The sequence below is a fragment of the Pseudorca crassidens genome, chromosome 3, assembly GCF_039906515.1.
Source record: "Pseudorca crassidens isolate mPseCra1 chromosome 3, mPseCra1.hap1, whole genome shotgun sequence".
NCBI lineage: Eukaryota > Metazoa > Chordata > Mammalia > Artiodactyla > Delphinidae > Pseudorca > Pseudorca crassidens.
Genome location: NC_090298.1, coordinates 164772258 through 164882279, shown reverse-complemented (window position 1 = coordinate 164882279; position 110022 = coordinate 164772258). Strand labels below are relative to the sequence as shown.

The 110022-nt window shown below is 53.1% G+C and overlaps 4 protein-coding genes and 2 long non-coding RNA genes across 24 annotated transcripts; 3 read left to right on the top strand and 3 right to left on the bottom strand.

Annotated features, from left to right (window-relative positions):
• Positions 1 to 4606: 4606 nt before the first annotated feature.
• SPC24 (SPC24 component of NDC80 kinetochore complex) lies at positions 4607 to 9950 on the bottom strand. Of its 2 annotated transcripts, none has more exons than XM_067733710.1 (4): positions 9759 to 9946; positions 6094 to 6511; positions 5831 to 5907; positions 4607 to 4826 (listed from the first exon to the last, which is right to left on the bottom strand). In XM_067733710.1, the coding sequence occupies exons 1-4, from the start codon at positions 9916 to 9918 to the stop codon at positions 4720 to 4722; spliced, it is 762 nt and encodes a 253-aa protein (XP_067589811.1). In that variant the 5' UTR covers positions 9919 to 9946; the 3' UTR covers positions 4607 to 4719. The 2 variants fall into 2 exon arrangements, 1 of the variants encoding a protein (XP_067589811.1); XR_010942457.1 differs by having other exon boundaries at positions 4792 to 4826; positions 6075 to 6511; positions 9759 to 9950.
• Positions 9951 to 10111: 161 nt separating this feature from the next.
• LOC137222446 (uncharacterized) lies at positions 10112 to 31412 on the top strand. Its single transcript, XR_010942452.1, has 3 exons — positions 10112 to 10505; positions 11238 to 11445; positions 29345 to 31412. It is a non-coding gene; the product is annotated as an uncharacterized lncRNA (long non-coding RNA).
• KANK2 (KN motif and ankyrin repeat domains 2) lies at positions 17001 to 41619 on the bottom strand. Of its 2 annotated transcripts, none has more exons than XM_067733704.1 (13): positions 41523 to 41619; positions 39838 to 40060; positions 38718 to 38833; positions 37048 to 38259; positions 27648 to 27821; positions 27450 to 27552; positions 26204 to 26455; positions 25482 to 25569; positions 24709 to 24928; positions 23725 to 23867; positions 20677 to 20877; positions 20508 to 20597; positions 17001 to 19091 (listed from the first exon to the last, which is right to left on the bottom strand). In XM_067733704.1, the coding sequence occupies exons 3-13, from the start codon at positions 38752 to 38754 to the stop codon at positions 19038 to 19040; spliced, it is 2574 nt and encodes an 857-aa protein (XP_067589805.1). In that variant the 5' UTR covers positions 38755 to 38833; positions 39838 to 40060; positions 41523 to 41619; the 3' UTR covers positions 17001 to 19037. The 2 variants fall into 2 exon arrangements, with proteins under 2 accessions (XP_067589805.1, XP_067589806.1); XM_067733705.1 differs by having other exon boundaries at positions 26204 to 26443.
• Positions 41620 to 42502: 883 nt separating this feature from the next.
• Positions 42503 to 88871, bottom strand: DOCK6 (dedicator of cytokinesis 6). Of its 15 annotated transcripts, none has more exons than XM_067733691.1 (50): positions 88702 to 88854; positions 77694 to 77781; positions 76903 to 77078; positions 76596 to 76664; positions 76217 to 76346; positions 75050 to 75262; positions 73675 to 73760; positions 71889 to 72081; positions 71640 to 71789; positions 70643 to 70723; positions 70374 to 70527; positions 70080 to 70207; positions 69879 to 69972; positions 69203 to 69365; positions 66038 to 66155; positions 65896 to 65966; positions 65540 to 65678; positions 65344 to 65445; positions 64585 to 64671; positions 63938 to 64169; positions 63526 to 63687; positions 62632 to 62795; positions 61858 to 61962; positions 59607 to 59699; positions 59267 to 59362; positions 58387 to 58527; positions 55304 to 55417; positions 54940 to 55110; positions 54451 to 54590; positions 54194 to 54363; positions 51871 to 52031; positions 51417 to 51599; positions 51181 to 51307; positions 50793 to 50877; positions 50540 to 50636; positions 50271 to 50405; positions 49582 to 49734; positions 49242 to 49400; positions 49026 to 49126; positions 48155 to 48347; positions 47910 to 48053; positions 46685 to 46816; positions 46574 to 46588; positions 45080 to 45205; positions 44877 to 44966; positions 44313 to 44549; positions 43804 to 43947; positions 43616 to 43722; positions 43187 to 43348; positions 42503 to 42746 (listed from the first exon to the last, which is right to left on the bottom strand). In XM_067733691.1, exons 1-50 carry the CDS (start codon positions 88758 to 88760, stop codon positions 42704 to 42706), a joined length of 6483 nt encoding a protein of 2160 aa, XP_067589792.1. In that variant the 5' UTR covers positions 88761 to 88854; the 3' UTR covers positions 42503 to 42703. The 15 variants fall into 15 exon arrangements, 13 of the variants coding, with proteins under 13 accessions (XP_067589792.1, XP_067589797.1, XP_067589793.1 ...); XM_067733696.1 differs by having other exon boundaries at positions 71889 to 71955; positions 88702 to 88853; XM_067733692.1 differs by lacking the exon at positions 88702 to 88854 and adding an exon at positions 85206 to 85361.
• Positions 67425 to 69126, top strand: ANGPTL8 (angiopoietin like 8). Its single transcript, XM_067733706.1, has 4 exons — positions 67425 to 67756; positions 67938 to 68099; positions 68631 to 68740; positions 68822 to 69126. Exons 1-4 carry the CDS (start codon positions 67460 to 67462, stop codon positions 68847 to 68849), a joined length of 597 nt encoding a protein of 198 aa, XP_067589807.1. The 5' UTR covers positions 67425 to 67459; the 3' UTR covers positions 68850 to 69126.
• On the top strand, positions 88444 to 90750 carry LOC137222447 (uncharacterized). Of its 3 annotated transcripts, none has more exons than XR_010942455.1 (3): positions 88444 to 88563; positions 89568 to 89758; positions 89882 to 90750. It is a non-coding gene; the product is annotated as an uncharacterized lncRNA (long non-coding RNA). The 3 variants fall into 3 exon arrangements; XR_010942456.1 differs by having other exon boundaries at positions 89565 to 89754; XR_010942454.1 differs by having other exon boundaries at positions 89565 to 89758.
• Positions 90751 to 110022: the final 19272 nt, after the last annotated feature.

Below are 110022 nucleotides of genomic sequence, written 5' to 3'. Positions count from 1 at the left end.
AATAAGAGCAAACACTTCTTGGGGATTAACTGTCTGCTCCCCTCGGTGGCTGCCCAAGGGGCGGGGAGGGAGGGCAGGCCCAGAGCCCATTTTACAGATGGGAAAGGGGAGGCTGGGGTCACCGGTCTCAGCTCCCGCAGCTCCTGGTGAGACCCAGATGTCCCTCCCCACCAGCAGCCCGAGGGGTGGAGGGGGTGCGGCCTGGTGATCCTCTCTGGGCTCACAAGGGGTCCCCTAGGGAAGGGCGTGGATGTCACCCAGGTGAGATGCAGCGCAGCTAGCAGGCCACTTGGAGGTGGTCTGTAGGCGCAGCCTGCCCAAAGGGGTCGGGGGCAGACTGGAGCTTCGGAGCTGCCATCCCCAAGGACAGGGTGTGGGCAGGCGTGACCCTGGCTCCCCCTCTCCAAGGGCTCAGTGGCTCTGGCCAGGACTGGCTGGGTGGTGGGAAGAAGCTGCTCCCCCAAGCCTGACACCCCAACTCATGTCCTCTGCTGCCTCCCCCTCCTGCCCCCACCGGCATCTGAAACCACAGCTGCCTGTGGTGAGTCAGGCTGGAGCCTGCGGGGCTGAGCCCAGGTCTGGGGGAGGGAAGGGGGGAGGCAGGGAGGGGGAGCCCTGTCCCTGACGCCGGCCCCTCCCCCACAGTGGGGGTCAGCACCCCTTCCTCTCCCCCAGGAAGTGAATCCCCTCCACGATGAAGGGGTAAGAGAGCGGCTGAGAGGTGGAGTTTGAGCGAACACTGGTCACATCACCCACCCCACTGAGTGGAGTGGGATGGGGGGGGGATAGCCCCCAGGACTCCTGGGTCCCATCCAGCCTCCCCTCCAGGCAGCTCAGGTTTCAGCACTGATTCCTGCCCTTGGTGGAGGGGCTCCACCCTCCCGGCACAGCTGCTCTGCTCACCCCGGAGGCCTCCTCTCCCACGCTGTGCCTGGGATGGAGGTGGGGAGCTTGGGGGTTCATAGCGAGACCAGCCCCCTAGTCGGCTGGGCCTCTGCACCATGACCTGTGTCAAGAGGCCAATGTCAGGCTCCCCTTTCCAAGCCCCAACTCTGGGGCCCCCTGGAATCTGCAAATCCTCCCCATGCCTCACTGTGGACTGCAGGCCTGGCATGATCCAGCCCCACGGCCTCATGTTCCCTCCATGCTGGTCTCTTTGCTGTCCCTGAACACCCATCTTTGCACTTGCTGTTCCCTCTGCCTGGCTCACTGTCTCCACACCTTTATCCCCAGAGGGCTCAGGTCTATCTGGGCTCAAACGGCTCTTCCTCCCTGGGGCCTCCTGCAGGCTCTGTCTCCATAATCTGTGACACCTTCCACGAATAGCCTGCCGTCTCTGTGCCTCAGTTTCACCACCCGTAGGGCACTGGGAGCCAGCACACGGCACCTGCTCGTGGCCTCCACTGGAGTGTGGCTCCCTGAAGGGGGGGCCTGGCAGGTCACAGATGCCCAGTGCACACTTCTGAGACAGTCGGGGAGCCGCCAGGAGGTCCTGGAGCCTCCCCGAGGATGGTCCATGCACTGCCGTGTCTGTGCTGATGCCCTGTGACCAGTCCTCCCGGCCTCTCACCAGCCTCGGCCCACCAAGCTTGCCGGAGGTCCAGTGTGAGGGGTTTGGCTATTTTCCCCAGAAACACCAATTATAAGACAGGTTGGCCAGGTGTGTGGATGTCTGACCGGCAACCACTGATCACTAAGCATCTAGAACTTTACCCTGCTCCGTCGCCCAGCAGGGCTCCACCCAGTACAGGCCTGAGTTCCAGTCCTTGGTCTCTTTCTACCTGGGTGACGTCGGACAAGGGGCAGATGCCTTGGAGGCCATTTCTCATCTGAAAAGCCAAGATGCTCCTCCATGGACCCCAGGGCCCCACTGCCGAGTTCAGCCTCCCAGGGTGTCACTGTCCTGTGACTTCGGGCAACCGACTGGACCAAGCTGTGCCTCGGATCCCCCACCTGTAAAACGGATACTCCTCACCGGTGTGGGACGGTGTTGGCCTGAGGGGTGCAGGAGGAACAGGCTGGGGGTGAGGAGTCAAGTCTCACCTCTGCAGGCGCAAGGCCTCGGTTCCCCACTCACTGCCTGGTCAGGGGAACTCCGATCCTGCATGCACTCCAACAGGCCCGGCCGAGAGAGCTGGTTGCTGGCTGCCCATGGGCCGGCTGTCAGAGGGAGAGCAGGCAGGGGCGGGAGTGGGTGTGCAGGCTGGAGGCCGCGGGCCGAGGCTGTCCGGGCGTCCAGCCAGCGCCGGGCAGTGAGTCAGGGCCCAGGCATGTGGAGGGCCAGGGCCTCTCGCGGCCCCTGTGAGCTCAGGCACCTCCCTGAATGCGCCCGCCGGGCCCCACTGGGCTGCGTTCCTCACGCACTTGCTCACTCCTTGGGCTGGTTGCGGGGGAGGCCTGAGGTGACGGGGCCCCTCTAAGCCTAGGTCCATGCTGCCTCCCTGGAGTCACCTTCTTCTTCTTGGGGAAACTGAGTTCTGGGCAGGCAATGCCTCCAGGGCCCCTCCCAGAACAAAGCGAGGCCACTGCTCAGGGGTTGGGGAGCAGGCCCATGGGGGGTTCAGGCCCTGGGCCCGGGGTACAGAGAAGCCTGCGTCTGTAACTGCACCCGCTCCTCAACACTGGCTTTCTCTCCCAGGGCCTCTGCACCTGCAAATCTGTTTGCACTAGAGAGCAGTATGCCTCTCTGCCCGCCCTGGGACCCTCAGCTAGGCCAGGTCTACTCAGGGCGGGGAGCACTCCTGCAGGGGAGCAGGTGGAGGCTGGCTGTGTCAGCAGGAACAGCCACCAAGGTGACAGCAGCTAGTAAGCTGACCTTGGCAGAAGACTGACGGGTTCCTGGCTGAGGCTGCAAGGCGGGGGGTGGCAGCCCTGAGTGTGCCTGCCCCCCCCACCGCAGGGTTTTTGCGACAGGGGTGTGCTCCTCCCATCTAGTGGGTGGAGGCCAGGGATGCTGCCAGATATCCTGTGATGTCCAGGACAGCCCCCACCAGAGACAGTGACCTAGCCCAAACATCGCGAATGCTGAGGCAGGAAAACCCTGGTCTAGATCAAGTCTTTTGCCCTTTGGGGGCCAAGGGTACGAATAAAGGGCTCTGCTTCTTTTTCACATCATAAAAAACTCTGCCAGCCTTGAAAATGGAAACAGCCCAGGAGGGCTTATGTGAACATTTCCTTGAATATGTAAAGCCAGGCCCTCGGCCTCTGAAGTTCTTCTGGGAATCTTTCTTTGTGAGCCAGATGGACTGGGGCTGCTTACATTTCAGGGAGACTAACAACCCCTTTTTTGGGTCTATCTCCTGGAGCCCAACAGGCAGGATCCCTTGCTCTAAGGCCTCTGAGAGACACCGGAATGGACTATTTTTAGTGCCCACTTGATGTACTCAGGAGCTGCTAGAACTCACTGCTCCCTCAGCTTAGCATGTCCCTCTCTGATCAAGAAACACAAATTGTACTCACTGTAAATGGTACAGAGGTGCACAAAACCCAACACCCAGAGGCTCATGTAACTACCAAACCTACTGGCTTCAGGAAAAGCTGTATCCAAGAGGCACTTGATATTGAAGGGACCCTACTTCTCACTCTCTACCCTCACACAGGCAGGCAGGCTGGCCACAGGCTTCCCACTCTTAGTAGTACCTCAGTAACTGAGGATGGGGGTTAGGTGAAGAAATCAATTGGCTGGCCCAGGCCCTGGTTGCATGCTGAATCAGTTAGGGTTTATTTTGGCTGTTTGTGATAGAAAAACTAAAATAACAAAGGCACACATAATAGTTTAGCCCCTACCCGCAAGGAAGTCCAGCATTGATACCCAGCTACACCATCATCAGGGAACCAGGTTCCTATCATCCCTCGAGGATTGCACCCCTCCTTAAGTGTGGCAATACAGCTGCTAGGGCTCCAGCCTTCACACTCAAGTTCCAGAAAACAGAGCAGAGGGGGAAAGGGTATACTACCTTGCGTTTTAAGAAGTCACACACAACACTTCTTTTTACATTTCACTGTCCTGAACTTAACTGCAAGGGAGGCTGGGAAAAGCTGTGTTTTGACTGGGCAGCTAAAAGGATTTCCTTACCAAGGGGGGAGGGGAGAACAAATATCAGGGAGGCAAACGGTGGTCTCTGACACACAGCCCACCCTGGAGCCAGCGATGGGCCCCTATACAGCCTATAATGTAATCTCTTCATGACTGACTCATCCTTTCCAGTCCCAGCAAAAATGCCACCGCCATCCCCTGGGGCAGGCCCCCTCCCTGGCCAGGGTCCTGAAGCACTCTGGATGCTCTCTAGCTCGAGGGTGTCATCTGATCACTTTTGACTCCTCCACTGGCTCAAGGGATCCTTCATCTTGCCTTGGGTTCCCAGCACAGCTCGGACACACAGTGGCACTCAGAGAACGAACAGATAAAAAAGGGCCAAACCTGAATCACAGATGACGAAGACCTGGAATTTGTCATCGGATACTACGGTGTCATTTGTATGTGTTGTCACAGATGTGAAGTCACAGGCCTGGCACAGTTAAGTCCGTTTTCTTTGGTTACCTAGTCCAGCATTTGAGGCCAAAGTCAAGACGGGGGAATGGGGGAAGAAATCCAGTAAAGAACTCATTTACGTATAAACATTTAATTTTAAGCTGATCTCACCACTGAGGCACTGACCACCCACCACGGGCTGATTCCCACTGTGTGGGACTGTACGATGCAGTCCCAGAGGCTCCTGGCTACCACTCTGTGTCCACCAAGCTCCAGAGATAGTCGCTGATGAATTTCTTGGAGAGCTGGGTGCTGTCCAGGTGGATGGGCTGAGCAACGCTGGGGCCATGATGGACTGAGGGTGCAGATGTAAGGGAAACCCAGCACACATGGCCCTCCCTCTCCCCCCACGACGAAAGGACACTGCCTTTAAATTGTTATTATTAAGATAATTGGAGACTGAAAGACATTTTCATGAACAGAAAGTTAAGATAATGAACTGTCTTTTTTTAAATTGTGGTAAAATACATATAACATTATATTTACCACCTTAAACATTTGAAAGTGCCCAGTTCAGTGGCATTAAGCACATTCATGTTGTTGTGCAACTATCATTACCATCTCCAAAACTCTTTTCATCTTGCAAAACCAAAGCTCTGTCTCCATTAAACACTGACTCCCCCTCCCATCATAATCCCCTTCCTACGTTCTATTTCCATGAATCTGACTCCTCTAGGGACCTCATGTAGGTGGTATCATACAGTACTTTTTTTTTTTTCGGTACGCGGGCCTCTCACTGTTGTGGCCTTTCCCGTTGCGGAGCACAGGTTCCGGACACGCAGGCTCGGCGGCCATGGCTCACAGGCCTAGCGGCTCCGCGGCATGTGGGATCTTCCCGGACCGGGGCATGAACCCGTGTCCCCTGCATCGGCAGGCGGACTCTCAACCACTGTGCCACCAGGGAAGCCCACAGTACTGACTTTTTGTGTCTGGTTTATTTCAACCAGCAGATTATGTTCCAGGTTCATCCATGTTGTAGCGTGTGCCAGAATGTCTTTCCTTTTTAAGGCTGAATAATATTCCACCGTATGGATGGACCACATTTTGTTTATCTGGTCATCTGCAGACGGACACTTGGGTTGCTCCCACCTTTTGGCTTTTGTGAACAGTGCTGCTGTGAACATGGATGTACAAACATCTGCTCAAGTCCCTGCTTTCAATGCCTTCGTGTGTATCCCCAGAAGTCGACCTGCTGGGTTATGTGTTTATTCTGGATTTTTTAGGACCGGCCATAGTGTCTGCACCGTTTAAGATTCCCACCAACAGTGCACAGGGTTCCACTTTCACCACAAAGGATACTGCCTTTGATCATCCCCGGCTCACATTCATAATCCCACTCAATTTTACTAATTCGGCGATAAAGTTGAGCCACATACCTGCGTGAGAAGACAAAACGGGGGGGGGGGAGGGAGAGAGAGAGAGACAGAGAGAGAGAGAGAGAGAGAGAGAGAGAGAGAGAGAGAGAGAGAGAGAGAGAGAGTTACTCCAGCGTCGACTCCAACAAAGAGCTGTGGGCTGCGTGCACGCACACATGCGCACTCACACCGCGTCTGTGGACCTACACGGCTGAAGGGATGGTGACTGTCGTGTCTTCGTCAACCTCCCTCTCTTGTCTTTCAAGATCAGTCTCGATCTCCTTGAGCTCCTCCAGCTCTCTGCTGAGCTGAGTACACAGACAGTTAAGGACTCCTGGCTTTGGAGGGAGGGCTGCCCACGTGCTCACACCAACCCCGTCGGGCCCGGGGCTGCTGGCTCCAGGTGTGCTCTCTAGAGTGAACAAGGGCATCCTGGGTGAGGCTGGGGCCCGGCTGTCCTGCACACACAGGAAAGGATATAGGAGGCTGGCCTTCAGACGGGCGTCCTCCTCGCTGGCCCTCTGAAGCTCGGCTTCAAGCTGCTGCAACTCGGCGCCGCCCTGGTGTGCCTGCTCCTTCGCGTTGAGGAGGCTCTGGGCCACCTCCTTCTCCGCAGTGAGGACCTCTGCAGGGCAGGGAGAAGTCTGCGTTCCTCATCTCAGGCTCCCCAGGAGAGCCCCGGAGCAGAGGGCAGCCTCAATGCTCCCATCTATGGCCACGTTCCCACTTCCATCTCTAACTCCCTGACCCATCGTTCTATTTGCAAATGCCCGCCTGAGAGTCCCACCTGGACCTGGCACACGTGCTTCCATTTCACCGAAATCACACTTGAATCCATCCAAAGTAATAAAGCCTGGTCCTTGTTTGCACATCTAGTCTTAATTTATGACGTCACTCTCGACCCCATTGTCCAAGCAACAAGCCTGGGACTCACTTTCTGGATCCAGTTAGCCATCCCGTCTGGCAGGACCCCTTCTTCTGCGTGCTGGTCCTTCATGCCTCCAGGACCACCCCAAAAACCTCCCGGCCGTGTCCTGCTTTGGTCTCTCCCGTTGCCAATCCTTTCTGCTCTCTGCCTTCAGAGCAGCTGCGTCAGAGGCCAAATGTGAAGTCGCTCCCCTGATCAAAGACCTCCCGTGGCTCCCCAGAGTCTCCAGGATAACGTCCAGGTCTTTTTGGGCACCTTCGGCATCCCTGCCAACCTCCTCTCTCCTTGCTTTTTGCCCCACCATGTGCTTTTCCCTTTGCTCTGGCTGCAAAGATGCCTCATCATCGTGCAGACACGCCATGTTTTTTCAGTCCTGGGCCCCTGCCTGCCGGTCTTCCAGGGACCTGTACCCCTGTGTCCCTGCCCACTGGCGCATCATTCCCAGCATTAAGGCCTTCTGGATAACGCCTGACTCAGGCGGCTGGACACTCTCTTCTCCCTCCTAAGGCGAGACTGTGCTCCCAGGACAGCCCTTATCACACTGGACTATTTATTCCCAAGTCTCTCTTCTTCAAAGCACAGATTGCATCTTAAAATCACCGTACATCGCCAACACCTACTCAGAATAAACACATTTTGAACAAAACATCCAAAAAGATCAAAAACACCCTAAGAAGGTTACTGTGTTCCTTCCCACAGAGTCAGAGAAACCTGCCAACTCAGAGAAGGCACGGATGAAAATGCTTCTTAAAGGGCCAGTGTTTAAGTGTTTATAAACTTATATTAAGTTAATTTTTAATCAAAGCACCACATGTCTATGGTTGTGAAAATTTAAACACACACACACACACATATAACCCTCTCTAAGCCTCTCCAACCCTCTGAAGCAGCCAGTTAAACTCTTCACTGTTTTCTCTGGCATCGACCTTCATATTTCTAAATAATTTGCTTATGCTGCTATTTCTTGATCTGTCTGTGTTAGACGGTGCCTGCTGACTTCCTGTTAGGAGAGCTGAGGGTCTGGCTCTCTTTTGCAGCCTTCCCGCCCCTTCTCCACTCACCCTCCTAACAACAACCGAGTCTCCTGGGATGATCTCTTCCCCATGGACGTTCATTATAAGCTGTCGTTACCCGAATGTGTGCTAAGTGCCACAGGTGACCACGGGGCCCCAACTCACTGAACTCTCACCACTCCCTGAGGGTGGCTGAACCCCTCCCCCGATTTGAGAGGCGATGAGCAGAAGCCCAAGGTCCAGTGGCTTGTCCACACACTTAGCTCTGAAGCTGGCATCTGAACTGGATCCTTTTGATCGAAACCCCAGCTCCCTAGAACACCGACTCTTGTCTCCCTGCCCCAAATCCCTCCGTTCTTCTGAAACCCAGGCAGGTTGGGTGATGCGGAGCTTCTCCTCAACCATCAGTGAAAGGGGAGTTAATGGAGCGGGAGGGGAGGAAAGAAAGGAGAGAGAAGGAAGGAGAAAAGAGCAGAAGACCCTGATCAGGACATCTGTTGTGCTTAGCCTAACATCCAAACTCCTCCCGGGGGCTCACAGGCTGGCAAGTCTGGCCCCTGATGACCTCATCTTCTACCTCTTTCTCTTGGGTCTCCAGCTCATTCTCACCTCATGACCTTTGCATTGACAGTCCCCTCTGCCAGGAACACTCTTCCCGGAGCCATCCCATGGCTAGCTGCCAGATCATTCAAGTCTCAACCCAAACGGCACCCCCTCATAAAGTGTAATTGTCAAAAGGCATTACAAATCCCTGGCACTGAAACCACAGTGGAAAACTAGATGACAGCCCCTCAGAAAAATTAAATATCAAATTACCATCTGATCCAGCATTTCCACTTCTGGGAAAATACAAAAAAGAATTGAAAGCAGGGACTCAAAGAGATTATTTGTACACTCATGCTCATAGCAGCATTATTCACAATAGCCAAGGGGTGGAAGTGTCCCAAGTGTCCAGTGACGGATGAATGGATAAACAAAATGTGGTGTATCCATACCATGGAATGCTGGAGATGATGGTGGTGATGGTCACACAACAATGTGAATGTACTTAATGCCACTGAACCGGACACTTGAAAATAGGTAAAATGGTAAATCTTAGGTTATGTCAATTTTACCACAATAAAAAAAAAGTTTGAAGCCTTTAAAAGACAAAAACAAAAAAACCCTGATGCTGAGAAAAGCCGCAACAAGGGCAGCTCCTGTGCAAGCATCATCTCCATGAATCTCACTTTGATCCATCAAGGGGTGCTATCAGCAACCCCATTTCACAGATGAGGAAACTGAGGCTTGAGAGGGAAGCACTGGACTGGGACAAGAGGGTTCATGAGTTAACAGCTGAAATCCTTAGCCCATCACCTCCTGACAAATCCATTTTTCTTGTTTATCCTCTGCCTCACCCCACTAGAATATTAGCTCTACCCCCACCCCAGGGATTTTGTTTGCTTTGTTCCCGGCTGTCACCCCATGACTGGCACTATGCCTGGACCCAGCAGGTGCTCAGTAAGACATGGGAACAATCTCAGCAGGAAGATGCGGACTATTTATTATTACAACCATTTTATGGGAAACAGAGGCATTGCAAGGTTAAGTAAGTCACCTCAAATCTCACAGCTGGGAAGTGGCGGTGCTGGGATTCAAACCCGACGCTTTGACACCTGAGCCCCAATTCAAACCCTGAGTCCCAGCTCCTGCTCACAGCGCGTCAGACCTCCTACATTCACCACTAAACCCCTGGGAGGTGGCTGCTGTCCTGAAGCCCATTTCATGGGTGGGGAAACCGAGGCTCAGAGGGGACAATGCTCATCCGCCGGTAGCACGGGGAAATACGGTAGCGGATGGGGCGCCCAGAAGGGAGGAGGTTTGAGGCCGGCCTGGTCACCATCACCACCACTCGGGCCCGGCTGCCCGCCGCCCCCCGCCCCGGCCTTCACCTCGCAGCCGCTGTTCGGCACCGTCTTGCGTCTCCAGCAGCCGCTCCACCACCTGCTCGTGGCGCCTCAGCAGCCGCCGTTGCTGCGCCTCGGCGCGGTTGGCACCCAGCAGGCTCAGCAGCCCCTGGCTCACCTCCTCCATGTCGCGGAAGGCCGCCATGACTACACTAGGACCAATCCCGCGCAAATTTAACTGCCCGCTGGGCCCCGCCCCCTTCCCGGAGAGGCCCGTTTCCATTGGGTTTAGCCCACGTCAGTCATCAGCCAATGAGGGAGGCCGCGTCTAGTCGGACTAGTGCGCCTGCGCCGGCTCCTCTGTCAACCATTGGCGATGGCCAGTCTGCGTAGGGAGCGTGGGGGTGCCTCCGGCGTCCTGCCTGATGCGCCTGCGCAGGCTGGAAAGCGGCTGCAAGATCTTCAAGCTTTTTCTTTCCGGGTCCAGTGCCTGCTGCGAGCAACGCGCTGTCGTAGGGGCGAAGCCAAGAACTACTTCTCGTGGAGCTGAGGTTCAGCGGTGTGTGTGTGGGACACTCAAAATAAACATCATAAATAAGTAAATTCTATAAGAGGCTGCGTAGCAAAATGGAGTCTGCATCCAGATTTATTGCGTTTCAATCCCAGATTTTCCACTTACTAGCTGTGTTACCCCGAGCAAATTGCTTCATCCTTATGTGCTTCACTTTCCTCCTCAGTTAAATGAGGATCATCATAGTGTCTACTTCAGAGTTGGTGTGAGAGTTGAATGAGGTCAGTGCCTGGTATTCAGTACGTGCTTTATAGGTGTTAAATAAAAAATACGTAGAAGGCTAGTGGGTGAGGTGTTTGATTCTCACCGAACACCATGCTGTGTGCGGGGTTACGGTTGAGGAAAGACAAACTGTTCACTTTTGTGACATGTCCCTCAAAGGAGGTGAAGAGGGCTTCCCTGGTGGCGCAGTGGTTGAGAGTCCGCCTGCCGATGCGGGGGACGCGGGTTCGTGCCCCGGTCCGGGAGGATCCCACATGCCGCGGAGCGGCTGGGCCCGTGAGCCATGGCCGCTGAGCCTGCGCGTCCGGAGCCTGTGCTCCGCAACGGGAGAGGCCACAACAGTGAGAGGCCCGCGTACCGCAAAAAAAAAAAAAAAATGAGGTGAAAAAATAAGCGGGTCATGACCAGCATTTTCAACAAAATACAATGAAAAAAAAAAAAATTAGTGCATTGTGTACAGAAAGCTAAGTATTGTTTTGGGAAACTCCCCCCATTTGTCTACTGGGTGTGGAAGATTGTATTTTCCAAAAAAATGGCTACAGAAATAGTTCCAATTTTGCCAGTCCCTATCAAGAGACAGACTCCAATTCTTCTCTTGAACTTGAGCAGGATTTGTGCAACAAACAGAATGTGGCAGGAGGGACGCCGTGTGAATTCCAAGTCTAAGTCAGAAACTAGAATACATCTTTTGCCTGGTGCTAGCTCGCTCTCTCCCTCTTTCTCAATTCCAGGATACTCTCTGTGAGCCCAGCTGCTATGTTGTGAGGAAGCCCAAGCCACGTGAGGAGTCTCCCAGATAAGGTCCCAGCTGAAACCAGCATCAACCACCAGAGAAGTGAGTGAACATTGAGATGATTCCGGCCCCCAGGCTTTGAGCCCTCCCAGCTGACACCAAGAGGAGGAGAGAGAGAACTGTTCCCATCAAGCCTGGCCCAAACTGTGAGCAACATCGATGCCTTTGTTTAAAGCTTTTGTTTAAAGCCAGTAAACTTGGGGGTAATTTGTGATGCAGCCATAACACCTGGATCACTGGGTCACATGTGAAATTTGTAGCTTGCTGTGGGTTGTGTAAAAAACCATTGAAAGCCACAGCTGTAGTGGCAAGTCCTCACAGTAAGCAAAGAAACAGATGAACAGAATCATTTTAGCCAGGAACACCTGCTACAGGGAATAAACCAGGGTCATAGGACAGAGTCACCAGAGTTGGGGCAGGGGAGGGAAGTGGCTTTAGGTTACGTGGTCAGGGATGGACTCCCTGAGAAGGGAACATATGAACTGGGACCCGAGTGATGAAAAGGAAACAAAAAGGAAACAAAGCACCAGGAGAGGAAAGAGTAAGTTCAAAGGTGTTAAGCAGGGAAGAGCTATGGAGTGGATTGGCTCCAGATCTTCCAGAATCAAGAGAACTTGCCAGCAAGACTGGATTCCATCCTTCTCTGAGGAAGAGAAAGGATACTTCTGGGTGTTTGGCCCAAACACCTGTTGGGTGGTGGGTAGTGGTGGTGGCACTGGTGGCCAAGGCGGGTAAGGGAGCAGGCTTGGAGGTGGAGGGCTGCGTGAAATGGAAAGCTTGGGGAAGTTCCCAGTGCCTGGAGGCTGACCACGTGGAGCTATCAAGAGGGTAGTTTCAGGGCTTCCCTGGCGGCCCAGTGGTTAAGACTCCGTGCTTCCACTTCAGGGGACGTGGGTTCAATCCCTGGTCAGGGAACTAAGATCTCACATGATCCACGGCGTGGCCAAAAAAAAAAAAAAAAAAAAGAAAAGGTAGTTGCTTGGCCATGAGCCTGCGGAGACATTTGAGCTGCAGATAGAAATCCGGGCGTCGTCAGGGTGCAGCCAATATCAGATGACAGCTCTCCTGGGGGAGAGTACGGAGAGGACAAGGTCTGAGGACTAAGTTCTGAGACCCACCAATTGCAGACGTTGGACAAGAGAGGAGAAGCCGGCCAGATAGAGAAGGCACAGCCAGGGAGAGAGGAGAGAAACTGCAACAGAGGCGTCAAGATTTCCACTGACCATCCAGAATCTGACAGGTCCCCAAGCCCAAGCCTGGAGCCACCTTCCTCCTTAGAGCTTACTTTCATGGGATAATTTTTGCCAAGACCCCAGGGACTGCTCACGTTGTAATATTTTTACAGCGATCATGGAGCTGGGGACACCCTAAGACTAATATATTTATTTAGTCTTCCCCGGGTCACAGATTCCTTTGAAATCTAATGAGAGCAACGAGACAGGCTCTTCTTTGAAAAACGTACCCAACAGGCACACATTTTTGGATTTCAGGACCCCAGAAGGCCATCCCCAGATTTTCAGGTTAAGAAGCTCCACAGCCTTTATCTCATAGGGTGGCTAGCAGATGTATAAGTGATGACACCTTAGTTGTTTGCTGCAGAAATGTCGGTGTCCGGGCACGGAGCTGGGTCCCCAGAGTCAGCACTTATGGCATCGCTCACCCTCCTGTTAGCTGAGCATTTGATGCTGAGATTGCTCTGTCACCATCAGCTACGTGACCTTTGGTGGTGGGGGCTGGCCTTCTCTGTGCCTAAAGGCGGGCACAGTGCTGAGTGAAATGAAGAAGAGATAAGACCATGGGTTCCGTTTCTGGCTCCGCAGTTCACCTATGACCGTGGCAAGTTCTTAACCTTTCTAAGTCATGTGCTAATGATAGCTCTCTTATCAGCTGGGAAAGGTTTTTCAAGAGTTAAGCCATTCCAGGTTGCACAACCAGAGCCTGAAATATATAAATGCTCCTGTCAAAAAGGCCACTCACCTCACTTCCAAAAAATAAAGAGAGAACCACTCACAGCCATTAGGATGGCTACTATTAAAAAAAAAAATCAGAAAATAACAGTTGTTGGTGAGGACATGGAAAAACTGGTTGGTGGGAATGTAAATTGGTGCAACTGCCCCGGGAAAAACACTGGCTATTCCTCAAAATACTGAAAACAGAACTACTGTATGACCCAGCCATTGTACTTCTAGGTATATACCCCCCAGATTGAAAGCTGGGACTTGAAGATGTTTGTATAACCAGCATGATTGACAATAGCCAAAAGGTGGAAGCAACCAAGTGTCCACTGATGGATGAATGGATAAATAAAACGTGGTGCATGCAAACAGTGGAACAGTATTCAGTCTTTAAGTAAGGAAATTCTGCCACATGCTACAATGTGGATGAATCTTGAGTATATTATGCTAAGTGAAATAAGCCAGCCATAAAAAGACAAATACTGCACGATTCCACTTATATGAGGTCCCTAGAGTAGTTGAATTCAGAGACAGAAAATAGAATGGCAGTTGCCAGCGGCTGGGTGTGGGAGTGATGATGTCAGTGTTTCATGGGGACAGAGTTTCACTTTGGGAAGATGAAAAGAGTTCTGGAGATGGATGGTGGAGATCGTTGCACAACGATGTGAATGTACTTAATGGCACTGAACTGCACGGTTAAAAATAGTTTAGATGGTAAATGTTTTGTTATGTATATTTTGCCACAAAAATAGACATATATTTTTTTCAGACATATATTTTTTTCATGCACAATTTCTATTCTTTTTCTGTAATGTCTTTTTTAAAAATTTTTATTTATTTAATTTTGGCTGTGTTTGGTCTTCGTTGCTGTGTTCGGACTTTCTCTAGTTGTGGCGAGCGGGGGCTACTCTTCGTTGTGGTACGCGGGCTTCTCATTGTGGTGGCTTCTTTTGTTGTGGAGCACGGGCTCTAGGCGTGAGGGCTTCAGTAGTTGTGGCTCGCGGGCTTAGTAGTTGTGGCTCACGGGCTCTAGAGCACAGGCTCAGTAGTTGTGGTGCATGGGCTTAGTTGCTCCGTGGCATGTGGGATCTTCCCGGACCAGGGCTCGAACCCGTGTCCCCTGCATTGGCAGGCGGATTCTTAACCACCGTGCCACCAGGGAAGTCCCTGTAATATCTTTATTGAAGTATAATTACTTTACAATTTTGTATTAGTTTCTACAACAAAGTGAATCAGCTATATGTATACATATATCCCCATATCCCCTCCCTCTTGAGCCTCCCTCCCACCCTCCCTATCCCACCCCTCTAGGTGGACACAAAGCACTGAGCTGATCTCCCTGTGCTATGCAGCTGCTTCCCACTAGCCATCCATTTTACATTTGGTAGTGTATATATGTCAATGCTACTCTCTCACTTCATCCCAGCTTCCCCTTCCCCCACTGTGTCCTCAAGTCCGTTCCCTATGTCGGCATCTTTATTCCTCCCCTGCCACTAGGTTCATCAGTACCAGTTTTTTAGATTCCATATATGTGTGTTAGCATATGGTATTTGTTTTCCTCTTTCTCTCTTACTTCGCTCTGTATGACGGACTCTAGGTCCATCCACCTCATTACAAATAACTCAATTTCATTCCTTTTTGTAGACATATATTTTTAAAAAGCAAAGCAAGACACTGGGTTTGGAGGGTGGGGAATGGGGTCTTAAGCATGAGCTGAACAAGGTAACAAAGACGATGAAATAAATGGTCCTGGGTGATTGCTTGTGAGAAACAATTTTTTTTTAATTTAATTTAATTTATTTATATTTTGGCCACGCCATGTGGCTTGTGGGATCTTAGTTCCCTGAACAGGGATGGAACCCGGGCCATGGCAGTGAAAGCACCGAGTCCTAACCACTGGACCACCAGGGAGCGTCCGAACAATTTTTTTCTTTTTAATTTCCGAAAGGCCCCTTCTTGGCTCACAGACCCTTCTGGAAAACTGACAAGATCAGTGGACCTTCCACTTAGAAATATACAACTTTGAGTAAAATTTCTGGGACTTCCTATAACCTCTGAAAACCACCCGTTATCTCCTGGTTGAACAGTCCAGAGGAAAAACAGAGGAAGTGAGAATCAGGAGAGCAATCATCCATCATCAGTCATCCTTGGGGGAGAGAGAGGAGTGGCCTAGGGCGTTGCTGAGGATGCTCCGCTTCCTTTCGTGGAGCTGGTGACTCATAGATGTTCACTTTTCAAAAAGCCATGGAGCTGTACACTTTTGTACACGACTTGTACGCAAATGGTATACGCCACCTCAATAAAAAATAAAACAGCAAAACAAAGTATTTTAATATCCAACCTATAAGAAAAAGGTTTGGGCTTCCCTGGTGGCACAGTGGTTGAGAGTCTGCCTGCCAATGCAGGGGACATGGGTTCGAGCCCTGGTCTGGGAAGATCCCACATGCCGCGGAGCATCTGGGCCCGTGAGCCACAATTACTGAGCCTGCGCGTCTGGAGCCTGTGCTCCACAACAAGAGAGGCCGTGATAGTGAGAGGCCTGCGTACCGCGATGAAGAGTGGCCCCCGCTTGCCACAACTGAAGAAAGCCCTCGCACAGAAACGAAGACCCAACACAGCCATAAATAAATAAATAAATAAAGCAAACTGTCAACAAGTAAAAATAAATAAACACTAAAAAAAAAAAGAAAAGAAAAAGGTTTGACAGGAGATTCTCCAAAGTATTGACAATGGCATGCATTGCTACCAAGTAGGACCATGGCACCCTCCACTATGCCAAATGGTTTTGTATTGCTTAAACTTTGTGTTTTACAATCACTATAAATTCTTTTGTCATGAGGAAAAAACAATTAGTAAACATTTTTTTCTGCCCACAGTGGGTTTTTAAAAAATAAATTTATTTATTTTTGGCTGCTTTGGGTCTTGCCGCGGGCTTTCTCTAGTTGCAGTGAGCTGGGGCTACTCTTCATTGAGGTGCGCGGGCTTCTCATTGCGGTGGCTTCTCTTGTTGCGGAGCACGGGCTCTAGGTGCACGGGTTTCAGTAGTTGAGGCTCACGGGCTCTAGAGCGCAGGCTCAGTAGTTGTGCCGCACGGGCTTAGTAGCTCTGTGGCATGTGGGCTCTTCCCGGACAAGGGCTCGAACCCATGTGCCCTGCATTGGCAGGCGGATTCTTAACCACTGCACCACCAGGGGAGTCCCACCCACAATGGGTTTGATTAGAACTTTCTGCCACAGTGGCAGTGTTCTGTATCTCTGCAGCCCAATAGGGTAGCCACCAACCACATGCAGCTACTGACCATGAATTAATTACAGTTGATTTCCATCTAAATGGAGATTGCCACAGGTGGCTAGTGGCTATAGTATTGGATGGTGCCAGTGTAGGGCAGAGCATAAGGGCATTTATTGTAATATTCTTGTCACCTTTCTGTAGCTTGGAACATTGTTCAAATAAGTCCATTTTAAAAAAAGAGATCTATTTTAGGGCTTCCCTGGTGGCGCAGTGGCTGAGAGTCCGCCTGCCGATGCAGGCGACACGGGTTCGTGCCCCGGTCCGGGAAGATCCCACATGCCACGGAGCGGCTGGGCCCATGAGCCATGGCCGCTGAGCCTGCGCGTACGGAACCTGTGCTCCGCAACGGGAGAGGCCACCACAGTGAGAGGCCCGCGTACCGCAAAAAAAAATAAAAAAGAGATCTATTTTAAAACTTCAAGAGTAGTACAGTAACAAAGACCAGACACAGATGCTTTGGCATAATCATAAGGTAGCTTTATTAAATTCCTTTACTTTCTAAAAAACGATTACTAAAAGGAATACTTCATTTAAGTGTAATACTGTCTTTATGGACGTACCGTGGTTGGAAAGTGAAGTTAAAGGTCATGAATACACGTGAGAAGAGAGTGGGATCAGAGGCAGGACCCCCTGTAGCCTACCATGCCAAGTCCAGTGGGTAAGCTGGGGAGAAGGGAACACAGGGATAACTATGGACTTATAGGGGGTGTCAATGAACTGCTTCTAAAAGCTTAAAAGAAACACACCCACCGGCTCCAGGGCCAGACACACAGGCACACAACGCTTGTACCGCTTCTCAAAGCTGCCCAAAGCTGTGGCCTTCTGTCAGTGGTCATCCCCAGTCAGCTTGGGTTTCCTTTCCTCGCCATTTACACACACACACACACGCACGCACGCACGCACGCGCGCGCACACACACACACTGGGGTGTCTCTCTCCTTTGACCATTTAAGCTCTCTTGACTTGGGTACCATCCCTTCCATCAAAATCAAAGCAAGCCAGACTCCATCAAGCCAGGAAACCTACTTTTCTAGGAGAGAAGCCAGCACTTGGCTGTATTGAATGAACGTGTAAGTGCCGAGGGCTTGCTCTGTCCTGCTGGGGTTTTGGCTTCCACCCCAGCGGCTAGGCTGAGAACTGGACAAGAGAGGGCAGGACACCTAAGAACTAGGGATCTTACTCCCTGGTCACAAGGCACTTTTCGACGCTCGGAACCTGTCCCCCTTCCCCCCTCCCTTTTTTTTTTTTTTTTTTTGGTCACAAAAGGAAGGAACAGGAAAGAAAACTTTGTTGAGATTCTAGGGACAAAATAGGCCATGCAGGAAACTACGTGTGTCGGGAGAGCCCCGTTTCCAGCAGGCTCCGTTCCAGGCAGCTCTGGAAAGCCTGTACGTTGTTTAAAAAAAAAAAAAAAAACCACCCAGCTGGCCCTTGTTTGGTTTTCGGCAAAGCCCTGTCTCTTTAAGTTTGCACTGGGAGCCCTTGGGGGCAGCCAACTTTTAATCGAGCACACATGGAGTTTTTGGAACTGGTCCTATGCTTTGCCAACAATCTCATGCCCTGTTTTCTTTCCTTTGAGGAGAGAAATTCTGGAGTCTGGGGAGAAAAAGGATGGCCCTGCTACTGGCGTTCTAAGCCTAGGGATGCAAGGACCACTCTGGGGACCGGATTCATTTTCTGCACCTCCACATCTAAAGGATTTTCTAGGAAAATGAGTATTTGCCAGGCCCCCCATGTGGGGAGGGGACGGATTTCTGGGTAATCTCTCGATATGAACTACTTGCACGCCTTGGCTGCTGGGTCCTGAGCCCCCCACCTGAATGAGGGCGTGGGAGACGCTGGCAGTGGCCACGTGAAGGCAGAAGAAACGACTAAACTTCCTGCCCCGGGTGACAAAGACAGGGTCTGCTTTGTGAAGAGACCAGAAGAAAATTCCACCAAGAAAGCCGTCTGGGGAGGGGGACGTGGACAAAATGCTATTATATACCGAACAATTAAATGTAGGGGAGCGAGCGGGGGGCGCATAAGGCCACTCCAGACGTGATCCGTGCGTAATCACATTGAGGATTAAAATGAAAATATGCGATTCCAGTGACTTTCAAATTTCCCCCCCCTTCCCCGAACATGATTCCGAAATACAATATTTTTCCCTCTCACCCTCCTCCATCCTTAATTGCCAGTTGATTGTTCTCAGCGTTCTTCGCAAACCCACGCCCCAGCATCAGCCACTGGCGCCAATTTATATAAGAATTTAGCTTCGGTCTGCGCTGCGGCTGCTTTGAACCAGGGTGCTGGGAAAAAACCTGCTTTCGGCTGAAGTCTCAGGGCTGTTGGGGGCTCCCTGGGGAAGCAGAAGAAAACCCCACTTGCATTTGAGACTTGGGCCTTGGTGGGTAGAGTGGGGGCCGGCCAGGGAGGGGATGAGGGACCAGGGATGGTTCGCTCTGGGGCTGCCTGGCCCCCGGGAGAGGCGCCTCGGGCCCCTCTGACGGCTACTCTTCTGCGGAGGACGACGCAGGACTCTCCTCATCCGACATCGGGGCAAACTGAAACGAGAGGCAGAATTCCTTTTGTTTGGCATCCTTTCCTGTGCTATGAGGCGCCGACTTTGTTGGCTGGCCCCGCGCCTGCCGTGAGTGAACAAGAGGCCTTGGTTCCTTGGCCTCGAGGAGGTGACGTTGGGGAGATGCTTCGGAGCAGCTCACAGATGAATGCAGTGGAGGGTTTTTCCTGAGGGATAGGGGGTGGAAGGCAGTGAAAGTGGAGAGTGGGCGGTTGGGGAGGGTGACGTCTGAGCTGAAGGATGTTAGGGGTCCAGCCAAGGGGCAGGGCGTTCCAGGCAGCGGAAACAGCAAGTGCAAAAGCCCTGAGGCAGGAGCGGCAATCGGGCCAGTGTGGCTGGAGCAGGGTGAGCGAGGGGGAGAGGAAAGAGAGTGGGGGGAGGTGAGGGGTGTTGAGCAGGGCTTGGTGTGCTCTGGAGGTGACTTCTGCTTTTTTCTCTAAGTGGGGTGGGAGCCACAGAGGGCTGTGAGCAGAGGAGGGATGTACCCCGACTCAGGTGCTCACAGTGGCCTCTGGCCGCTGTGGGGAGAACAGAGTGGAGGGGACAGTGAGGGTGGGAGCCAGGGAAGCAGAGCGGAGGCAGTGGCAATGGTCCAGGGGGACAGTGATGGAGGAGTGGGATTCATCCCTCAGGAGCCCTGGGAAGCAGGACCACAGATCAGACAGCAGGACGCCACCCAGCCCCATCACCCCCCATTTTCCAGCTGAGGACATGAAGGCCCACAGCTGATCCCAAGGGGATCCCCTAAGCACCACAACGGAGGCTCAGGTGTCCTAACACCCTACGCAGTGAAGACGGAAAGACTCGGGGCCTCAGGAAGAAGCTGGAGGCCAGTCAGGACCCAAATGGCTTTGGTCTCAGCAACCTTTTCTCTCCTAGACCATTTGGGGAATTGCTGTGGTTGACGCCCACCACGCCACCCTTGAACCTGGCCCCAGACGTGCCTGGGGAGGCCGGGGCAGGTACAAGGTGGGGGTGAAGAGGAGGGGGCAGAGGGCTCCTGCCCATGGTCTGGATTCAGACCCCGAGGTCTCTCCGCCCCTTCCTGTCTGTGAGACTTTGGGCCAGGAATGTAACCATTCAAAGCGTCAGCTTCCCCGCCTGAGAAATGGTAATAGTAACAGTACTTTATGCAACTGAATTGGGTTATTGTGGAAGGTTCCAGAAGTCATGCTTGGGAGGCACGCCCAAGTCCTCTGTGTGGTAATTAAGAGCATGATTTGGAACTAGACAGATCCGGGTTCGAATACCGTGCAGTCTCAGCTCTCATGCCTTACTTCCTCGTGAGGGCACCATGAAGGTTCAACAAGCAGCTGACCATGCAGCCCTCGGGATGGTCCCCATACACCATCCCTTCCCAGAGCCCCGCACCCGCTGCCCTGCCCGGGCCGAGACTCACCGAGCACTTGATGTTCATGCGAGAGTACAGCATGGATGCAATTTCACTGTGTCCTGCATCCAAGGCCACCATCAACGCCGTGCTCCCGTCCTGCAAAGCATCAGTTGCTATGCTGACACCCTGCACCATGTTCCCGCCCTCCCCGGAGTGCGCCTGGGTGGGGACTCACGCGGTCGGTGATAGAGATGTCGCAGCTGGGCACAGCCAGCAGCAGCGCCGTGATCTCCCTGTGGCCGTGCTCGCAGGCACACATGAGGGCCGTGGAGCCGTCATCATCTTGGACGTTGACGTCCACCTCGCAGGCAAGCAGGGCTTTGACCACGTCCACCCGCCCGTGGCTGACCGCCAGCATCAGTGCTGTCTGCCCCGCCTGGGTAGGGCAAGGAACAACTTATGGATCACGCAGCCTCCAGAGCGTGACACCCCTGCTCCGGAACCATCCATGGTTCCTGGGTACTCTGACGCTAACAGCACCTCCACTCACGGGCCTCCTTCTGTATCTCAAATAATCCTTCCTACCACTGGGCCTTTGCACTTGCTGATCCGTCTTCCTCCTGCTGGCTCCTCCCTCAGGTCTCAGCTTAAATGTCTCCTCCTCGGGGAGAAGTTCTGTGCCTCCCCACCGCTATGCCCACTTAAATCAGATTCTTAACTCACAGGTGCAGACGTAAGTAAAATGTGTTGAGCTAAGAGTTGTACACTTTTCTGTCTGCCAGTTAAACTTCACTGTAAAAAAAAAAAAATCAACATCCATCAGTGGATGAATGGATAAAGAAATTTATATATCCATACTACAGAACATTATTCATCCTTAAAGAGAAATGAAGGCCTGAAGCATACCGCAACATGGATGAACCTTGAAAATATTATGCTCCGTGCTAGGAGCCAGACACGAAAGGACACAGTACTACGTGATTCCATTTATATGAAATACCTGGAACAGGCAAATCCATAGAGACAGAGAGCAGACTGGAGGGGGCCAGGGGCTGGGGAAGTGAGGATGGGAGTGACAGCTGTGGGTGCCGGGTCTCCTATCAGGGTGTAAAGATGTTCTGGAGGTAGACAGAGATGGGGCTGGCACAGCATTATGGATCGATTTGTTCACTTTAAAAGGGTTAATCTTATGTGCACTTCACCTCAATTTTTAAAAAAGCAAACCACCTGGGCATACATCTGGAAGGACAAAAACTCGAATTCAAAAAGATACATGCACCCCAATGCTCATAGCAGCACTTTTACAACAGGCAAGACTTGGAAGCAACCTAAGTGTCCATCGACAGATGAATGGATGAAGATGTGGTACATATATACACAATGGAGTATTACTCAGCCATAAAGAAGAATGAAGTAATGCCATTTGCAGTAACATGGGTGGACCTAGAGATTACCATACTAAGCGAAGTAAGTCAGAGAAAGACAAATATTATCATATGATACCACTTACATGTGGAATCTAAAAAAATGATACAAATGAACTTATTTACAAAACAGAAACAGACTCACAGGCATAGAAAACAAATTTATGGTTACCAAAGGGGAAAGGTGGCGGGGGGGATAAATTAGGAGCTTGGGATTAACAGATACAAACTACTATATGTAAAACAGATAAACAACAAGGTCCTACTGTATAGCACAGGAAACTATATTCAGTAGCTGGCAATAACCTATAATGGAAAAGAATCTGAAAAAGAACATATATGTAAAACTGAATCACTTTGCTGTACACCAGAAACTAACACAACGCTGTAAATCAGCTATACTTCAATTAAAAAAAAAGTAAACCACCCAGAAAAAAATTTTAATTAAAAAAAATCAGGGGCTTCCCTGGTGGCGCAGTGGTTGGGAGTCCGCCTGCCGACGCAGGGGACGCGGGTTCGTGCCCCGGTCCAGGAAGATCCCACATGCCGCGGAGCGGCTGGGCCCGTAAGCCATGGCCGCTGAGCCTGCTCGTCCGGAGCCTGTGCTCCGCAACGGGAGAGGCCACAACAGTGAGAGGCCCGCATACCGCAAAAAAAAAAAAAAAAAAATCAGTAAAAAAGCAAGGAGGGTCTGCCTGTTATGCACCACGGCAGCACCTCCCCCTTTTCCTTTGCTGCGGTAAGGCTGCTGCTAATCTCTCCCCTCCTTGCTGTTCCCACAGGGTCCTGGGTGCCCTGCTCTTCTGCCCAGACACCCATCCATGCCCCAGTCACCTCCACAGTCTCCCAGCTTCTGCTCCCCAACATATAGCCGAAGGGAGATTCCAAACCAGAAAGCAGCCCTCGCCCCTGCCCTGGTGGCTTCCCACAGCCCTGGGTCCAAACCCCTGCTAAGCCTCCAATGCTTGGGCTCCTGGAGCTCCTGGTTGGCTAGTGAGCTTTGGGAGGGTGGGGACTGTGCCTGCTTGTCAAACATTTAAGTCCCCAGCGTCCAGTTGCTGGTCAATGAATTACCAAGCAGGATGTGGGATGGCGTCGGCTTAAGGAAAGCTGAGGACTTCCATGTCTTCCCACACCCCCATTTCCACCATGAGGTTCTGTATCAGAGGCACCCTGGCAGGCAGGTCATTAAGAATGGGGCTCTCGGGGGCTTCCCTGGTGGCGCAGTGGTTGAGAATCCTCCTGCCAATGCAGGGGACACGGGTTCGATCCCTGGTCCGGGAGGACCCGCGTGCCGCGGAGCAACTAAGCCCATGCGCCACAATTACTGAGCCTGTGCTCTGAAGCCAGTGAGCCACAACTACTGAGCCAGCGAGCCACAACTACTGAGCCCACATGACACAACTACTGAAGCCCACATGCCTAGAGCCCGTGCTCTGCAACAAGAGAAGCCACAATGAGAAACCCACTCACCGCAACGAAGACCCAATGCAGCCAAAAATAAATAAAGAAAAGAAAAGAAAAAAGAAGAAAAAAAGAATGGGGCTCTCTGGACTTCCCTGGAGGTCCAGTGGTTAAGACTCCGTGCTTCCACTGCAGGGGGCGCAGGTTAGATCCCTGGTTGGGGAACTAAGATCCCACATGCCATGTGACACGGCCAAAAAAAAAAAAAAAGGATGGGGAGCTAGACCCCCAGGTTCAAGTCCCCCCTCCTCTAGTTTGACCTTGAGGAAATGAATACGTCCCTGAGCCTTGGTTTCTTTGCCTGTGGAGTGGGGATTCTCCCCTTGGGCTTGGATATGGTCAGGAGTTAATAAATGGGAAGAGTTATCCCGGTCTGCAGCGCCGAGGGCCCGTACCTGGCTGGCTCTGGCATTGACATCGCCGAGCCGGAAGAGCTGCAGGACAGTCTCGAGGTCGTGCTGGGTCTTCAGGGTGGCCAGGGCGGTGAGCATGATGGGGCTGTAGCCGGCGCGGTTCTGCTTGTCTACCTGGCAGACACCTGAGGGGAGGGGACCGGGAGGACGACAGGCCTCAGACACCCCTGATGCTGGCCAGGTCTGCCTTAAGGCTGGGGGGCTGGTCCCCGAGGACCAGGTCATGTCTCTGCCATCAGACTGGAAGCCTTGTTCACGACCACAGTGAGCACCGGGAATCATGCCTCCTCCAGCAGTCTAGGCCTGGCCTAATTACTCCTTTTTCTTGGACTGAGAACCCCATTCTGGCCTAGGGTCCCCATCTCTATTACGGGAGGGGCTCCTAAAGGTATAGGCTGTGCCTCCTCCATCAGACTGGGGCCCCCGGATACTGGCGCCCACATTCAGGGCTGAAAGGAGCAGCTGTGTCTCCCCCATTGATCTGGAAGAGTCCCTAGTCAGTTTCCTCCACGAGACTGTGGGCTCTGCCTCCTTCATCAGACTGACTAGGGGGCTATGTCGTCCCCGTTACACTAGGGGAAAGCAAATTTCTTCATGTCGAATTGAGGACCACATCTTCTCTCCAAGCCTCAGGCCAGAGGCCGCATCCATGTCTTTCCCTCAGACTAGGGTTCCAGAGGTGTCACTTTCATTATACAGGGGTCATTCGTTGCGGGGGGAGGGAAGGGCCACATATTTTCCATAAGACCATGTCTGCCTTTTCCAATACACCGGGGCCACAGGTGGGGCCTGTATCCCCCTCACCTCAGACTGGGAGAGCAGCGTCTCCCCCATCATCAGACGGGGAGGGCGGCGTCTCCCCCATCAGACGGGGAGGGCAGCATTTCCTCCATCAAACTATGAGGGTGGCCTCCCCCACAGACCAGGAGGGCAGTGGCTCCACTGTCCCCGCCCCGCCTGGCTCACCGCTGTCGAGCAGCTGCCGCACCACGGGGAAGTTGGCGTGGGACACGGAGTAGTGCAGCGCAGTGTTGCCGTTGCTGTCGGCGATGTTGACCACATAGTCCAGCAGCCGCGCCGACATGGCCCGGAAGGTGACCAGGTGGCGCCGCACAAGCTCTGGGTGGGCATCGCTGCGGCAGGCCAGGCGCAGCCACTCCTGCAGCACCGTGGTGTAGGCCACTTTCTGGTTGCAGATTGGGAAGGAAAGGGGTGTGAGGGCCACGGAAGCCCACCCCATCCCAGACGAAGCCCCCCAAGGGGAGTGCAGACACCCCACCCTGAACCCGAGCCTTGAGGGGAAGCATGGGTGCCCCACCCCAGTGAGCCCCCCTGGAGGAAGATGCAGTGTCCCCTGCCCTGTACAAGGACCCTAAAGGGAAGTGTAGACACTGCAGTACCAGGTACGCCCCCAGAAGAAGGTGTGAGCATCTCCACCCTGGATGTGACCTTCAAAGGCCTGTGTAGACACCCATCAAGGGAAATATGGCAGCCCCTTCCCTCCAGCCCCCGAAGGAACAGGAACCAAGGCTGGGTTTGCCGGCGGGCAATCGTCCTTGGCCCCTCCCTGCCTCCCTGGAGCCTCTCCAAAGACCAAGACTCAAGCCTCGGAGCCCCCCACAAGCTCCCAGCTAGGATCCTGGGGTCCCCGTGATCCAAAGCACAAGGAGAAGCCAGGGTGAGGGTGGAAGGGACAAAGCCCTCCCCGCCCCGCTTTCAGGCCCAGGGCCCCACCATACCAGCTCCCGCTCGGTGAGGGCATTGGGGTTCTCCAGGTACTTCTCCAGGGCCAGGCAGGCTGAGATGAGGTCGGGGCTGAGCTCCATCCTGCCGGTGGCAGACAGACGGGGAGTTGATCTTGGAAGCACCCACCTCAGCCTCCTGGGTGCCCCCTACTCCCCACATCCAGCTGGGGTGCTCGGAGACGCCCTCAACACTCTCCACCAAGGCACTCACCCAGTCCTGCCAGGGCTCACCCGAGTGGTAGAATCTCAGACCCCCTTCCCTGGGGACATAATTTTACACAGCACCCCAAGGGGCAGCACCCCAAGGGGAGCACACACACCCCAAGAGAAAGTGGACACGTGGGCCAACATTTATTCCAAGTGGCCAGTGGCAGATGGAAAATCTTTCTCTGAGGACAGATTTTTTTTTTATCAGGGGGAAAAAAAAAGAGACATACACAGGATGGACAGGTGTGGCAAATGTCCCAAAGAAGGTGGATGGCTTAAGGACAAACTTGGTCTGCCCCTTAAACCCAAACCTGAACAGCCCAAATTGCCCCCATCAGGCCCTTTATCAAAGCCTCCGGACCTTCAGATGCCCAGAAGGAGAAAGTGCTTGTTCACTAATTCAGACTAAGGTGGGCATGACTGATGGGAGGTTCCCTCAGAGGGTTTGAATGGTGGGATCTGAGGTCACCCCAGGCCCTGCCTAAATCCCTCCCACACAGAAAACTGACCGGATCTCCTCTTCCGCACTGGATCCCGACGCCCCCTCAGCTGTGGGCGCCTGCTGAGACTCTCGGGACAGCTGGCACTCCTCCCGGCTGATCTTGGCCTTTGCTGTCTCCTTGGGCCTGAGCTGGGGGGCTTCAACCACACTCGGAACCCTCTCCTCCGGCTCTGGGGCCTCGTTCTCTGTACTGTCATTGTCCGAGAAGTTCTCTGCTGTGCTGGAATCCTCGGATGAGGACTCATACCTGGGGGAGACGCTGCAGGTGGTGGGGAGGGTCATTTGACCTCTCTGGGCCTCAGTTTCCCCATCTGTTAAATGGGGGTAATGGCAGTATCTAGCTCACAGGGCTCCAGGGATGCAGCTTATAGCACCTGGCACACAGTAAGTGATCAACAAACACTGGCCGTGATTGTGATCATGCTTGGGGGGGCCAGGGAGGGACATTGGTTTTCCCTTCCACCCTTTGCTCCTTACACAGGTGTTATACTGATTCAGACCCTTGTCCCACTGCAAATAGGACCCTCATGCTTCTTGCTACCTCCAAACACATCTAAACTTCTGGGCCTGGCATTCAAGGCCCCCAACTGGTCCGGTTCCCCAGGCCTCCCCCTTTTTTTTTTTTTTTTTGCGGCATGCAGGCCTCTCACTGTTGTGGCCTCTCCCGTCGTGGAGCACAGGCTCCGGACGCTCAGGCTCAGTGGCCATGGATCACGGGCCCAGCCCCTCCGCGGCATGTGGGATCTTCCCGGACCGGGGCACGAACCCGTGTCGCCTGCATTGGCAGGCGGACTCTCAACCACTGAGCCACCAGGGAAGCCCCAGGCCTCCCATTTTTCACGTCACTGCTTCCTCCCACCCCTGAGCCTTTATCCAGGCTGTGTCCTCCATCAGGAGACCCCACCCCTCCCACTCTGCACCTCGGAAGCTTCTGCTTGTCCTGCAGCACATGTGCTCCCCTCCGTCAGTTATTTCCTTGGTCCCCCCACTGCCTGAGCATCCCCCATCATTGCTCCAGTCATGTTGTGTTGGGATCGCCTATTAGGGCCCAAGATTGCAGTGGACCAGGAGCTCCATCAGGGCAGGGAGCCGAGTCCGGCACCTCCCGAGGGGTAGTGTGGTACAGTGGTTGCAGCACAGGCTCTGGAGCCAGCCCACGGGGCCTCGCTGTGCCTCCGTTTCCTCGTCTGTCTACTGTGCTTTGGTTAAATGAATGAACCACAAAGTGAGGGGCTCAGACCAGGTTCTCTCACCTGCCGTTGACCCCCACGAACTGGAGGCTCCTCCGGCGGGTCTCGGGGTCTGCGGGCTCCTCTTTCCGCTTCATGATGGATGGCACACCTGCCGGGGGCCCTCCTGGTGGGGGAGCGTGCTGTCGTGAGGGTCTCCCGAAGCCAGACCCCGTGCCGGGCCTCTGGCACCTGACCCTCTCGGTGGCCACCCCCATTTACCTGCACCCCCGGCCTCCTCTGACTCCAACTCCTGTGGGGCTGCCTGCCTGGTAGGCTCCCTGTTGGTGGCATCGTGGGCAGGCACCAGGCCTGTGTTCTTCTCTGGCTGCGCGAGGGAGTCCCCCTCAGACTCCGGGGGTGACAAGGATGACTCTGCAGGAGCCTGTGGGAGACCTGAAGGGGCAGGAAAAGAGGTGCTTACTGTGGGTAACAATAGCAAAACAAGAACAGTAACAACGGCTATCTCCTGGCGGGGGGGCCGGGTCACATACCCCAGGCCAGGTGCTCCAAGGGCTAATTCTTGCATTAGTTCATCAAATCTTCCCAGCCCATACAGAAGTTGGATTATTTACCGATGAGGAAATTGAGGCACACAGATTGCCTGAGGTCACCCAGCAAACAAGTAGCAGAATCCATTCCAACCCTGGTTTGTTGCCTGCCTCGCAGCGGGTCAGGGTCAGGGAAGACTACGAGACCCCATAATCCTGGCTTGTGACCCCCTCTGACTTCATACTAAGTAGTGTCCGGAAACTATAGCCAAGCATAGTAGTCATGGTCGGGACTCATATCTCTGACAAAAGAGCTGTGTGACCTCAGGCAAGTCACTTAACCTCTCTGTGCCTTGGACAAACACCATTTCCTACATCATGGCATTGTGCAGACTAAAGACAGTAATGTGAGGGAGAGAGCTTAGAACAACACGTGCACATCAAGAGCACTTGAAGAGCATTTGTTAATTCAAGAGAATTGTAAACTATATTTTGATAAGATTTAATATTATACTTTTTTTTTAACAGAAGTAGGGTTGTGCTGTAGATAACATTTTGTATTTCACTTCCTTCTTCTTTACTTAACATAAAGCAGGGGATTTCCCCAGTGGCGCAGTGGTTAAGAATCCATCTGCCAATGCAGGGGACACGGGTTCGAGCCCTGGTCCGGGAAGATCCCACATGCCACGGAGCAACTAAGCCCGTGTGCCACAACTACTGAGCCTGTGCTCTAGAGCCCAGGAGCCACAACTACTGAGCGCACACGCCTAGAGCCCATGCTCCACAAGAGAAGCCACCGCAATAAGAAGCCCGCGCACCGCAACGAAGACCCAACGTAACCAAAAAATAAATAAGTAAATAAATAAAAAAAAAGAAATTAAGCAGGTGTTCCTTTCAATAATCATGAAAAAGAAACAATAAGGGCTATTAGAAACTGAAAACTAAAACCCCACCCAGGTGGTTTCAGTTTGGGCCAATGAAAAAGTTCTGGGAATGGAGGGTGGGGACAGTTGCACAACAATGTGAGCTGGACACTCAAACATGGCAAAAATGATACCTTTTATGTTATGTATATTTTATCATCATTAGAAAAAACCCCGCCCAGTTTGGCCTGAGAACAAAGGTGACATTACAGGACCTGGGCCCCAAGGGTGCCCACTGCACAAACGGGAGTGGGCTTGGCAGACAGCTCCAGCCCCGGATCACCAGCCTGGAGCTAGAAACAAAAGTCCAGTTGCCACTTGGAGTGGCTGCCCGGGTCTCAGAACCCACTCAGGTTTCCCCCCCAAGCCCCGCCCCGGCCAGGCCACGTGTGGCTTCTGTGTCACCACTTCTCCAGGATGTCCCCTTCCTGCCAACTGGCCAGGGGCTCTGCAGACCAATTCATTTTAATTCCCTTTAACGGTTAACTTTTTTTGACATCCACAGTAACTACTTCCTCAAGTCCATGGGCAACACTCAACTTGAGCTAAGAACGGGGAGTAAACACTCAGCAGAAGTAAAGCACATAGAACGGATAAGACATTGGCCATGAATGCTTCCGACAGCGCCCCAGCCCAGTCGGGCCAGGCGGATTCCTGAGCGGGGAGCTCCAACTCCCATGGGGAACCAAGAGCAAACACCGGGTTTTTACATGAATCTCCAGATTGTTTTTTAAACCGTGTCAATAAATTCACATCAAACAAACAAACAAAAGCACTATGTGAGTGGAATTTATCAGGAGGCAGATGGGCCACTTCACGGTCTCACGGTTGCCCGAACTCAGGCCTCCTGATGTAAACACCTGGGATGTTTGTTACTCAGCAAATCAGACTATGCTCAGTGAAAGAAGCCAGTCACAGAAGGACAAATACTGCATGAATCCACTTATATGAGGTTCCTAGAGGAGTTAAATCCATAGAGACAGAAAGTAGGATGGTGAGTGCCAGGGGCTGGGGAGTGAGTGTGTGATGGGGCAGAGATTCAATTTGGGAAGATGGAAAAGTTCTGGACAAAGATGGTGGGGATGGTTGGACAGCAGTGTGAATGTGCTTATTGCCACTGAACTGGACACTTTAAAATGGTTAAGAGAGTAAGTTTTATGTTATATGTATTTTACCGCAATTTTTTAAAATGTGAAAAAAAAAAAAAAAAGGTGAAGTGGTGCAGCTGTATGGCCCGTTCTGCCCGGAGGGAAAAGCATGGCTCCTTCCAGCTTGAGAAGTTCAAGGTCAGACACTGCAACACTAAAATAACAATAACGAAACTGATAACAGTTATTATTGTTATTCTACTGGGAGATGGAGCAAACTGTTACCAAAATTTATAAGGAAGAACAAAAGTCCATGGCCAGCTAATTTTACAAAAATGGGCAGGGATGGGGAAGCTGGCTTAGGAGACAGTAACACATATTCCCAAAGTCACAATAATTAAATCAGCAGGGCATGGCTGCAAGAAGAAATGGGCCAAAGGAAAGGAGTTCCAGCACAGACCCTGTCTGAAAGAACTTGGGGTAAAGCAGAGGGCTTTCCACAAATCAGTGGTCAAGGGTGAGCTCTGTGGGGTGGTGTAGGGAAAGCAGCTTACTCTGCCCAAGGAAAATCAGGCTGTATCCCTACCTCACACCTTATGCAAAAAATAAACTCTGAAGGACTAATATGAAAGCACAATGACAAAGCTACAGGAAGAAAATATGGCAGAATATCAGTGGCCTCAAGAAGGGGAAAGATCTCTTTACAAAGCCCTCTGAGCACTAACCATATATGAAAAGTATGAGGTGATCTCACTTAAATGTGGAATAAAAAAAACAAAAACAAAACAGAAAAACCTCAGAGATACAGAGAACAGATTGATGGCTGCCAGAAGCAGGGGATGGGTGGGATGGGTAAAGGTGGTCCAGAGGTACAAACCTCCAGGTATAAGATACAGGCATACCTTCTTTTAGTGGGCTTCACTTTATTGTGCTTCGAAGATACTGCATTTTTTTTACAAATTGAAGGTTTGTGGCAACCCTGCATCGAGCAAGCCTATTGGCACAATTTTTCCAACAGCATTTGCTCCCTTTGTATCTTTGTGTCACATTTTGTTAATTCTCACAATATGTCAAGCTTTTTCATCATTATTATATTTGTTATGGTGACCTGTGATCAGTGATCTTTGATGTGACTATTGCAAAAATGTTATGACTCGCTGAAGGCTCAGATGATGGTTAGTGTTTTTTAGCAATGAAGTATTTTTTAATTAAGGTATGTACATTATTTTTTAGACATAATTCTACCACACACTTAATAGACTACACTACAGTGTAAACATAACTTTCATATGCACTCGGAAACCAAAAAATTGTGTGACTTGCTTTACTGCAGGGGGTCTAGAACCGAACCCGCAATATCTCTGATGTATATTTGAAAGTTGCTAAGAGAGATCTTAAAACTTCTCATCACAAGGAAAAAAACCTGTAACTCTGTGAGGTGATGGATGTTAATTAAACCTATTGTGGTAATCATTTTGCAGTATGTACATATATCCAATCATTAATTTGTATACTTTAAACTGATATAATGTTATATGTCAATTATATCTCAATAAAGCAGAAAATATCAAAAATTTAAAAAAGAAAAATACGATGGGTTTAACTACATCAACATGAAGATTTCTATTTGGTTAAAAAAAAAAAAAAACTCTTAGACAAAGTTAATCTACAGAAGAATACAGGCTGTGGGAAGATAGTCATAATGCCAAAAACAGGCAAGGGATTACTTTCTAGAATAGGAGTCAACAAGATTTTTCTGTAAAGGGCCAGATAGTAAATATGTTGGGCTGTGCGGGCCATAAGGTCTGCTGCAAATAGTACAAAAGCAGCCCTAAACAGTACATAAATGAGTGGGCGTGGCTGTATTCTAATAAGTTAGAATTTCATATAATTTTGCTCATATCACACAATGTTATTCTTCTTTTCACATTGTTCAACCATTTAAAAACATAAAAACCATTCTTAGCTCATGGGCTATATAAAAACAGGCAGTGGGCTGGATTTGGCCCTGCAGGCTGTAGTTTGCCAACCTCTATTCTAAAATATGCCAGGAACATCTCAAACTTGCCCAAAGAGAAATGGACAAAGGCTAAAACTAAGCAGCTCACCAAGGAGTCTTGTTAAACTTATATGGTGATGCTCAACCTCACCAGAAATCAAAGGAATGCAAATTAAAACAAGGAGATATGAAACGAACACATCATCGTAAAACAACTATACCCCAATTAAAAAAAAAATACAAAAACGAAAAAAAACAAGCAGATACCACCTTGCACCGGTGTCAAATGGGCAAAAAATTAGAAAGACAGGTAAAACTGTACGTTAGTGCAGATGTAGGGAAGTGGGCACTTCAGGCCCAAGCATGGCCACTGGGAACGTGCACAGGGAGACCTTTTCCGAAGAGGATAAGACGAAATCTGGAGTGAAGTTGTACATTCCCTGTGACCCAGCAGGCCCACCAGAGGGGACATGTGAGGATGGCGCCATACTGTTCAAAGCGGCCAGGAGCTGGAAGTAACCCAGGGGGCCCACCAAGGGGGGGGGGCGGGATCAGATAAGAAAGTGTAGCACATACCTAGGGCAGAAATCTACACAGTCATTAAAAGTGACAAACCAGATTTATAAACATCAGGGTGGAGAGTTCCAAAATAGTGTGTAGAGAGGAAAAAATAAGAAACAGAATGAGATTTTTTTTTCCCTAAAGCGCAATACCATTTTAGGAAATTAAACAAGCATAGGGCATAGTTTTCAAGAACACTCAAATATCTAAATAAGCTTCTGGAAGATGGGTGGCAAGGAAGGATATTACAGTGGGGGTGGAGGTGTATGACTGAGCAGCGGTTGCTGAATCACGGCCCACGGACACGGTTTTTACATTTTTAAATGGTTGGGAAAAACATCAAAAGAAGGATTCTCTCTGGGACACGTGAAAATTATAGGAAATTGATATTTCAGTGTCCACACGTTAAGTTTTATTGGTACACAGCCATGCTCTTTCATTTATGCATTGGCTAAACCTGCTTAAGTGCTACAAAGGCAGAACTGAGAAGCCAAACTCATCAAAATGTATACATTAAAAATGTGGGGCTTCCCTGGTGGCGCAGTGGTTGAGAGTCCGCCTATCGATGCAGGGGACACGGGTTCGTGCCCTGGTTTGGGAGGATCCCACATGCCGCGGAGCGGCTGGGCCCGTGAGCCATGGCCACTGAACCTACGTGTCTGGAGCCTGTGCTCCGCAACGGGAGAGGCCACAACAGTGAGAGGCCTGCGTACCGCAAAAAAAAAAAAAAAAAAAAAAATTAAATCACTTGGCCAACCTGTACACGGAGGGGGTGTGTGTGTGTGTGTGTGTGTGTGTGTGTGTGTGTGTGTGTGTGTGTGTGTGTGTGTGTGTGTGTGTGTGTGTGTGTGTGTGTGTGTGTGTAAAGCAATTTGGTAACAGACATCACGGTCCTTAAAAATGCCCTTCCAAGGACTTCCGCAGTCCAGAGGGCCCAAGTTCGATCCCTGGTCCAGGAACTCAGATCCCTGGAAGCCACTTGGCGAGTCCAAAAAAAAAGGGGGTGGGGGATCAAGGGTTCCCATAGAAGGACATTTGCATAGCATCTTTGACAGTAAAGTCACCCGGCTGTTAAAAAATAAATAGCATGTCCCAAGAATTTTTTTTTGGCCGCGCCTTGCAGCTTTCGGGATCTTAGTTCTCTGATCAGGGATTGAACCCACACCCTTGGCAGTGAAAGCATAGAGTCCTAACCACTGGACCGCCAGGGAATTCCCCCAAGAATTTTTAACAATGTGATGAAATGGCCCTGGGATAATGTTAAATTAAAGAAATCAGAGAGTTTAAATCCTGGCTTTGAAAACTGTGGGCAAATTCCTTTACCTCCCAGTGCCTCAGTTTTCTCATCTGTAAAATGGAGATAAAAACACTACCCACCTCATAGCGCTGCTGGGGGTGTAAATGAATTAAAATACAAAAAGGGCATCAAATAATGCCCTGGCCCATTGTAAGGGCTGCCTAAATGCTTTTAAATATAAAATAAAGCAACACAACAAATTCCATCAGCTATATGTTGCCAGACTTGAAAAATACATATTATTTTCTGCATTAAAAAAAATCAGAAGGGGGCTTCCCTGGTGGCGCAGTTGTTGAGAATCTGCCTGCCAATGCGGGGGACACGGGTTCGAGCCCTGGTCTGGGAAGATCCCACATGCCGCGGAGCAACTAGGCCCGTGAGCCACAACTACTGAGCCTGCGCGTCTGGAGCCTGTGCTCCACAACAAGAGAGGCCGCGACAGCGAGAGGCCCGTGCGCCGCGATGAAGAGTGGCCTCCGCTCGCAGCAACTAGAGAAAGCCCTCGCACAGAAACGAAGACCCAACACAGCCAAAAATAAATAAATAAATAAAAATCAGAAGGAAAGAAGCAGAAGTGTTGACAGCAGCTGTGTCTGGGTGGTGGTGGGTTTATGGGGCTTATATTTTGTGTCCCAGATTCGTCTGTACTTTCCAAACCTTCCACAAACAATATGAATTGCTTTCATAGGACTATGTTTCAAACAAGAGCACAGGAAATTTCAAAGCCTTGGAGAGATCTCACGGATGCACCTGCCTGGCTACCCCTTCTCCCACTAATCTCTCTGTGGTGCCTTTGAAAGGTGAGGGGTGAATGAGACTTTATGGGGTCTCCAGGCCTCTGCCTGCCCCACCCACCTTTGCCAGCCTGAGGGGGAGGCTGCCTCTCACCTTCCCTGCCCTTGGCTGCAGCAAGCAAATTCTAGATGTCAGAGAGGCTGGGCTCCTTCCTGCCTCCTCCTCCAGGGAGTCCTCCCTGACCTACCCATTGAGCTGACCGACCTAAAAGAACACATGGTCCGAACACTCATCAAGGACTTCCCTGGCGGTCCAGTGGTTAAGACGCCATGCTTCCACTGCAGGGGGCGTGAGTTTGATACCTGCTTGGGGAACTAAGATCCCCGCATGCCTTGTGGTGTGGCCAAAAAATAGAAAAACAAATACACAAACAGAAACCACTTGTCAAGCAGCCACCCGGCTGCTTCTTTCCTTTCACATCTTGGTTCAAAGAGCAACCTACCAGCGCCTGGTACCATACTGAACACTCACACCAACTGATGCACTTAAGATCACACTGATCTGGTGACATCAGGTTGTCAGGACCCCCAATTTGCAAATTTGGCACAGAGAGGTTAAACAGCTTGCTCAAGGGCACAAAGCTAGGGAGCAAGGAAACCGGAATTTGAACACAGGCCGCCACCCCATCCAACCACCACCCACCCCGTGCCCATTTTATTTGCTCCAAACGTGTTCTCTGAAATTATTTTTCTTCACGTGTTTTTGGTGGTCTCTTATTTGTTTAACGCAGGGGCTTTTGTCTGTCTTGTTCACTGCTGTGTCCCCAGCGCCTGGAAGAGTCTGGCACATAGCAGGCACTCAATAAATGTCTGCCGGATGAGAAGGTATCGAAATGAATTAGCACACACCAGTTCCACCCAAGCAAGGCAGAGATTAGGGCTGGCTGCAGCAAGAAGGAGTTAAGTGAGACACAAAGAAGAACTTTCTCAGGGGCGGTAGCTTGCACAGGGTGGGGACATTGCTAGGTCTGTGTGTTCTGCAGGCAGAAGGCCCCATGGCTGCCCTGAGAGGCATGTCTGGAATGGAGGTTGCCTCTCAAGAGATCTCGAGGCTGGGCAGGGCGGGGCCTCTGGCTGGGGGCCAGGGTCGCAGGGCTGGGTGTTTGGGATAGACAGAGCAGAAGGGTGGAGTCCAGAGCTGTCCAGGAACAACATGGGGAAGTAAGAAAACACAGCTGGGTCCCTGACTCCCAGCTGGTGCCCTCTGGTCCCTCCATGGGCTCTGGCCACCTGACATTCAAGGCTGGGATGGGGATCTGGGCCCCACCTTTGAGCTCTGCTGTAGGTTCAGAATGGCCTGGGCTTAGATCCTGGCTGTGTGACACAGGGCAAGTGAAGCTTCTCCCCAGGCCTCAGTTTCCCCAGCTATGACAAAAATTGACCTGAGAATCATTAGTAGATGGAGTAACAAGCACTGGCTAAGCACTTACTGTATGCACTAATTCACAAGAGTCTTAGAGGTGGGGGGTTATTATTATGCCCCTTCACAGATAAGGAAGCTGAGGCCCAGGGAGGTGGAGCTTCTCATTCAGGGTCACACAGTAAGAAGTGAAATTTGAACCCAGGTTGCCTGGCTGCACTGCCCACCGTCTTAACCTCCTCTGTAGGTGAAACACTTATCAGAGCCCTCAGCACCAAACTGGTATTCGATAAAGAACAGCTGTTATTATTATGAATCATTCTGGCAGCTCCTCCCAGGGGCCTCAGGACGGGCGGTGGTGGGACAGCTGCCATTCTGCACATCCCACATCCCCTTTCCTGGAATGAGGACTCAGCAGTTCCTCCAGGGAGCAGCCCCTTCCTCCCTCAGGACTTGGGTGGGGCTCCTCTACCCCCAGGATCTGGGCCTGGGCAGTGAGATACACAGTGATTAGCTCAGTGATGGGCATATGACCCAAGCCAGCCAAGGAGGGCCACCCGTGGGATTTTTCTTGGTGCTATCTGGATTGAGGGGCTCCCTTTCCACTGAGCTGCAAGGACAGATGCCCGGAGTGGTGGAGCCACCTTTGTCTGCCTGAGAGAGAAGGCTCCACGATTCACAGAGGAAGAGAAAGAGGGAGTTAGAGATTCCTGAGGATATCTGAGTACCTGGATCCAGCTACGCCTGAAGCCGTCCGTCACTAAGTTACACGGACAACACATTTCCTTTTCATAGTCTGAGATTGGTTTCTGCCAATCAGGGACGATTTTTTGCCCAGCAACCAACAGCCTTGGGGACCCTCCCCTAAATACCTCCTGTTTTCCAGACATTTACAATGTGCTAGACATGAGCACACACGCTTAACAGACACCCAATTTCTTTTCACGGTACCTAGAGGTACTGAGTCAGCAGCATAAGTGTCCCCTTTTCACAGATGAAGAGACCGAGGCTCTGAGAGCTGGTAGGAGGACAGGGCTGGGGCTGGACCCCAGCATTCAGAGGAAGAAGGAGGGACCCTCCACCATCTGCCCCCGCCCACTAAGGCTCACCTGCTGCCCCATCGCAGCTGCGCTCTGTGATGCTGATCTTCTTTACCAGGTGGACATTGCTGGTGGATGCAGGGGGTGTTGGGAACACTGTCTCTACCACCTCCTGGCTGCGGAACACAGGGGGGCCCTCGGCCCCGCCGGATGTCGCCAGGGCCCGCAGCCCTGCCCCGTAGGGCTCCAGACTCTGGGCCCGCTGTGCAGGGGCCCCCGCAGCTGTGCTGGCCGCCACCTCTACCTCCCTCGGCCCCTCCACCACCCGGACAGTGTCCACACGGACTGGGCTGTCTGGTGGCGGCCAGGCCTGGGGCTGGAGGTCGGCCTGCCGGGCCTGAGCTGCCTGCAGCTCCTGGAGCGCTTTCTTGAGCTGGGTCTCCAGCACGGCGACCTTAGCGGCAAGGGCTGCCTCCCCGTCGGGCATGCCTAAGTCCCGCTCTCGGACCCAGGTGCCCACGCTCCGGGTCTCGAGCACCGCCGGGTCCTCGGGGGGCTCAGGGAGGTCCAGGCAGAGCTCGCTGCGCCCCCGGGCTCCCGCCGGGTGGCCTAGGAATTTCTGGCTCTTGAGCTGCACTGTGAGCTGCCGCTTCTCCTCCTGCAGCACCGACAGCTTCACCTGGAGCACGGGAATCAGTTTCACCTGCTCCTCCAGCTGCCGCAGCTTCCGCAGGGCCCCCGCCATCTGCTCCCGCACGTGGGCCAGGTGCCCAGCACTGGGCGGCACCGGCGTGGACAGTCCCGATCCCCGCGGCGTCGGGGGTGGCAGCCCCACGCCCACCAGTGAGCTTGTCGAGCCAGCCACGCTGGGGGTCAGGGAGCCCAGGCCGGTGGGGGCGGCCGCCTGGTCCTCGAGGCGGCGACGGGCGTCCAGCAGCGTGCGCTCCACGCGCGGGTTGAAGCCAGCGCGGGTCTCCAGGGCGCCGTACTGCGGGTAGAAGCCTCGGCCGCAGTAGGAGTAGGCCGAGTGCCGGCTGTCCCCACTGGCGTTGGAGCACAGAGACTCGGTGGACGTCCACCAGGAGCCAGGGCCGCGGGTCAGGGAGCCGAGGCGGGGCCGGCGCTGCACGGCCACCCGCCGCAGAGTGTGGCCCTTCTCGATGTCATCCACGTACTTGAGAAAGTCCAGGTCCAGGCGGTAGCCGTAGGGCGTCTCCACGGAGTAGGGCAGGTCGGGCTCCTTGGAGGGGAAGGTGGGCGGGGAGGCTGGGCCGGGGGTCCCTGGGGTGGGAGGAAAGGCCAGTGCCTCTGAACACTGCGGTCCCCTCCTCGAGGCAAACTGATTCCCCTGGGAGGGTCAAGGCTTATTTGCCCAAAGGATGGGAGGCCACCGGGTGCTCAACTGCTCAGCTGTGTCTGCGGTCTCCGAGCCTTCCCCGGCCAGGGCAAGGCCCTGTCACCCCCTCAGACCCTCCCAGGGCAGGGCTGTGCCTCCAACCTCCCAACCAAGACAGGACCCTGTCTCCCCACTCAGACCAACCTCCTTCCCTGGAAGACCCAGTCTCTCCCATCACACTCTCCAGGGGAGAACCAAGTTGTCCCTCTTCAGGCCCTCAGGGCAGGGCTGCGTCCTACCCTCAGCCTCCTCAAGTAGGGCCCTCTCCCCTCCCCGAGGCCGTGTCTCCCCTCCCCCACCTCCAACCCCAGGGCAGGGCCCTCCTCCCCGTGAGACCCCTGACCTGGGAAGGGGGCTGGCACGTGCAGGACTTGGGCCATCCTCCTGCCTGCAGACGCTCCTCAAGAGTCACTTGGGCGACTGTGAATCAGACCCCCTGCAGCACGGGCTGAGGCTTACCTGGGGAGAGGGTGTGATGAAGCCCCCCCCAGTTGGGAATCTGCTGGGGGAGGGGAGGGGATGTGGCCACCTCTCCCCTCTGCCCCCTCCACCTCCCCGCAAGTTCCCCCTTCCCCTGGGCGTGGGACCCTCTCATAGGTGCACACCCAGCCTGGCTGTGGAAAGGGGTGGGGAGCCCCCAGAGCCTGGAACAAAGAAACCAAAACTCACAGTCTGCCCGCACATCTGTCCGGCCCCTGGACAGGCTCCAGCTGTTCCCACAGCCCCGCCTCCACAAGGCTCCCGGGCCGAGGAGGAGCCCTAAGCCTGACAGGCCCCACCTTTCCTGAGCCCCCTCCCCTTAGCCCAGGCAAGAGCTGGCTGCTGGGACAGATGGGGGCTTAGGTGGACCGAGGGCTGGGGCACTCGTGGGGAGACAGCCTTCCTGCAAGGATCCGAGGAGACAAGAGACACAGGGCACAAAGAGGAATAGAGCTCAGGGTAGGGGACCCCAAAACAGAGCTGGGTCAGGCCAGGCGGTGCGGGTGGGGGGCGGTAGGGAAAGTTGGGGGGAGGCAGCGAGGAGCAAAGCCTTTTCCCTTTATGGAAACAATTTTCTCTAAAAATAAACAGTTTCGCTGCCGGGCTACACGAGAACTTCCTGCCCCCACCCCCCCACCACCCCGACCAAGGACGCGTCCGGCTCAGGGCTGGGGGGGGGGCGCGGGGGGCAGCGCGGCGGGGATAGAAGGCCGGGTGGAGGCCCGAGAAGTCGTGGGGGTGGGGGGAGGAAGTAAGAGGGGGTGCCTGGAGGCTTCAAAGAGGAGGGACAAGGAGGGCCTCTCACTAACCTGCCCCCCCCAGCCCTGGAGGCTGGCCAGGGCACTTTTGTCCCCAACACTCCACCTGAGTTTGGCCAGTCCTTTCTGCTGTCTGACCCCTAGCCACCCTGCTGCAGAGGTCCCGGCCCATCCCACCACCAGAGAGGACCCTTTGCAAGCTGCAGGTGCTGGGGCAGTGGGTACCTGGGAGGATGGGCCAGGTGGGCCACCTGCTGGGCATGAAGGCGGGGCCGGGGCTCCAGGGGCAGCCAAGCTTCTCCTGTCTCACACCCTCCTTGCTTAGCGTCTTGCTTCGTCTCTCCACGTCTCTCTGTGTCTCTCCAAGTCTCTGTCTCTCTGTGTCTCTCTTCACTTGTCTCTCCCTGTCTCTCCACGTCTCTGTCCTCACTTCTCTGTCTTTCAATGCCTGGAACACACAGTCACCCAATTGTAGGAAATTTGGTTTTCCAGCTGCCTGGAGGGCCATTCCATGCACAACAGGGAGGTGATCAAAAATATTTTCTGCAGGGACTTCCCTGGCGGTCCAGTGGCTAGGACTCTGCACTTCCAATGCAGGGAGCATGGGTTCGATCTCTGGGGAACTAAGATCCCGCATGATGCGTTGTACAGCTGATAAAATAAAAGTGAATTTAAAAAAAGTTTCTGGGGACCTGAGAGAGACTGGAGGCAGGGACCAGGAACGGTCCCCGGTGTGGAACCCTGGAGGTGGACGGTGTGAGGCGAATAACAGTAATAAATATAATCATCATCCCGGCAACTCATCTGATCATCATGACAACCCTACCAGGTGGGTAGTTATCACCCTGTTTTACAGATGCGGTGTTTGGGGACACAGAAATACACAGTGACTTGCCCAGGGTCACTGAAGGGGGAATTAGCTGGGTCTGGATTTGAATCCTAAGGCTGGTAGATTCCCCCACTGCCAGCCAAGCCACCCTTAAGCCCCTTGCCACATTCCTCTGCCCATTTCCCAGGCAGAGACTGAGGTCTGAGGGTCTCCAGCCACCTGACCGTCTTCCACGTGGGCCGGTGACTGACTCCAGGTGGAGAAAGCAGATGGTGGGGGAAAGTGTAATGGTGGTGGGTGTCTGTGGCTGAGGCTCCTCTCCCTCTATAGGACCCCTGGAGAAAGCGGAGGACACGGGATAGGACAGAGAGACATGGAGAGAAAGGGACAGGACACTCCCAGAGGGGACAGGTGGGAGGCTCAGGGAAGGGGCGGGGGGTCCCGGGCAGGTCTGAATGTCCGGCGGGGTCTCCCTAAAGCCCCCCTCCCAGACCAGCCTGGACGTCTCTGGGGTCTTCCCGCTCCTCTCCCCGCCTCAAAGACGGGGGCGAGGAGGACCCCGCCCCGTACAGGGTAGGGGCGGGGCCCGCGGGGTCCCCAGCTAATGGCAAACAGCTGCTGCTCCCCACGCCGGCCCAGCCGCCAGGCCGAAGCCCAGCCCGGCCGGACGCCCGGCCGCCTTCCCGCCGCCTGGGCCTGGCTCCGGCCCGGCCGCGGAGGAGGGCGAAGGAGGACCGAGTGGGGGAGTGGGGAGGCGGGACAGAGGTAGAAAGGAGGATGGAGACGTGGGAGAGGGGCAGAGGGGAGGCAGTGATGGGGCAAAGGGGTAGGGAGGAACGGACGGAGGATGGGGTTGGAGGAGAGAAGCAGGGACAGGGTCAAAGATGAGGACGGGGCAGAGGCGCGGGACCAAGACACTCAAAGTCCGGAAAGTTTGGGCATAGATGATGGAGTTGGAGGCAGCAGCTGGTAGAGACCGGCGAGATCGCGCCCCGGGGTTAGGGGTGGGGTGGGTGGGGTGGGGACCACGCTCGAACCCTGAACCAGACTCGAACCCCGACCCAGCCCGGGTCCTACTCGCCTCGCGCGCTCCGGCCGCCGCTGTCCCAGCGTCCCGCCGCCCGTGCGTCCTCAGCGCGCCGCCGCCCGAGCGCCCGGCCCTCGGCGGTAGCTCCGCCCCGCCCCGCCCCCGGGCTGGCCCCGCCCCTCTAGTCGCCAGCGGCCCAGCCACTGTTGAGGGGGATGGGGGGGGGGGGACACGATCGCACCTGGACGGGCAGGTGTGTGTGCGCGCGTGGGGTATCCGGCCTCGCCCCCTCTTCCTGTCCTCGGGGCAGGGTCCCACCACCGCTGTCCTCCCCCCCGACAGCTGCCGCTGGGCCGCTGCGGGGGGCGGGAGAGGGCGGGGCTGGCCGGGATCCAGCTCCTGGAGGGAGGGCGGTGGTGGCGGCGGCGTCTGCGGGAGGTCACCCCACCCCCCGCCGGCTCAGGGCTGGAAGCCGCCCAGCACAGGCCTGGTACACGGTGGCGTGACCACCGCGGGGCGGGAAGGGAGGGCTGGGTCAGCGCGAAGCTGCACAGACCGTAGCTAAGGCCCGGGTTCCATGGCCAGCCAGACCTGGGCTCCAATCCTAACTCCACCAAGACTTTACTTGCTGCCTCAGTTTCCCCATCTGTAAAATGGGGCTAAGAATGCTGCCTGTCTGATAGTGGTGTTAAGATGATTCTATAACCATGAGGCAGGGGCCTAATAGAGGTCCCTCAGGCAGAAAGGCCCATAAACGGGGCAGTGTCTTTGCGGGAGCCAATTATACAGGGCTGGGCACTTAACGAGAGTTTAATAAATGTTACTATTATTCCCCCTGCACACATGTGACATTGTCCTTTGTGTGTTGCCTTCCCCACTAGAATGTCAGCTCTACAAGGGCAGAAATTTGCATCCGTTGTCACTGCTGTGTCCCTGGCACCCAACTGGTTCTCAGTGTCTATGCATCAACAATCAGGGTGTGCAGGTAGAGGGTGCACATGGGACCCAGCTCCCAGGTACCACACCACACAGGCTGTTTATAAAAACCATTTTAAATTAGAAAAGGTAAGAGGCATCAGTGCACACAGACGAGAACAGAGGGACAGAGGACCCAGACCCATGTGTGATGTGGTCACCCCATGGCTGAGTGGGCAGTGGGGGAGACTGTCAGGAAGGCACAGACAGCTGAGTACAGGGTGCTGGTTCCTCTGGGTGTGGCTTCAGGCCCTGTGGGCTCAGAGGTCAGCCTTCCGGAAACTTGCTCTGTTCAAGGAGTTCCTGGGGGAGGAGTGAAGTGGATCAACATGGCCACAGGGCCCCCAACTCCATAATGCTCCCCAGCCTCCTCCCCCTCCCCCTTTTCCTCCGCCCTCCTCCTCCAAGGAGGTCTTCTATGGTCTTCCTGGCTCCTTTTACATTGGTTCTGATCTGACCATGGAATCAGAAATTCTCTCTTAGAATCCACCACTGGAGATGTGAATCACGCCCATTTTACGGATGTGGGAATTGAAGCTCAGAAAAATGAAGTCACACACCTGGGAAATGATCAGAAACGGTTGCCCTGAGCTTGAATATGTGTACGTGTCTGAGTAGTCACATGACTGTGCAAAGCCCTGAGCATCCGTGTTGATGTGCACGTGTATGACGGCCCCCAAGCTCTGCCTGGCTTTGCCTGCCCCCTCTCTCCCTCTCTAGGGTGGGAGGCCTGGGTCAGGCACCTGAAGCCGGCTGTGTTTGGCGCCAGCAGCTGAGGCAGGCGCTGGGTGAGCAGAGGCTGCAGAGCCTCCCGCAGGCGGGAGTAGTTGCGCTCCAGCTCACGGTGGTACTCCTTCTGGTCCGGCCCAATCAGGGCTTTGTTCTTCCGCAGCGCATCCTCGCACCTGAGGGAGGACCAGATGGCAGGAGATGCTCAGGGGCTGACTCTCAGAAGACAAAGCAAGACCAGAGGTGGGGAGTTCGCGAGCTGGGGTCAGGCATGCAGAGGAGCCTATAATGGGGGTCCGGCAGGTGGATATGACTTAATGGAAATCAGAGAGGCTACAATGGGGGCTCAGGTTTATAGACAGGCTGTACTGGGGAGTCAGATAGGCAGAGAGCCATAATGCGGGGGTTAGAGGGACTCTGATTGGGGGGGTGGTCAGGCCTACTTCTTGCAGAAATCCTTGAAACAGAGCCGCAGCTTGTTGTGATGCCTGAAGAGCTTAGGGTCTTGCGGGATCTCGGCCAAAAACACCTGGGCCACCTCCAGTGGACCCTGTGGGGTGACAGGGGCTTGTGACGATGTCTGCACGGCCCCCGGGGGCCTCAGGCAGCCTGCATACCCCACCGACCGTGCCTGGTTTACAGTGGGCCCCACGGAGCCCTGCAGCACCATCTGCAGCATTTTGGCATCAGGCGGGTCCTGCTCGGTGGCGAAGGCCAGCTCCCGGGTCTTCTTCTGCATGTCCTCAATGGCCACCTCTACTGGCGTCAGCACTGTCTGCGGGGTGGAGATGAGCGGGCACACGTCGGGGCCTGAGGATGTGCTGACCCAACCCAGCCCACGGCAGCTTGGACCCCAGCTGGGGGTGGACAGGGGTACAAGAGGCTGTAAGGAACCAGGTCTGGGGCTCCTGCCTGCTTGGGTCTGGCAGGGTGGGGGTCAAGGTTCAGCTGCCTTTGTCTGGTTCTGATAACTCTGGTCTGGTTCTTGTCCAGCCTTGGGTCAGCAAGGTCTGGAAGTAGGGGTTTGAGTCTGCAGATTGGGGTCTGGAGGTTGGAGTTTGGGGGTCCCTGGCCTCCCTTGGTTTTGGGGTCTCTGTACCTCCCCTCCCTGGGCCTCCCCCAGGCCTGGGCCCCGCCCACCTCCTCCCGGTGGCACACGCGGATCCGTGTCTTGATGTAGGGGAAGGCGTGGTCTGTGCTGAGCAGCGTCTTGCGCTTGTGCTGCTCGGGCAGCTCTCCGTGTGCGCGCCCGTCCGGCGTGAAGGGCGTGCAGAACAGGAAGGTTCGCAGCCCGTAGTTGCGGTCGAAGTAGGTCACCCGGTCCTTGAGCTCATAGGTGTCGAAGTGCGGCTCCACGTACGTGATCTGGATGTAGGCCTGGGGCACGGGGCTCAGGGGTGAGGCTCTCAGCCCCAATACACACACCTGGGGCTTGCTGGCCTCCCGCAGGGGCCCCATCCCTGGAGAAAGGGGATTTGGGCCTCCTTGGGTCTGGGGGCTTTGGATCTGGGGTTCCCAGGTCTCCCTATATCTCCTTTGGATGTTTGGGAATCCCATGAGGAATAGGACGTGGGGTCCCCGAGGAAGATAAGCTTTGGAGTTTCCCAGAGATATAGGATTTGAGGGGCCACAGGATTATAGTACTTGGAGTCTCCCTGAATATAGGATTTTGGGGTCCCTGGGGGGATAGTAAGGAGTCCTCACCTTCTGGGGGTCCAGCTTGGTCTTGTCCACAGGGTTAGAATCTTTGATGATCTGGACCACGTCCTCCCCAAATCTCTCCGTGTAGAACTCCTGAGAACACGGGGCTGACTCACAACTGCAGCCCCAGTGCTCTGTCCCAGGGCACCCCGCCCCAGGGCAGCCCAGTGCCCTGTCCACCCCCCCCCCTCACCGCCAGGACGTGCCTCCAGCCGGTGTGAGATCTCGGCCAGCTTCGTGATGGATGGCTCCTTGTACACGAACTCCTGTTCATCTAGGTCACCAAAGCGGGCACCGTAGAAGCCCACGCGGAAGTATGTCCCGAACACACGCTGGGGCTGTGGGAAAGCTGCTGTTGCCCAGGAGGCCCTGCTGGAGGTCCCCCTACGCCAGAGACACACGGGTCCTCAGGCCCCACGTGCAGAAGAGGTGGGCGTGGGCGGAGGACCCCGGACACCCTAAGAACATCGCATCACAGGCACAGGCAGGGGCATGGACCCACATGACTGCCAATTGCCCACACCCTCACTCTTTTTCCCCAGCCTGCCTCCTACCTCCCACAAATCTTTATTCTCATTTAACGCAAACCCCTAGTTTCTGATTCTCCCTCATGACCCATGCAGTTCTTCAGAGTCTGGATCTCAATATGAAATGAGAACTGGGGCCCTATTGCTCATAACTAGGTCCTCAATGCCTATAGGTCTGGGTATACAGTAGGTGCTCATATGCATGAGTGACTGAGGGAAGGCGTGGCCGTTTCTTGCTCTGGGACAGAGGCTCTAGTTCCCTTGTTCCAGTGCATCCCCTCCCCTCCCAGATCTAAGTTTGCCAAGAAGGACCCCCTCCCTCCAGGTAGGCTACTTTTCACCGGGAAGGATGGGGGTGGCTCCATGTTCACTCACCAAGGCAGATCCAGGCAGGGTGAGATAGGTACCAGGAGATGGAGGTGGGGAGCAGGGGGCAGAGAGACAAAGTCATGGGTGAGGTCAGAGGTCACAGCCCCCAACCCACAGAGTCCTGGTTATGCTACCCCATGAGAGCTATTCCATGGGCAGAGACAGGAGATCCGGGGAGGGAGAGGACTTAACCGCCCCGCCCAGCTCCCACCCAGTCCTCCCCCCTTGGTTCTGGGTTCCTGCCATCTTTGGCCAGAAAATTCTCCCCAAACTAGGAGATGCCTAAAAATAGACCCAAGTCGGGGAGAGGCGGGAGAGGGGGGACATTAAATGGCAATGAGCAGAGACCCTGGGGGAAGCTGGGGAGACAGGGAGAGACAGAAACCAAGGGAGACACACAGAGAGAGTGATCAAGGAGAGAGGCAGAGACAGGGAGAGACAGAAACCAAGGGAGACACACAGAGAGAGTGATCAAGGAGAGAGGCAGAGACAGGGAGAGGTGGACGGAAAGAGACCAAGAGACACAAAGAGAGAGAAAGAGAAACAGAGACAGAGGAAGTTGGAGGCCCCCCCTTCCAGGCAGTGACCAAGCTGGCCCTGCCTGAGGGAGGGGTGTCTCTGGAGAGCTCCCAGCTGGGTGAGTCACAGGCTGCCCTGGAGATCTGGGGCAGGGAGGGGGGCTCCGGGGGGGAAGTAGTGGGGTGCGTCATCGCCCACTGAGCCCCCGCGGCCAGGCAGCTGTGCTCCTCCAGCGCCCCCTGGTGGTGCCTGACCACTGTTGACCAGAGGCAGGTGGCCACTCACCTCCCAGCCGGAGCTCTGTGGGTGGGGACAGAAGGGTCAAGGTCAGCTGAGCTCAGCAGGGGCCAGGGGCTGGGGCTGAGGGCAGGGTCTGAGAGGGCATCCTGGGCCCACCTGGTGCATGATCTTGGTGAAGGCCTCCTGCAGTTTGCCGTGCACAGCAGCCAGCTTCTTGTAGTCGCGGTGGGCTTCCAGGATGGGGATGAGGGTCTTGTAGACCTCATTCACTGCCTCGTAGAGCCCACCCTGGGGGTGGAACATCAGGATTTCCAGCACCAGCCCTGATCTTCTCTCCTGCCTGGAACAACCCTCCTTCCAGGCTCCTACCCACCCTCCAGGGCGCCATCTTCCATCACTTCCTCCAGGAAGCCCACCCTGACCACACCTGCCCCAGATGGGGTACCAGCCTTTCCACTCAGCCCCTACAAATATCCTCTGTGGTCTCCACCATGCTTACTATGGACCCGGTGCTGTGTACATCTACACTCTACCCATGTTCCTTCATTGGTGGGAGGAGTCATCATCTTTTTCCATTCCTCAGAGGGGAAACTGAACTTCAGAGACGTGGAGGGGCTCCCCAGGGCCAGGACCTGAAGGCCGGCCCTTCTGGCATGGTGTCTAAAACCTCCACACCCAACTGCCTCCCAGCACATGGTAATGGCCGCTCCTGAGTGCCGCTGGCCCCCAGTCAGGGCCAGCATCAAGCCTGGCACACAGCAGGTATCCTGAGCTATTTGCTGACTGTTAGAGAGATCTGTGTCTACCGTCTGGCTTATTCCCAAGGCCTCTGTCTCTGAGACTCCAGCAAAGTGTAATAATAAAAACAACAACGATAATAAAAAAAAAACCTCTAGAAAAAAAGGAAAAAAAAGAAGAAGGCTTGATGCAAAGAACTGAAACAGGATGGTAAATATAGGTGGTCACTGAATTTGAGTGCTGGGTATGGGGGGTGGTGGGGATACAACTTTCTTTTATGTGTTCTTGAAATTTTTTATAACAAAAAAGAATTTTAGGGAATTCCCTAGTGGTCCAGTGGTTAGGACTCCACATTCTCACTGCAGGGGGGCCTGGGTTCAGTCCCCTTAGTCGGGGAACTAAGATCCTGCAAGCCACAGGGTGCGGCACAAAACAAAAAAAAAAGAATTTAAAATGGTAACTAAATATATTCAAGGGTTTTATGGGGAAAAAGGCAGGTAACGGGGCCTCTGAGGGATCCCAGTCCTTCTCCACAAATCCCCTGCCCAGAAAGGGTCCAGGCAGCAGCTTCACCTTGAGGCTCTGCGAGCGGGTATCGGGCCCATGAGCAGATGCACGATGTCGCCCCAGCCCCAGGCCTCACCATGGTGAAGTAGGCGGCCGCCTGTTCCAGCAGCCCCACCAGCCCCAGCTCCGTGAAGTGCTTCCCGGAACAGAAGCCCTCCTCATCAGGCGACAGGATGTCGTCAGAGATGGCGGACTCCTCCAGCACGTTGGACGAGATGTTCTGGGGTGGGAGGTGGCATCAGAGCCTGGTCCTCGGCCCACGTGTGCCACCCCCTGCCCGCCACTACCCCACCCCCCATCCCCCCCATCCCTGCCGCTCACCTGGAAGGAAACACAGCCCACAGGCAGGTGGCGGCTGTCCTCCAGCAGAGCGAGGTACTCGGCCACCAGGGCGGCTGCGTGAACCATGCACTGCGCAGCCTCCGCGTGGTTGCCCAGCTCTGCGTGCTTCCCCGCCATGTTCTGCAGCCATGTCAGCCGCAGGTCTGGGGAGCCCTGGTAGCCCCGGGCAATCCTAGAACCCAGGCGAGGGGGGATGTGAGGAGGATGGAGACTCACCTTGCCCCCCTGCTCACCCCTCACTTGTCCATCCCCTTCACCTGTGACCCCACCCATCTGCCCCAGCCAATCTCCTCATCTTTACCCCATTCACCTGTCTCCTAACTTATCCCACTCCTTACCTGTCCATCTCTTCATTACCCCCACAAGTGTCACTCTGGGTCTGCCCAGGCCCATCCCTTCTGTATGCCCCCTGCCTTCCCTGTCTCCATCACCCGGGCCCCCATCTCCCACTCCCCAGTTTCTTACTAAATACCCTTCACTCTCCTCCAAATCACTTGTTCCTCTAATCTGTCACCCCTTCATGGGTTAGCACCTCACCTGTCTCTCCTACCTGTCCCCCTCACTTATTCTTGTGCTCCTCTGTCACCCTCATCTGTATGTTCATCCGGCACCATTTTTACTTGCTCATTTACCTGCCCTCACCTGTCTGCTCACCTGGCCCCTCACCTATCTGCCCTCTCACTTGGTCATCTTCACGTGTCTCCTCTCCTGGTCCCTCTTCACTTGTCCATCCTTACTTGTCTCTCTTATTACCTGTACGCTCACCTGCTCCCTCCCCACCTGTCCCTCTCACCACCTCCTCTCCCCTCACCTGTCTGAATGGCTGAAGGTTCCAACCGGCCCTCCTCACCTGTACATGAGGTCAATGAGCATTTCCGGGTCCTCCTGATGCTCCTTCATCTTCACCGTGTCAGTCAGGATCATGTGCAAGTTGAACATCAGGTCCTGGACCTGGAACGGGGGAATGGCCAGGAGTGACGGAGCCGAGGTGGTGGGGTCAGGGGTCAAGCATGGCAGGGCAAAGACCCTGGCTGCGGAAGGTCGGGCGGGGGTCCGGCGGGGTCACCTGCTCAGCAAAGGTGCTGTCCCGCAGCCCCACATCCTCCTCGGCATAGGTGAGGATGGTCTTGAGTGAACGTCGCAGGTGCTCTTCGCTGAAGTTCTGCGTTGTCCCCACCAGGGACGAAAGCGACATGGTCACTTGCATCTTCACGCGGGCAAAGTTCTGGGTAGGCCGGGGAGGAAGAGCACGCCTGACTGTGGACCTCGGACCCTCACACCAGAGCCTGCTCGACCCACTGACTTCACCCCTCTCCCCTCCTGCCGTGCGTCTATCGCGTCAAGACCCCTAGTCAGCCGCCCTCCCCAGAGCCGCAGATCACCCCCACTGCCACACCCCCACTTACGTTGCCAATCTCGAAATTCTGGCGCATGAGGAGGTAGAGGGAGGCGCTGGCGTGCGTACGGATGGCGCTGATGCGGCTGCCGCAGTGTCGCAGGAGCCTCAAGCAGAGGTCGGCACACAGCTCTGTGTCCTCCTCAAACAGCAGCTCTGGGAACTGGCCCCCAGGGCGGGACAGACACCAGTCAGCCCCTCCCCGTTCTGGCTCAGAAGGTCCCCGATGGGGACATGGGCAGAAGCATCGGTCTGTGTTCTGCCTTCTCGGGCCAAGCCCAGCAGGTTTTGGCGTCAGACCTGGGTTTAAGCCCTTACTGTGTGACTCCGGGTGAGTAATTCTGCCACTCTGATCCTCAGTTCCCTCCTCTGCAAGCTGTAGCTAAGGAGTGTCTGCCTGCCTCATGGAGCTGCTGAGCACACAACAGTTGCTCAATGAATGGGCTGTGACTGTTACTCTTTTTTTTCGCGGTACGCGGGCCTCACTGTTGTGGCCTCTCCCGCTGTGGAGCACAGGCTCCGGACGCGCAGGCTCAGCGGCCATGGCTCACGGGCCCAGCCGCTCCGCGGCATGTGGGATCCTCCCGGACCGGGGCACGAACCCGTGTCCCCTGCATCGGCAGGCGGACTCTCAACCACTGCGCCACCAGGGAAGCCCAACTGTTACTCTTAAGAAGCGTGGCTGTCAGAGGTACTCACCTTGGATACCAGGGCCCGCTGTGTGGCCAGGCCGTGCTGCAAGAAGAGGGCACTCTGGGCACTGCCCAGACTGTACAACACAACCTTCAGTACCGCGCCCAAGATACTCTCCCGGGCCTCTGACAGCATCACCGTCTGGGGGGCCAGAAATCCAACTGTTAGAGACTGGGGTGGTTATCGAGTCAGGAAAGGAGAGGGATTCTGGAGTCAGAGATCACAAGGCCCTGTGGTGGGGTCAGAGGTGAGGGAGGTGCTGGATCAAGCCCTACCTGCACGATGATCTCCAGTGTATCCAGAACCACCAGGCTTGCCTCGGTTGCCAGGTTCCCATCCACCAAGGCCTCGTGTTCCATTTCATCCTTGGTCCTGGAGGGGACAGGAGGGATGGAGGGGGCCTCTCAGGGCCAGACTTCACCCCACGGCTGAGGTCTTTCCCCTCCCTCGGCTGCCCTGGGGCGGGGGGGACGCCAGTTCTCTGGACATTGGTCTAACCCCAGCAAACTGCTTCCTGCCCACACCCACTTGTCCACACGGTCCGAGGTTTGTCTCCAGTGTGTGACACTCTTCCGCCAGCGTACATTCTCCTGGTTCCCAAATGGGCTCCTCTCTGAGACACACAGGTGCATGTTCACAGATGTGCAAAAACAGAAAGACACACGTGACCATGAGAATGGATCCCACACACATGGGATCCCTGTGAGGACGCTGGGTGACGTGGATGCTTGCGGAGTGGATGCAGTTAGACGTGAACAGGGAACATAGACACCCACGTGTACGGGGATAACGCGTCGACTTCTTTCTGGGAAAAGTAAGCCAAATAGAGGCAGAGATGGTCCCCGCCTTGGGGCCCCTGGTACAAAGGCTGGGAGGCACTGGGTAGGGACGTGCATGGGGTACATCTCCCTCTCACCACGGCTCCGTCGCACCATCTCCTGTCGGGCTCCGATGGTGCCCAAGATAGCTTCCTCCAGCCGGGCCTTCATGTCCAGTGACTTCTTGAACGTGAGACTGTTGATACGTTCAAAGGCCTTTTTCCCCTGCAGGAACGGAGAATAAGTTCGAGGTTGACTCTGCTCTTTTCTGTGGGCTAACCTGGTCCTGCTTCTTCTGCCTCCTATACCCCAGTCCCCTGCCCACCCCTCCAACCTTGTATTCAAAGGCAGCCAGACAGAGGTACAGCAAGTCCAAGAGACGACCCAGTTGAGGGAGGGCCAGGTCCGCAGCCCAGCGCTGCAGCAGGGCTGGCTCAGCATTCTTCAAGACCCACAGCACACACACCAGCAAGGTCCGACTAGACTCGGCGGAGAGGGCACAGCCCGAGCGAGCAGCCTGGAGGCAGAGAGGGGACAGGGCACTCAGAAGGGAGAGAGGTGACTTTCATTTTTCTCCATGTTAAGATGAGACCTGGCCAATTGGTACTTCATTGCATAAATTCCATTACCAGGTTATCGGACACACAATGTCCAAAATACAATAATAAAATCACAAGACATGTGAAGAGGCAGGAAGATGTGATTGATAAGGGAGAAAAGACATTAGACGCAGGCACAAAAACAATCCAATGTTGGATGGGGTCTCTGGGGACAAGGCTGGTACTCACTGTCGCTGGGCCCTGGGAAATGCTGGCCCGGGAGCCAGGGGCCAGGGGGCCACCAGCGATGGCCATGGCCACTGAGGGGTTGATGGTGCCTCCCATGTCCCCTTCCCCTTCTGTGTCTGAGTCGAGCATAGAGGCCAGTCTTGACCGCTGACCTGGACCCTCTGGGTCGAGAAAAGAATGAGATCGTGGTTAAGTGCTGTCTCTGTCTCAAATTTCAGCCCACAGGTCACCTCCTCAGGGAAGCCTTCCCTGATTCCACCCCCCAGACCAGGGTGGAGTCTCTAGTTATTGACTCCCAGAGCTCACTTATTGTACTTGTGATTAGATACATGCATCATGCAACTGTTTCTATGATCCACAAAGGCCTGGACTATATCTGCTCTGGCCACTCTAAACTCAACACTTAGAATGTGGCCTGGTGCACAGGAGCAGTCATTATAGAGATGACGACGATGATGATGATGGCAATGGTGACAACCACAATAATAAATGCTGCTGCTATTATTATAGCACCAACTGGCACTTACATAGCATTTCCTGCGTCAGGTACTGTTCTAAGCACTTTAACAATATTAACTCTTACTCTTCAAAACAACCCTATGAGATAAGTCCTTTTATCACCCTTACTCTTTAGAAGAAGAAACTGAGGCACAGAGAGGTTAAGTTACTTTCCTGGGGTCACACAGTAGGTAAATGGTAGAGCTAGGATTTTAATCTAAACAGTCTGGTTCCAAAATCTCTGATCTTGGACTTCCCTGGTGGCACAGTGGTTAAGAATCCACCTGCCAATGCAGGGGACACAGGTTCAATCCCCGGTCCAGGAAGATTCCCACATGCCACGGAGCCACTAAGCCTGTACGCCACAACTACTGAGCCTGTGCTCTAGAGCCCACATGCCATAACTACTGAAGCCTACACGCCTAAAGCCTGTGCTCTGCAACAAGAGAAGCCACTGCAATAAGAAGCCCGCGCACCGCAACAAAGAGTGGCCCCCGCTCACCGCAACTACAGAAAGCCCGTGCACAGCAACGAAGACACAACACAGCCAAAAAAAAAAAAGAAAAAAAAAATCTCTGATTTTAAAAGAGTATTCTCTCCACTCCCCCCCTCCCCAAAAAACACAGTCTCATCAGAGAGAGAGAGTTGCTGCCAACAAATACAGAACAGGTTTCACTCCAGAGAGTCTTGAAATAAAAGGTCAAAGTCAACTGAGTTTTACTAAAGCTCCAGCCCAGTTTAACCTAGCTGAATTCCTGACTGGATTGAGGTGATCAGCCCCTTATCCTAGCTGCCTAAGAGAGAGAAAGGGGAATGCTCACTGGGAAAAGATGACATTGCTTCAGTCCTGATGTTCCTTTTACATGCAATGTCCAAAATACAACACAAAATCAGAAGATGTGAAGAGGCAGGAAAAGGTGACTGATAAGGGAGAAAAGACAATAGAAGCAGGCACAGAAATGATCAAATGTTGAAGTGAGCAAAACTTTAAAATAAAAAAGATGCACAAACATGGGTTAAAAAAATGGAGAATTTCAGCAGAGAACTAGAATCTACAACAACAACGAAATCAAAATTTACAACTGGAAAATATAAAATTTGAAATTCAGAACTCAGTGGAGGGGATTAATAGAAGACCAGACACAGCAGAAGACAGAAGTAGTGAGCTCAAACACATATGAATAGAAAGTTTCCCAACTCAAGCACAGGGAGCAAACAGAATGAAAACCAGAACAGAGCACAGCAGACACTTGTAACATGATCATAAAGGTCTAACATACGTGTAATTGGAGTCTCAGGAGGAGAGAAGAGAGAAAACGAGGCAGAAAAAAAAATTCAAGAGATAACAACTGAGAGTTTCCCCCGAATGACGAAGGGGATCAACCCACCAATCCCAGGTCTGTGTTTCCAACCACTGAACACACTTGTCCACCGGTGGTGCCAATGAAAGTGCATAGAAATGAACGAACACAGGGCCCCAACTGATGTTCCCCACCTTTCCCTCCTCACACCTCTTTCTAGAAGATAATTCACCTCCCATGTATTGCACGCTGACAATATCCCAGTACTACACGTGCTCAGATTTTCACGTAATCCTAGGAAGTAGTTGGTGCTACCACTGTCTCCATGTTACAGGTGATAAATCTGAGACTCAGAGAGGTTAATGGCTTTCTTGGGGCCCCATAGCAGGACTTGGACCCACTCCTCTGATCCTAACACCCATGGTTTTACTCCTAACATGCTCGCCCACCTTTCCCGATCTGAGCCTTGTGGGATCACTCAGGCCCCCAGATTGTGGGACCCCACCCCTCCTTGCCCTGCTGACCAGCAAAGTCATGCAGCCGTGGCAGTGTGTCCCGCGCCAGTGACAGCAGTGGCAGGTATAGCTCGGCCACCCGGGCCTTCACAGTGGCCTCGGCGTAGCGGGGGTCAGCATCATGGCCACAGAGCAGGCTGTGGACAGCACTGATGGCCTTCTTGTGCAGCAGGGACGCCCTGTGGGGTAGTGAGGTGCTCAGGACAGAGTGGGTGTGGCTCCTGGACCTTCCTCCCGCCCCGCGGCCAGGCAGGGCCTGTGCTCACCCCTCGGCCTCAGGTTCCAGGGCCAGGGCCAGTTCCGTCAGCAGGAGCCCAGCCAGGAAGTGCTGCTGCCGGAACGACCCACTCAGCTCGAACATGCTGATCACCTTGGGGTCTGGGGCCTGGCTGGAAAAGGTGGAGCTCTGGAGAGGGGGACAAAGCAAGGGACCAGGGGCCAAGGGTCAGAGGTGAGAGGTTAGGGTTAACTCATCTGTGAGATGACAGGGCACAGGGTCCAAAGTCAGAGATTTGAGAAATGGCAGATGGAACGCCAGTCTGGGAGTTAGGATTTAGGGGTGAGAAATCAGAAGCTGGTCCTCCCAGGAAACTGCTGAGAATGCAGGGTCAGAGGTGAAGGGTCAGAGGTAAGGGGTCAGTCCCCTGGGCAGTGGCCTATTGCGAAAGGGACAGAGATGAGGGAACCACACGAGAAGGGCTGAAAGGTAAGAGGTCATAGGTAAAGAAGAGGAAGCAGATGTGAGGCCAGCCCACCTGCGAGGTGGTGGAAGATACGGAGGGCGAGGGTGAGGCCGGGGGTGACAGGGGGCAGCAAGGGAGGTTGAGGGTCACGTAGTGCTCGTGGCCGCATAGGATGCGGGTGAAGTCCATGCGCAGGGTCAGCAGCACCGCCGGGTTGGGAGCCGACTGCAGCCGTGTGGCCACCTGTGGGGGAGGGTTCAGCAGGTGACACTACACTGCTCTGCCCACCAATCCACATCACCCCCTGCCATGTCCCCGCAGGTGTGCTGTCCCCTCCAAGTCCCCCACAGGTATGCCGTCCCCACCACATCCCCACAGGTGTGTTGTTCCTACCACGTCTCTGCAGGTGTGCCATTCCCACCACGCCCACCCCTACCTGCTTGTAGTGAGCCCGGACTAGGCTGAAGACAAAGCCGCGGTCCACCAGGGACAGCAGATCACTGAGGAAGAAGGCCAGGCTGGCGTTGAGGTGCTCGGCCAGCTCCACGTCCTGGGGGAACAGGGCCTGTCAGGCCATGCCCACCCACCCCATCAAGCCTCCATCCCTGCCCTTGGCCTGGCTCTCGCCAAGGCCACCAGTGACCCCTAAGAGCCGTGTCACTGCCCGAAAACCTTGGGTCTCCTCGACACGCCCTTGTCTCTAGGCTCTGGACTCCCAGGCTTCCTGGTTGCCCTCCTCCTTCTGACTAGCCCTTCCCTTCCCCACAGTTAGTGTCTACCCTCCACCCGGCTCTGTTGAGGACACTCTTTTTTATTCTCTCATCAGATTTGAGTAACACAACACAGATGGCAGAGACTGGCTGCTGACTCCCTACCATATCCTCTCACAGGTATTGGGACGCTTTTTCAGAGTTCAGAGCTGGGTAGGGACTACATTTCCTAGCCTCCCATGCAGCTGAGAACAATCATGTGACCACATCCTGGCCAATGGGATTTGAGAGGAATGACGTGGCCACTTAAACAGAAGGGGCAGGTCCTCCGGTTTCCATAGCCTGTAATGCCTGATGTGGCAGGTACCATAATGAACTGAGATGGCCAGGCCCACACCGTGGAGCCCCCCGTAGCCCACCTATGCTCAGAAATAAACTTTGGTCACATTTAAACCATTTGTGATGATGTTCAAGCAAATTAACCTTTGCCCTAACTGATAAACCCTAAGAAATCATTTAACAAGCATCTATTATGTACCAAGTCTTGTGAAAAAGACAGACATGGTCCCTGCTGATTGTCCAGCTCTCAGTCTCATGGGGGGGAGGGGGATGGGGGATAAGAGTATTCCAGAAAGCTCTATGTGTTTCAAAGACAACTAACAGGGTGCTATTTCAAGAGAAGCCTGAAGGGTGAGCAAGAGCCCAGGGGAGAAAGGCGTTCTGAAGAGAGGGAACAGTAAGTGCAAAGGCCCTGGAGCAGGAAGCGCCTGGCACGTGTGAGGAACGACAAGGAAGGAGGCTCCCATGGCCTCAAGGCCCAGCTGCCCTCCTGCTTTCGGGAGCTACTCTTGGCCTCACAAGTTAGCCTCGGTGGCCCGCAGTTCCCTGCAACCCAAAGAAACAAAATACAAAATCCACCTGAGCTCTGAGTCCTCAAGTGGGGCAGAGACTTGTGCGTGGAGCCTGATACAGTTGGTACTCCATAAATGTCAAGTGAAGGAATGAAACCGCTGTGGCCCGTCACTGATACCCCCCCAGCGCTGTGACGAAGGTGCTTCTCAAGGGCATTGTTCTTCCCTGCAGCCCTTTTTTTTTTTTTTTTTTTAAAGAAGATGTTGGGGTTAGGAGTTTATTAATTAATTAATTTATTTTTGCTGTGTTGGGTCTTCGTTTCTGTGCGAGGGCTTTCTCTAGTTGTGGCAAGCGGGGGCCACTCTTCATCACGGTGCGCGGGCCTCTCACTATCGCGGCCTCTCTTGTTGCGGAGCACAGGCTCCAGACGCGCAGGCTCAGTAGTTGTGGCTCACGGGCCTAGTTGCTCCGCGGCATGTGGGATCCTCCCAGACCAGGGCTCGAACCCGTGTCCCCTGCAGGCAGATTCTCAACCACTACGGCACCAGGGAAGCCCCTTCCTGCAGCCCTTTTGAGGAGGGTTTCCTCATAATCTGGATCAGCCTCCGGGAACTCAGCCCTTGGGGAGGCTCTAGCGAAACAAGGTTAAAACCTTTGAGACCAGCCCAGAGGTCGCACGGGATTGCACAAGGACCAGCTTGGGCCAACTAGCATTTCAAAAATCTGGAAAATTCCCATCAAATCCGAAGTCCCCTTTCTCTTTAAAAATCAGACATTCTGGCCACATGCCCTCTGGTCCACCATAAGCCCTACTCCCCCAACTGAAGCTGGTGGTGAGGGTTCAAATCCCCATTCTGCCCATTCCCACTTATATGGTATCAAGTTGTTACTCAGTCATTCTTTGCCTCTGTTTCTCCAACAGTATAATGGAGGAAACAATACTACTAACTTCATGGAGTTGTTGGGAGAGTTTAATGTGATCCATCTAAAGTATTTAGGTAGGGGCTTCCCTGGTGGCACAGTGTTAAGAATCCGCCTGCCAATGCAGGGGACATGGGTTTGAGGCCTGGTCCGGGAAGATCCTACATGCCGCGGAGCAACTAAGCCCGTGCACCACAACTACTGAGCCTGCATGCCCCAACTACTGAAGCCTGCGTGCCTAGAGCCCGTGCTCCGCAACAAGAGAAGACACTGCAATGAGAAGCCCGCGCACCGCAATAAAGAGTAGCCCCTGCTCGCCACAGCTAGAGAAAGCCCGCGCACAGCAATGGAGACCCAGTGCAGCCAAAAATAAACAAATAAAAATAAATAAAATTCAAAAATAAAGTATTTAAGTACACAGTAAGTGCTCAATAAACGCATAATTTTATTACTATTATCATTGTCTGCCCAGCTTCTGTGAGCACTGGAATTAGTGGTCCAGGGCCTGGATAACCATCAAGGTCTCGGAACATCAACATCCATTTACCAAGTACTTACTGTATTCTGATACTGTGCTAAGGGCTAATGCATCTACCCTGTCACCTCTCTGCCTTCACCAACTCCCACTCTCCACTTTGTTCACTTCACCCCAGCCACTCACCGCCTCACTGCTCCTCTGACAGTGGCACGGTCCTGCCTCAGGGCCTTTGCACTTGCTGTTCCCCCCCTGACTGGAATGCTCTTCCCCCAGATATCACATAGATTGCTCCCTCATGTCCTTCAAATCTTCCCCTAAAAGTCAGCTCCATGAGGGTAAGGAACTGGGTCTGTTTTGTTCACTGCTGTGTCTCTAGTTCCCAGCACAGGGCTGTGCTTAAGAAATAGATGTTGCGTGAACAGGCTGATTCAGCAAATGGGATTTGTGGTCTTGTAGCCAGGAGGCACTGGACAGGACTGATGCCTCATGTGGCTGGCTCTATGTCCTCCCTAAGCACCCCTGCCCCACCCTCCCTCCATGGAGGCCCCTCCCCCTTACCTTGTGGACGCGGGTGATGACCTCCAGGCCCACAGAGCCCACCAGGGCACCAATGTCATCCAGGAAGCGCCCAGGGAAGCGAAGCTTGCGGGGTGTGTCCAGCTTCTGGCCCAGAAGCAGGTGCAGCGCCATGCTTTTCACCTGGGGGTGGGGGAAGAGGGTGGGGGGTGGGTCTTGAGGGGCTGTGGGTGGAGGTGGCCTGCCAGAAGGGAGCAGATGGGTGGGCTGTGAGTGGTGGCTTGAAGTGGGCTAAAGGTGGGCATGAGGGGTCCTGGATGTGGCTTGAGCCCTGTAGTTATGGGGTGAGAGTGGGGCCTGATAGCTGTGGGGAGGGCCCAAGAGCTGTGGGTGGGACTTTGCAGGTTGTGGGTGGGGCTTGAGAAGGACATGGGCGGGGCCTTGAGTGGGTGCGAGGCTGAGAGAGTATGGGTGGGGCTAGAGCAGGTCTCCAGGGGTCAACGTCTGACTGTAGGTAGGAGGGTGGGGCTTGAAGGCCCACCAGATTGAGGGGGGACGGCTGTAGTCAGGAGGAATAGTTCAAGGCACCTCTTGAAGAGTTTGGGGGATGCCTCCAGTCTGATCCCAACAGTTTCCTTCTCTCTCTTGCAGGGGAGGCCTCCTTGCTAGCTGGGGGTCTCTCAATGGTCTTATAGGGAAGGTGGGTAGTGGGGATCCTTCTCGCTGTGCAAGGGGTTTCAGGGAACTTTCAGGGGGCCTCTCCAGGGAGAGATTCCCTTAGGCATCTCTTATCTCTCTCTACGTGTGGGTCTCTTGGGGCCACTTCTCAGGGGGCTTAGGTACAATCTCAGGGGGCTTCTCTCCCCAAGGAGAGTCTCCCCTGGGGGCCCCTTGTTCTTGGGCGGGGAGGAGGGCGTCTCACCATGAGCTGGAAGAAGAACCAGGCATGCTGCAGGACAGCCTCGCGCACGGCACTGCCGCTGACCACCCACTGCAGGGCCAGCTCCTCGTGAAGCAGCTGGGGGCAGGGGCAGGGATCACAGAGAGCAGAGGAGCCCACCCCGTACCCCCGTCTGGAGGGCGTGACAGGGGAGGATGCAGCTGGAGGGCTTGGGATTAGAGCAGCGAGAGGCCATGCAGGAGGAAAGGGGCCAGGAGGAGTCAATGTGCCCTTTCCCCGGGCTCTCCAGACCCTGCTGGGCTCGAGGGCAAGGGAGCTCTGGACCCCAAAATGGAGTCACCCACCCCCTGCCTCCCACTACCTTCTGCACAGTGGGTCTCGGCTGGGTGGCTGGTGGGGTCGAGGAGGAGCCCTCGAGGTAGGAAGAGGTTCGGCTAGAGCTGCGGTCGATGGCCTATGATGGGATGGCGAGGGGATGGGATGGCGAGGGGGGTCAGAGTGGGTGCAGGCGGTATGGATAGAGGAGAGAGACAGTCGGCGTGGATGGAGGAAAGACATGGCCGTGTGGACAGACAGTGGGGACGTGGATGGGGAGAGCCGTGTTAATAAAGACAGAAGTGTGTGGGAGCGGATGGAGAGAGTAAGAATGTGATGGAAGAGACGAGAAGAAGCAAGACACAGGTAAGGAGGGGACAAGCAGGGTGAACGGAACAGGCAAGAATGTGGACGGGAACCCATCAGATGGAGCAGGACCCAGCAGACAAAGATAAGAGAAAAGACATGGGAGGAGTGGAGGTGGGGAGGGTAAAATCAGTGTAGACGGAGAAGAGAACGTGGTCAGAGGAGGTGAGCCAAGTGGGGACGAGGGCGGAGAGTGCGTGTGAGTCCGTGAGTCCAGGGATGGACAGAGGAGGCGGAGGGCACCAGGGTGGAGGAGGAAGAGTGCAGACAGGGGTGTAGAGTGTAGACAAAGGGGATTAAAGGGAGGATGGAGGAGGAGAAATAAGAAAAAGAAAGATAAGGACAGAGGAGGTGAGGTGGTGATGAGAGACGGTGGGAGCAGCCAAGAGAGCCCCAGTTTCCAGGCCTGGCCCCGCTCCAGCCTTGCTTGGGGCCTTGCCAGGCCTCAGTGTCCCCATCTGTGAAATGGGCATGAGGTGCTCAAGCTCCACTCTCCCCGCCTCCTTTGCTGGTCAGGTGAGGCTGCTGACAGGGAGAGGAGACCCAGTGATGGAGCTGGCCCGGCCCTGGAAACTGCCCAGGTCCTTGCCTTGGCCGTGGGGGCCCCCCCAGCTCCCATAGTCCCAGCCACACGCCCTGGGCTCCTCAGCCCGCATCAGACGGGCCATCTACCGCAAAGGCCAGCCTCACTGCCGCCTCTTGCCTGGAATGCCTGCCCTCCTGCCACCTTGTCACCTCTTATGTGCTCTTCCAGGCCCAGCTGACACCCCAGAGAACTGAGGGCACTGGTGGGGAGACCTGTTAAAAACATGGGGGGACTGGAAAGGCCCATGAACCCAGACTCCCAGCAAATCTTAGAAGACCGTCCAAAAGTCCCCCTGCTCGTGCTGTGAACAGTTCCCTGGCTGCCATGCGGTGCAGGTTGCCTAGGTGACAGGTACAGAGCTGGAACACGGCCTGGGGCCAGGTATGCAGGGAATCCAGCCCTTGGTGCCCAGGGGCCTCTGAGCTTGGTTCCAACCTCTGCATATGCCTTTCCCTCCATCTGGAACACCCACCCTTCACTGGCTGGCTCTATCTTACCCTTCAGGTACCAGCAAAAATGTCACCTCCCGGGAGAGCCTCCCCAGACCACCCAGAGGGAGGCTGGTGGCCTGTTTCAGTTTGTTTCCTTTCAGGTATTTTCACCCGCTGCACTTATATATCCATGTGTTTGTTTGATGGGTGTCTCTCTCCCCGGCTAGCCAGTAACTCAGGGATGAAGCTGGGTTGAGGATCTATCTCCCCAACAAAATCTTGCCTGTGATGCCCTAACTCCCTCCCAGGCTCGGACCGCTGCACTGAATAGCAAGTCTTCACTTCTGAAAATTCAGAACCTGGGGCGCAGGAGGAGCCCACAGCAGAACCAGGACTTGATCCCGATCCAGGGTCTGATGGCAAAGCCCCTCCCCACACCAGGTCCCAGGAAGGGGCAAAGCAAAGGAAGCTGCCCACAGGGGTCGCTCTGCCTGAAACGGGGTTGGGGAGCCCAGAGGTTCAGTTCCATCCCCTGGGCATCATTCAGGCTGCTGTGTCAAGGGGACAGTTGAGAGTCCCCCGAACAGAGTGGATTAAAGGGAGAGAAACAGGCCATGCGGGACAGTGAGGTTAGAGCGGCTGAATGTGCATATCATTTGCATGCTATTTGCATACCACCCTGCCCCTTCTGTCTCTGCCTGAGGCTGTGGTCTGTGTGGCAGCAAAAGGCTGGTTAAGATGACCCTGTGTTGCCTACAACATCCACTCCACAGCCCCAAACAAAGGCGGGGGCGGGGGGGGTCCGCTGCCTCCTCCAGGCAGCCCCCCTAGGTTAGTCGGCCCCAGCCAGGAAGGTGGGAGGAGCTCATGCTGAGGTGGGGTGACACACGTGCAGGGGCAGGCAGGGAGGGCACCTGTCTGGGGTCGGCCCCACAATAAGGGGGTGCCCGTCGCAGCACCGCCTTGCTGCCTCCTGGAGCATAAGCAGAATTCACCCAGGAGTGTGAGCGGTCGATACCCTGGAGATACACGGATAAGTGGTAGCATCTATGGGCAGAGGGCAGGGAAACCAGCGTGAAACACCAAGCCTGCTCACTGTCCTGGGCCACACGTGTGCCCACGTGGACACCCACACGCAACCCTGGAATATGTGTGTGTGCGCAACTGCGCATGGGGTGCACACGTATATGCATCCCGCATACGTCTGTGCGTGGAATGCATGAGTACATGCACCCGCGTTCCCATGTGCGTGGGGTGCGTGCATATAGGTGCCCCGTGTACGTACATGCATAGGGTACACATGGAAATGCACCACTGCGCTATGTACATGGTGCTCTTTTTTCAAGATCCAGTCACCTGTCCTTGGGTCAGCCTAAGAGTCCGAGTCACAGCTCCCAACTTGTGACAGACAGGGCCCAACCCTAATGTCCAGGGTCAAGTCTATTTTTTTTTGGCCAGTCTGTGTGGCTTGCAGGATCTTGGTTCCCTGACCAGGGATTGAACCCGCACCCTTGGCAGTGAGAGCTTGGAGTCCTAACCACTGGACCACCAGGGAATAACCCAGGGTCAAGTCTTCATCCATGCTGTTGGCTGTCTTTCCTATCCTCCGTCAATACTGAGATCTTTCACCTGCCCACCTGGCAGCCATGACCACTGAGGCTGGAGAGAGCAGGGGCCCCTTGCCCTACCTTGCTGGCCAGGATGCGGGAGACCTCGTCATCCACGGAGCCAGGGGCCACGGCCAGGTCAGGGTTGCTGCTGCTGATACTCTTAGAGCGGGCCAGGTAGAGGCTTGCGGGGCGGCCAGGGCCATGGGCCAGCGTGGCAGGCTGCAGCGTCACTGGAGGGGCCCCTGATGACAGAAGGAATATGCTCAGTCCCCTGCCCACCTGCCCTCATGACCCCCTGCCCCTTCCCAGTCAGCTGCCTTTGGCGAAGTCACTTTCTTTCTCTGAACCTCTAGGTTCTTCACCTGTAAAATGGGTGTGATAATGGCTCTGCCTCACAGCAATTTTGGGGAGAATGAAAAACACTGAGAACGGTGCCTGGCACGTTATAAGTCTTAGTGCTAATTGTCAATTATTTAGCAAATGAAAAAAAACCCAACTTTATTGAGCGCTCAGTGTGCCAAGCATTTTGCATGGATTACTATGCCATTGACTACTACTAGCACCCCTGTGAGAGGCACTATTATTATCATCGTTTTATAGATGGGAAAACAGGCCCAGAGAGGTCAAGTCACTGGCCCAGAGTCACAGAGCTTGTAGGCAGAACTGAGATTCAAACCCAGACAGCTCTGCTTGAGTCCCTGCTTGCTGACTGGCTGAATCACATGCCACTCAAGTTTACAAAGACCACACCCCTGGGGCTGGGGCAAAAAGTTCTCTCTCTCTCTCTCTCTCTCTCTCTCTCTCTCTCTCTCTCTCTCTCTCTCTCTCTCTCTCTCTCTCTCTCTCCTGTAAATTGCCCAAACCAGCCAAAGCCTGTGCAGCCTCAGGACCTTTGCACATGCCCTTCCCTTTGCTTGGGATGCTCTGCTCCCAGGTATTTCCCGTGCCCCAGAGTCTCCCACCAACACTCACCGCCTGGGAGGCTGGGCTCCGTGCCAGGCAGTCGGAAGGCATAGTAGACATAGGCAGCCAGCAGTGGGCAGTGACCACGGGCATCCTGGGCAGCCTCCAGGCTCCGGTGGACGAGGCTGACTACATGAGCCATTGCTTCAAAGGCTACACGACCCAGGTTTACTGCCGGGAAGAAGAGAGGTCAAGTTCCAGGTCCCAGGGCTTCCTACTTCCCCAGGGAAGAGACTTCAGGGTCCAAGGGGCTCACGTGGCCATCAAAAATTCAGGGGACTAGGGGACTGAGGGGCCATTTTTCAGATTGGAAAACTGAGACCAGAGAGATAAATGGGCTATGGGAGGTCACCCAGGACCAGGGGACCCAAGGCCCATTCTCCAGATGGGGAAACTAAGGTATGAGGCTGTGCCCGCGCACCGATCTGGCCGCCGATGATCGGGGGCCGCACGACCAGGCGTACGAGCTTGTCCAGTACGTGGTGGGAGAAGGCGACAAGGGGTTCAGGGCTGGCGAGTCGCAGGGCCACCAGGCTGGCCCGCAGCTCCTGTTCCACGGTGCTCTCGCTCAGCACGGCATCCTTGAGCCGGAATGGAAAGGCCCCTTCCTCCAGGACGTGCACCAGGGTGAAGAATTTGTCCAGGTAGGGGTCCTGGTGGGAGACCAGGGGTGAGCAGGGCGAGGCCAGGGCCCCCAGTCCAGAAAGGGCCCAGGGGATCGAGTGCGAGGCTGAGTAGGCTGGGACACCAAGGCTTGGGATCAGTGAATGGAAAATACATGAGAAAAGGGACAAGACGGTAGATCAAGAAGAAAAGGAAAAGGTGGGGAGTGATCACAGAAATAACAAGGGACAAATCGGGCGGGGGGAGGAGAGACCATGCAAAGGCCAAAGCTCCAGCTAGGACGGCCACTGGCACGGCCGCCCCCGCCTGAGTCAGCAGCTTCCCTGGAGCCTGGCCCCGCTGACCAAAGTCGTGTCCAATGGCCCGAAGCCAGGCCTCCCTGGTCAGCGGAAACTGTTGCCCAACCCCAGGGCCGGACTCCTGGGCTCTGGCCCCACCCCCTACCTGGGGGTGCACAGACGACACAGCCGTGAGCTCCACGCTGAACACACCCTTGTGGCCATCCACCCAGCGCATGCCCGGCAGCGCCACCTGCGGGAGGGACACACCAAGTGGGCACCGGCCGGCCCTCCCCACCGCTCAGGCCACCAGCCTCAGCCATTGCGACACTGTGGCCCGAGCACAGCCCCGCCCCGGGGAGCCACCTGGCACCCTGCCCCCGGGCCCCGCCCAACCCAGAGATGGGGGCAGATGGAGGGGAGCGCTATGGGGGTCCACCGGGCAGGCCGGAAGCCTGGGATGCTCACGGGAGAATGGAGACCCAGAGTGACTGTTATTGGAGGGCATGAACAGGAAATAGCATGATGGGAGGACTCCAGGTCCCCGGGGTGCAAATTAAAGGCTATGTGGGAGGGTGACAGAACATTCGCATGGGGAGGGGGTGCTCTAGGGACAGTGATTAGGGAGGCAAGCAGGGCTGCAAGTGGGGGGCTGCAGCGGGGAGGCAGTGGAATCTCACTATGGAACAGTGAGTGCAGAGGCAGGGGAGGGGGCAGTAACGAGGCAGGGCTAGTCGGGGACAGCAGATCACACAGGATTAATAATGGGGGTGGGTGTGACGAGACAGGCAGGGGCCCTGGAGGCCCTAATGGAGGACAAGGCTCCCAGGGGTATTGGTGGGAAGGAAAGCAGGGCACGAATGGGGGACTTGGGAGCACTGATGGGGGACAGGGTGCTAGTTGGCAGGGAGTCCAGAGCACGTACGTCCGGTGTGAGCACGGAGTAGCTGGGCGGGGGCTGATCCACGGACACAGGGAGGCAGAAGGGGCCGGTCCTCAGGCGGCCGTGCTGCAGCAGTGGGATCCACTGGGGGGAGGCTGGGGGTCAGGTATGGGGCCGGACGGTGGGCAGGAGGGCTGGGCATGGGGGTGCGGGCTGGCAGTGGTGGAGGGGAGCTCACAGTAAAGCCCACAGGAGTCTCCAGGGCCGTGCCTGGCCGGGGCTGGCAGCTGACGTGGTAGAAGGTGAACAGCAGGTGGTGGTTCTCGGTCACACAGGCCGGAAGACGCAGCTTAAATTCCTCGTAGAATTCAGGGGACCTGGCAGGGCCGGCTGGGGGTTCTGCTGGGGGCCGGGCTCCCCAGCCCCGCCCCGTCTGCCACACGTTCCCCCAGTGCTGCTGGGCCCCACTGTCCCTGCTCTCTGCCTCGGGTTCCCGCATTAGCACTCCAGGAGACGGCACCCCCTCCCCCGACCCTGGCGCCCCTTCCTGCCCCACTGTACCCCCATCAGTCCCCCCACCCCGACCCCACATACTTGTTATGGTAGACCACTGGTGTGAAGGCCTCGCGGGTGAATTCGCTGCAGCTGGACTTGCCAAAGATGACCTGGGGGAGCAGGGGCATGAGGGGCCGGTGGGGGACACCCCGCCCACCTCCCCCTGGGCCCCGCCACTGACCGGCAGGGCCTGGCTGGGGTCCTCGCCCGCCATGTACTGCACTCGCACAGTGAGGTTGCGCACGGAGCCCTGGCGGCTGCTGAAGTTGAGGCTGTGCGGGTACACGTACAGCAGGTTCCTGCGGGGGCAGGGGCATGTCCACGTCAGAGGGACAGAGAGCCGGGGGACGGTGGCCACACCACTGGGGCACTGAGAGCCGGGTCAGGGACATGTATGGGCACCAGGCGGGAGATGTGACTGGCAGAGAATGGAGGACAGACGGGCACCCTCAGAGCACAGGCGGGGGAATGGTGTGGCAGACGGTGGGAACAGAGGGACTTCGGGGGTACTGAGGGTACACAGTGAGGCAGAGGGCAGGAGACAGATGGGTGCTGAGGGCCAGACTTCCGAGAAGGTAGCCCAGGCAACCAGCACCAGGCCTGAGCCCTGCGCAGGCTGACCTGCCCATCACCCAGCTCAGCAGCCTGACCACCCCTTCCCCCAGAAGAGGCCACTAGAATTATATGGCGTGTCTCTCAGGCGGGGAAACCAAGGCTGGAGTTGAAGGCAAGGGCTGGGCTGGGGTCAGGGTTCTGTCTCCCTCCCCCAGGGTAACTCCATTCAAACCCTAACTGCCCCCTGGGCCTCAGTTTCCCTATCTGTCTAATGGGGGCACCAAGCCTCCCCAGCTGAGCCTTTGTAATACCAATGATGCTAAATTACAAAAATGTCAATGATTGCACCAAACACAAATGTGGCACCGGCTGGCTCTGGGTGTGTTGGGCTCTGTTCTAAGCACCCGACGTGAAATGACTCATTTATTTCTCACCAGCAGGCTGTGGGCAGGGACTCACATCACACTCCATTTCACAGGGAAACAGAGGCACTTGCCCACAGTCATCCAGGGAGACAAATGGCAGTTAGCACTGAGCCAGGGTACGTGGAGGTCCTGGAGTCAGGCTGTGTGGCCCTGGGAGAGTCTCCACCATCTGTACCTGCTCCCTTAGCTCTTAACCAGGCCGACAAAAACTCCAGCATCACAGGCTCATGGGAGGATTATGAGACCAGCTACTGTAACAGCAGTGGGACAGCTCTGGGCAAACCACTGGAACTCATAAAAGCTTCACTGTTATTGCCGTTATTGTTGTCATGCCTATCCACAGGAGGGGAAACTGAGGCTAGGAGCCGTAGGGTCTCCCAGCGGGGCCTGGGCCTGTTCTCTCCTAGCGTCCCCAGCCCACACCTGGCCCCGAGCCCCAGCCAGCGTGATGCCAGCGTGGCCCGGCTGGACATTCGCCTGATGCAACTTTAGTGCCAGCCAGGCCCTTGCACAACACGGGGCACCCGGTTGGCCAGTTAACGATTGACCTGAGGTTAAGGGGGGTGTTAAGGCATAAAAGGCAGCAGCAGTGTTGCTGTGGCCACACCCCCAGCCCCCCAGTCATGCCCATGCTCATGCTGTGTCTGCTGTGCGCCCTGGCGATGGTGGCCCAGCCTGCCCCGGTGGCCCCCATGAGCGGCTCGGAGCCGGCACAGCAGGAGGAGCTGACCCTGCTCTTTCACGGGGCCCTGCAGCTGAGCCAGGCTCTCAACGGCGTGTACAGGGCCACCGAGGCGCAGCTGACAGAGGCCGGGCGCAGCCTGAGCCTCTATGGCCAGGCGCTGGGGCTCCTGAGGCAGGAGGTCAGCCAGGGCCAGGATGCAGCCCAGGAGCTACGTGCGAGCCTACTGGAGATGCAGGTAGACGCTGCAGTTGGGGTGTTGTGGGGTGGATAGGCGTCTATGGGAGAGTTATGCCTAGGGTGACCAACTGTCAGGGTTTCCCAGGACTGAGGGGGGTCCTGGAATACAGGATTTCCAGTGTTAAAATCAGGCCAGTCCCAGTAGGTCATCCTACTAACATCCGCTATCTATTGATCAGATGGCAGAGGATGGTCTCAAGCTGCAGGCAGAAGCCACAGCCCAGGCGCTGGAGGAAGTGGCCCAAGGACAGCAGGTGCTGCGGAAGAAAATGAAGCGGATGGAAGTCCAGCTGAGAGGCGCTTGGCTGGGCCATGCCCGCCAAGAATTTGAGGCCTTAAAGGTAAGGGGTTCCCAGCCCTGGGGGAGTCAAGACCCTGATTCACAACCAGACCTCATTTCTGAACCTTTTGTCCCAGAGACCCCCCAAAGGTCAGCCTTCCAGCACCCTGGCCTCTACTGTGTGTGTCTCTGGGCAAAACCCATGTCCCTTCCCATGCCTCAGTTTCCCTATTTGCAAATAAGGGCAACAACTGATTTCTCAAAGCAGAGCCAGGGACTCAGTGCAGATAAAATCCTCAGTAGGGGGTGGCACATGGGAGTTACTCAATAAATGCATACTATTTAGAGAATTTCTTGAGTGCCCATGATGTATCCAGGCACTGTTTTATGCCCTCTAAAAATCCATGCTCATAACAACCCCACAAAGGGACTCCTGTTTCATCCCCATTTTACAGGTGGGGAAGTTGAGGCCAAGGAATGGCAGTGACTTGCCGGGTCACACAGATGCAGTGGGGAGCAGGGGGGTCTGGGTGGGGTCGAGGGACAGGAGGTGAGGAGGCCCCCAGCTGAGGTTTCTGTCCTGACCCCACAGGCCCATGCAGACAAGCAGAGCCACATCGTGTGGGCCCTCATGGGCCACATGCAGCGACAGAAGCAGGAGATGATGGCACAGCAGCAGCGGCTGAGAGATATTCAGGAGAGGTGTGCCTGGTGGGGAGTTGGGCGTGCCACGCAGCGGGATGGGGACCCCTGCGCCTTGGCTGAACCTCACCTCCCTCCCAGACTCCACACGGCGGCGCTCCCAGCCTGAGACCTGTCTGGGTGGAACTGAGGACCAGTCACGCACCGGGGGATGCTGCCATGCCCCACGCGGCCCCTGCACAGGGAGGAGCTGCCTGTCTGCTGAGGTCGGCCAGGGCGCTGGGCCCCATTTTCAGCCATGGAGCAGAGACGAAAGCAGGCAGGGACGCAGGCAGAGGACACGGACCGGACCGTCGAGGAGGGGTGGAGGAAGGACACGCCCCTTCATTCCTATCCATCCCCCATTAAAGCAGAGCAGTGGCATCTCAGGCCAGTGTCTGTGAGTGTCGGGGAAAGGGCATCTTACTTTGCACGATGCCTGAATGCCCCTATTCAAGTGCCCAGCTGCCCCAGAGGCTGTACCTGTAGCTGGTGTGGGGGGCGTAGACCTCACGGGCGGGGAACTCCAGAATCTCCTTGGTGGGCCGACCCCTGGGGTCTGGGTAGGGCTTGACATGAAGCAGCTCCGGGGAGAGGCAGAAGTGGGGGTTCTCAGGGGCTGGGGAGATGTCAATCTTGAGCTGGGCTGGGGAGGGGGTAGTCAGTTTGCATATGCCTGGGAGCCTCGAGCCGGGCCCTACCTCTCTGGGCTTCGGATCAGGGCTCTGACTCTCCCACAACACCCTCTGGTGGCTCTATCCTTCAGGTGCTAAGGCTGAAAGATGGCCTCAACTCCCATGTCTTGCCCTCATATTTGATCAGCTCTGCCCACCACATTCCCCGTGTGACCCACTATCTATCTGTCTTATTTATTCTTTTTTTTTTTTTTGGCTGCACCCCGCGGCATGCGGGATCTTCCCCAACCAGGGATCGAACCCGTGCCCCCTGTAGTGGAAGCGTGGATTCTTAGCCACTGGACCACCACAGCGAAGTCCTATCTTATTCTGTTTCTCATCTCTGGGCCCCATTAGAAGGTCCACCCGTGAAGTCGGGGCTTTGCCTATCATGGTCCCCAGGGCCTGGCACAGTACGTGCTCAGTGTGGGTTTGCTGAGTGATTGTATGAGTAACACGTCTCATCTAGGGGGCGCACCACGCACCGGTCACGGGCCGCAGGCGCCGCAGCAGGGATGTCGGGCGTCGCATGTCAGCCAGGAACTTGAAGAGGTCCTCATCACTGAGCCGCTCAGCTTCCTGCAGGGACCCGCCCTGGTGAACTAGGGCTGAGGGGCTTGGGGTCCCCGGGGCCCGGGCAGCCACAGGGAGTAGCCCTTAGCCCCCTGCCCCCCGAGCCACGGCACCTGCTTAAAGAAGTTGGTGACAGTTAGCGTGGCTGGGCGGAAGCCGGAGAAGCTGCAGGCGTCGTCCCCGCTACTCGTCCGGTCCTGGGGCCCCCGACGGCGGCGGTCAGTCCAAGTGGGTCGGCGCTCTAGGGGAGACAGTGACAGTGATGGAGAGGGACAGAAATGAGAGAGAGGCAGGGAGGGGCAGAGACGGTGCGGACTCAGGTCTGGTATACCAAGTCCAGCCAGCAGAGGGCGCCCCTCCCCTTCCCCGGTAGCTCCGCCCCTGGCCCGTCGGCCCCGCCTCCTCACCGCCCTCCGAGTCCGAGTCCCGGTCCGACTGGCCCGCGCTGCTCACAATGTTGGCCAGGTGCACCGCCGTCCAGGCAAAGGGCATGCGGTAGCGGCCCAGACGGGTGCAGAAGTGCTCAGCCGCCAGGCGCAGCTTCTCTAGCTTCTCTTTGTTCTATGGGGAGACGCCGGAAACACACCCCACAATCTCAGTGCCCCAGGCCCTCTGAATCCAGGATCTGCCCTGCCTGGGGACCCCTTCACTACCTGGCCCAGCTTCCCACGCTTACCTTGGCTGTGTCCACCTCCTTCATCACCATGTAGGGCTCGCAGCACTCGCTGATGTCCCCCTGCTGCAGCACCTTCTCCAGCTGAGGGGCAGACAAGGCCAGTGAGGCACTGCTGGGGCTGCAACCTCCCCAAGCCACACCCAACTTCCCTGACCCTCACAGCCTCCCACACATTCCGTTCCATCCAGCTAGGGCTCTCGGTTCCAACACCAACCATGGCTCCCACTGTCCTTGGGATTGAGTGCTAGCTCTCAGCCTGGGCAACCAGCTACACCCTCCCCACCTTTTAAACCCGGCCCCAAACCCAAGACTCCATTTTTTCCCCCACATTTACATCTTTCTTTGTTAGTATAAACAGAGTCCACATCAAGCATGGCTCTGAGCCTGGACTCCAATCCTGACCACTGAGGGGCTATGGGACCTTGAGCACATTCCTTACCAGTTCTGTGCCTCAGTTTCCCCAACTGTAAAATGGGCCCCATGTCATCTCCCACCTCCCGGGGCTGCTGTGAGGACCAAAGACCAGAATCCGTGAAGCCTAACCGACTGGGAGCAGTGCCTGCCTTAAGATGTTCAATTAATGTCATTAGCGTAACCTAATTGAATGTTTTGGGGAAGGAAATTTGAACTCACTCCCGGAAAAAGAAAATCCCAAACGAATGTGCCAACTAGGTCTTTCTTCCTCTAATAAACTGAAAAACTCTCAACTAAAAAAAATTTTAAACATCCACCCACATGTGCTGGGATGCCATTTCTCCCCAGGCTGCCCACTCATGGGTGTCGGCTGAGCTGTAACCTCTCCAAGGAAGCCCTTGGTGATTTCTCCCCACCTGGGTTGGGTCAGAAGCTTCCTCTGGGCTCTCACCCAGCTGCCTGTACTTCCCCCATGACAGCCCTGATCACGCTTCTTAGTGACATGTCTGTCTTCTTTCATGAGAGTGGGGACCTCGCCTGCAGCCTTCACCATTATCACCCCCTTGCCAGCCCCAGTGGGTACCTTGATGACCAAGAAGATGTCGGGCGAGGGATAGGTCACAGAGAAGATGGCAGAGCGGGCCAGGGTGGAGATGGCAGGATGGGTGCCATGGGCCCGCAGTAGCCCCTTCATGGAGTCTGAGTTCAGGTCAAAGTAGAAGTTCTCCGAGATCTGGGGGCACAAGAGGCAGCTGGGCCACCACTTCCAGGAAGCCCACTACCCTGCAGCGAGGAGGGGGACTGTGAGGAAAGGGAAGAAAGGGGTTCCTACCTTCTTCTTCTCCCGCACGTCGTACAGGGCCAAGATGCCAAAGATGGGCTCGATTTCTATCTCGAACCTGCAGTAAACGGGGGTTCTCTGGCAGAGGATGACCTTGACACTCCCTCCTCCATACACCCCACTCCCTCTTGAGGTCCAGCCCAGCCTTGGTGCCTTTGTGGGGGCGGGGGGCATCTGTTTCCCACTGGGTCACAGAGAAGCACCATTCAAGGGCTTGTAGGAAAGACCTGTCCCATTTTGCCAAAGGGGAAACGAAGGCACCAAGAGATTACCTCCCCCACCTCCCCCGCCCGCCTTCCTCCCTCAGTAAGTAACTCACACAGAGTCCCTCCTGCTGAAACCACGGCCCTTGTTCGGTTGGCATGGAGGCAGCTTTTGGCACATCAATCCCCCCCCACACCCGAGTCCCATCTTGAAATTCTCGACTCCTGGGCCTCCCTGCCTCCCCTCCCTGAGGTGTCCTCTACGGCTTCTGCCATCCTGGGCTGAGTCCCATCTTCGATCGCCAAAACAGCCCCCATAACCGCCTCCCTGTCTTACTCTGCCCTGCTCATTTCTACTCATCATCCACGTGCCTCCTAAGGAAACATCTTAAAACTTAAAATTTGGGACTACCCTGGTGGTCCAGTGGTTAAGAATCCGCCTTCCAATGCAGGGGACGTGGGTTCGATCCCTGGTCAGGGAACTAAGATCCCACATGCCGCGGGGCAACTAAGCCCACGCGCCGCAACTACTGAGCCCGCACCACCATTAGAGAGCCTGCGTGCCACAACTTTGAACCTGTGAGCCACAACTAAGAACCCGTGTGCCACAACGAAAGATCCTGCATGCCGCAACGAAGATCCTGCATGCTGCAAAGAAGATCCCACATGCCGCAACTAAGACCTGATGCAGCCAAATAAATAAATAAATATTTTTTAAAAAAAGAAGGTAGTAAGAATAAAAAAAAACCCAAAACTTAAAATTTGAGGCTCCTCACTGCCCTGCGTGGCCCTGTCCCGCCCACTTCTTGGCCTCAATTTTCCTTTCTCCAGACATCTACTGGCCTCTGTTTGTGCTGTATCCCCCACCTACAGAGCCCTGTGTGGTCATCCCACAGTTACACAGCCTTGCATACAGTAGATGCTTAATGAGTGTTTGTTGAATGACTGGATGAGCTCAGAGAGCCAGTTCCCAGCCCGTGTGCTTGAGGCAGGAGGCCCACCCGGGCCTCAGGCCAGATGGGACCTCCCTTTCCTGCCCCCATCCAGGCAGGAACTGAGAGTTGGGGAGGGGCAGGGCCGGGCTCAGGTCCAAGGCCACATCCTGTTTAGCTCCATTCCCACGAACGCTGGCTGCTCCCAGGGGGCGATGTGGAGGGGGCCTTGGGCAGCTGGAAGCCAGGCCCAGGGTCACCAGCGCCCCCTCTAGCCTGGGTCCTAGCAGCAGCCTGGGCGAGGGCCAGACTCTGGCCTCACAACTTGTGATCTTGGGCACAATGACCTTTCCACCCTGTGCCTTGGTTTCCCACCTGCACCCACATCGCATGTTGTGGTGAAGGTCAGTGTTAATACACATGGAGGGCTGAGAACTGAGCCTGACACACAACTGGAGCTTAGGATTGGCGGTTTTGAATAATGCAAAAGGGAGTCTTATTTTCCAGCCTGAGAGCCCACAGGTGTCCTCATAGGTCTCAGGGCTGCACACGGTAATGGCATAGCTTGAGTAGTGAGCGCCGAGTGTGTGCCACACCATAAGCCACATGGTCCCCCCCCCAGGGACGGGTCAGCACACTCACTTAAGCGACAGACACTTGACCAGGATCCTCTGTCCAAAGTGCTCTCGGGGTGGCTCCGGGCGGCTGCAGCGTTCCACGGCCTCATCCTGCCAAGAGCCGAAGGGGCAGCTGGGAACACATCCTCCAGGAAGGGCTTGGAATGTGTGGCCTGAGACCAGCTCTACCCGCAGGCTGACTAAACTTCTTTCAGTCCCCTGCCTCTGAGCCTTTGCACATGCTGTTCCCGCTACCTGGAATGCCCTTCTTCTCCCTTCCTCCTTGCCTGGCCGATACATGCTCATCGTCAGGTCGCACCTTAGCTGGAACTTCCTCCAGGAAGCCTTCCCTCACTCAGAGCCACTTGATGTTCCAGATGCTCAACAGGCCCTGCTGCAATGGGCCACATGGCTGGGACATTGTGGGCCATGTGAGGGACAATGACACACATCTCATCATGGTACTATTCTGGGTTGTCATTTCCTGGTATCTCTCCTCCCCTAGGCTGTGAACTCGGAGAGCAAAGACTGGCTCTATCTTGTTCGTGGCTGTATCCCCAGTGCCTGCTATATAACTGGCACTCAAAACATCTTGGTTGGATAAACACAGAGGTATGTAGTAGGTACCTACTAAAAAGTGGTTGAATAGACATATACAGAAAGTATTTGATTAATGCTGACTGGACATATATAGAGACGTGTACTAGACACCCAATAAGTACTAGTTGAATAAAATATTGGGGTATACAGCAAGCATTCAATAAATGGCTGAATTAAAACACAGATGTATATACTAGGTGCCTAATAATAGTTGGATAAATATAGGTACACATGGTAGGTGCTCGATAAACATTAGTTGCTCAAATGCTGTTTAATTAAATAGAAGACTATACAGTAGGCATACAGTTAACATTGACTGAATAAATATGAATATACGGTAAATGCACAATAAATGCTGGGTGGATAAATATAAGGGTATGTATAATAAATAAAGATCATTGAATAAAAATATAGAGTACACAGTAGGTGCCCAATAAATGCTGGATGGATAAATATAGGGGTATATATAATAAGTCATCAAATAAAAAATAGGGTACACAGTAGGTACCCAATAAATATTGGTTGATTATATGCGGTTTGATTAAAGAAAAGACTATACAGTAGGCTTACAATAAATATTGGTTGAGTAAATATAGCAGTATATAGTAGGTGCCCAATAAATGCTGGGTGGAAAAATATAGGGGTATATGGTAGGCACCCAATAGAAGCCATTGAATTAAAGTATACAATGCAGGGTATACAGTAGGCACCCAGGAAATCTTGCTGGGATCATATACTGTGATACATGTCAGTTGGATGTGTATTGACCTCAGGGCCTGTGCAGGCTAGTGGGCACCCACCTCGTCGGGCGCCGGGTAGAGGGTGAGCAGGGCACGGGACCGGTGCTGCCGCCGCAGGGCCTCATTGCGCCGGTCCACATCCTCCGGGGCCACGCGCTCTAGCAGTGAGGGCAGCAATGAGTCGGCTGCCAAGTTCCTCAGGTCGAAGATGCCAGAGGCACCACTGCTTCGTGGGGTGTCGTCTGGGGAGCCTGAGGAGTGCCGGGGGTCATCCTGCCAGCAGTAGAGAATGGGCAAGCGCTGAGTGCCAGCTGAATGCATCTCCATCCTACTCAGGTGAGACTGTCCTCATGCCCAACCTATAGATGGGGAAACTGAGGGCCAGGGGCTGGGGTCACCACTACAAGGGTCACCTGAGGGCTCTGCTGACTCTCTTTCTAGAACCTTCTGTCTGGGGAAGCCCCCTCCTTTACTATTGTGGGGAGGTTACATCCCAGTCTGGGTATCACATGACCCTTGTCTGGCCAGTCAGAACAAAACAGGTACCAACCCCAGGGATTGGCTCCAAGGTCAGGATATGCCTGGGTTGGGCCAATGAGAGCCTTCCCTGGGACTCTGCTCACTGTTGCCAGGGGAGGGAGAGTTCTCACTGGGGCTGTCAATGGCCCAGGACCCTGCCTGACCTCCCAGACTCAGCTATGGTCAGAAGCAGACTACCTTGGTTCAAATCCCAGCTCAGCTCTGTGATCCTGGGTCTCTGATCCCAACCCTAAGGGCCTCAGTTTCCCCATCTACATTTATAAATAGTAACAAGGAAACAATAATTCTTGACATGATTATTACTGGTAAAAGTAGACACTCAATAAATATTGGCTGACAAAATACAGGCTCAAGACTCAACCAGGAATTGAACCCAGGCCATAGCAGTGAAAGCTCCGAATCCTAACCACTAGACCACCAGGGAACTTCCGTCTTTATCTGTAAAATGCGTGTTGCCCGATCTCACAGGATGAAAGATAAGGACAAGTATAAAACATTTAGTACACACTAAGCCCTTAATAAATGCTTATAATTGTTACCCCTAACGTTTCACTTACAGGGCTGATAACATTTCCTTTTGGGTTCAAGGCTGTTTGGGTTATTTCCCATCATATGCGTTTGAGAGCTGGGGCCGCAGCCCATGCATGTACATATGCTTATAGTGACCCCTGCCCAGGGCTTCCTCACCGAGTCGTCCGGGCTGGACCTCTCATCCCCAGAAGCGTCCTGCTCGAAGACCTGGCGGGTGAGGCCCTTCTGCCTCTCTCGCTGCGTCTCTAGGGTGATGGGGCTGTATGCTGCACTCAGGTGCTGGTACCTAGGAGGAGGCGGGGCTTGGTGGGTATCAGGAATGAGGGCTCCCCAGGGCTCCCGGATGTGCTGACACACCTCCAAGGTCCAGATGATGCCTGCAAGGCCATCCACCCTCCCAGTGCTCTGCCGGAGAAGTCTGGCTACCCTTAAAGGGACGGTGGGTGGATAAACAGGAGGACCGGCAGCACACAATGGGCTCTTCTGGGCTCAGACCTGGCCTCTCTACCCTGAGCTGCCCCCGAGCCAGACCCACCTCCTGTGGGCGATTATCCAGTCCTCCGTGTACATCTCCAAGGCAGCCCTCACCTGGGCATCCAGCTTTCTGCACAAAATACAATCAGGGTAATAAACAGAGGCAGGGCCCAGTGTTAATCTTTCCAGTGGCCTGTGAGGTGGGGCCTGTCCTTCTGCCTGTTTCAGAGATACAGAGGTAGAGGCTCAGAGAGGGCAGAGGACTTGCCCAAGGTCACACAGTGGAGCCAAGAGTTGAAAGAGGGTATTCACGGGGGGCACAGAGGTAGGTGGAGTTACAGACAGGGAGGGTGTGGGGCTGAACCCACCCATCCTCGGGGATCCCAGGCTCCGTGGTGCGGCATTCCCGGGGCTGCAGCAGCAGCTCCAGGTCATCAGCTGGAAACTCGACCAGGTCCCGGAGCGGCCCAGGCTCTGCATCTGGCGGCCGGCTCAGGAGCACATCCTCAAAGTCCAGCGGCTCAATGACTTCAGTCAGTGGGACCTGAGTTGGAGCAAAGTGGCTGTGACCCGTGCCCCGGGGGGCTGGAGGGTGAGTGTGGACTTGGGCTGGCCTTGAACAAACAAGAGGGCGGTGGGAGCCATGGAGGGTGTTGGAGCTGGAGGGGCCCTGGAGGACAGTGACCTCAGCCACTCCACCCCCACCCCAGCTTGGCCGGCCCTGACCCTCTTTCCAGGCAGGAAATCACACCCTGTGCCTGGAGGGGCAGGAAACTCATGGTGGAAGGAAAGGTTTGTGGACTGCAGCAAAGAAAGAGACAACTCCTCAGGCCCTGGGGCGAGAGAGCCCCACCCCTCCCCACTGCAGCCAGAAGCACCTCCCATCCCCCAGACCGCCCTCCCCACCCTCCCCAGCTGGGTGGTCCAGGCAGCAGGAGTTGCGGGCCACAGCAGGCTGAACTTCTCCCCCACGACCCCGACCACCCACAGGGCTGCTCCCTGCAGAGAGGGGGTCCACCACCCTCCCACTCACGCTCACTGGGGACAGGAATGGGGACAGTGCTGGGCCAGGACAGGGACCCCCTTCCCTGCCACAGCTGGGTCCCTCCCAGCCTCAGGGTCCCCACAGCAGCGGCGGGGGGGGCTCCCAAACACTCACCCCCAGGGAGCTGCTGCAGCGCCTGCTGGAGTGGGGAGAGCCACTGCGTTCCCGGGACACCTGCTTCCGCACCTCGGCAGCCACCGTCCTGTGGGGACAGGAAGGGGGTAGTTGGGGGCAGGAGAACTTGGGCAGCGGGGCCCTGGGAACCGGGGCTTCAGAGCCGACAAATTCATTCCATGAGAGGAAAATCCAGGCTATGGAAAGAAAAAAAATCAGGCCCCGGGCCAAGAGAACCCAGGCTTCAGGAGTCACAGATCTCAGCGTGTGGGCCCCAAGGCTGTGGCGCATACATCTCCCCTTTCCTCCTGCAAGCACAGAGAGAGGGCTGCTGCTGGGCAGGGCCTGAGGGCCACTGATTCCTGCGCCTCCTTCTTCCCCCTGGCCCCCGGGCTCTGAGTCCTGACCCACCAGGACTGGCTTCCAGGTCTGGAGAGAGGCCTCTACTTCCTCATCTGGAGGACCTCTGCCTCTCATCAGGAACGTGAGAACCGTTCCACCCTTGCCGGATAAGTCACTTCTGCCTCTGAACCTCAGTTTATCCATCTGTAGCTGCCCTGCTCTCATAGACCAGTGGAGCTGAGCAGGGGGCCTGGCATTCAGTGGGCATGCCACACACCCACCTTCTCAGGGAGTCTGAGACTGAGGCTGACTGTGTGTAAGAGGCCAGCATGACTCTCAGAGAGCACAACCCAGCCACCAAGGTCGGTGCCGTGGCCTTCATGGGCCGCCTGCATCTACGCTGACCTTCAGAGTCCCAGAGGATGACGGTGAAGGGGCAAGACCCACAGCGGAGGAGGCCAGCACGGGAATTTCGAACAAACCCTACAGGGGCAGGGATTCCCCAAGCTCTCAATTCCCTCAGCTGAGCTTGGAAGGAGAGGGAGCCATGCAGTTACCTGGGGGAAGAGTGTGCCAGGCAGAGGGAACAGCAAGTGCAAAGGCTCTGAGGCTGGGCTCTGTTCTCTGGGCCTGGAAATCCCTGCTCCCTCGGGTCTCTGTGAAAACAGGACTAGGGCTGTGTTGTCCCTATGGAGGCCCCAGCACTGGATCCCACACATAGTAGATGCTCAATAAATTTTTTTTTTTTCCGCTGCGCCACATGGCTTGTGGAATTTAATTAATTTATTTATTTATTTTTTTGCGGTACGCGGGCCTCCCACTGCCGCGGGCTCTCCCACTGCGGAGCACAGGCTCCGGACGTGCAGGCTCAGCGGCCACGGCTCACGGGCCCAGCCACTCCGCGGCATGCAGGATCCTCCCGGACCGGGGCATGAACCCGCGCCCCCGGCATCGGCAGGCGGACTCCCAACCACTGCGCCACCGGGGAAGCCCGGCTTGTGGAATTTTAGTTCCTCGACCAGGGATCACACTCCAGCATACGGCAGTGAAAGCACCAAGACCTAACCACTGGACTGCCAGGGAATTCCCATCAATACATGTTTTTTTTTTTTTTTTGCGGTACGTGGGCCTCTCACTGTTGTGGCCTCTCCCGCTGTGGAGCACAGGCTCCAGACGCGCAGGCTCAGCGGCCATGGCTCACGGGCTCAGCCGCTCCGCGGCATGTGGGATCTTCCCGGACCAGGGCACGAACCCGTGTCCCCTGCATCGGCAGGCGGACTCTCAACCGCTGCGCCACCAGGGAAGCCCAATAAATGTTTTTTTGATGGAATGAGTGAATCCCTTCCAATCTCCCTCTTGGTCCAACTTGCGTAAATCTACTGTCAGTTGGGGGAAGCCCCTTATCTTTTAGCTGTGTGGCTTTGGACAGGTGGAACAACCTTTCTGGGCCTCAGTTTCTCTTAAAATCAGGAAGGCAAGGCAACGGCTGAGGGGTTCAGGCCTCAATCGCTCCTGCTTCCCTCTTTTCTCTTATGCTTGGAAATTTTCTTAATAAAAAGTTGTACCCCTGGGACTTCCCTGGTGGTGCGGTGGCTAAGACACCGTGCTCCCAACGCAGGGGGCCCGGGTTCGATCCCCGGTCAGGGAACTAGATCCCACATGCCGCAACTAAAGACCCCACATGCTGCAACTAAGATCCAGAGCAGCCACATAAATAAACATTTTAAAAAATAAAATAAAAATAAAAAGTTGTGCCCCATAAAGCGCTATGTTGAGGATTGCAAATGTGGCCCACAAGCGTCCAATGCAACGGATGTGTGAGGTGGGCCTAGGAAAGACAGGTGTGGAGTGGGGATAATTAGGAGCTTCAGCCCTGCCTGTAAGCCTCCGAACTCAAATCCGTGTGGGTCAAACAAAACTTGGCCACGACCCTGATCCAATGTGGGGCCTCCAATTTGAGACCCCAGCCTCATTCCTTCTCTGTCCCTGGATTCTATTTCTTTTCTCTGTCAACTGTCTCAGAGTCTTGCTTCTGTTGGACGGGAGGTGCAAGGAAGCAGGGAAGGGAAGAGAAGCTTGTAGGAAATTCAAAGAATGTTAAAAATGAGGGATTTGTGGAACTCCCTGGCGGTCCAGTGGTTAGGACTCCACGCTTTCACTGCTGAGGGCACAGGTTCAGTCCCTGGTTGGGGAACTAAGATCCTGCAAGCCAGGCGATGCTTGGGGGGAGGAAAAATTAGGGATTTGTCCTCAAATTCCCCAAGTCCAGGCCACTTCCTCTGGAAGCATGGGCACACAGAGGAGGATTGGGGGTGATTTACGAAAGATGCCGTATCAGGGAACCTGTCTGTGCCCTGGTCCCAGCTGTTCTGCAGCTGCTGCCCCAGAACAGGGAGGGGGGTGGGGAGGGCTGAGCCTCCAGCTTCATTTTGCCACGGGCCTTAGAGTGAGGCCCCCAGAGTGGGAGAAGGCTGGGTCCACAACGGTGTGGCCACGGGAGCCAGTTTACTGAGTCACAGAGCTCTGCACTTGGAGCTGGGCGAGCAGGGGTGAATGACATCTTTTCTCTGGACCTCTGGGCTCGGGACAGTACCCACGACTTATTGAGCTGTTCTGAGTGTAGGGCCTGGCACATAGTAAGTGCTCAATTAAAGCTAGCTGTCACCACGTTGCCTCACAGAGCATCCTGGGAAACTGGAATTTCTGACCCTGCTTTGTATATCAAAGGTGAGTGAGGCTCAGAGACGGGTCGTGAGGCACCCAGGGTCACACAGCAGAATGCAGCGGTGCCCAGAATTGAACCCTGGTCAGCTGGAGGTCAAAGTTCTTTAGCGCTAGGCATTCCATGATGGGGAGCAGGGCCAAGAACAGGGGCTCCAGAACCTGCCCCTTCCCTGTCCACACTCACCCGCTCCCCACTCCGAAGAGCAGTCCCATCCAGTCTCGAGGCTTCAACACCATCTAAACACCAACAGATCCTCAAATCTGCCCCATGACCGTAACCTGCCCTCCCATCATCCTCTCTGTCTCACTAAGGGCAGCCCTACTCTCTTGGATGCTTGGGACCCACACCTGGGAGTCACCGTCAACCCCTCTCTCTTTCTCACTCCCACATCAGATCTGCTTCAGATGTTCCCGTGGACCACATTTCAAAAAGGGAGGCGAAATGCTGAGCTGAATTTAGTGGGTTTTCTCAGGAAGGGATCTCAGCATTCAATGAGGGAAACTGCAAAGATCAGGTGGTGGGTTTTAGCTCTTGGTGAGATATATCCTTCTAAGGTGAAAACTCCACAACCCTATGTGTTACTAAAGAGATGCTCAGAGGGGAATCATGAAGTAGTGGCATCACTGGGAATTCATGTGAGACTGTGTACCTCCCCTCCAGGGCTGGCCAGATTAACAGAGGACTACCCTCACAGGGGAGGAGGATGACAAAACCAGAAACAAGAATGGCTTAAGCCTTGATGCTGTGTTCCCACTTCTGTAAAGAGTGAGGGAAGAAAATGAGTAAATATAAAACCATGAAGAGATTCCTCCTCATATCCCACCCTACCCCTCCTGGACTGACAGAAAAATTTAAAGGCAAATAATATGAGTGCCAGCAAGGATGCGGAGGAATGGGAACCCTCATCTGCTGCTGGAGGAACCCCTCTGGAAAACCATCTGTAAATTTACAGGCAGAGTTGAAAATATGCCAATCCAGCAATTCCACTCTGAGGCGTAGATACTCAGGAGGAAATACATGGCCGAGAATGTTCATGGCAGCTCTGATCATGACAGCCTCAAAGGGAAACAACTCACAAGATCCTTGACCAAAGATGGAGAACACACAAGAAACAGGGGGAATAGTATGCAGCAATGAAAAAGGATGAGCCAGACTACAGGCGGCAGCACAGATGCTGCCGACATTACGCTGCCACATAGGACTTGACATCCTGTGTGGTTCCGTTCATGAGATGTTCTAAACAGACAAAGCCAACCCACTGCAGATAGGAAGCCAACTTGGATGGAGAAACCATAATGTAAGTGAGGAAGAAACAGTAGCTACCACCAGCATGGCCGTTCCCTGAGGGGCAGAATCAAGTGCAGATCACCTTGAGAGGGGCCTGCTGGAGTGGGGAGGCTTGGGAAGGTAGAGATGGCCCCTGTCTTTTTTTTTTTTTTTTTTTTGGCAGCATCACACAGCATGCAGGATCTTAGTTCCCCGACCAGGGATTGAACCTGTGCCCCATGCAGTGGAAGCACGGAGTCCTAACCACTGGACAGCCAGGGAATTCCCAAGACAGCCCGTCTTGATCCGAGTGACTTTTCCCCTGGCACTTGTTTCATGATTACTCCTTACTTAAACTTAGCATTTTTCTGTATACATGTCACCTGTTACAATTTTTTTAAAGGTAAAAAATAATCACCTACGCCTAAGCTCACGTCTGCAAATATATTTGGGGACAGGAGTGGGAGGAAGATATTTCCTGGAAATCCCACAGGTACTTTTGGAATTTCGTCAATGTCTTGTTGTGCTCCCACCCCTCCAACAAAGCATTTCTTTAAATGAGAACGGCAAACTGCCCCACATCAGACAACTGAGGGGCAAAATAATGACACTGTTCTCAGAAGCCTGGGAAGCATGAATGGACATCCTTGCGGACAGGAGAGGGCAGGAAGAGGCACGGTTTCCAAGACTGTTCTCAACTCTGGAGCCACACGCTCTTGGGCTACTTCCCCCCCGAGAGACCCTTGAGAGTGACCTAACCACTTTGGGTTTTGGTTTCAATAGTTATACCGATGTCAACGGGCTCTGGTGACAATTAGTGACATCTCAGACGGGGACCAGCATGCGATAAGCACATTAAAAGGGCTGGTCATGGGAATTCCGTGGTGGTCCAGTGGTTAGGACTCCAGGCTTCCACTGCAGGGGTCATGGGTTTGATCCCTGGTCGGGGAACTAAGATCCCGCAAGCCAAGCCAAGCCACACAGCCAAAAAAAAAAAAAAAAAAAAAGTGCTGGTCGTTATCACCATTCCAGATTGGATTTTATTTTAAAGAGTACGAGTCAAAAAAAAAAAAAGAACATTATGTTGCATACAATACTATTTGTGCGTGTTGTGTACGTTCATAAGAGTTTGTTTGTTGTTGTTCCTTCTGGCCATGCCTCACGGCTTGCAGGATCTCAGTTCCCTGACCAGGGATCGAACCCGGGCCCCTGCAGTGAAAGCGCCGAGTCCTAACCACTGGACCACCAGGGAATTCCCGAGTTTGTATTTTTAAGTTGTCCCCCCAAATCTTTGTTTTAAATGGACCTTTTCATTAGGAAACTGGGGGACTGTCTAATATTCAGATTAATATGGCATTTGTGGAATGAATAGTTGAATGAACAAGCAGATGAATATAGGCCTAGGTCTGAGCATGTAGATACCTGGGTGCCCACCAGTCTGCTGAGGAGACCTTGTTAGAGGGTGGCTGGAAGACTTGAGCCATTTGCTTGTGGTTCACTGGGGCCCCAGGATCTTTCTCTGCTTTTCTTACCCTGAACTCTATAGAGCAACCGTTCCCCAGGGCAAAACCCAGGGCCTCTCTTTCTCACTTGAGTGGACGCCAGGACCCAAGGACATAGGGGCTGAGAGGCAAAAAAACAGACAGCAATAACCTCCCCAAGCTCACAAACACCAAAGGTCCAAAAGAGAGGAACGATTCAGAGACACAGAGATAACAGAACATAAAAATTGCCCAACCACTATGCCCCAGACACCAGGTCACAATGTCCCTCGTCTGTTCCGAACTCTTCATGGCCCCCACCTCACTCAGGGTAAAAGTTAAACTCCTCCCCACAACCCACAAGCCCTGTACAACCTGCTCCCACTGCCCCCCTCCTCACTCTGCTCCAGCCTGACTGGCTTTCCTCAGATGCTCTGTGAACATCTGCTCCTGCCCCTGGGCCTTTGCACTTGCCCTTCCCTGTGTTTGGACTGCTCTTCCCCCATGTCTGGGCATGGACCCCTCCCTCACCTCCATCAGATCTTTGTTTAAATGCCACCTTCTCCTCCAGGCCTTCCTGACCCGCCTCCCAGATCTAAAATAGTCCTCACATTCCCCATCTCCCTTCTCTGCCTTGTATGTCCTGATACCACTTACCACTAACATATAATCTACTTTATCCTGCTTCTCCTCTGCCTCCCCCACTGTATCTGCCCCCAAGGGTGGGATCTTTTCTTGTGTCTCCGTCAGGGCAGGGCTGACTCTTTCACATGGGGGTGATCAGGGGAGGTCCCTGCCCGCCTCCCGCCCCACCCCACCCCACCCCTGCCCCGCTGTGAGAGAAACACCCCCCACCCCAGCAGATTCTGAACCCACTATTGGAGGCAAAGACCCGAATGGGTGAAAGGCTCTTCAGCCCCAAGAGAGTCTGACATCCCCCTCCCTGGCCAATCTCTTACAATCACCAGTGGCCACGGAAATGGATCCCCCAGCGCCTGGCGCCTGTCCCCTCCCCCCGTCTGCCCACCAGCTGGTTCCGTCCCCCGCCCCCACTCCTTCCATTCAATCACCATCCATCTCCAGAGCGTCCAGCCGGTGCTGGGAGAGCCTGAAGCAGGGCTGGGGGCGGGGGGACATTCACAGCTGTCCCCTGCCCCCCAGACAGCTGGGCACGGGACCCTCGCGGGGAGAAGATCACGGGAAACTTCCCGAGGGGGTTCAAAGGCCGCCAGGAGCGCCGTCCCTGTTCCCAAATCTCGGCGCCTGATGCGTCCCTGCCCCACACCAGGCCCAGAGGATGGGACGGAAAAAGCCCCCCAACTCCCACGCTTGAGGAGCTAGGGGGCCGGGGGAGGGGCCAGGAGATGGGTAGGACGCGCGGAGGGCGCCGGGCAGCGCTTTCCCCGCGCCGCCTCCTCCAGGAAGGCCCCCCGGGCACGCCCCCACGCGTCCCACCGGTTCCCAGGGAAGACCTCAGCCACCACCGCGCCCGCAGCCCCTCCGCGACCCCCAGCCCGGAACCCCCCCGCCCTCCCCACCTCCCCACGCCTGCGCCCCCGGCCGGACAAGCGGGCCGGATTTGGCCAAGGCGGAAGGAGCTTGAATGGGGGGCGCCCAGAAGAGGGAGGGCCGGGCCGCCCCGGGGCGGGGCTCCGACACGTGGGGGCGGCCCGGGAGGGGGCCCGGCAGCCGCACTACCTGTTGATCTTGTGTGCGAAGGCGCGGCGCTCGGCTACCGCCATGGCGCTCCGCGCGTCCAGCCGCCGGCCCCGCCGCTGCAACCCCGCGCACCGTCCCCGCCGTGGCCGCCGCCACCGCCGCCTCCCGGTTCTGGGCAGCCCGGGCTGGGCGGGGCCGGGGGCGGGGCCCTTCCGGGTGTCCCGGGCCGCTCCGTGCTGCCCCTGCTGGCCGGAGGGGGCGCGGGTCCCCCGGCCGCCTTTGCGGCCCTCGAGGCTGGCCTGGGGAAACTGAGGGGGGCAGGGGAGGAGAGGATAAGGGACTGAGGCTGGGGGCCTCGGACTTCCTCCCGGGGGCTGCTCTTTCTGCCCTCTGGCTAGCAATCACTATAATCACCATAATAATTATAATCTCGAGCGTTTATTAAGCACGGCCCTGTAGTTCTGATATGTGGGAGGACCTATTCTTTCCGCTATTTTACAGATGAGTAAACTGAGGCACAGGGATGTTCAGGCGCTTACCTAGGGGTCTCCATGGGATGTGCCCCAGTCTGGGGTGAGGGCAGAGGAGTCCAGTTGGGCTCCGAGGCGCTAGGAGATGTGACACAGGACCCGGTGGTGGGACCTGAGTGAGCCAGTCTGGGAGGCTGGACCGGCCCAGCCGCCTCCAGTGCAGGGAGGATGTGCGGATGTCTTGGCCAGTGTGTGGTCTAAAATCTCTCCCCAAAGGTTCCTCTACCAGCCCCAAGGCAGCAGTCTTAGTGGATTCTCCAGCCCCCACTCAGCATCTGCATATGCCAATTTCTCGCTCACCTCCCAGGCCTTGCATGCCCAGGTGCCTCCTCCTGATGGCCCTTCTAGCCCTGGTTAGAAAAGGGCCTAGGAACTGGGGGCTGAAGAATGCTCAGGGCTCAGCTCTACCTCAGGGCCTTTGCATGTGCTGTTCCCATCCCTGTGTATGGGTGCTGTCATTATTCCCCCCTTTTACAGATGAGGAAACAGAGGCCCAGGACTTCCCTGGTGGTCCAGTGGTTACAACTTCGCCTTCCAATGCAGGGGGTGAGGGTTCGATCCCTGGTCGGGGAGCTAAGATCCCACATGCCTCAGCCAAAAAACCAAAACATAAAACAGAAGCAATATTGTAACAAATTTGGACCTCCCTTGTGGTGCAGTGGTTAAGAATCCGCCTGCCAGACACGGCGGGGCCCTGGTCCGGGAAACTCCCACACGCCGCGGACTAACTAAGACAGTGGGCCACAACTATTGAGGCTGCGCTCTAGAGCCCGCGAGCCACAACTCCTGAGCCCGCGTGCCACAACTACTGAAGCCTACGCTCCTAGAGCCCGTGCTCTGCAACAGGAGAAGCCACCGCAATGAGAAGCCCATGCACCGCAATGAAGAGTTGCCCCCGCTCAGCACAACTAGAGAAAGCCTGTGCACAGCAACGAAGACCCAACACGGCCAACAATAAAAATAAATAAGTAAAATTTTTTAAATATATATTGTAACAAATTCAATAAAGACTTTAAAAATGGTCCACACCAAAAAAGATCTTTAAAAAAAAAAAAAGAAAGAAAACTGAGGCCCAGAGAAGCAGAGTGACTTGCCCCAGTTGCCCAGTGGATCAGTGTCAGATCCTGAGCCCACAGGAGGGAGGCCTGGACTGTGGGGCCCCAGGCTCCTGAGGGCACAGGAGGGTGGCTCCCAGCCTGGCATGTGATATGCGCACACATGTGTCAGCAGCCCACGCACCTTCCCAAGTGGTCCAGCCACTTTGGCCCGGGAGATGCCAGGTGTAACCCTGCTCATCACGCCCTGGTGTGCCCCACCCCGGGTTACCCTTGCTGCAACCTGCAGCCTCCCAGGCTAAAGTCCTTGCCTCGCCTTTCAGTCTGCTGGTAGCTGCTGGGCAGGAAACGTGAAGATGAGCAAAGACTGGCGGGTTTCTCCACTCCTCTTTGCCTATTTCCAGTCCAGCCCCCATCATACCTGGTCTCCCAGCTCCCGCCCTCACCCCTCACAGTTTGTTTTCCCCTCGATGGTCAGAAGGAGCCTGGGAACACCCAAATCAGATCAGCTCCCTCCTCTGCTTAGAATCCTTCATGGCTCCCACCTCATTCAGAGTAAAAGCCAAAGGCCTCACTGTGGCCCAAAAGGTCCTGCATGATCTGATCTTGTCACCTCCCTGCCATCCCCTCCTCCCATTGTCTTCCTTAATCACGCCACTCCAGCTGCCCACCTCTTCCATGTGGCTCTAAAGACTAGGGCGCAACTCCACCTCAGGGCCTTTGTACATGCTGTTCTCCTTCCCACACGTGGGTGCCATCACCATACCCCTTGTACAGATGAGGAAACTGAGGCTCAGGGACGCAGAGTGACTTGTGCCATTTTACCCAACGAATCAGTGTCAGATCTGTCATTCCAGATCTGTGGCCCAGGGAGTCTGACTCCAAAGTGGTTGTCTCTAAATACCAGCTGGGGGACTTCCCTGGTGATCCACTGTTTAAGAATCCGCCTTCCAATGCAGGGGACGCGAGTTCAATCCCTGGTCGGGGAACGAAGATCCCACATGCCGCAGGGCAACTAAGCCTGTGGGCCATAACTAGAGGGCCCACACGCTGCGACTACTGAGCCCACGTGCTCTGGAGCCCACCCGCCACAGCTAGAGAGAAGCCCGCACGCTGCAACGAAAGATCCCACATGCCACAACAATGATCCTGTGTGCCTTAACTAAGACCCAATGCAGCCAAATAAATAAATAAATAAATATTTTAAAATAAATAAATACTAGTTGGGGGACTTCCCTGGCGGTCTAGTGGTTAAGACTCTGCGCTTCCAATGCAGGGGGCACTGGTTCGATCCCTGGCCGGGGAATTAAGATCCCAAGTGACGATCAGGAATGGCCAAAAATAAAAAATAAAATAAATACCACTTGGATCCCAATCCAGGCCAGGCTGTGTGACCCAGGGTAAATCTCTCAACCTCTCTGAGCCTCTGTTTCCTCATCTGCTCAGTGAGGGGTGGGGTCAGCACTAAGCTCCAGGCCCTTGTGGGAGCTGATTCCACACAGGAGCCAGTGGGGGCTATGAGCCCTGTCTTAGTGGAAAAACTTCTTCAAGGAACCCTCCAAATAAAGGTCCTGCTCTAGCTACCTGCCCACCCTGGTGCCCTCCAGACTTGATTAACAAGGCAGTTCTTCTCCAGGATATGACCAGGCCTGACTCAGCCAGGCGGGGCTGGGGTGACCCCGGCAGCTGCTCAAACAGAGGCTGAGCTTGGTGGGGACTTTGGCCTCCTCTGGCTGGTGTGGGAGAACAGCCTGTGGGGTCTGATGGCAGCAGCTTGCGGACCTAGGAGGAGGGACTGCACTGGTCCAGGTGGTGAGTTCAGAGTAGGAATGATCACAGGCAGGGCTTGGAGTCACAAAAGACCTGGATTCCAATGCTGGCTTGGCCACAGCCAGGCTAAGTGACCTGGATGGGGTGGGGGTGGGGCTCTCTGGACCTCAATTTCCTCACCTGTGAAATGGGGATGTTACCTTCAGAGCCGACCCTGTGGGCCCATGTTCGGTGCCCATGAGATGTTGTCAGGAGAGCACAGAACCCGGGAGATGCTGCCTTTGTCCTATTGTTTTTCCTGCCGCTTCCGGAGCCGGGGGAGGAAGCTGGGAGCCGGCTCAGGGTGTCCAGGCCTGCCTTTGAGACTTTAAGTCACAAAGACAAAGGCTGGGCCCAGAGAGGCCAGAGGGGCAGGCCACAGGCTTCCTGTTTTTCTTTGAACAGATGGCCAAGCCTCCAGACGCTTGTCTGTGTGGATGCTAATCCACGTCCCTGGTAATCACTTCTTATCCCTCCTGGTGACACTTCTGTCCAGTTTGCTCATTTCCAGTGCTCTTGTCACATTCCAACGTCTGGGAATTTTTCTCCAGGGGTCCCAGACACCCAAGGGGTCCACAAATAGAAGTCAGGGGGGGTCCATGAATTTGGAGGGGAAAAACTTGCATCACTCACGCCTGCCCCTGCTCCTAACGTTAACAGTCATTAGAGCTGCTACTGGGCCTCGGTATTTAAGTGTGAGGAAAGATGTACAAATTCCATCACAATTAAAGCATATTTTGATAACTATATCGCATGTAATGGATTTGTAATGGGTTTCCTTTACCATCTGAGGTGTTTTATTTTAGGCACTTACAAACTTCCACTGATAAGGGCCCACGGCACAAAAAGGTCCCCCTACAACATGCCTTTCCCTGCCTAAAGCCTGCTGTGGCTCCCCATTGCTGCAGGAAGGAGCCAAGCTCCTCCCTGTGGCCTACAGACTCCCTCATCTGCCCCATAAGACTGCTCCCCCTTCCTTTTCCCACCTCATTCATTCACTCCAGCAGCATTTATTGAGCACCTGCTGTATGCCAGGCATGGGAAGGAGGTAATGTCAGTGCTGAGACCTGAAGTTCAGGCTGAGTTGGGGAGGCAGGGAGTTCTAGGCAGACGGACCAGCAAGGCAAAGATGGAGAGGAGAAGTAGAAGTCACCCGTGTGCAGCGTAGGGAGGAGAGGATGAGACTCAAGGTTGGTGAGTTTGTGGGATCAGGTCCGGCAGGACCTCCCAGTGGGGGCCTGGGCATAGCCCAGCGGGTAGTTGGGGAACCCTGGAGGGGTGCAGAGCAAGACAGGGGCACCCTCTGGTTTGTTTCAAGAAGATCTGATTCTCCTGTCCGGACTGGACCCTACAGTGACCTTTTCTCCTCTCGAGTTCCCTGTGTCACCTGTCCCACCATTGAAGCACAAGTGCGAGTTGGCTGTAAGGAACTGGGGCACATGTTGCAAGAACTCTCTCACCGACCGACCAGGGCTCTGGGGGACACCTTGCCTCTGTGAGATGGAACCTATGAGGCACATTCACCAGATGAGCCAACTAGGCTCAGAGAGACTCTGGTGACCCAGCTGAGAAGTGGTGGAGTTAGGACTTGAACCCAGCGCCACCTCTTGCATGAAAGCCCTGCCCTCCATCCTGTGGCATTTCCTCCTTAGCGCAACTTTTTGGAGCAGGCGGCAATGACTTCCACAAAACTCTATCTTCTAGGTGGAACAAGTTTTCTCAGGCCAGCAACTTCCTGTATCTTTACCACTGCACCTTGCAGTGGTTACGTGCTCCGATGCTCGGGTTCAAATCCTGCACCTTGGCTATGATGCCAGCCTTAAAAGACTCGTGTCACACTTATTAGAATGGCTAAACTAAAAATACCGACAATACCAAGTGCAGATGAGGATGCAGAGAAACTGGGCCTCTCAGATGCTGCTGGTGGTGAGACAGGCCGGGACCTGGGACCCTTTGCTGCCGTGCTTGCACCTGGACAAACGCCTCCTCCAGCAACAAAATACAAAGAAACAATAAGGGACTAAAAATAACTGCATGCATGGGCAGTTGGGGCAAATTATGGACAAGATACAAAAAGGCCAAAAACACACACAGCACCACCATGGGGGTGGACAGACCGCCTAAGCCACCCCTCCAGGGAACCTGTTACTTGTTTTTGCTCCCTCCTGCTGCAACAGGGGCCCCAATAAAGCCTTGCCTGAATTTCTTGTCTGGCCTCTTATCAATTTCTATCGATTAAGGAGGCCAAGAACCCTGGCTGGGAATAGTGGGAATGCAAAATGGTGAGCCACTCTGGAAAACAGTTTGGTGGTTCTTAAAACACTAAACATGCAACCACTGCACGGCCCAGCAATCCCACTGCTGTGAATTTAGAAATGAAAATTTATGTTCACATAAAAACCTGTACGTCATTATTTACAATAGTTTTATTCATAATCACCAATAGCTGGAAACACTCAATTGTCCTTCAATGGGTGAATATAAAACAAACTTGGGTCCATTCGTACAATGGAATATTCTTCAGCAACATAAAGGAACAAACTACTGATACAGGCAGCAAAGCTTTACGCCCAAATGCTTTATGTTGCAGTGAAAGAGGCCAGGCTCAAAAGGCTGCATGTCGTATGATTCCAAATATATAACATTCTCAGAGAACAGATCTCTAGCATGAGAGAGCAGGTCAGTATTTGCCTGGGGCTGACTACAAAAGGCCAGCATGAGGGAATCTGAGGGATTGTTTCGGAGTTTTGGAGCTCACTGGCAGGACAGCGGATGATGATGACCCAGTAATCAGAGCTGTCGTGGGGGGAATGCCAGGCACTGAGGCACTGAGGCACTGAGGGAGCCCTGATGCAATGTTTGACCCAGCCGGAGGGCTTCTCAGAGGAGGGGGCATCTGAGCTGAGACTTAACAGGCTGTGCTGGCGTCCGGCAGGTGAAGGGCCTTCCAGGCCATGGGAACAGCATGAACAGAGGCCCAGAGGAGAGACATTCAGGAAACCGGGTGGCGTTTATTTGACTGAGTATAGAGATTTTTTTTTTTCTTTGAGATTCATCCTTTTTTTCTCTTTTTTCTTTTGGCTGCTCAGCATGACTGGCGGGATCTTAGTTCCCCAACCAGGGATTGAACTGGCAGCCTGGGCAGTGAAAGTGCAGAGTCCTAACCACGGGACCACCAGGGAATTCCCTCCAAAATTCATATGTTGAAGCCCTACTTCCCAGGACCTCAGAATGGGACTGTATTTGGAGACAGGGTGTTTGTTTGTTTTTTAAAATTAATTTTTATTGGAGTATAGTTGATTTACAATGTTGTGTTAGTTTTGTGCTGTACAGCAAAGTGAATCAGTTACACATATACATACGTCCACTCTTTTTTAGATTCTATTCCCATATAGGTCATTACAGAGTGTTGAGTAGAGTTCCCTGTGCTATACAGAAGGTTCTTATTAATTATCTATTTTATATATAGTCGTGTGTATGTGTCAATCAGAAATAGGGTCTTTAAAGAAGTCGTTAAGTTAAAAAGAGGTCCAGGGATTCCGTGGTGGCGCAGTGGTTGAGAATCTGCCTGCCGATGCAGGGGACACAGGTTCGAGCCCTGGTCTGGGAAGATCCCACATGCCACGGAGCAACTAGGCCCGTGAGCCAGAACTACTGAGCCTGCGCGTCTGGAGCCTGTGCTCTGCAACAAGAGAGGTTGCAACAGTGAGAGGCCCGCGCACTGCGATGAAGAGTGGCCCCCGCTTGCCGCAACTAGAGAAAGCCCTCGCACAGAAATGAAGACCCAACACAGACAAAAAATAAATTAATAAAAAAAAAAAAAAGAGGTCCAGTTAAGACAAAGCCACCCCAGGGTACAGAGGTGCCATGGGTAAAGAAGAGAATCTCAGAGGACCTGGGATTACCAGGCCACCTGGAGCGATGCAGACAGAGGAGGGGGTGGTCTCCAGGGGGGCAGGGCCAGACATGGGAGGGAAGGGTCCATGACAAAAACCTGCTCCAAGGGTTCAAGCCACAAAGCAAGGTCTCAGCCTGTTTTCTTTAAGGCCACAGAGGAAATAGTTACTAGTTCAGGGATGGGCTGACCTGACCTCAGCCTTTCGGGCTGAGCTGTGGGTATCTTCTCTCCACAGCTTCTCTCTACACTCCCGTGGATGGACAGCTGACCTCGGGCTACCTTCAGCCTGCAGTTTCTCCTTACCTCCAGCTCAGAAGCAAAAACTATACTTAAAAAAAAAAATAGCTTTGGGACTTCCCTGGTGGTCCAGTGGTCAAGACTCCATGCTCCCAATGCAGGGGGCCTGGATTCGATCCCTGGTCAGGGAACTAGTACCTGCATGCCGCAACTAAGACCTGGAGAAGATAAATAAATAAATAAATAAATAAATAAATAAATAAATAAGTAGCTTTACTGTGGGGGAGGGATAAATTAGGAGTTTGGGATTAACATACACACACTACTGAGTAGATATATGTGTATGTATAACTGATTCACTTTGCTGTACACCTGAAACTAACACAACATTGTAAATCAACTATACATCAATAAAAATGAAAAAAAAAACAAATGCACTACTGTATATAAAACAGATAACCAGTAAGGAGCTACTGTACAGCACAGGGAACTATACTCAATATTTTGTAATACCCTATAAGGGAAAAGAATCTGAAAAAGAATATATATATATATATAACTGAATCACTTTGCTGTATACCTGAAGCTAACACAACATTGTAAATCAATTATACTTCAATAAATTAAATTAATTTAAAAATAGCTTTATTGAGATATAATTCACATACCACACAATGTCCCATGTAAAGTGTACTCCAGTGGTTTTTAGTATTTTCACAGATAAGTGCAAACTTCATCATGGTCAGTTGTAAAATATTTTCATTACTCAGAAACTCCTGTACCCTTAGCTCTCACCCTCTTGTCTCCTGTCCCCTGTCCCCATCCCCTGAGCCCTGTGTAACCACTAACCTACTATCCTGGACTTCCTATGACTGGAATAAAATAACATGTGGTCTTTTGCATCTGACTTCTTTCACTTAGCATAATGTTTTCAAGGTCCATCCTTGTTGTAGCGTGTGTTGGAACTTCATTCCTTATGTGGCTGAATAATAAATATTTCATTGTATAGATATACCCCAATTTGTTCATCCATTCATCAGTGGATGAACTTTTGGGTTGTTTCCACCATTTGGCTATTGTGAATAACGAACGCTTCTCTGAACATCTGAGTACAAGGTACTTGTGTGTGGTTAGGACTCCGAGCTCTCACTGCCGAGGACCCAGGTTCGATCCCTGGTCCGGGGAACTAAAATCCCACAAGTTGCAAGAAGTGCCCCCCCCCAAAAAAGGAAAAGTCAGCAAAGTACTCGAGTGGACGTATGTTTTCATGTCTCTTGGGTGCATATCTAAATGGGTCAGATGGTAATTCTATGTTTAACCTTTTGAGGAACTGCCAGACTGTTTTCCAAGGTGGCTGTGCCATTGTACATTCTCACCAGCAGTGTGTAAGGGCATCTATTCCTGTACATCCTCACGTGGAAACTCTCCTTGAGCCCATTTTGCAGATAAGACTCAGGTATACTGAGGCCAAGCATGGATCAGGATCCCACAGTCAGTGAGGGGCAGTGCCAGGTCTGGCACCCAGATCTTTAGACCCCAGACACAAGGGTTTTCTCATTTCATTGAAGCTTGAATAAAGAGTTGATGGGTCTTTATTGAGCTCCTACTGTGTACCAGGCACTGAAGACATCCAGTGAACAAAGCAGACAGGAATCTTTGCAACTGTGAGGAGTAGGGGCATGGAGAGGACCTAGATTATTTAAAATAATGTTACTAAGTTTAATATAAGGTAGAAAAATTTGGAGGAATATATGGAATTAAAAGGAACTCTTTTGGGACTTCCCTGGCGGTCCAGTGATTAGAAGCAGTTTCACTGCCAAAAAAATAAGTTGGGGGACTCTCTTTTTCTAGGTGGCTATCAATTTTTACAATGTTTGGATGTTTTTACACTAAGCATAGGTTATTTTTTTATGCTCTTTTTAAATTGTGGTAGGATATATATAACACAAAATTTGCCATTTTAACTATTTTTAAGTGTACAGTTCAGTGGTGTTAATTACATTCACAATGTCATGCGACCATCACCACTATTTAATTCCAAAATTTTTTATCGCCCCAAACAGACGTTCTGCACCCATTAGGAATAACTTCCATGATACCACCCCTGGTAACTTTTATTCTCTCTTCTGTCCCTGTCAGTTTGCCTATTTTAGATATTTCTCTTTTTTAAAAAAAAAATTTATTGGCGTATAATTGATTTATAATTTTGTGTTAGTTTCAGGTGTACAGCAAAATGAATCAGCTATATGTATACATATATCCCCTCTTTTTCAGATTCTTTTCCCATAAAGGCCATTACAAAGTACTGAGTAGAGTTCCCTGTGCTATATAGCAGGTCCTTATTAGTTTCTTTCTTTCTTTCTTTAAAATTTATTTTATTCAAGTGTAGTTGATTTACAATGTTGCGTTAATTTCTGGTATACAGCAAAATGATTCAGTTATACACATGTACACATTCCTTTTTATGTTCTTTTCCATTACAGTTTATCACAGGATATTGACTACAGTTCCCTGTGCTATACAGTGGGACCTTATTGTTTATCCATCCTATATATAATAGTTTCACCTGCTTATCCCAAACTCCCAGTCCACCCCTCCCCCACCCCAGATATTTCATATAAGTGGCATCATAAGCACAGGCTATTTTTGTGATGAAAAATGGCCAGACTTCATTTTGTTTTTAAATACTTGCTGCCAGCAGTCACACCTGCCCATATTAAACACACAAAAGGTGTCAAGGGATGCCTGTTGGGTCTTCGGGTGTTAGAAGGGCTGCAGATGAGGGGCCAGAGGCTACCCCTGGCAGACTCTGAAAGCCAGGCCCAGGAACAGGAGGTGAGGATGCAGATGTAAGGCTGGACTTCCAAAGGAGACAGCTGTGGGCTCAGAGTCTCCTTTGCCTCATGGAAGCCTGAGAGCTCCCTGGCCCAAGGAATAAGGGGGTCAGACCGGAGTCCACCAATAACTGACCAAGTTGCTTTGTCAGGTAGTGATATCCCCGTCACCTGATGTTCTCAGAAAGAAGTCAGGTCCAGGGAATTCCCTGGTGATCCAGTGGTTAGGGACTCTGTGCTTCCACTGCTGGGGGCCCAGGTTTGAGCCGCGCGGCGTGGCCAAAAAAAAAGAAAAAAAGAAAGAAGCCAGATTCAATGTTGTAATTGTCTGTTTACACATCTGGGTCCCCAAAATATCTGAGTTTGGGATGATAGGGACTGCATCTGTCTTGTTTGGCACAATGGTGGGCATATACTGGGTGCTCAATGGATCCTCTTTGAATAAAAAATTGAATGAATTAGAGAGTGGGGAGATGCCACCCATCAGAAAGGAGACTTGACTTTGGACTCAGGAGACAGGCCTTCACATCTCATCTGTGTGGGCTGGGGCACAGGCCTTCTGCCACCGTGCCTCTAGTTTCTTATCTGTAAAATGGGTGTAGTAAGAGCACCTACCTCCAAGGAGGGGAGGGAAGAATCCAGACCATTTGTCAAGCACCTGACATGGAGTAAGGGCTACGGGAAATGTCTACACCAACTCTCTCAGGTCTTTTAAGAGAGAACCACAGAAAACAGTCTGAACCCAGACTGAAAAGGAAATTCCTGTGCTGGGTGGGACTGTTTTCCATGACCCCTGAGGTCCTGGCTAAGTTTCGGGTCAGAGCTGTTTTTTTGTTTCTGCAGATCATCTCTCTCTCGCATGGTCCAAGATGAAGTCGTGGTTTCCAACATCCCTGCCAGGCTCAGCAAGGAGCATCCGCTGAGATGGTGAGAAAACCCTCCCAGGAATGCAGAGGCCTCGGCCGAAGAGGCAGCCTGTCCTCCAGTGCCACTGCCCCGCCCCCAGGCACCTTTTACAAACAATCAAAACATCCCTCCATTTTCTAAACAATTTCTTCTGCGTGCCAAAGGAATCCGTGTTCACTCTAGACAATTTGGGAACATTTTTCAGAAAAGACTACATAAGAAAAAAAAGTTGCCCAAAAGCCCACCAATGCAGACATTTTTGTGAATTTCCTCCTGGTCATTTTTCCCTACAGAACAGTCATCTGTGCGAATTTTTCAAAAGTTGGGATTGTTCTGAACGCATGACTTTGGGAACTGCTGTGTCCTCTTGGCAACATGACGGGATTTTTCTGTGGGTTTTCCCCACCGTTGACCCTCCAAGGCCATGGTGGATTCTGTACTTTAAGATAAGACTGGGGACTTCCCTGGTGGTCCAGTGGTTACGACTCCATGCTTCCATTGCAGGGGACCTGGGTTCGATCCCTGGCCAGGGAACTAAGATCCCACATGGCATGCATGGTGTGGCCAAAAAAAAGATAAGAAAGACTGTATATTTGTGGGCAGATGGGTGGACAGCAAAACATCTATGTGGTGGTTAAGACTGAGGCCCTGGGGTCAAATTCTGGCTCCCGCCACTTTCGGACTCCGTGGGACAGTTTTAAGCTTTGTGCCTCAGTTTCCTCATCTGTAAAATGGGGATATATTACTCCACTTAATCTCACAACAACCCTGGCCCCCACAGTGAGTCAACAGCAGAGAAAGGATGTTCTTAAGGATGACACCGCACTGCCTTCCCAGCAAGTTATAAAAATCACACCTTCAGTGCTACGTTATTTATATAAAATCACAAAACACGCATTCAACGCTGTCTGCTTTGCCATGATTCATTATATCCAGCCTACATGCTCTATGGAGCTTTCTGTATTTGTGTTCTATGTCCTCATTAAAAAAAGATTGTTTAAATAAATTAAATGGCAAACAGCACAAATGAGTTTGGAGCAAAAAACAGATGCCATTACCAGATTTCTTTTTTTTTTTTTTTGCACGGGCCTCTCACTGCTGTGGCCTCTCCCGTTGCGGAGCACAGTCTCCAGACGCGCAGGCTCAGAGGCCATGGCTCACGGCCCCAGCCGCTCTGCGGCGTGTGGGATCCTCCCGGACCAGGGCATGAACCCGTGTCCCCTGCATCGGCAGGTGGACTCTCAACAACTGCGCCACCAGGGAAGCCAAACAGATATTTTTAAAAATTAATTAATTTTATTTATTTTTTGACTGCATTGGGTCTTCATTGCCACACGAAGGCTTTCTCTAGTTGCAGCGAGGGGGGGCTACTCTTCATTGCAGTGCACGGACTTCTCATTGCAGTGGCTTCTCTTGTTGCGGAGCACGGGCTCTAGGCGTGTGGGCTTCAGTAGTTGTGGTGCGCGGGCTCAGTAGTTGTGGCATGCAGCCTCAGTAGTTGTGGCTCACGGACTCTAGGCACCCAGGCTCAGTAGTTGTGGCGCACGGGCTTAGTTGCTCTGTGGCATGTGGGATCTTCCCAGACCAGGGCTCGAACCCATGTCCCCTGCATTGGCAGACGGATTCTTAGCCACTGAGCTACGAGAGAAGTCCCGTTACCAGATTTTTAATTTTTTTTTAAGTTTCTCACTAATTTTATTTTATTTTGGGAGGTATTTTTTAAAGTATTTTAATTTAATTTAATTTAACTTATTTGGCTGTGTCAGGTCTTAGTTGCGGCAGGCAGGATCTTCGTTGCAATATGTGGGATCTTTCATTACAGTGCTCGGGCTCTTCATTGTGGCACATGGGCTTCTCTAGTTGTGGTGTGTGAGCTCAGTAGTTGCGGTGTGTGGGCTTAGTTGCCCCGTGGCATGTGGGATCTTGGTCCCCCAACCAGGGATCAAACCCACGTCCCCTGCATTGGAAGGCAGATTCTTAACCTCTGGACCACAAGGGAAGTCCCAGTACTTCTTTTCTTATTGAAGTATAGTTGACTTACAGTATTATATTAGTTTCAGGTGTATGACATAGTGATTCAATATTTTTATAGGTTATACTCCATTTAAAGTGATTACCAAATAATGAACTTTGTTTTTAATTAATAGAATTTAGTTTTTCAAAGTTTTAGGCTTACAGAAAAATTAAATGGAAAGTACAATTCTCACATATCTCCTCTGTCCCTGCTCACAGTTTGCTTTATTATTAACATCTAGCATTAGTGTGGTAAATTTGTTAAAACCGATGAACCAATATTGATACATTATTATCAACTGAAGCCATAGTTCACGTTAAGTTCACTCTTGGTGTTGTACATTCAATGGGTTTTTTTTTGTTTGTTTGTTTTGTTTTGTTTTTTGCGGTACGTGGGCCTCTCACCGTTGCAGCCTCTCCCGCTGCGGAGTACAGGCTCTGGACGCGCAGGTTCAGTGGCCATGGCTCACGGGCCCAGCTGCTCCGCGGCATGTGGGATCCTCCCGGACCGGGGCACGAACCCATGTCCCCCGCATCGGCAGGCGGACTCTCAACCACTAGCGCCACCAGGGAAGTCCCTCAATGGGTTTTGACAAAGGCACAATGTCTTGTAACCGCCAGTAGTACGTCGTTGTGCAGAACAGTTTCACTGCCTTAAAAATCCTCTGTGCTCCCTGTATTCCTCCCCCCAACCCCTGTCCCTACCCCCACCCTGAATCCCTGCTACCCAATGATCTTTTCTTTTTTTTTTGAGCCTTGGAACATGCGGGATCTTAGTTCTCCCACCAGGGATCGAACCCCTGCAGTGGAAGTAGGGAGTCCTAACCACTGGACAGCCAGGGAAGTTCCCCAATTATTTATGTTTTTAATTTTTAAAAATATTTATTTGGTTGGTTGCACCAGGTCTTAGTTGCGGCTCGCCGGCTCCTTAGTTGCAGCATGAGGGATCTTTAGTTGTGGCATGTGAACTCTTAGTTGCAGCATGCACGTGGGATCTAGTTCCCTGACCAGGGATCAAACCCAGGCCCCCTGCATGGGAGTTTGGAGTCTTATCCACCACGCAACCAGGGAAGTCCCTCACCCAATGATTTTTACAGTTTGTATAGTTTTGCCTTTTCCAGAATGTCACATGGTTGGAATCACACTGTACATAGCCTTTTCAGACTGGCTTCTTTCACTTAACAATATGCATTGAAGCTTCCTCTTCAATCAATTCTGTTCTGCAGAAATATTGTCTGAATTAACATATAGCCTCTTTCTTTAACCACCAGTCACAACCAATCCCCTGTTGATGGAATTTAGGTTGCTTCTCCCTTTTCACATTTATAAATAATGGCGTGGTGAACATCTCTAGAGCCACAGCTTTGGGCTTCCTTAGGAGAGATGGAATTCGGAAGGTGAATTGCTGGCATCTGCTGATTTCAATACCTAGTGCCAAACTACCCTTCTGCTAGATGTACCAATTTACACCCTGCTTGACCTTATATTTTAATTGGATAGGTTTCCAGGGACTTATTTGGCCTGGAGTGCTTCCCAAATCTGATGTAAAATGACCAAGATTTTATTTATTTATTTATTTATATTGGGGTATAGTTGTTTTACAATATGGTGTTAGTTCCTACTGTACAGTGAAGTGGAGTTCCCTGTGCTACACAGCAGGTTCTCATTAGTTATCTATTTTATACATATTACTGTATATATGTCAATCCCGATCTCCCAATTCACTTCACCCCTCTCCTTAGCCCCTTGGTGTCCATATGTTTGCTCTCTACATCTGTGTCTCTATTTCTGCCTTGCAAACAGGTTCACCTGTACCACTTTTCTAGATTCCACATATATGCGTTAATATGCAATATTTGTTTTTCACTTTCTGACTTACTTCACTGTGTATGACAGTCTCTAGGTCCATCCACGTCTCTACAAATGACCCAATTTCGTTCCTTTTTATGGATGAGTAATATTCCATTGTATATCTATGTACCACATCTTCTTTATCCATTCATCTGTCGATGGGCATTTAGGTTGCTTCCATGACCTGGCTATTGTAAACAGTGCTGCAGTGAACATTGGAGTACATGTGTCTTTTTGAATTATGGTTTTCTCTGGGTATATGCCCAGCAGTGGGATTGCTGGGTCATATGGTAATTCCATTTTTAGTTTTTTAAAGAACCTCCATACTGTTCTCCACAGTGACTGTATCAATTTACATTCCACCCCACGCAGCTTGTGAGACTTTAATTCCCTGAACAGGGATGGAAACCGGGCCCTTGGCAGTGAAAGCGAGGAGTCCCAGCCACTAGGCCGCCAGGGAATTCCTGTGAGATGTGTTCTCCTGGGGGGTTCTTTAAGCTTTGTGGCTTGTTTCCTTCGCAGTAAGAAGAAGAGGTAGCCGCACCCACTGCCATGAGAGGGCAGTGTCTGGGGGAAGGCCTGACACAGACAGAAGGAATGGTATGTATCCCTAAGATGGGAACTGCTGTGCTAGAAAGCTCTAGGAGATGCCATTTATATGCTTTTAATGGGAGCAGCGGCCCCTACAGTTGTGCAAGGAGGCAGCTCCAGAATCGACACCATCAGCTGCTGAATCATTCCAGGGCAACTTGGCAGTTCAAGTTCACAAGTAAATCTTCCTCCATTTTAGACGAAATTCAACAGCTATGCTGATCATGACTTTGCATTCTTCACAGAAGGTACAAACATATCCCTTGGCCTGTACAGGCTAGAGCAGGGTCCTGCAAGATCTCAGAGACTGATGATAAAAAGAAGTGGAGTGAGTATGCCGTGTCGCTGCCTAACTTCCCTGCCTGGTTGATGAATGACCCTCAGTCTTGAATCTCAGCACGCTGGCTTGGCTGTGGGCCTGTCTCCTGGCTTGCTAGAACCAACAACACAATGACAGGTGGATAGAACCCAGCAAACCACGAGGAGACGTGTGTCAGACAATGAATGATAGCCTGGAAGGCGTGTCAGCAAATCTACCTGAGGAATTCAAATTATAACCGAAGTGAAATGATGAGAAAGAGACACACTTGGTTCAATCCCAGCTCTGCCATTTGTTCCCTGGATGAGCTTGTGGAGGTCAGGCACCCCCCTCTGGCCTCAGGTTTCACATCTATAAAATGGGCATAAAAGTAATTCCAGCCTCACAGTTGAATGTCCAGTAGCTTGGCTGGGCAATGATTTCTCATCGTGAGGCAGAAGGTTTGCCATAATAATCAGATGATGTGGAAGGCTGGTCACTGCATTAGTTTGCTCGCTCAAGAAGCATTTATTGAGCACCTACTGTGTGCTAGGCACTTTTCTGGGCTCTGAGGACACAGCAGCGCTTTGCAGGGCATGAGGAAGACTTGGCTTTGCTCTGAGTAAAGTGGGAGCCACGGGGGAGTGGTTCTAAACAGCGGACGAATCCAAACGACTCAGGTGCTCACAGGCGCCCTCTGGCGGCCGTCGGGGAAATACACTGTGGGGGGAGGGGAGGAGCCCGGAGACGAAGGAGGAGGCTACTGCACTGGTCCAGGTGAGCGAGGTCAGGGGATGGACCCGGAAAGTGGTGGAAAGCGGTCGCGTTTCGAAGGCTCTTAATGGTGGGTGGACCCCGGCCTCCATTTCCTCTCGAGGAAGAGGAATTCCAGACACTTAGATATCTAACCATCGTCCTTTCTGAACCTTTCTTTCTACCAGCGGCTGCAGCCGGGTTCTACCTGCGGGGACATCCTTTGGATATCTCAGTCACGTGGCTGTCTTGGCTGAGGGGGCCACAACTGAGATGCCTACCTGACCGGCAGGTTGCTGGAGGGAGGTGGAGGCACGCCGGCAAACTGGAAGTTGACCCTATGCCCCACCCAGGAAGGGAAGAGCAGGTACGCAGCCCAGCCGCAAGTGGCCACGGGGCGTGGCGTGGAGGAATGGAGGAGGGCAGTTCCAGCATGGTCACATCTCTGGATTTTCCAAGAGAAACTCCAAATCGAGATGTTCAATTGAAAATATTTTAATTTTTTTTAAAAGCCCAGGCCACCAGCAAGATCTGAACAGCATCCCTATTCTTAGAAAAGGACCCCTCCCTGGACCCTGGACGTGGACCCTTTTCCCAAACCTTTTGCTTCTCACACACACAGGCAGCTGAAATACATGCTGTCGGCTACCCACTGTTTTCTGCTTCTGTTAGTTTCCTATGGCTGCCATAAATTAACATAAGCTTGGTGGTTTAAAACAATAAAAAGGTATTCTCGCACCTTTCCGGAGGCCAGAAGTGTGAAATCAAGGTATCAGCAGAACTGAGTCCTTTCTTACCTCCTCCAGCTTCTGGTGGCTCCTGGCATTCCAAGCTTGTGTTCATGTGGCGTTCTCCTCTCTGTGTCTGTGTCCAAATCTCCCTCTTTTTTTTTCTTTTTCATTAAATTAGGACACAATTACCCTAAGCCATCGGGTTTAGGGCCCAAACCCACCCTAAATCCAGAATGATTTTATCTCGAGATCCCTAACTAGTTACATCTGCGATGATCCTCAAATAAGGTCACATTCTAGGCTCCAGGTCATATAAATTGAATTCGGGGTTGGGGGGAAGTCACTATCCCACCCACTACATTGTCCAAAGTGATCAGAAAGGGATGAAATTCCACAGGAGCTGCAGGAAATGTGTGTTGACATCATTCACTTCCCTCTTTCCCACCCGGAGGCCTCTATCCCCTCTCCATTTATTCATTGTATTATTATTTGTTACTGTGGTAAAATACACACGACAAGAAATTTACCATTTCTAACCATTTTAAAATGTCCAGTTCAGGGGCATGAAGTACGTTCCCATTGTTGTGCAACCATCCCCAACAGCCATCTCCAGAACTTTTTCGTCACCCCAAACTGAAACTCTGTCCCCATGAAACACTGACTCCCCATTCTCCCCTCCCCCCAGCCTCTGACACCCACCATCCTACTGTCTATGTCTAGGAATTTGCTTCCTCTAGGGACACCCTGTAAGGAGAATCACATAGTATTTGTCTTTTTGTGACTGGCTGAGTTGTGTCTTCAAATTCTTATGCTGAAGTTTGAATCCCCAGCATCTTAGAATGTGACTTTATTTGGAGAGAGAGGCTGTAAAGAGATAATTAAGATGAAATGAGGTCACTGGGGTGGGCCCTGATCCAGTATGACTGATGTCCTTATAAGAAGAGGGCACACACAGAGGGAAGACTGTATGAGGACACAGGAAGAAGACAGCCAGCCGCAAGCCCAGGAGAGAGGCTTCAGAAGAAATCAGCCCTGCCAACACCTTGATCTCAGACTTTTAGCCTCCAGAATTGGGAGAAAATAAAAGGGTGTTGGTACTTTGCTAAGGCAGTCCTGGCTGACTAGTGCACTTGCTTATTTCACCCAGCAAATTTCCAAAGTTCACCTATGTTGTGGCACGTGTCAGAATTTCCTTCCTTTTTAGGGCTGAGTAATACTCCACTGTATACATACACATTCTGATATTCATTCATCCACTGATGGACACTTGGATTGTTGCTACCTTTTGGCTATTGTGAATAGCACTGCTATGAACATGGGTGTACAAATATCTGAAACCCTGCTTCCAATTCTTTTGGGTGTATATACCCTAGGCATGGCATGGCTGGATCATACAGTAATTCTACATTTCACTTTTCTATTTTTACTTTTTAAATTTTATTTATTTATTTATTTTGGCTACACCGTGTGGCGTTCAGGATCCTGATTCCCCAACCAGGGATCGAACCTGTGCCCCCTGCAGTGGAAGGGCGGAGACTTAACCACTGGACTCCCAGGGAAGTCCCACGTTTGACTTTTTATTTATTTATTTATTTATTCATCGCTGTGTGTGGACTTTCTCTAGTTGCGCCAGCAGGGGCTACTCTTCGTGGCGGTACACGGGCTTCTCATTCTGGTGGCTTCTCTTGTTGCGGAGCATGGGCTCTAGGTGCACGGCCTCAGTAGTTTGGCATGTGGCTCAGTAGTTGTGGCTTGCGGGCTCTAGAGCCTGCGTTCTAGAGCCCGCGCTCTGCAACAAGAGAAGCCACCACAATGAGAAGCCCTCGCACTGCAATGAAGAGTAGCCCCGGCTCCCCGCAACTAGAGAAAGCCTGCACGCAGCCACGAAGACCCCATGCAACCAAAAATAAATAAATAAGTTAATTAATTAAAAAAATTTCATATTGGAGTATAGTTGATTTACACTGTTGTGTTAGTTTCAGGTGTACAGCAAAGTGATTCAGTTATATATATATACATATATCCATTCTTTTTCAGATTCTTTTCCCATACAGATTATTACAGAATATTGATTAGAGGGACTTCCCTGGCGGTCCACTGGTTAAGACTCCACACTCCCAATGCAGGGGTCCCGGGTTTGATCCCTGGTCAGGAAACTAGATCCTGCATGCTGCAACTAAAAAGATCCCGCATGCCACAACTAAAGATCCCGCATGCCAGAACCTTAAAAAAAAAAAAAGAAAAGATCCTGCAGGCTGTCTTGAAGATCCCGCGTGCTGCAACTAGGTCCTGGTGCAGCCAAATAAATAAATAAATATTTTTTTTAAAAAAGAATATCGAGTAGAGTTCCCTGTGCTATACAGTCCGTCCTTGTTGATTATCTTTTGTGTGTGTGTATATGTTAATCCCAAACTCCTAATTTATCCCTCCCCCCACCCCTTCCCCTTTGGTAACCATAAGTTTGTTTTCTATGTCTGTGAGTATGTTTCTGTTTTGTAAATAAGTTCATATGTATCATTTCTTTAGATTCTACCTATAAGTGATACCATATATTTGTCTTTCTCTGTCTGACTTCACTTAATATGATCATCTCTAGGTCCATCCATGTTGCTGCAAATGGCATTATTTCATTCCTTTTTATGGCTGAGTAATATTCCATTGTATACATGTACCACATTTTCTTTATCCATCCATCTGTTGATGGACATTTAGGTTGCTTCCATGTCTTGGCCATTGTACATGTTTGACTTTTTTTTTTTTTTTTTGCGGTACGCAGGTCCGCCACCGCTGTGGCCTCTTCCGCCGCGGAGCACAGGCTCCGGACGCGCAGGCCCAGTGGCCATGGCCCACGGGCCCAGCCGCCCTGCGGCACGTGGGATCCTCCCAGACCGGGGCACGAACCCGCGTCCCCCGCATCAGCAGGCGGACCCTCAACCGCTGCGCCACCAGGGAAGCCCACGTTTGACTTTTTTGAGGATCTGTTCCTTTCTAAGTTCGGAGCTAAACCTGTGGCTAGAATGGGGCTTGAAAGGATATTCACAATTTTCAAAAGATGACGATTCTGTGCCTGAAGGCTTGCGCATTGCATGGAAAGCTTTACAATGACTCTGGGAAGCAGACGTTATCATTATCACTGTTTGGCAGGTGAGGAAACAGAGACCTGGTCATGTGAGTGCCAAGGCTTAAGTCATTTGGCCAATGAGGGGGGATTCTAGGATCTGAACAAACCAAATGTTAGGGCCCAATTCCCTGACCATAAGGCCTCCCTCAAGATTTCCCAACAAGTTCCATCTATCTGTCATTGTTTGGGGAAGATCAAAATGTTTCTGCTTTAATCCCACTCCTGGGCATATACCCAGAGAAAACCATAATTCGAAAAGATACATGCACCCCAATGTTCATTGCAGCGCTATTCACGATAGCTAGGACACGGAAGCAACCTAAATGTCCATTGACAGATGAATGGCTGAAGAAGATGCAGTACATATATACAACAGAATATCACTCAGCCATAAAAAAGAGTGAACTAATGGCATTTGCAGCAACATGGATGGATCTAGAGATTGTCATACTGAGTGAAGTAAGTCAGACATAGAAAGACAGATATCTTATGATATCGCTTATATGTGGAATCTAAAAAAAAGGTACACATGAACTTATTAACTTATTATAAGAAATAGAGTTACAGATGTAGAAGACATCTACAAACATATTCTTATGGCGGGAGGGAGGTGGGGAGAAGCATAAATTGGGAGATTGGGATTGATATATACACACTACTATATATAAAATAGATAACTATTCAGGACCTACTGTATAGCACAGGGAACTCTACTCAACACTCTGTAATGACCTATATGGGAAAAGAATCTATAAAAGAGTGGATATATGTATATGTATAACTGATTCACTTTGCTGTACACCTGAAACTAACACAACATTGTAAATAAGCTATATCCCAATAAAAATTATATAAGAAACCTGTTTCTGCTTTTATGGAGCTCAGTGGCTGATTTCTTATTTTTTTTCAATTAGGGTGAAATTCACATAACATCAAATTAACCACTTTAAAGTGTACAATTCTCTGCCATTTAGGACATTCACCATGCTGGGCAACCCCAACCCTATCTAGTTCCAAAACATTTTCATCACCCAAAAGGAAACCCTGTCCCCAGAAAGCGGTCAGTCCCATTCCCTCCTCCCCCAGCCCCCAGCAATGACAAATCTGCTTGTCTCTTTGGATTTGCCTATTCTAGACATTTCATATAAACAGTATCAGGTAATACTTGGCCTTTTGGGTCTGGTTTCTTTCATTCAGCATGAGGTTTTGAAGGTTTATCCATGTTGCAGCATGTATCACAGCCTCATTCCTTTTTACGACTGAATAATATTACATTGTATGGCTAGATCACTGTTTGTTTAAATATTCATTCGGTCCATACACACGGCTCTGTACTTTATTTCTTCACTTAAGAGACCATCACTTGGAGTTCTTCTCATTTTGATCCCAAATTACCTTTGGTACTTCTGCCTTCATTTTCTCAGCTGCAGAATATTCCTTCATCTTAGCTCAGGCTACCATAATGAAATAGCACAGTCTGGGTGGATAAAACAATTGACATTTATTTTCTCACAGTTCTAGAGGCTGGAATCCAAAAATCAACCTGCCAGGGTTGATTTCTGGTGAGGTCTCTCTCTCCCTGGATTGTAGATCAATATGAATTTCTGGGGGGGGGGTGGCACGGCACAGTTCACTCTGTCACACCTTCCTATGGTTGGACCATGCCATATTTAACCAGTCCCCCTGGGAAGGGCATTTAGGTTATTTCTAATCATTCGCCAACTCAAACTAGGCTTTAGAGCAAGTGCTGGCAAAACTACAGCCTACTACCTGTTTTTGTAAATAACATTTTGGCGATGTGGTCACGCCCATTCGTTTACATATATTTACATGTTGCTCATTTACATACTGTGTATGCTACAACAGCAGAGTGATGATTGAGAAATATTTATTCTCTGGCCCTTTCCAGAAAAGGTTTGTTAACTCCTGGTCTCTATGTGTTTGAATACAACTGTAGTGGAAATTCCTAGAGGGGGAAATCTCCCCCATCAACCCGTATACTTGAAAAAGTCCCATTTGCAGTTGTTACAGTCTCCCCTTGAGACATTACACAAAATCTCTGAAAGCTATTTATGAACTTTTCAGTAGAATGGGAGCAACAGTCTTGGCCACCGTGCTGGGACCAGCCACCAGGTTAAGAAAGGAAATTATAACCCAAGACCCATACACTAAAAGTAGGAGACCCTTGAGTGCTGCCTGCACCCACTGGCCTGGTGGCCATTTGTGCCTGAACTCTCACCAGGACCTCCAGTCCTCCCAGTCCTATGGGGTCAACATTCCTGACACTCTCTGCTCTGTCTGGATCATTGCTTCCTGGGTGGTACTTTCTGGCTGAGTATTTTGAATATCAGCCAGAATCTTTTGGTGCTCCTTCATTTACTCCTCTCCTTTCATGAAGCTAAGACTTTGCTGGGCTGAAGGAGTAGAAATTCCAGATTTTTAAGTAGAGAGAAAGAGAACCTGGGAGAGCAGTGAGTCTCCCCTGTAGGACGGGGGCCTACCTGTCACATCCCAACCCACAGGGCCTCAGCACTCAGAGTGAGCACAAAGGCTCAAAAAATAAATCAGAACGTGAAAAAGATGAAACAAATGGAATTATAAAAACAGTTAAGCCAAACAAAAAAATCTCTAACAGTGAAACTGCTGTCTGCCCCCTTTTCAGTTGGCAGCAATGATTGTCACTATGATCCTCTACTGTCTTGTCAAAGATTTCACCCCATGATGCTATAACCTGGTGACACCCATACACCCATCCCTGTTGAGGGATGAGGTCCATGGACTGACTGGGAGGCCCAGAGCAAGGGAATGATGTCAAGGAAGTCGACCAGCCTCAGCATGAACAGGCATCTTTCCTTCCTGTGCTCCAGACATTTCTGTTGGATGGTGGATTCTGATTTGTCACCTCCTCCCTCAATGATTGTTACTAAAATAACTTAAACCATAAAATGCCTCTTTGTCAGGGGTGGATCCAGGTTTTGTGGGGCCTACACATACAAATATACCAGTGCTACAAATTTTACATGAACAATAGACCTGCTGAAACTATCTCCTGAGTCCCTTGTTGTTGCTATCGATGACAAATACATCATTTTAGGGACAGTTCATAGACCAATATGGGCTATTGATATAAATATTGTGTGTGTGTTTAAGACTCTGTTTTCCTTTTAGTTTTTTAAATTTATTTTTTATTTTTTTTTATTTGACACTCCGTTTTCTTGGAGATCGTGCTTTTTAAAAACTTCTCCTGGGGCTTCCCTGGTGGCTCAGTGGTTGAGAATCTGCCTGCCAATGCAGGCAACACGGGTTCGAACCCTGGTCTGGGAGGATCCCACATGCCGCAGAGCAACTAGGCCCGTAAGCCACAATTACTGAGCCTGCGCGTCTGGAGCTTGTGCCCCGCAACAAGAGAGGCCGCGATAGTGAGAGGCCTGTGCACCGCGATGAAGAGTGGCCCCGGCGTGCCGCAACTAGAGAAAGCCCTCGCATGAAATGAAGACCCAACACAGCCAAAAATAATAAATAAATAAATAAATAAATAAATAAAACTTCTAAAACACACGGAAGGAGACCAAGCATGTGGAGAAATACGTTAGGACTCTCGACACACCTTAAGCCCTGTAATTAAGGAAATACTGGAGTGACGCTTCTTTTATTCTACAATGGTATTCCTCTTTTTAAAAAGATTATTTTATTTTATTATTTTTTGGCTGTATTGGGTCTTCGTTGCTGCGCGCAGGCTTTCTCTCTAGTTGCGGCGAGCGGGGACTACTCTTCGTTGCGGTGCGCGGGCTTCTCACTGTGGTGGCCTCTTTTGTTGGGAAGCACGGGCTTCAGCAGTTGTAGCACGTGGGCTCAGTATTTGTGGCTTGAGGGCTCTAGAGCGCAGGCTCAGTAGTTGTAGCACACGGGCTTAGTTGCTCCACGGCATGTGGGATCCTCCCAGAACAGGGCTCAAACTCGTGTCCCCTGCATTGGCAGGCGGATTCTTAACCACTGCACCACCAGGGAAGCCCTACAATGGTATTTCAATGTCCTCCTAATCACTCTGTGGAGCCCCTTCGAGAGGTATTTTTCACTGTTTTCTAGAACCTTTGAACAGTTACTGATAAATTGCACTGGTTTTCTGCATGCTTTTTTGGGGGGGGCCAAATGTCTTGAATTTGCCAGATCCCTGCACTATTCTGTCTCTCCGCATCAATTCAATGGGTGCGTATTGGGGGGGCTGGGGG

Coding starts and splice junctions, on each gene's coding strand:
- KANK2 (XM_067733704.1), bottom strand. CDS start 38,754: ATGGCCCAAGTCCTGCACGTGCCAGCCCCCTTCCCAG. Junction 27,822..37,047: donor CAGCTGCGATGGGGCAGCAG/GTGAGCCTTAGT, acceptor CTGCCCCTTCAG/GTCTCCCACAGGCTCCTGCA. Junction 19,092..20,507: donor GCATGAACATCAAGTGCTCG/GTGAGTCTCGGC, acceptor CTCTCGTTTCAG/TTTGCCCCGATGTCGGATGA.
- SPC24 (XM_067733710.1), bottom strand. CDS start 9,918: ATGGCGGCCTTCCGCGACATGGAGGAGGTGAGCCAGGGGCTGCTGAGC. Junction 5,908..6,093: donor GTCACCATCCCTTCAGCCGT/GTAGGTCCACAG, acceptor CTTCTCACGCAG/GTATGTGGCTCAACTTTATC. Junction 4,827..5,830: donor GCCGGGGATGATCAAAGGCA/GTATCCTTTGTG, acceptor CTGCACCCTCAG/TCCATCATGGCCCCAGCGTT.
- ANGPTL8 (XM_067733706.1), top strand. CDS start 67,460: ATGCCCATGCTCATGCTGTGTCTGCTGTGCGCCCTGGCGATGGTGGCC. Junction 67,757..67,937: donor CGAGCCTACTGGAGATGCAG/GTAGACGCTGCA, acceptor TCTATTGATCAG/ATGGCAGAGGATGGTCTCAA. Junction 68,100..68,630: donor AAGAATTTGAGGCCTTAAAG/GTAAGGGGTTCC, acceptor CTGACCCCACAG/GCCCATGCAGACAAGCAGAG.
- DOCK6 (XM_067733691.1), bottom strand. CDS start 88,760: ATGGGCACCGAACATGGGCCCACAGGGTCGGCTCTGAAGGTAACATCC. Junction 73,761..75,049: donor TCTACCCGGCGCCCGACGAG/GTGGGTGCCCAC, acceptor GGCTCTTGGCAG/GATGAGGCCGTGGAACGCTG. Junction 43,349..43,615: donor TTCAAGGATTTCTGCAAGAA/GTAGGCCTGACC, acceptor GTCCTCCCTCAG/GTGCGAGGATGCGCTGCGGA.